General features: G+C 40.7%; 10 protein-coding genes across 10 annotated transcripts; all 10 read left to right on the top strand.

Moving 5' to 3' along the window:
• The first annotated feature begins 8,535 nt into the window (after positions 1-8,535).
• On the top strand, positions 8,536-9,492 carry LOC117350521 (olfactory receptor 1509-like). Its single transcript, XM_033924819.1, has one exon. It carries the CDS (start codon positions 8,536-8,538, stop codon positions 9,490-9,492), a length of 957 nt encoding a protein of 318 aa, XP_033780710.1.
• Positions 9,493-18,325: 8,833 nt separating this feature from the next.
• On the top strand, positions 18,326-28,259 carry LOC117350518. The gene is made up of 3 exons (XM_033924815.1): positions 18,326-19,243; positions 22,404-22,512; positions 27,295-28,259. Exons 1-3 carry the CDS (start codon positions 18,326-18,328, stop codon positions 28,257-28,259), a joined length of 1,992 nt encoding a protein of 663 aa, XP_033780706.1.
• A 10,651-nt stretch (positions 28,260-38,910) lies between these two features.
• LOC117350517 (olfactory receptor 1509-like) lies at positions 38,911-39,897 on the top strand. The gene has a single exon (XM_033924814.1). It carries the CDS (start codon positions 38,911-38,913, stop codon positions 39,895-39,897), a length of 987 nt encoding a protein of 328 aa, XP_033780705.1.
• A 10,629-nt stretch (positions 39,898-50,526) lies between these two features.
• Positions 50,527-51,474, top strand: LOC117350516 (olfactory receptor 1509-like). Its single transcript, XM_033924813.1, has one exon. The coding sequence runs from the start codon at positions 50,527-50,529 to the stop codon at positions 51,472-51,474; it is 948 nt and encodes a 315-aa protein (XP_033780704.1).
• Positions 51,475-64,893: 13,419 nt separating this feature from the next.
• Positions 64,894-67,177, top strand: LOC117350515 (olfactory receptor 4E2-like). The gene is made up of 3 exons (XM_033924812.1): positions 64,894-65,245; positions 65,531-65,704; positions 67,125-67,177. The coding sequence occupies exons 1-3, from the start codon at positions 64,894-64,896 to the stop codon at positions 67,175-67,177; spliced, it is 579 nt and encodes a 192-aa protein (XP_033780703.1).
• Positions 67,178-67,540: 363 nt separating this feature from the next.
• On the top strand, positions 67,541-75,866 carry LOC117350514 (olfactory receptor 4E2-like). The gene is made up of 2 exons (XM_033924811.1): positions 67,541-67,577; positions 74,911-75,866. The coding sequence occupies exons 1-2, from the start codon at positions 67,541-67,543 to the stop codon at positions 75,864-75,866; spliced, it is 993 nt and encodes a 330-aa protein (XP_033780702.1).
• A 17,677-nt stretch (positions 75,867-93,543) lies between these two features.
• LOC117350513 (olfactory receptor 4E2-like) lies at positions 93,544-94,491 on the top strand. The gene has a single exon (XM_033924810.1). The coding sequence runs from the start codon at positions 93,544-93,546 to the stop codon at positions 94,489-94,491; it is 948 nt and encodes a 315-aa protein (XP_033780701.1).
• Positions 94,492-102,791: 8,300 nt separating this feature from the next.
• LOC117350512 (olfactory receptor 4E2-like) lies at positions 102,792-103,739 on the top strand. Its single transcript, XM_033924808.1, has one exon. The coding sequence runs from the start codon at positions 102,792-102,794 to the stop codon at positions 103,737-103,739; it is 948 nt and encodes a 315-aa protein (XP_033780699.1).
• Positions 103,740-116,403: 12,664 nt separating this feature from the next.
• LOC117350511 (olfactory receptor 4E2-like) lies at positions 116,404-117,342 on the top strand. The gene has a single exon (XM_033924807.1). It carries the CDS (start codon positions 116,404-116,406, stop codon positions 117,340-117,342), a length of 939 nt encoding a protein of 312 aa, XP_033780698.1.
• A 15,535-nt stretch (positions 117,343-132,877) lies between these two features.
• Positions 132,878-133,825, top strand: LOC117350510 (olfactory receptor 4S2-like). The gene has a single exon (XM_033924806.1). It carries the CDS (start codon positions 132,986-132,988, stop codon positions 133,823-133,825), a length of 840 nt encoding a protein of 279 aa, XP_033780697.1. The 5' UTR covers positions 132,878-132,985.
• The last annotated feature ends 10,354 nt before the right edge of the window (positions 133,826-144,179 follow it).

Below are 144,179 nucleotides of genomic sequence, written 5' to 3'. Positions count from 1 at the left end.
ACCTTTTAGCGTGCACTAAACCCGCGCTACGCGGCTAGAACTAACGCCAGCTCAATGCTGGCATTAGCATCTAGTGCGGCCGGCAGTTACGCACGCGCTATTACACGCATTAAACCTCTAACGCGGCTTCGTAAAAGGAGCTCTTGATCTGAAAAAGTAAGTTGAGAATCAACAATAACACCAAGATTGAAAAGTTATGTCTAAAGCTGAGATTTTAGCATGGATTTGAAAAAGGACTAAAGAGCGAGCATTTCTAAAGTCCTTCTAAAGAATATTAATGTTCTCTGAACATCTGTCTCAATTTAAATGTATTTTTTCTATTGTCTTTCGAATTTCTGTTTCCTACAGTTGATAAAATGGAAAGAATAGCGGTCAAGAATGAAACTAGAGTCACCCAATTCATCCTCGTTGGACTTTCTAATGACCCAGACTTACAGATAATGTTCTTTGTGCTGTTTCTAGTGATGTATCTGCTTACCATAACTTTGAATCTTCTCATTTTGGTAACCATATCTGTGGACTCTCGCCTATACTCTCCCATGTACTTCTTCCTCTGCAACCTGTCTTTTTTAGATTTGGGCTTATCGACAGGCGCTGTCTCCAAATCCCTTGATAATTTTGTCACATGTAAGAAGACCATCTCATTCAATGACTGCATTTCTCAAGTGTTTTTATTGCATTTATTTGGGGGTACAGAATGCTTTCATCTAAGCCTTATGTGTTACGACCGTTATGTTGCCATCTGCTACCCTTTGCGTTATACCACAATAATGAACAGGCGAGCCTGTCTCCTGCTGGTAGTTTCTACATGGGTAGGTGGTTTCATTCATGCCTGTGGGCAGGTATTGCCAACAGTTCAGCTGCTGTTCTGTGGTCCTAATGAGATAGACCATTTCTTTTGTGAAACCCGTGCCCTATATTTATTGTCTTGTTCTAGTACCTTTGTCAGTGAAATTACAGATATGGTCAACAGTGGAGCCATATCCCTTATTTGCTTCTTGGTGGTGTCTATATCTTACGCATACATCATCTCCACTGTCTTAAAAATTGACTCAGCTGAGGGAAGGTGGAAAGCTTTCTCTACCTGTGCCTCACACCTCCTGGTTGTCACTTTGTTTTTCGGCCCCCTTGTCTTCATCTATATGAGACCACCAGTCAGGTTTGGTGGTGAGAAACTGGTTTCTGTGTTTTCGACCATCGTGACACCTTGGTTAAACCCCTTCATTTATACTCTGAGAAATGAGAAGATGAAAGAAGCCATGAAGAAGCTGGGAAAAAAGAAAGCATCGTTTCTGGGGATATGTACTGTATAAACTGATTTCCTGTCCATGTCAAGAAAAGTTCAGTCATGTAAACCATCTGCTATTACAGTATGTTCTTTAATCAACTTTCTAAAATTCAGATTGTTTTCCCGTTGTTAAATTTTTTTAGATAGAATTTCTCCTCAAATATGTTATAAATCTGAATAAATTATGTTATTTTTAGCAAAAAATGGGAGCAATGATGGAATTCTGTAACTTGGCACATCAAGTTCAGTGTCACAGTGGTGCCCACTATCATGATTTCTATAACTGTACTTAGCTTGTGTAAAGTGTCGGCATTGGTCTGCTCATTATTCAATTAAGTTGCATGAAGAAATTGGTTGAACTGCTAAAAACCCCCCCATAACATTGGGACTCAGAGATCAGCCATAACATTCACTACTACTTCACATCAAATAACTCCAGTACACCTAGAATTGTTGGCATAACATTGGCCGCAGCTTTATTTATATTAACCCATTAAATTCATAACCAATTTCAATAGCTGATAACAAATTTCAGCATATATCAAAATACAAACTTGTAAATTATTGGATACTCACTGGAGCCATTCGGCAACGAAACTAGCTCCAGTATACAATAAATTACTTTATAACATTTTTGTGACTTACGGTGCCATCAAGCCACCTTAAGTTACGGTGGTGTCACCCACGAGTCCATATTTCAATTACTCTCATATCAAGTCTTCACTTCACCCCTTATAAAATAAATGTTCATATCTAGGCCCAGCACCTAAAGCTGCGACGAACCACCCAAAAGCCTAATAGCAACAGCACCAGGAAGGGCAGGAGGGAAACTCCGCTCTCTGCTCCCAACCTTCCTCTTCCCCTACTCTCTCAAACTCCCTCCTTCCCACCCACCAAATTCTCAAAACAAACCCACTCTCCTTTCCAACCTTTCTAAGTCTGCCCTAATCTTTTCCTCCATCCAATCAGCTGACCTTATTTCTCCAATCTCTTCTCTCTTTTTATCCCTCTACCAATCCTAGCCCTTCCTACCTCAGCTTTTTTCCTTGCTGCCCACCCTCCGGCTGTCCTTCGCCCAATGCTATCTGCCGCCCAGCCAAACCTAGATGGCTCCCTATATTGAAACAAAATTCACAATGCAAAAGAAAAAAAATCATAAAAATCTTACAGTATAAAATTCCACAGTTTTACCTATCCAAAACACTTCCCTTAGATCAACTAATCTGTGTTACTGTGTTTTGAGGTCCCGGCAGACAGACATCAGTAGCAGGTGACAGAAAAAGTTCAGGGAATTGCAAAAGGAAAACACATTCAAGAGTGGAAACTCACACTGCTTCTGCACATGAACTTTATTTTGCAGCTGTAATAAGACATAATTGTCTTACCAAACTTTGGAGTCCTTTAACTAAGGCGCGATAAACCGATTTAATGAAAGGACCCCTTTAAATTTACATTTCTAAAAACCTTTTCATGCACTACAGATATTTAGCAGATTTACCCCCTTCTTTTACAAAGGTGCGTTAAGCTTTTTAGCGTGCGCTAAACACACACTAAACGCTAACGTGGTCATGTTATCCTATGGATGCATTAGCGGTCAGCGCCCGTGTTGATTTAGCGCTCGCTAAATTCGCGCTAAAACGCTTAGTGCGCCTTTGTAAAAGAGGGCCTTAGTAGATGATTTTAGAAAAAGACTGACCAGTTTACGTTGCTTAAGATCAATCTCGATAGTCTGTAAGAGGGTGTCCATCAGTAAAATCTCTCCTCTAGTAGGGTGATCTTTAATTTGTTCTCAGGCAGCTTGTGCAAAAAAGCATTAACTCCCCTTTTTATCGAGCTGTCTTGCCGAGCAGCATGAGCTAAATGTTGAGCAGAGCAGCTCGATAAAAAGGGGGATAATTTCTTCTACCACCCACTTGCTCTATGTCTTACCGCAAATAGCCATAAATATGAGAATTAATGTTTACCAGTTTTAATTATGCTCATGACACCAGCATTCTTTTACCTTTCAATAGTAAGGATTCTAATTGGGGGGATGATGAAATGTTTGCTTACTACAGTTAAGGAATGAATTATTGCTCATAAATTGAAGATAAATATAGAAGAAACCAAATTCCTTTGGTAGGGTCCTGAAGGCTTGGCGAGATCAGACCTTTTGTCCTCATGTCAGAATGGTTATAAGTTCGAAATGCAAACTAGAGTACGTTAACTATGGAATATCAGGTTAATTTATCCCCTCTTTTACTAAGGTGCGTTAACCGATTTAGCATGTGCATACTGATTTAGCGCACGCTAATCAAATTAGCATGTGCAAATGCTAACGCGTGCATGCTAGTCTAATTTGATTAGCGTGTGCTAAATCAGTTTATTTGTTTTTATTTATTTATTTATTTATCATTTTCATGAACATGAACATATCAAGTATACACTTGTACAGAAAGACGGAGCTAATTAAAGAAACATAAAATTTTTCAATTAACATTATCCACAATCAAGACAAAATAATCTTAAACTAAGAACATAAGAACATAAGAAGTTGCCTCTGCTGGGTCAGACCAAAAGGTCCATCGTGCCCAACAGTCCGGTTCCGCAGCGGCCCATCAGGTCCATGACCTGTAAGGTGATTCTTGTCTAAACCCTTCACTCCCCTTTCATAACCTATCTCAACCTCTGTCTGTATCCCTCAATCCTCGTATCTTTCAGGAATTTGTCCAATCCTTCTTTGAAACCCCGTATTGTACTCTGTCCTATCACATCCTCTGGAAGCGCATTCCAGATGTCCACCACCCTCTGAGTGAAAAAGAATTTCCTAGCATTGGTTCTAAACCTGTCCCCTTTCAATTTCTCCGAGTGTCCCCTTGTTCTTGTGGTTCCCAGTAGGCTGAAGAATCTGTCCCTTTCTACCTTCTCTATGCCCTTCATGATCTTGAAAGTCTCTAACCACGAGAGACCAGGTGGACTCCTTGATCAGAAAGGGATTTTTCACTCTCTGGAAACTCAGATCCATTAAAGCTTATTTCGATACAGCGGCATTCAGATCCCTAGTCCAATCCCTCGTACTGAGTCTACTTGACTACTGTAACATCGCCTATTTAGCAATTTCCCAAAAGAACATGCAGCGTTTACAATTGATGCAAAATGCAGCAGTCAAACTGATCTCTGGGCTGAGGAAGTTTGACCACGTGACACCCTACTACCGGCAGCTGCATTGGCTGCCAATGGAGGCGCGCGTAAAGTTTAAATTTGCCTGCTTCTGCTTCAAAGCACTACACGGACTTGCTCCTAAATATATAACTGACCTTTTCGTCATCTCAGCCAACAGACACAAGAGAAGCTCACATTCCAACTTCATTTCCCCTCCCCAGTGAGAGGTTGTAAACTGAAAAAACACCATGAACATCTTTTCTCGCACCAAGCAGCATCATGGGGTAAAGACCTAGAACAATTGCTTTCGCCCACTACTTATGAGGAATTTAGGAAACGTCTGAAAACACACCTGTTCCTAAAGTATCTAGACAACTGATCCTCTCTTCTCTCTCCCCTCTATAGTGATTAACTTGTTCTATTGATCACTCTCTACTCAAAAATGGATTTCCTGTCCTATTAACCCTCTTTCTACCTCCCCTCTTAAAGTCAATCAATTTGTACATTTGCTTAATCTTTGTAAACCGCATAGAACTTCACGGTATTGCGGTATATAAGCTGTTATTATTATTATTATTATCATGTCTCCTCTGAGTCTCCGCTTTTCCAGGAAGAATAGCCCCAGCCTTTCTAACCTGTCAGCGTATGAAAGGTTTTCCATACCTTTTACCAGTTTCATCGCTCTTCTCTGAACCCTCTCAAGTACCTCAAGTCCTCAAATCTTGGATCAAAGAAGTAGAGCAGCGAGCCTACTAAGGTAAAACATAGAAATCTAAAAAAAGGAAAACAGGGATACAATCAACTGAAGAAAGTGACCGAATTAATCAATGAGCACTCACGTTGTTATCCCAGCTTTCAGGTGTGCAGCTGACAGAAAGGTTATCAATTGTGTAGGATCAAAGAAAACATATTTTTGCTTTTGATATAACATCACACATTTACATGGGTGTCGTAAGAAGAAGGAAGCTCCCAGAGCAAGAACTCCCGGCTTCAAAATCAAAAATTCACGTCGACGACGCTAAATCAGTTTGAGCGCGCTAAATCGGTTACCGCACCTTAGTAAAAGAAGGGGTTAGTGAGTAAAAAAAATTGGGGGGCTTCTAAGGAATTTAAGATGAGTCAGAAAATATTTGATATTTCAGTATTTTCACTAGTGGTCCAGTCATTGATACTTTCGCAATTGGATTATTGTAATATACCCCCTCTTTTACTAAGGTGCACTAACCGATTTAAGAAGAAGGTTTCCACATTTTCTAATTTTCTATGTACTAGCATTTTATCCATTAATCACTTACCTATGATTAAATTCCATGTACAGCTACCTGATGTCATCTCTCATGCTTCCAAGGTCTAATCTGGACCAGGAGAATCTCCAGGCTGATCATTCTATGTTCCTCCTACAGATCAAAAGCTTTACTGAAATTGAAATAAACTAAATGCAACTCATTTCCTTCTAATTCTCTAGTCATTCCACCAATGAAACACATCAGATTTTCTTGACATGCCCACTACCTTAAAAAGACCCTCTTTTACTAAGCCAAGGTAGAGGTTTTTACCACAGCCTGGAGTGCTAAATGCTCCAACACTCATAGGAATTTAGCGCTTGAGGCCATGGTATTTCACTAGATTTTTCTTCATATATGATTTGGGCTTTTTTTTTTTAAACCAGTATTAGTCCAATAATCCCTAAGCTGATTTAACAAAATGTTGGCTATTTTTGGATTACTCTAGGTATAAATCTCAGATTATGAGCCCACTAGGGGTAATTGATTAGAAGTAGTAACAGGCTTTGGTACATAATCATAGAAACATGATGGCAGATAGGTAAAGGCCAAATGGCCCATCTAGTCTGCCCACCCGCAGTAACCATTATCTCTTCATCCCTTTAAGAGATCCCAAGTGCCTATCCCAGGCTTTCTTGAATTCAGACACAATCTCTGTATCCACCACCTCTTCCGGGAGACTGTTCCATGCATTTACCACCCTTTCTGTAAAAAAATATTTCCTTGCATTAGTCCTGAGACTATCACCTTATAACTTCATCCTATGCCCTCTAATTCCTATGACCAGCAATCACCTCAGCTAGTGTTCCTAGATTGGTGCATCAAAATGTTAGGTTGAATTACAAGGGGTAAGCAAGTTCTGTGGGATTTCCAGGGGGTCCTCCCTGCCTCTCATGATCATAGCCATGATATTGCTGCAGTGGCTATAATCACAGAAGCAGTGTACTCTGGTATACCCTTAGGGAAACCTCACAAAGAAAGAATGCAGATCTCTTTTTCCCCCCCATGATTAAAACAGTTTCTTATTCTTGAAAGAAACACTGTTATGCTTTGAATTTTCACATCAAGAAAATAAAAACAGTGGGAAAATGTCATGTATCCAATTTTCCTGCATGATTTATCCAGAGGGACTCCATAGTTTCCAAACTAATGTTTTCTTTTCTAAGATCCTCCAAAGATTACAATCCCATGAGCCCTAAATACAGTTAAGTTCATTACTTTGCTGCCTACTAGAGAAAGCCTTCGTCCTACAGCTGTTGACAGAACTAGAGAGGCAGAGTCTACCTAGTCTCTAGAATTTCTGAATTAATGTGTCTTAAAATTGTATTTTGCAGTAATATTATTTGGCATTTGCCAATGAACTAAGTAAAAATTAGCCATTCAGATGATGATCTTTCCAAATAATATGCTGTAAGTATTTATCTCTACATTTATCTTTATTTAAGCCTCCTTTTATTAAACTGCTGAAGTGCTTCTTACTGCGGGCCGGCAAGCTAAATCCTCCAACGCTCATTCAATTCCTATGAGCATTGAAACATTTACCTCACTGGCCCTTGGTAAGAAGTTCTTCCTCGGTTTAGTAAAACCCAGCATTAATTACTGTATTTTAAATGTTTTTATATATATATATATATATTTTTTTTTTAATATACTGCCTCCAAGTGGTATATATAGAGATATTTTCTACCCTAGAGAGCTCACAATTTGAGTTGGTAGATGAGTTAATGTAGGGTTAAGGGTCTTGTTTAAGATGGCAAGGAACTGCAGTGGAATTTGAATTGGGTTCTTGCTCTAACCAATATGCAACTTTTAAATGTCTTGTTTTTAAATCTTTTAACATAAGTATTAAAATAATCATTTTGAAAATATACTTACTTATAGACTAAAGCTCGGAAAGCTATAAAGAATATTTATTCAGGTGCAAGATGAAGAATATGTTATGGGTTTAGGTTGCAGGGTTGGAGACTTAAGATCAATGTCAGGAAATACATTTTCACAGAAATGATAGTAGTTGCCTGGAATGCTCTCCCATGGGAAGCTGTGGAGATAAAAACAGTGACAGATTTCAAAAATATGTGGGACAATCACAGAGGAACATTATGTAGAAAAAGAATGGAATCGAAATAAAGCAAAACATAAACGGCTTCATTGGTGTGAGATTTGATGGCAGCTTCAGAGATTGGGGAAAAATGAGCAATGCTGGACAGACTTCTGGCAAAACAGCTCAGGATCAAGGCTGGAGTAGGCTTGAATAGGATCTCCAGTGGTTGTGAAGTAGGAATGGTTCTTGGGCAGACTCCTATGTTTTGTGCCTTAAAATTGGCAAGGAGAGACAGAGATTAACTATATTAATATTTAATTATGAAAAAGTACCAAAGTCAATTAGGTTGGGCAGACTGGATGGACTGTGTTTATTGTTTATTGTTTATTGTTTATTTAATTATTTGATTAAACGCCTTATCGATTCTACAAAGCGTTGTACAGAGTAAAAAAAAATTTTTCCTTTAGACAAACAATATTACAATTAATACATACTTTTGTGCAGGTCTTTTGTCCACTGACTAGATCACCCCATCTCCAATCTGATGACCACAACGCCCAACTACAAAACCTTCAGGAAAGAATTGAAAACCATGCTATTCAAGAAATTTGCCAATTGATCTAACTAAACCTTCTCAACTCCCCAGATCCTAATGCTTTTTCCAACTATCAACCTTGTAATTCTTTTGTAAACTGCCTAGAACTGAAAGGTATTGGCGGGATAGAAGACACCAATGTAATATACTATGTCTTTTGTGTTTCTGTTTCCTTACAGTTCACATAATGGAAGAAAAGGAAGTCAGGAATGAAACCAGAGTCACACATTTCATCCTCCTCGGATTTTCTAGTAATCCAGACTTACATATAATGTTCTTCGTGCTCTTTCTAGTGATGTACCTGCTCACCATAACTTTGAATCTTCTCATTGTGGTAACCATATATATGGACTCCCACCTACACTCCCCTATGTACTTCTTTCTCAGCAATCTATCTTTCTTAGATTTCGGCTTTTCAACAGTTGCTGTCTCCAAATTCCTTGGCAACTTTGTTTCACATAGCAAAACCATCTCATTCAATGGCTGCCTTTCTCAAGTGTTTTTCTTGCATTTATTTGGGGGTGCCGAATGTTTTCACCTTAGCCTGATGGCTTATGATCGCTATGTTGCCATCTGCTATCCTTTGCGTTATACCACAATAATGAATAGACAATCCTGTCTCCTGCTAGTATTTTCCACGTGGGCAGGTGGTTTCATTCATGCCTTTGCACAGGCATTTCCAGTAATACAATTGCCCTTTTGTGGTCCCAATGAAATCAATCATTTCTGTTGTGAAACCCATACTTTATATGTATTGGCTTGCTCTAGTACCTTTATCAGTGAAATTGCAGATATGGTCAACACTGGTTCCTTATCCCTTACTTGCTTCTTGGTGGTGTCTATATCTTACGCATACATCATCTCCACTGTCTTAAAAATTCACTCAGCTGAGGGAAGGCGGAAAGCTTTCTCTACTTGTGCCTCCCACCTCATGGTTGTCACTTTGTTTTTCGGCCCCCTTGTCTTCATCTACATGAGACCACCAATGACATTCGCAGGTGAGAAACTGGTCTCTGCTTTTTCGACCATCGTGACCCCTTGGTTAAACCCCTTCATTTATACTCTCAGAAATGAGAAAGTGAAAGAAGCCATGAAGAGGCTGGGAGAAAAGAAAGTGTCCCTTCTGGGGATACGTGTAGACTGAATTCCTGTCCATTTAAAGAGAGACTTCATCATGTAAAATATCTGTTCTTTAATCTTTATAAAATTTAGATTATTTTTCCCTTGTTTAATTTTTTTTAGATAGAATTTCCCCTGAAATATATAATAAAGCTGAATAAATTATGTTGTTCCTAGCATAAAGAGGGAGCTTAGGTGGAATTCTGTAACTTGGCACTTCAAGTTCAGTGTCGCAATGGTGCTCATTGACATCATTTCTATAATCGTACTTAGCTTGTGTAAGGTGTTATAGAAGAGAACAGAAAATATACTTAAACCTACTTTATCATGCTAAAGGTTAAGCTTGATCAATTATGACATGTCTATATCAGTCTTAGGTTGGCGTATCTAAGTGCACCATGCTCCTCCCCCATGAGTAACCACCTATCAACAGCACACTATGGCTTTTACGCACATCAGTTCTAAATGGTGCCAAACATGGCCTTGTGGGTACAGCTGCTGTCTCAGCTCCCTGAGGTTGTATGTTCAATCCCGTCCATTTCCACAGTTAGAATGTGAGCCTGCAGGGACAGATAGCAAAAATACTTACGTGTATGTGATTACTATTTAATGTATTTTAAACCACTTTGGGTGAATCTCTTTATGAAAAGGCAATAAATAATAGTTTTGTTCAAAAATTCATGAATGGCAATTCTATAAAGTATGCTTAAAAATATGTTCTCCAGCTCTTACTGATTTGTAAAGTACCTATGTCTGGATTTAGTCATCCCTTCCGTAAAAAATTCCCAATTCCTGTTTATCAGAATTGATTAGATTGTAAGCTCTGTTGAGCAGGGATAATCTCTTACACACAAGAACATAAGAATAGCCTTACTGGGTCAGACCAATGGTCTATCAAGCCCAGAAGCCCACGGTGGCCAATCCAGGTCACTAGTACCTGCCCAAAACCCAAGGAGTAGCAACATTCCATTCAGAATCCTAAAGAACAGCAAGATTCTGGAATCCCAAAGAGTAACAAAAGATTCCGGAACCCCAAGGAGCAACAACATTCCATGCTACCGATCCAGAGCAAGCAGTGGCTTCCCCCATGTGTTTCTCAATAACAGACTATGGACTTTTCCTCCAGGAACTTCTCCAAACCTTTCTTAAAACCAGCTACGCTATCTGTTCATACAGCCACCTCCGGCAATGCATTCCAGAGCTTAACTATTCTTTGAGTCAAAAAATATTTCCTCCTATTGGTTTAAAAAAAGGATTTCCCTGTAACTTCATTGAGTGTCCCCTAGTCTTTGTAATTTTTGATGAAGTGAAAGATCAATTCCCATGTACCCATTTTATACCACTCAGAATTTTGCAGACTTCAGTCATATCTCACTCGGCCTTCTCTCTTCCAAGCTGAAGGACCCTAACCTTTTTAGTTTTTCTCATACAAGGGGAGTTCCATCCCCTTTATCATCTCGGTCGTTCTTCTTTGAACCTTTTCTAGTGCATTTTATGGTACAGTACCTATTTACCTGAACTCATTGACTATCTCTTACACTCCAGGGTGTACATTAAATCATTGCAAGATAACAGATAAGTTCTGCCAGTAGTTTGTAGAACTAGATGGGAATTTACCCGTCATAAAGCTTTCTTTTATTTGGCACCTAGGGCTCCTTTTACAAAGGTATGCTAAGCGTTTTAGCGTGCGCTAAACGCTAACGCATGCATGTTAGCAATTAGCATGCGTGTATATTTAGCACACGCTAAAACATAGCGCACCTTAGTTAAACAGGGGGCTAGCCTTTGGAATCAGCTTCTGAAATATATTCGGTCTGAAGTAAATCAAGACATTGTTAAAGACCTATTTTTTTCAACTAGATTTCGGAACTGACTCTTTTCCAATTGATCACATTCATTAATCGAGAGTTGATCAGGCATTCCTTAATTATCTTGGCACAACTGTTTGTATGGTGTTTTTATTTTTTCTTGTACGATTGTGTTCTCTTTTTAGCTCTGTCCAATTTTACATGGCATTCTTTTCCTTGCTTTTATTCAACTTTTATTACTATGTAAAACCGCTAAGAACTGTTGTAAGATTTGGCGGGATAGCAAATTTTAGGAAGCACAAACAAACCCCCTCGTTTACTAAAGGTACGCTAACCGATTGGCGAGCACTAATCGAATTAGCACGCGCTAAACGCTAACGCGTGCATGTTAGTCTATGGATGCGTTAGCGTTTAGCACGTGCTAATTCGATTAGTGCTCACCAATCGGTTAGCGCAACGTAGTTAAAGAGAGAGGTCAAAATCAGCAAGGAGCTCTCTGCCCCGGGAACCATGCTCCGGTCTGCTATAATTCTACTCAAAGAAATCCTTGGTATATTATTACCAATAGATGCTTAAAGAAATACAATAAAAGAAAATAAATATGTGTAACTTTGGTGATTATCATATTTACGGAAATTCATCTTTATTCTTTGATCTCCCAATTTTGTTTGATTTTGCAATTCTACTAAAGCCAGAGGAGGCGGAGCTCGACACTGGTGATTTCAGCTTCCACTTTAGTCAACCTAGAGAGATCTTCTGAATGGCGAAGTAGCTCCAGGATAGTTGCTTCCCTAAAAGATGAAGATATCTGATACTGAGAGAGATAATCTCGAGCCTTTCTCTTTAGGTTTCTTCTCCATAACCAGGGAGTTTAGTTGTCCTGCAAGAATAATCAAAAGTTTTATGAGGCTGCCTGGACGGAACTTATATGCTGTGACTTAGGCGATCTAAAAACAGGTCTAAGTGCCCAGAAGGTATCCAAAGTGACCACATAACCACTGCAGACACAAAGTACAGATCCCTACACAGTTCCCCAGTGATCACTGAACCCTCACACCACCATAAAAATTGGAATAAAAACATACACATGATGAAGTGCTCCAGAACATCAGCACTTGGCATAGGAAAGCCTAGTAGAGCTGCACAGAGGTGGCTTATGTAGTCTGGGGGTTGGGCTAGTGAACCATAGAGAGGAGGACCCAGGCCCATAAGCCACTCTAACCACTGCATTCATGGTGAAAAATGTGCACCCACCAACCCCCCCCCCAAAAAAAAAAACCCCCTACTCTGCTGCCATATAGGTGCTAACTGAAGCCATAAGGGCTATTGGGATTGTACACAGGTGGGTATGGTAGGTTTTGGGGGGCTCACCATGACCTGCAAGGGAGTTGTGGCGAGATGTTTATAACATAGTAACACAGTAGATGACAGCAGATAAAGACCCAGAATGGTCCATCCAGTCTGCCCAACCTGATTCAATTTAAATTTTTTTTCTTCCTTTTTATGATTTCACAGCAGTGCCCTGTAAGGTGCCCCACTACTCTGTGGTCAGTCCATCACTTTGCTGGCCCTCATATGTCCAATAGGTCTTGTTCTGGGTGTTTGGGACTTGGATGAGAATGCTGTATAAAGAAAGACATATTGGTGGTTTGGATGATCAAATGGCTGGACTTAGAAGGAGACGATTAAAAAATAAATTTTGGATGTGTTTTTTGAGAATGGACTTTGGACGCTGTCAACTTTGGGCGACTGGCACCCTAGGCATTTGCTTTGATTATGCCCCTCTATGTTATCTCAACAAATAAACAATTTTTGGTTTTGCTCTTTGGAGACCTTAATCTTCTTTCTGCTTCCGTGCTGCCACCAAAAATGTAGAATAACAGTTATTTTTTTTTTTTTTAATATATTAAAAGCAGTTTAAAAATGTTAATTTGAGAGATGGTAAGTTTAACCTCAGGAGATCAGGATAATCTTAGGTAGCTTATTACTGTACGATCAATGCATACAGATCAATCTACAAAACAGAACAGAAAACTGATGAATATGGAAGAAAATTAGCATAAACTGTTCCTTTTCACTAGCTAAGGATCCCTTTTACTAAGATGCATTAGGTGCTAAGGGGGATACTTATGCACCTTAAAATAATGTACAGTACAATGCTATCAATGTGCTCAGGTGTCTTGTGGTGATCTGGTGTGGCTTTGAGGAAACATTGCCTGAGAAAGAATGGAGATCTCTTTTGTTCATATGACCTAATTTCTTGCACTTGAAAAAGAGAGATACGGCAACAACAAAATCAGTGGGAAAACTACTTGAATTTATTTTTCTTGCAAGATTTATCCCCATGGAGTCCATAGATTCCAAACTATTGTCTCCTTTCATTGATGTACTGGGGAATAGTCTAAATGTCAACATTGTTTATTCATCTGCTTCTCTTAAGATCCTCCAAAGATTAGAATCCCACGAGCCCCAAATGCAATTTAAATACATCACCTTGCAGCTTACTGGAGAGACAAAGAAACCAGAGAAAAATGAAGGCAGACAAAGACCATCTAACCTGTCCAATCTACTATCCTCTGAAGATCCTATGGACTTATCCCAAGCATTCTACAATTGAGATACAGTCTTCCTCTCTACAATCTCCACTGGGAGCCCATTCCGCCCTTTTCATGCAGAAGTGTTTCCTTAAGTCACGGCTGAGTTTGTCCCCTGTCCCCTAAATCTTTTGCTCCTTCATTCCAGAGCTTCATATTAATTGAACGAGTCTCACCTGCTGTGCATTTATGTCACTGAGGTATTTAAATGTCTCTGTCATATCTCCCCGTTCCTCTGTCTCTTTCAAAGTACTGAGAACTTTAAGTCTATCCCTATTCATTTTACGATGAAGTCAACGATGAAAAGTTCTCAGCCCAACCAACAAAGCTGGGCAGTCTCCATTGAGGGCGATGCTCTTACCCCCTCTTTTACTAAGGTGCACTAACTGATTTAGCTAGCGCAAACATGCACGCATTAGCATTTAGCGCATGCTAAATCAGTTTGGGTGCGCTAAATCGATTAGCGCATGTTAGTAAAAGAGTGAGTTAGTCCAGTGACTTTCTACTTTTTTTGTTCTGTATTTTTCCAACGGTATGAAAAAAGTGGAAAATCACTTCACTACCTCTTACACTCCAGGGTGTACGTTAAATCATTGCAAGATAACAGATAACTACCTGTGTGTAGCCTTCCATGGAGGCTGCCCCAACTTTGTTGGTTGGGCTGAGAACGTTTCAGGGGCTCCTCATATTTTAGTAGCTGCTCTGCTTTACCAGCTTCGCTGTTGGGGGAATGAGCATAGGATCAAAAAATTATACTTTATGGTAATTTTCAGGAATATGTTTAGTATTTGGAGATGAGCAAGGCAAAAATTATCCATTCATGTGACAATCTCTCCAAATAATATGCTGTATCTATTCCTATTTATCTTTATTATTTAATCCCCCAAAAATATCTGTTCAGACGGAGTATTCAGAATATGTTTTGATCCCTAACTAGCAGTGGAGTTTTCTGCTGGTTTCAGTATACATTCTTCTTCTATTTGTTTTTCTTTCTCTCTCCTCATTTGATGTATCTCATTGTCTCTGTCCTTAACACATTAAAAGAGAGCAATCATTGCCGAACCAACCTTGAGTAGACCATAAAATTTAAATTGGAAGAGTAGGAAGGCCATTTTCAGACTGGACCTGCTTTGCCTCTGGCATCAATTCTCAATCATAGAAATAATCAATTCTATTTATTTTTAGATCTAGAATGATATATACATATTTGATTCTCTTCATAAGAAAGTAATTTCATTGGAAGTCTTTTGAGATTATAAAACATTTCACAAAGGCTTATTCCATGTAATTCAAGGCATCTTGAGAAAATTGATGACCTGTTCTTGAGTTTGGCAGAAGGAGGCCAGTCGTTAGCACACCGTGAGTAGACTTCATATGGGAAAAGAGCTGATCTGAGGGTTGTAGTGATCTTGATACATAGGATCGGGATGGATTTTTTTTTTATATTTATTTATTCATTTATCATTATTTCAACAAAATAAGCTTATTGAACAAACAAAAGTTTCCCCAAATTAAAATCCTACTAGTGAGATGAGTATAAGAGGAAATTCTTTTCTGATAAAGACTAAGAGACCTCAAGTGTTCACATCCAACTGACAATGGAACAGATCTCAACAGATGGACTTTATGTGAACTATCACTGCTCTCAAATGTCGTTTTTTTCTTTAGCATCTCTAAATATTATTTTATAACTATTTTTCAGTTAAATGGCTTATTTTAGTGTGCCAAGAAGTATAGCAACATATCAGATATTGCAGGCTCATGAACTTATAAGGCCTATAGTACTTAGTTTATATCCAGGAGCCAGGGCAACTGGTAGCTGAATAAAGGAACCTATTCAGTAAATGCTCAGCATCGCTCAACAGAGCTTCTCCGTTTCACTCTAATGAGAGCTTCCTCGGGAGATGATGAGATATTAGTGACAGTTGCTTGTGCTCATCTAGCCAACATTGGGCCAGAAATTCTGCCATAACGCAATAGCAGGAAGCACGGCTCCCTCACAACCCCAGGTGCAAAATCTGATATGTTGCTATACTTCTTGGCACACTAAAATAAGCCATTTAATTGAAAAATAGTTATAAAATATTATTAGAGAGGCTAAAGAAAAAACGACAGTTGAGAGCAGTGATAGTTCACATAAAGTCCATCTGTTGGGATCCGTTCCATTGTCTGTTGGATGTGAACACTTGAGGTCTCTTAGTCTTTATCAGTGAGGAAATTAAGAATAGTACAGAACATGGCTGTCCGCTTGATATTTGGATTGAAAAAAAGCGACCATGGTAGTCCCTACTACAGACTGCTGCACTGGTTACCAATGGAGGCATGAATAATGTTGAAGTTTTCTTGTGTTTGTTTCAAGCTGGTTTTTTGGACTTGCTCCTACCTATCATTTATCTCAATTTGTGTTATATAGTCCTACAAGGATAACCAGAAATTGTAATCTATTTGCATACCCAAGCATTACTGGCTGTAAATACAAATCCTTTTTGGATAGGACTTTCATGTTTCAAGCAAGTAAACAGCAATCTTGGTTAGGTAACTACATTAATGGAGCCAGGCTGACCTAAGGCACCTTTAGGAAAGAAATTAAAGATGCATTGTTTGATAGATTTATGTCCTAAACAGAAGCTACACTAAATCTAACAATTTTATTATGTCTACTCTTGAGTAATATGTTGTACTTTTATAATTTGCATATTATAATTCGCTGATTGTCTAGCTCTCTTCGGTGTGAACTGCCTAGAAGTCATCTGATTATGGCAGTATAGAAGAATAAAGTTATGTTATGTTATGTATGTTAAAAGAATTTCCTCTTAAAATCATCTCACTAGTAGGTTTTTTCTTATTACTATTTGGACAGCAACAAAGAGGTTCTTTAGATCTGCACCAATAATGATGCAAAAAACCCCAGATTCTATACGATGTCCAAAGAAAAAAAAATCTCTTATTAAAACAAACACCAGACGTGGTCCACGTTTTCTGCCTCAGGGGTCAGTGTTAGTTGGGAGGTTAGTATAAAAAAAAAGAATAAATTTATTATTATTATTTATAGTAAAATTTCACCTCCCAGCTGTGATCAAAATGATCAGCAATTCAACTCTTGCAGAAGCATCAACAAAGTTTTCAAGTTAAATCCACAGAATCTTCCTGTGGACAAAATGTGGACCTCAGCAAGTGTTTGTGTTAAAAAAATTATTATTTTTTTTTTCTTAGTACCTCATGTGTGATTTATTTGTTAATATTTATCCTATCTAAAACGCTGTTTGGACTATATAGTGCTTTAGAGACTCATAAGAGAAGCAGTCTCTGCTACCCAAAACTTACAGTCGAGTCAAGAGAAACATACAAGGGTGGTTTGAAAAGTTTGGTAAATTTCCATGAGATCGCGCCACAGTCCATTAAGTCATTGATGCTGTCGATGAATGTTTTGCAGAGTTTGACAAAACCTATTTTTCCTGCAATACAAAAAAACTGGAAACTCGTTGGACTACGTGTATAACCCTGGATGGAGACTATGGTGTTTAGCTTGCTTTTATACCAAACTTTTCAAACCACCCTCATATATAGCAAACAAGAGAATCTCAGATAATGTATTCTAGAGAAGTGCTCAAGCAGTGGTGTAATAATGGGTGTGGGTGGACTGCCCGGGTGGGGGTGGACTGCCCGGGGCGCCATCTTGGTGGGGGTGCTGGCACCTCTCTGACCCTCCATGCCACACTCAAGCCCGCCCTTCTCCCCACCTGTACATTTATTTTTTTTTAAGTTCAAATAGTTTCTTTGCCAGCGTGAGTGACTTATTTGACCTGCTGTCTCACCTCAGAAATCACTTCTGGGTTATGGGTCCAGGAAGTGACATCAGATGGAAAACCAAGGCCAGTGCAAGCAGCACACTGGAGAAACTGCTCAAGCTGGCAAAGATTTAAAGAAATACATAGGGGAAAAAAGGGCACCAGTGTGGCATGGAGAGGTGGGGAAAGAGCGGAGGGCATGGAAGAAGTGTATGTGTATGTATGCGTGGAGGGGGGGAGGAGGCAGAGAAGAGGGCACCAAAGCAAAAAAGATAACACAATCACCACCCTGGGCACCTTCTACCCTCGCTACACTACTGTGGTCAAGATAAAATGCAACCCCCAAAGGGTTTTGAAATGGACTAGAGACAAAGCATGACAAAACAATCCAGAAAATCCTTCTAAAGCAGGGGTCTCAAAGTCCCTCCTTGAGGGCCGCAATCCAGTCGGGTTTTCAGGATTTCCCCAATGAATATGCATGACATCTATGTGCATGCACTGCTTTCAATGCATATTCATTGGGGAAATCCTGAAAACCCGACTAGATTGCAGCCCTCAAGGAGGGACTTTGAGATCCCTGTTCTAAAGAATATTAATGTTTTCCAAGTATGTCTCATTTTATGCATTTTCTCTTGTGTTTGTTTCTTACAGTTGATGAAGTGGAAGGAATGGCATTCAGGAATGAGACCAGAGTCACACATTTCATCCTCCATGGACTTTCTAGCAACCCAGACTTACAGATAATATTCTTTGTGCTATTTCTAGTCATGTACATGTTCACAGTAGCTGGCAATCTTCTCATCATGATAACCATATACGTGGACTCTCACCTGCACTCTCCCATGTACATCTTCCTCAGCCACCTCTCGTTCTTAGATTTGAGCTTTTCCACAGTCACTGTCCCCAATTTCCTGGTAAACTTTATCTTACGGAGAAAAACCATCTCATTCAATGGCTGCCTTGCTCAAGTATTTTTCCTGCATTTCTTTGGGGGTACAGAATGCCTTCACCTGACCCTGATGTCTTATGACCGCTACGTTGCCATCTGCAATCCTTTGCGCTATACCACGATAATGAACAAGCGAGTCTGTCTCCTGCTGATATTTTGTACTTTGGTAGGTGGGTTAATGCACGGCTGTGGTCAGGTATTTCCAGTAATTTTGCTGCCCTTTTGTGGTCCAAATGAGATAAATCATTTCTTTTGTGACACCCACCCCTTATCTGTCTTGGCTTGCTCTAGAACCTTCATCAGTGAAACGGCAGATGTGATCAACAGTGGAACAATATCCTTTCTTTCTTTCACGGTGTTGTTTGTTTCGTACATACACATCATCTCCACCATCTTAAAGATTCGTTCATCTGAGGGGAAGCTGAAAGCCTTCTCTACCTGTGCCTCCCATCTGGTGGTGGTCACTCTGTTTTTTGGCCCCCTTCTTTTTATATACATGAGACCGCCGGTGACATTTGCAGCGGATAAACTGATATCTGTTTTTTTCGCCCTCGTGACGCCTTTGTTAAACCCTTTCATTTATACTCTCAGAAACGAGGAGGTGAAAAAAGCCATGAAGAGGTTGGGAGGCAGGAAAGTACGCTTTCTGGGGATGCATGCCAATTGATTTCCTGTCCTTTTAAATAAAGACAGCTTCATGTAAACCATCTGCTCTAACTGATTGATACATGCTCCTTAATCTAGTCTCTATAATTTTTATTATTTTACCCTTGATTCATTTTTTTAATGGAATTTTCTTTGAGTTATGCTGTTCTTAGCAAAAACTGGGACTTTGATCTCTTGCTCTGTTTACTCTGGAATCTAGGAACACTAATTTCTGTACATACTACATGCTTATTAAACTTGTATAGCTTGTGCTTTTTCAAATTATTTGTTTGAGATTTCGTAGCAGTATTTTAGAAAAGAAATCCGACTCGGAATATGATGTCTGAGTCTGAACATCAGAGATGGATGTCCATCTTAGTTATATTTTAGAAGAGGATACAGTCTGTTCTAAAACATATGTTACATTACATTAGGTATTTCTATTCCGCCATTACCTTGCGGTTCAAGGCGGATTACAAATGGATTGTCAGGACATTAGAAGTATTTAGGGAGCAGTTTGTACATTTCTTTGACTTGCTAAGGAATACATCTGAATTGTCATGGTATTAGAAGTATATATGGAGTAGTTGTTGGTGATGCTTGGGACATTTCTGATTGAGTTAGTTCGGTTTTATGTGTTTTTTTAATAGAAGGGTTTTTATTTCTTTTTTGAAGATTTTGTAGTCTGTGTTCGAGGACAATAGGTTGTAGAGTTGGAGGTCGAGTGTTGCAGCTCGAATGGCTAGGAGGTTTTCGTACAGTTTTTTTGGTTGGAGGGTGTGGAAATGGTGCGTGGGTTCTCCTATGTCTGGTTGAGGTGGATTGAATTAGTCGATATGTGAGGTGGATGTCCATGTGCTCAAAGCATCCAGCATGAGCAACCAAATTATGAACGGGGAGAACAAGGGTCATGAATGGAATGTCCATCTTATAAAACAAAGAAAGAACAAATGGTGGAGACTGTGATGTCCAATCACTTTTATTATATCACAAGACTTTACACGATCGTGTTTCGGTCCCAACTGGGCTGTATTTCAGAGGATTGCATATATGCGTTCCATTTTTGTCATAGGACTGGTGAAGAAAAAAAATGTAGAAACAATTTCAGACTCTTGAGGCAGGCCCAGTTGGGGCCGAAACACGATCGTGTTTAGTCTTGTGATACAATAAAGGTGATTGGACGCCAGAGTCTCCTTCGCTGTTTGTTCTTTCTTTTCATTTTTGGGGAAGTTGTTGTCTCCTGTTTCTCTGACATTTTATAAAATAGCCACTCAGTTATCCTTCTGGAGTAGTGGAATAGCCTAATAGGAAGAGCATTGGATTGAGAATCGGAGGATCCAGGCTCAAGATCCACTTCAACTGTTTCTAATTTTTTATTGTGAGCCCTCTAGGAACAGAATATACACCAATGGCTTTCAGGCTCTTATATATTCAGGTACAGGATTTGCAAGGCTTTACAATTAGAAAGACTTAAAGAGCTGGTGGGATTAGCCAACCGATGTGGCTCAGTGGTCTAGGCTGCTTGCATTGGATTCCCCAGCTGCAGGCTTCAAATCCACAAGAAATAAAAATATAGGGTCAAAAATTTCTGCATACACCCTAAGTTACCAAAGCAGATTTTAGGGGGAGAGTGTGGCGCTGTGGTTCAAGCTACAACCTCAGCACCCTTTTTTTTTTTTTTGTAATATATTTTTATTAGAAGAAAGGGTACAACAAGGCAACTGGCCATAGAAAAAACAATACAATAATACAAAGAAGTAAAAACAATACAATAATACACGAAAGAAGGCAGCCATAACCGCACAGCACCAAAGCCATAGGGGGAACATAAAGTAAGCCATCCACTGCAAACAGTGGGAATCGACACCCCTCACAAAGAAAACGCTGAAAAGTGATAACAAATAGAAGAAAAATATGGAATGCATACCCAGGCACCCCGCCAACCCTTTACATTTTGTAAGAAGAAAAGTCACACTCACACATTCCCTACAGCCCACAACCTCAGCACCCTAAGGTTCAAATCTGCACTGCTCCTTGAGACCCTGGGCAAGTCACTTAGTCGTTCCAGTTGCCCAGATACAATAGAGCAGGGATCTCAAGGTCCCTCCTTGAGGGCCGCAATCCAGCCGGGTTTTCAGGATTTCCCCCATTAAATATGCATTGAAAGCAGTGCATGCACATAGATCTCATGCATATTCACTGGGGAAATCCTGAAAACCTGACTGGATTGCGGCCCTCAAGGACGGACTTTGAGACCCCTGCAATAGAGAGATTGTGAGCCCACCAGGACAGACAGGGAAAAATGCTTAAGTATCTAAATAAATTCATTTTGTAAACCATTTTGAGCTCCCCTGGGAGAATGGTATAGAAATTGAATAAATAAATACATTTTAACTTGGGTCTCTTAATACTCAATTCACTGCATTATTCATTAGGCTGCTTCACATATCTGTATGGAGTCTTGTTAAGAATATCGTATCAAATGTCATCAAATCTTGTATCCCTTGCTGGTTTCACATTAAGGGGAGAGGGAAGGGGACAGCAACCAGTAGGGTGATTAAGGTGGTGTCCAGTGGACAGATGCTCAATTGCAGCACCTTTCTGTAGTCTGGACATGAAGGTCTACATAACAATGTCCATCTTTTTAGCAGTTTTTAGTGCTTTGTTTTCTAGAATTTGGGGGTTAGTGTTGATGTTCAGGCATTTTATCCAGTGATGTGCTTTTGAATACTTACGATAGCTCCATATGAGCAATTTGATCAGTCAGGATGCTTTCCTAGCTGCATAGAATCACATCAAGTATCGACTCTTTTTTTTTCTATCTGAAGGATTAGACATCAAGCTTAATATTCTTTACAGAATGTTTATTATCTTGTTTGCTTTTGTTAATATTGGAAAAATTAGATAAATAATGAAAATAAGCTTTTGCTATTGTATATTAACTGTCATTATCAAGAATGGTCTTACTCTGTGATGTTTTGTAATATAAATATTGTTTGCTGATGCCTCTTTAGTAACCAATGTGCAGAAGTGTCCTTAAAGAATCTGATCGGATGTGAGAAACAGGAGCACGGGATGTTTGTCCCCATCTTTATCCGATCTCTCTGACTTTTTACTTTTGCAAAAATAAACTCTCAATGCTCCAAATTTAGGAGGAATATAACTCAACGTGTGGAACCTTTGCAGCTGAAAACAAATCTTTGCAAGGCTTGGATTCTGTGGCAATGTTTGGGAGTTGGACCACAGCAAGCAGGAAAAAGGGTAGGAATGGATGGGTTATTGAAAATCCTTCTGTTGAATTTTCAGAGTCACAACTAGTATAACAAATTATTTTGACATCTTAATGATAAAGAGCAGACTTTGGGTTGCAATTTTATATGCTATGAATAAAAATTCCTCTAAAGTGTGTTGGAGTCGTCAGCCAGTGGTACATCAATATCTCAGTTTCAATTGCAAAGGACAAGCAGGTTCTGTTAAACCACTATGAGGGGCTGCTGAAAAGTTATCAGGCCAAACAACAAAGTTGGGGCAGTCTCCGTTGTGGGTCCACCTTGGGGATTAGCACCCATGAGAAGGATCTGGGTATCATTGTAGACTATACGATGAAACCTTCCACCCAATGTGCGGTGGGGACCAAAAAAGCAAACAAGATGCTAGGAATTATTATAATAGGGATGGTTAAGAAGACTAGGAATATTATAATGCCCCTGTATCGCTCCATGGTGCAACCTCATCTGGAGTATTGCATTCAGTTCTGGTCTCCTTATCTCTAGTGGCATTAGAAAAGATTCAAAGAAGAACGACCAAGATGGTAAAGGGGATGGAACTCCTCTCATATGAGGAAAGACTAAAATGGTTAGGGCTCTTCAGCTTGGAAAAGAGACGGCTGAGGGGAGATATGATTGAAGTCTACAAAATCCTGAGTGGAGTAGAATGGGTACAAGTGGATTGATTTTTCACTCCGTCACAAATTACAAAGACTAGGGGACACTCGATGAAGTTACAGGGAAATACTTTTAAAACCAAATGGAGGAAATTTTTTTTTTCACTCAGAGAATAGTTAAGCTCTTGAACGCATTGTCAGAGGTTGTGGTAAGAGCAAGATAGTGTAGCTGGTTTTAAGAAAGGTTTGGACAAGTTCCTGGAGGGAAAGTTACTGCTTGCCCTGTATTGGTCACAGAATATATACAGGGGTGACCAATTCAGACCGTTAGTATTATAGAGTGACTAAAGTGGTCAGTGAAACAAAATAAAGTCACTGCTGGATCATCAATGTAATTTGTACATTCAAGAAACTTCTTTTATACTTAGAACTCTGCTCAGAGACATGAAGGTTGATTACTCCGCCTCACCACCCAATCATTGCAGTGTTCAAAAAAGGCTCCAAGAAACTTTCAGTAAATAAAGTGCTAGCCTTGACAGCTATGCTAACACTGTAAATGCTTCCATAAGATTTATATTGGTAAGAGATGACTTAACTTAGTGACTGGTTCTGACGTGCCACGTTTCGTTGTTGCGTCAGGGAACCGACAAAACAGCTAGATTTAAAGCTGGAGGTGAAGTCACATAGGATTGAAAAACCTGGTTCACTCAACATATGTTTCTTGGTTGGTTCGAGATATTTAAGAAGAAACATATGTTGAGTGAACCAGGTTTTTCAATCCTATGTGACTTCACCTCCAGCTTTAAATCTAGCTCTTTTGTCGGTTCCCTGACGCAGCAACGAAACGTGGCACGTCGGAACGAGTCACTAAGTTAAGTCATCTCTTACCAATATAAATCTTATGGAAGCATTTACAGTGTTAGCATAGCTGTCAAGGCTAGCACTTTATTTATTGAAAGTTTCTTGGAGCCTTTTTTGAACACTGCAATGATTGGGTGGTGAGGCGGAGTAATCAGCCTTCATGTCTCTGAGCAGAGTTCTAAGTATAAAAGAAGTTTCTCGAATGTACAAATTACATTGATGATCCAGCAGTGACTTTATTTTGCCCTGTATTGGTAGCATGGAATGTTGCTATTCCTTGGGTTTTGGCCAGGTACTAGTGACCTGGATTGGTCATGTAAGAATGGGCTACTGGACTTGATGGACCATTGGTCTGACCAAGTAAGGCTATTCTTATGTTCTTATCTATTCTTCCTGTAAGATTTGTGGATCTCTCTTTGTGATCTAATTATGTAAACCAAATCGAGCTCCTAATTTTTGGAGATGATTTGGTATATAAGAATAAGAATTAGATTAGATTAGATTTATCCCCATGGACTCCATAGGTTCCAAGCTATTGTTTCTTTTCATTGATGTACTGGTGAATAGTCTAAACAGCAACATTGTTTATTCATCTGCTTTTCTTAAAATTCTCCAAAGATTATAATCCCACGAGCCCCATATGCAATTTAAGCACATCACCTTGCTTCTTACTTGAAAGACAAAGAAACAGAGAAAATGAAGTCAGACACAGACCATATAACCTATTCAAGCTGCCCGCCAATACCATCTACTATCCTCTCAAGATCCGATGGACTTATCCCAAACTTTCTTGAATTGAGCTACAGACTTTCTCTCCACCACGTCTATCAGGATTTCCTTAAGTCACTCTTGAGTTTGTCCCCTGTCACCTAAATCTTTTGCTCCTTCATTCAGGAGCTTCATTTCAATTGAAATTTATGCCACTGAGGTATTTTAATGTCTTTAATCATATTTCCCCTTTCCTGCGTCTCTTTCAAAGTATTGAGATATTTAAGTTTGACCAATTTGTTTTATGCCAAAGACTAATGACTATATCCATAGCAACCCTTCTTTTTGACTCAATCCAGTAACTGTTGGGAGAATTAGCGAGGCAGACATTACATAACCTGCAGAATTTCTTAATTACACTTTGTGGTGCAAGTCAGAAAACGAATCATTCAAGTGATGATCTCTCCAAATAAAATGAAGTAAGTTTCTATCTGTATTTAGATTTATTTATTAAAAAAATTTATATACCCTTTAGAACTAAACAGTTTACATGATTTACAGAGTGCCCTCTCGTTCTTCCTACCTTGGAGAGGGTGAACAATCTATTTTTATCTACTACGTCTGTTCCCGTCAGTATCTTGAACATGATCGAAATGTAGGAAGAACAAGGAGGCACTCTCTAAAGCTGAAAGGGGATAGATTCCGTACAAACCTAAGGAAGTTCTTCTTTACCCAGAGAGTGGTAGAAAACTGGAACACTCTTCCGGAGGCTGTTATAGGGGAAAACACCCTCCAGGGATTCAAGACCAAGTTGGACAAGTTCCTGCTAAACTGGAACGTATGCAGGTGAGGCTGGACTCATTTAGAGCACTGGTCTTTGACCTGGGGGCCGCTGTGTGAGTGGACTGCTGGGCACAATGGACCACTGGTCACCCAGCAGTGGCAATTCTTATGTACATACATAAAATTATATCAAAACATAATGTAATAAACAAACAAATAATCCGCAGAGAAAGTATCTACAAAGTAACACCAAAGGCTTATATTCAAAGATGAATAATCATTCATCCACAATAGCAGTAAAAAATTATTAATTGGAAGAAGGTGTCTACAAATAATTGCATCTTGAGTAGTTTTCTAAAAGATCCCTTTTCATGGTACTTTCATATTTGGCCCACAAGAGAGTTTGGTAAATAATTAGACATGTTGTTTTATGGTTGCGTACAAGAACTGGTGACAAATCATTACTGCTTTATATTGAATTCTGAAAACTACTGGCAACGAATGCAATTGGAGATGAGGTGAAATGTGATCATATTTCGACAATCCCATTATCAATCTTGCTGCTGTGTTTTGAACAACCTGCAATGCCCTGCATTATTTTTATTAATGTCGTTTTCAGTCTCTCCACCAAAAGAATATCTATCCAAGGGCATATGTTATCATCTCTAATTAGTAGCTGGCCTGTATGCCAGTTTCAGTATGTATTCATCTCCTATCTTGTTCACCTTGATTCTCCTTGTTCCACCTCACCTTCTGTGTCTCATTGTGTCTTCCCAAATCTTTCCTTCACATGTGAAAAATAATTATTGCAATTGTCAGCTTCCATCGCTTCGTAATTACATAGATCATACATTCTATTATTTACTTTTAGAGCATGACTGATATTAAACATATTTCATTCCCTTCAGAAGAAAAGAAGTCATGTGAGATTATAAAAAGCCCCCCTGGGTTTATTCCATGTAACTGAGCAATTTGAGAAAATTGTATGAACTGTGCTCGAGTTTGGGAGAAGGTGGCCAGTGGGTAGCACAAAGTGAGTAGATTTCATACAGGAAACATATTGATCCATGGGTTGGTGCTGGATTTATTATAATAAACCCTTCATTTGTCTACAGATGGGCAGAATTTTATTCAAAATCCTCAGAGGAGACACCATGAAGAACTTGTTCTGAGGCAATGAGATGTATAACCATTTAAAGAACCCTTTTATCAATCTATAAAAATATGTTTTCAAGGGGAATTTAAAGCCATAGAAAGTAGCTTATAAGAAGCTGTAATCTAACACTTGGATGAAGAGTTAATGAGGTATAACTATGGGATGTCTGTTAGATTATGAGCAAATAAGCAATATAATTCATTTAGAGGGCAAAGTTACTTTGTGAGGAGAGGGTTTCTTGAGCATTTAAAGTTGTATATAAGCCCAAAATAGAAGAGAATTGAAGAGAATTTGAAAGATCAAAGTTATCTGGCAACTTATGTTCTTCTTCTTATTTCATCTCTAAAACACGGCCAGGTGAATGCAGAACTGTACAGATCCATATAAGAGACACTCCATAGAAGTTATGATCTAGTCAAGAGAAGCATATACAGTATATAGAGCTTAGAACCAAGATATTCTCAGATAATTTATTATAGAAAGTCAGGATGTAAATGTAACCTGAAATATGTGATCTTTATCCTGGATTCAAAAAGGACTAGACACAGAGCATGGCACATGATCTCAAGAAGTCCTTCTAAAGAATATGAATGTCCTTTGAGTGTCTGTCTCTTGAGTTCTTTCTATTGTCTTGTGTTTCTGTTTCGAACAGTTGATGAAGTGCAAGGAATGGCAGTCAAGAATGAAACCGGAGTCTCTCAATTCATCCTTCTGGGACTTTCTAACAATCCAGATTTACAGATAATATACTTCACGCTAATTCTAGCCATGTACCTGCTCACTGTAGCTGGGAATCTTCTCATTATGATAACCATATATGTGGATTCAAACCTGCACTCTCCCATGTACTTCTTCCTCAGTCACCTCTCTTTCTTAGATTTGAGCCTTTCCAATGTCACTGTCCCCAATTTCCTGCTAAACTTTCTGTTGCAGAGCAAAATCATCTCATACAAAGGCTGCATTGCTCAAGTGTTTTTCCTGCATTTCTTCGGGGGTACAGAAATCCTTCATCTGACCCTGATGGCTTATGACCGCTACGTTGCCATCTGCAATCCTTTGCGTTATACCACGATAATGAACAAGCAAGTCTGTTTCCTGTTGATAGCTTGCACTTTGGTAGGTGGTTTAATGCATGGCTTTGGTCAGGTATTTCCAGTAATTCAGATGCCCTTTTGTGGTCCTAATGAGATAGATCACTTCTTTTGTGACACCCACCCCTTATCTGTGTTGGCTTGCTCTAGAACTTTCATCAGTGAAACTGCCGACATGATTAACAGTGGAACCATCTCCCTTTTTTCTTTCTCAGTATTGTTTGTTTCTTACGTACACATCATCTCCACCATCTTAAAAATTCGTTCAACTGAGGGGAAGCTGAAAGCTTTCTCTACCTGTGCCTCCCATCTGGTGGTGGTCACTTTGTTTTTTGGCCCCCTTCTCTTTACGTACATGAGACCACCATTGACATTTGCAGTAGATAAACTGGTATCTGTTTTTTTCGCCATCGTGACTCCTCTGTTAAACCCTTTTATTTATACTCTCAGAAACGAGAAGGTAAAAAAATCCATGAAGAAGCTGATAGGTAAGAAAGTGTTTTCTCTGCATATAAATATCAACTGATTTCCTGCACATTTAAATAAAGGCTGAATTGCATAAACCAGCTTCTCTCATTGATTGTTGTATGTTTCTTTATCTACACTGTAGTAGTTAATTTTCACTGAATATCTATTGATGTGAATCAGGCAGATGTCTCTCCTGGCTGCTTAAACTGCATTAAATATCACCCCTATAATTATTATATTTTGTATATGAGATATCTTTATTGGATACTGAAGGGTCAAATTTAGCCATCAACGATCAGAGTTATATTGATCGTCGTCAGCATTAAATCCCGGAAATTCAATACTGGACCATATCCAGCATTGAATTTTTGGTTTTGTGGAGCTAGATCATAGATAGCTGGTTAAGTAGGATATTCAGTATAAAGATAGGATTGATTTTATGCATTCCTTTTCATGTGGTAAACCTAACATAGAAGCAAGATGGCCGATAAAGGCCAAATGGCCCATCCAGTCTGTTCATCTACAGCATCCACTATCTCCTTTGCTCGCTCCCTATGGGCTAAAGATCTTTACAACTGCATTGTGAAGTTATAGAGCATTATTGTTATACGCTAACATGACTCTTAACACTTGCATTGTGAGGTCATAGATCTTTATAGTTATAGAAACATAGAAATATGATGGCAGATAAAGGCCAAATATTTCATCCAGTCTGTCCATTCTCATCATCCACTATCTTCTCCTCATCCTATAGGATAAAGCTCATTACACCTGCATTGTGAGGTCATCGAGCTTTATGGTTATAGAAACATAATCCTATATAAAAAAAAAATGTCCTTTTATTTATATCTTTCTTTAAAAATACATCATTTATTACATATAATTACTAAAAACAATCATACTACTACAAGTGTAAAGTGCAAAGTGCAAAGTGCAACTATGTGCCAAATCAAACTGTGCCACAGCAATAACCACTGGGGTAAACTCTAATATTGCCTCATTGGATTGTAAACACTTGTCCTAAATTAACCATGATTTTAATAGTTCATATAGTTCAATAATTCATCTGCTTAAATGTCAAATGAATAATTCAATCATAGATCCAATCCAAAAGAGATGCCTATTAGCACTTATCTCGATCTTTTTGCTCTGTGAAATCTTCTTCGGTACTGCCGTGACCAGATAGGGTAACTCAATAAGTGATTCAAAGTGTCGAATATTCTACTATCTCATCTTCTGCTATCAAGGAGGATATTGTTAGCAGATAATGAGGTTCGCCACCCCCCCAATAGCTGTTTTTGTGCTGGGCACTTACCCTCAAATTCTATATATGGCGAATACAAAATTGATACTGATAAGAGCAGAGCTTAGTACAGTTGTATAAAAGGCACCTGCTATATATAGAATCTCACTTAATACTGATACACAGCATAATATTTAGGCCAAGGAAAACCATATCTAAATACCTGCGCTTAAGTTGTGCATATTCTCTAACAGTAGGCCTAACTTTTAGGAATGCCCATAACCCGCCCATGCGCCTCCACTGGCCTCCCCCCTTCTGATGGGCTTCACTTTGTAAAATGCACCTACAAAGTTGTGCGTGTAACTTCTAATGAGTTCCAATTAGCATCAATTAGTGAGTGCTAATTGCCAATTATTTGTGCCGATTGGCTTGTTAAAAAATTAAGTTGTGCGTGTAATGTATTTGTAAGTGTAACATAGGAAACCATGCATTGAATTTGGGCCGTACCGCTTAAGTGCTGCTGAAAATGACCCGTTAACCCCAAACAGCTGTTTCTGGGTGGTTTGAAAAGTTCGGTAAAAATGCAAGTTAAACAATGGAGTCTCCACTGAGGTCTATACGCTTACCCCCTCTTTTACTAAGGCGCGCTAACCGATTAGCGCATACTAATCGAATTAGCGCGCGCTAAACCATAACACATCCATAGCCTAACATGCGCTAACTTGATTAGTACACGCTAATTGGTTAGCGCACCTTGGTAAAAGAGGGCCATAGTCCAGCGAGTGTCGAGTCTTTTCGTAAGCTATTTTTCCTACAAAACAAAACAAAAAACTGGACTCTCCTTGGACAGTTTAGTAACTAATGTGTAGATGTGTGCTAAAATGATTTGACTGGATGTGAGAAGACTTGAAGTTCATTCTACTGACCATCAAATGTTTGTCCCCGTTCTTATTGGATCCCTTTCACTCTCTTTGTCTCCTACACAGTCCCTTAATCCTGCAGTCGCCTTCTATAGTTGCCTTCTTGTGTGTCTTGCTTACATTAAAAAAAAATCAAACAAAACAGAATTTTTGTATGGACTTTGTTCAAACTGTAAATTAACACCCCCTCTCGCCTCCCCCCAAAAGAAAGAATCCTTCTTAGTTTTATTAGACTTTGCTCGGTGTTCCTGAAATTTTAGGTTCATTATTTTTTATTATGGAACTAGCCTACGATTGAAACATGATTATTAAAAGTATGTTTTCTCAACAAATAAACAATTTTGGTTTTTCTCTCGGGAGACCTGAATCTTGTTTTTGTGCTTACATTAAAAAATCTTGAAATGGAGTACCACCATCTTGTGGTAACTTCTTAATCTGTCTGCACTAACCATGTGTGAAAAACTGGTTCTATGTTTTTTTGAGGGGTCATGTAAGGGTGGACAGTGGGTCTTTCTGTGCTAAACAGTTATGGGGAAATTCTATAAACAATTAAACTTAGGTCCTACTGGCACCTAAGTTAATTGAGAAACGCCTTTTGAAATGGCGATTTACATTGAATTTAAAGCGCCTACCAGCTTCTAAATAAAAGGTGCTGGAATCACGCCTCCGTAGGCAGCTACCAGCACCTAACACCACTCCGGGCGTGGCTTACACTAGAAGTGGATTAGACACTATAAAGTACCTATGTTGGTGTGATTCATGGCAAAGATAGGCACCGTAAATGTAGGCCTGGGGAACCCTGACTTAAATTTCCAGCGCCTACCTTTCACAGAGGCACAATTCTCTATACGGCGCCATCACACGATTGACATGCGATCAGCGGCTGCTTTGTAGACAGCTGCCGATATCAGTGTCATATAGAGAATCTGGGCCATAGTGCAAAAAAGGGGAAAAACTGGTTAGTTATTACTGTCAAAAAGATTTCACAGGGAACAATCTTGTACTAGTGTCGGGAAATTGAAATTAGAACAAAAAAGACTAGTATGAAAATGCTACCATCCCTTATCATGCCAATTAGCATCAATGCTAGTGTAAAAGTTAGTGTAAAAGTCAAAAACAAAAAACATATAAGGTATCTATAATATGCTCAGAGACCTGGAGGCCATATGAGGGAACCCCACCCCAAAAGCCTCTCCACCCAATCATTGCTACAAAAATATATGTTGGCATGATAAAAAAAGGAATCACGAGTAGATCGGAGAAAGTTAGAATGCCACTTTATAGGGCAATGGTCAGACCACACTTGGAATACTGTGTCCAACAGGATCTAAAACTGCTGGAGAGGGTGCAGACATGAGCATCGAAGCTAATAGAAGGTATGGAGAACTTGGAATACGAGGAACGACTTAAGAGACTGGGATTGGTCTCCCTTGAGAAAAGGAGGCTGCGAGGGGATATGATCGAGACTTTCAAAATACTGAAAGGAATCGACAAAATAGAGCAGGAAAAAATATTATTTACAATGTCCAATGTGACATGGACAAGAGGACATGGACTGAAGTTAAGGGAGGACAAGTCCAGGACAAATATCAGGAAGTTCTGCTTCACACAACGAGTGGTGGACATCTGGAATGCTCTCCCAGAGGAGGTTATTGCGGAATCCACCGTTCTAGGATTTAAAAGCAAACTAGATGCACATCTCCTTACGAGAGGCATAGAGGGATATGGGTGACTAAAATTACGCCAGGTGTATACCTGGCTCGCCGGACTTGATGGACCGAAGGTCTGATCCGGAGATGGCAGTTCTTATGCTCTTATGTTCTTATGATTTTCACTAGACGTCAATAAATACTCTTCAGTATTGTGGAAAAAGTTTTTCAAAAAGACTTATCTCAAAAATATTCAAGGGTCCCCATGTAGACTATGTTTCGTTTCCTGATTCAGGGACACCGATTCAAGCTTGGAATACTTTTAAATGTGACAGGTCTCTCTTAATCATAGATTTTTACTTGTACGCCATGTTTTCTGGCAGTGATGGAAACACCATAAATTGAAAAGTACCATCACAAAGTGATTAAAAATAATAACTAAATTAATTAGTTAGTAGGCACCTACCACTTCAAGGCAGGTGTCTACTCCATGGTGCCTACAAGAGAGTAGGTGTGATTAGTGGTGGGTTCTGGGTAGAGTTTGGGCATGGTTTGACTTAGGTGCTGGTAAGCACCTAACTTAGATGCACTCTTTTAGGCCAAGAAAATCCTGGCATATATGGAGTGCTCCAAAGGTTTCAATACCTAAGACTGCTTAGGCACTGTTAGGTCTGATTCTATAAATGGCATCTAGCAGATGATTGACAATTGCACTCTTTGGCACCTAGAAAATAGGCCCTTGTTTATAGAATCAGGGCCTAAGTGCTTAAGTAATAATTTTTTTTCAAAATGGCCTCATGCTTATGGCAACATTTGCACATTGCCATTAATATATAAAATATAAAAAAGGCATTCTTACTGATGCTCGTGGGAAAGACTTACATAAGGGTATGCTAAGGCCAGTTTTTAATCACAGCTTAGTAAAAGGGTCCCTGAGTTGTACCTAAGGCAATCGAGGCTTAAGGCAGCGAAGGCTTAAGGTAGCGAAACTGGACAGACAACTCACCAATCTGCTGATTTCGACCACAGACTACAAAACCTTCAAAAAAGAAACAAAAACCAAAACCAATATAACACAACCAGACATGTCCCAAACTCCTCCTGCAATACTATCTACTTCTTAGCAAATTAGAAAATGTTCAAACTGTTCCTTAAGTTCTTCTTATTATCTTAACAATATGCACTTCTTAATATCATAACAATTCTTATATAATCCGCCTTGAATCGCAAGGTAAAGGCAGAATAGAAATCACTATTGTAATGTAATTTATTAAGTTGTCTTAGCTGTTATACAGCAATTAATATTTTATGAACTAAGTCCTATTAAATCGCTATTTACTTTTGTGGATGATATATTTAATTTGCTTGAAGTCAGCCCTAATTTGATTAATTTTACAGCCAACATAAATTATAGCACATACAAATTACAGTCGTGGTCATCTCTGGTTCAAATGAAATTAAACAAAACAAAACCAAAATTACTTTGGTTTGGTCCAGAAATTGCAAACCTTCCAAGTTCAATTACCCTTAATTCTGGTAATGTTTTGCCAATTGAGTTTTCATCTAGAGTGTTGGGAATCTTGTTAGACTCCTCCCTCTCTTTCTATTGTCAGGTAAACCATCTGATTAAGAACATAAGAAGTTATTTCCTCATTTTGCAATTTAGGTCCAATCCATCATTTTGGCACAACTGGACTATTGTAACTCCATTTACGCGTGTTTGAGCAAAGGAAATAAAAAAAAGATGCTAGTTAATTCAAAATACTACTGCAAGATTGATCTTCAGTAAAACAAAGTATGGCCATGTGTCATCTCTGTCAAGGAGTTTACATTGGCTTCCTTTTCGATTGAGAGTTAAGTTTAAATGTGCCTGCATAGTTTTGAAATCTTATATGGTTTATTTGATTTGTTGGTCCCTCTAGCTTTAAATTCTTCAAGATATTCAAGTTGCAGAACTATCCATGTATTTAAACTTTCTTTTCCCACTGTAAAAGGTACCAGATCTATCAGTGAAATTGTTCATTCCGTCCCCTATTTACTAACAGCAATTTTGAACGACTTACCTTCTCAAATAAGATCTTGTCTATCCCTTCAAGTTTTTCCAAAAATTCTGAAAACTACTCTGTACTAAGGAAGACCCAGGGTTGCTTATATAGGAGCTCTTTATGCATTCTCTTATGTACCAGTATGAGATTAGTTTGATTTGGACTCCTGATGAAGGCTTGTGTTGAGTTCTTTGTGAGAACTTTTTATCAATAAAAAGCTTTTACAGAACTGATCACTTCGCTGTTCTCCGTTATGCTTTCCTACTCCCATTTGTTTGGATAGAAGCCTAAAATGGCAGACTCCTGCGCACCATAAAAAGAAACTTTGCAGGGCTTAGATTCTGTGCCAGTGTTTCAGAGTTGGACCACAACAAGGAGAAAAAAAAGTTGGAATGGATGGGTGACCAAATACCCTTCTGTTGAATTTTCAGAGTCATAACTAGTATTACATTACATTAGTGATTTCTATTCCGCCAATACCTTGCGGTTCAAGGCGGATTACAAACAAAGTTATCTGGCCATTTCCAGAGGGATTGAAGAGTAGAGCGAGTTGCTTCCGAGAGTTGATATGAGTCTTGCGGTGTTAGTTTGTCTTCAAGGATGTCTTGACTAGGATGGTTTTTATTTCTTTTCTGAACGATTTGTAGTCTGGAGTCGTTGTCAGTAAATCGGAGAGTTGGTAGTCTAGTTTTGCTGATTGTGTGGCTAGAAGGCCATTGTACGGTTTTTTTTTTCTTTTTTGATGCCTTTGATTGGGGGATGTGTGTACGGTTTGTGAGTTCTCCTGTGTCTGGATTAGGCGGTTGTTTAGGTAGGCTGGGCTATCTCCGTTTATGGTTTTAAATAGTAGGCAGTAGAATTTGAATTGTATTCTTGCTTTTATTGGGAGACAGTGTGAATATAACAAATTATTATGACCTCTTAGTGATAAATAATAGAATTTGGTTTGCAATGCTACATGCTATGAGCAAAAATTCCCCTAAGGTGTGTGGGAGTTCTCAGCCAGTGGTACGTCAATATCTCAGTTTCAATTGCAAGGGACAAGCAAGTTCTTTTAAAACCATTATATTGTTGCAGAAGTCACAATGGAGGAAACACAGGCAGAGCATTCTTGTGCGCCTTTAAGGACACATTGACTAAGAAAGAATGTACTTGTGCATTTTCTTTTTTAGAATGACTTACAGAATTTCTTCCTTTTCAAAATAACAGATGTGCTTTGAATTTTGATGGCAAAAAAAAAAAAAAAATCAGTGAGAAAATGACATGAATCTATTTTTCCTGCAAGATTTATCCCCATGGATTTCATAGGTTCCAAACTATAGCTTCTTGTCATTGACTTACTGGGGAATAGTCTAAATATCAACATTGTTTATTCATCTGCTTCTCTTAAGATCCTCCAAAGATTATAATCCCTCGAGCTCCAAATGCAGTTTAAATACATCACCTTGCTGCTTACTGGAGAGACAAAGAAACAGAGAAAATGAAGGCAGACACGGACCATATGACCTATCCAGTCTGCCCACCCAAACCATCTACTATCCTCTCCTTTCTCTTAGAGATCCTATGGACTTATCCCAAGCTTTCTTGAACTGAGCTACAGACTTTCTCTCCACCACGTCTATCAGGAGGCCATTCCAAGCATTGTCCATATTTTTCCATGAGGAAGGATTTCCTTAAGTCACTCCTGAGTTTGTCCCCTGTCACCTAAATCTTTTGCTCCTTCATTCCAGAGCTTCATTTCAATTGAAAGAGACTCACCTCCTGTGCATTTGTAATAATGAGGTATTTAAATATCTTTATCATATTTCCCCTTTCCTGCATCTCTTATGTACTGAGATCTTTATTCATTTTATGACGAAGACTATTGACTATTTCTATAGCCACCCTTCTTGTTGACTCCATCTTGTAACTGTTGGGAGAATTAGCGAGGCAGATACCTGCAGAATTTCTTAATGCACAAGATCTAAATATTACACTTTGTGGTGCAAGTCAGAAAACGATCCATTCAAGTGATGAGCTCTCCAAATAGAATGATGTAAGTTTCTATCTCATTTCTATTTAGTTTTATTAATGTAATTTTCAGTCTCTTACCACCATAAGAATATCTATCCAAGGGCATATGTTATCATCTCTAATTAGCAGCAATGTTTTCTTCCAGTTTTGGTATGCATTCATCTCCCATCTTGTTCACCTTGATTCTCCTTGTTCCACCTCACCTTCTGTGTCTCATTGTGTCTTCCCAAATCTTTCCTTAACTATGAAATAAACTTATTGCAGTTTTCAGATTGAAATTGTACTTCTACTCCATCAGTTCTTAATTACATACTACTATTAATTATTTCTATAGCGCTACCAGACACATGCAGCGCTGCACAGAGTCACAAAGAGTAAGAAAACAGTCCCTGCTCAAAAGAGCTTACAATCTAAACAGGATGTCATGGATACAGTTAAGGGGAACGGTTAATCAGCTGGTTGGGTTGGAGTGCAGAGGAGTAGGGTTAAGGATTGAAGGCTATATCAAAAAGGTGGGTTTTCAGTCTGTTTTTAAACAAGGGAAGGGGCATCATGGACAAACTCAGGTAATTTATTCCAGGCATAGGGGGCAGCTAGATGAAAGGAATGAAGTCTAGAATTGGCAGTGGAGGATAAGGGTAAAGCTAAGAGTAGCTTATCTGAGGAATGGAGTTCTCTGGAGGTGTATAAGGAGAGAGAAGTGAGGAGAGATATTGAGAGGTAGCAGAATGAACACACTTGTAGGTCAGCAATAAGATCTTGAACTGTATGCGATAGCACATAGGGAGCCAGTGAAGTGACTTAAGGAGAGGGGTGACATGAGCATAGCAAGGTTGGTAGAAGATGAGTCGTGCAGCAGAGTTTTGCACAGATTGCATAGATAGATTACATGGGTCAAGCTACCGGGAGGATCTGGAACAGACATGAAATTAGGTCTGTACTATCGACCACCTGGGCAATCGGAAGAGATCGACCAAGACCTGGAAGCTGAACTGAGGCAGGTAAGCAAAAGCGGAAGAGTGATGGTGATGGGGGATTTCAACTACCCTGGGATAGACTGGAGTATCGGGCACTCAAACTGCACAAGGGAGGCCAAATTCCTGGAAGCCACAAGGGACTGTTTCTTGGAACAACTGGTCATGGAACCAACACGGGGAGATGCCACTCTTGACCTAATCTTCAACGGACTAGGGGTCGGTGTTGGGACCGCTCCTTTTCAATACATTTATAAATGATCTGGAGGCGGGAACAAAATGCGAGGTCATTAAATTTGCAGACGACACCAAACTATACAGCAGGGTTGAAACAACGGAAGACTGCGAAAATCTCCAAAAGGATCTGACGACACTGGAAGAGTGGGCCAATAAGTGGCAAATGAGTTTTAACATAGGGAAGTGTAAGGTCATGCATGTAGGAAAAAAGAACCCGATGTTCAGCTACAAAATGGGGGGATCACTGCTGGGGGTAAGTAACCTTGAAAGAGACCTGGGGGTAATGGTTGATACAACACTGAAGGCATCGGCACAATGCGCCACAGCCTCAAGGAAAGCAAACAAAATGCTTGGAATCATTAAGAAGGGCATCACGGCCAGGACAAAGGAAGTCATCCTGCCACTTTATCGCGCAATGGCTTCAAAGAAGGTTTGGATAGGTTCTTAGAGAACAAGGGAATTGAGGGGTACAGATAAGAATTAAGGATAGGGATAGGAGTAGAGATAGATTATAAAAATAGTCAAGGACCACTGCTCAGGCAATGGGCCTGATGGGCCGCTGCGGGAGCGGACCGCTGGGCGAGATGGATCTCTGGTCTGACTCAGCGGAGGCAACTTCTTATGTTCTTCTTATGTTCTTATGTTCTTAGATCATAAATTCTGTTATTTACTTTAAGTGCCAGACTGATATTAAACATATTTCATTCCCTTCAGAAGAGAGGAAATCTTGTGAGATTATAGAAAGCCTCCCTGAGGTTTATTCCATGTAATTGAAGAGCAACTAGAGAAAATTGTATGAACTGTGCTCGAGTTTGGAAGGAGGCCAGTGGGTAGCACAAGGTGAGTAGATTTCATACAAGAAACATATTGATCCATGGGTTGGTGCTGGATTTATTATAATAAACCCTTCATTTGTCTACAGATGGGCAGAATTTTATTCAAAATCCTCAGAGGAGACACCATGAAGAACTTGTTCTGAGGCAATGAGATGTATAACCATTTAAAGAACCCTTTTATCAATCTATAAAAATATGTTTTCAAGGGGAATTTAAAGCCATAGAAAGTATAGCTTATAAGAAGCCGTAATCTAACACTTTGATGCTGCTCTTTGAAGAGTTAATGAGGTATAATTATGGGATGTCTGTTAGATTAAGAACAATGAGCAGCGGAATTCATTTAGGAGGCAAAGTGACTTTGTGAGGAGAGGGTTTCTTGAGCATATGAAGTTGCATATAAGCCTAATATAGAAGATAATTGGAGACAATGTTGTCTGGCAATTTATGTTCTTCTTCTTATTTCATTTTTAAAACACTGCCAGGTGAATGTAGAACGGTACAGACCCATATAAGAGACACTCCATAGAGGTTACAATCTAGTCAAGAGAAGCATATGCAGTATATAGAGCTTAGAACCAAGATATTCTTGGATAATGTATTAGAGAGTCAGGATGCAAACGTAACCTGAAAATTGTGATCTTTATCCTAGATTTGAAAAGGACTAGAGAGAGCATGGCGCATGATCTCAAGAAGTCCTTCTAAAGAATATAAATGTCCTTTGAGTGTCTGTCTCATGAGTTCTTTCTAATGTCTTGTGTATTTCTGTTTCCAACAGTTGATGAAGTGCAAGGAATGGCAGTCAAGAATGAAACCAGAATCACTCATTTCATCTTTCTAGGAATTTCCAGCAATCCAAACTTACAGATAATATACTTCATGCTGTTTCTAGTCATGTACCTCCTCACTGTAACTGGGAATCTTCTCATTATATTAACTATATACGTGGACTCTCACCTGCACTCTCCCATGTACTTCTTCCTCAGCCACCTCTCTTTCTTAGATTTGAGCATTTCAACAGTCACTGTCCCCAAATTCCTGGTAAACTTTGTCTTACAGAGCAAAACCATCTCATTAAATGGCTGCCTTGCTCAAGTATTTTTCCTGCATTTCTTTGGGGGTACAGAAATCCTTCATCTTACGCTGATGGCTTACGATCGCTACGTAGCCATCTGCAATCCTTTGCGTTATACCACGATAATGAACAAGCGAGTCTGTCTCCTGCTGATATTTTCTACTTTGGTAGGTGGTTTAATGCATGGCAGTGGTCAGGTATTTCCAGTATTTCAGCTACCATTCTGCGGTCCTAATGAGATAGATCACTTCTTTTGTGACACCCACCCCTTATCTGTGTTGGCTTGCTCTAGAACCTTCATCAGTGAAACGACAGACATGATCAACAGCGGAATCATATCCCTTTTTTCTTCCACGGTGTTGCTTGTTTCTTACACACACATCATCTCCACCATCTTAAAGATTCGTTCAACTGAGGGGAAGCTGAAAGCCTTCTCTACCTGTGCCTCCCATCTGGTGGTGGTCACTCTGTTTTTTGGCCCCCTTCTTTTTATATACATGAGACCGTCCGTGACATTTGCAGCTGACAAACTGATATCTGTTTTTTTCGCCATCGTGACGCCTTTGTTAAACCCGTTCATTTATACTCTCAGAAACGAGGAGGTAAAAAAATCCATGAAGAAACTGGTAGGTAGGAAAGTGTTTTCTCTGCATATAAATATCAACCGATTTCCTGCACAATTAAATAAAGACTGCATTGATCTTTAATCCACAGTGTAGCCCCACATAAGTGATGTGAATCAGGAAGGCGTCTCTCCTGACTGCTTAAATTGCATTAAATATTGACCCAATTACTATTATTTTGTATATGAGAGATCTTTATTGGACACTGAAAGGTCAAATTTAGCTGGCAATGATCAGTGTTATACTGATTGCCATTAACATTAAACCTAGAAATTCAGTATTGGATTATGTCCAGACTTCAGCATTGATCTTTTGGGTTTGTGGAGCCAGCTGATAAATAGCTAAGTAGGATATTCAGCATAATGGAAGGACCTGATTTTATATGTTCTTTTTTTTGTGGTAAACCTCACTTAGAAATATAAAAACGTGACTACTACTAATATTTATCACTTATAAAGCGCTGAAAGGCAGAATTGAAAAAAAGAAAAAATAGAAAAAAAGAAAAAATAAGGAGGAGGAGGTACCGCGGGGCAAATGAAGAACTAATTCCCTTCAAACTAAGCTGTTTGTCGGGCTGTCTGATACCCCTAAGGACCTCATATAGTGTATATTAAGACTGTATGTTGTACACTTAGCTGACTGTGAATACTCGAGTGCTGAGTTAGTAAAAGGGGGCCATAGTACAAAATATAGACAGCATATATAAATTCAGACATATTTTGATCACTAAATTTAAAATAAAATAATTTTTCCTACCTTGTCTGGTGATTTCATGAGTCTCTGGTTGCACTTTCATCTTCTGACTGTGCATCCAATCTTTCTTCCCTTCTTTCAGCCTGTATGCTTCCTCTCCTCCAGACCTCATTCCCTTCCCTAACTTTTTCTTCCTCTCTCCATGCCCTTTCTTTCTTTTTTCTCTCTTGATGCCCCCTTTCTTTTTTTTCTGTTTCCCTTCTGTCTCCCTGCCTGCCCCCTTTCTTTCTTTCTTTCTCTGTACCCTCCACAAAGCCACTGCTGCCACCATCGGGGGAAACAGGCCCCAAAGCCACCGCCACGGCTGCCCCAAGCTCTCTCTGCTTCCCCTGACGTCAATTCTGCCGTCGGAGAGGAAGTTCCGCCCAGCCAGGTAGCGATTGGCTGGCCCGAACTTCCTCTCCGACTGCAGCCTTAGGAGGGGTGCACAGCCGGGGCGGAACGCCTCCCCCTTGGTACACCACTGAAGACGTGGTAGCGGCTCCTCTCACAAATCCCCAACTGCGTCAGAAGTCCGATGCAGTCAGGGATCTTGAGAGGAGCCGCCACTGCATCTTTCAACTTTAAAATACACTAAGGCCGCCGCCGCTTCCTCTCACTTCCGCCCGCCCTTGAGTGAGCGACAGGAGACAATGTATGAGCGACGCCACTGAAAATAGTGAGCGATCGCTCATGCGCTCAGCTTAGAGGGAACACTGCGCAGGGCTGTGAAGTTCTATGTGGTTTGCAATGATTAAAAATGCTACAAATTGAGTAGAACTAACAAAGTTAGAAATTGGTGACTAACAGTTCTAGAGATCAGTTGTTCTAGAGATCAGCTACCTAAGTACTTCAGGAACAGATATGTTCTGAGGTATCTCCAAAATTCCCCATAGTTATCAGCATGCATAAGCAATTGTTCTAGAAGATCTTTGTCCCATAATGTTGCTTGATAAGAGAAAATATGTTGATGATGTCTTTTAAATTTACATCCTCTGATCGGTGGAGAGACAAACTTCAAGTGTGAGCTTCTCTTATGTCTATTGGTTGAGAAAGAGAAAAGGTCAGTTATAGATTTAGTAGCTAAACCAGGTAGTACCTACTTGCTTTCAGTGTGTACTCCCCACAAATATAGCAAAATAAATCGGGATGATTCAAGCAGCTCCATCTTGAAGTAGCCATAACCTCTATGGTGTTCGATCTGCAAAAATGAAATGAGGATGAGTGGAATATACACACACCTCCTATATGATCATAACTATATATAGTTAAGTTACTAAGGCAACGCTAGCTGTTTTAGCGCACGTTAAACACTGACGCGTCCATTATAGGGGTCCTTTTACAAAGGCACACTACATGGTTCAGCACTCTCTAAATATTAGCGTGCGCTAACGTTAATGCATCCATAGACTTATAATGGGCACATTAGCGTTTAGCGCATGTGTATATTTAGTGCATACTAAAATGCCTTTGTAAAAGAAGCCCATAGTCTATGCACATGTTAGCGTTTAGCACGCGCTAATATATAGCATATGCTAAAATGGCTAGCGTGCCTTAGTAAAAGGATCCAAGCCCTCCATCTCTCTCTCTCCCCAGACAATAGCTGAATACTTTCACGACAAGGTTCACAAGATTGCCCTTGAATAAACTGCAAAGTCAAATCCTTCTCCCCTAGCCACCTTCCATTCTCCTGACCTTCACGCTCATACCACCCCTTCTTCCTTTGCTCAAACAACTCAGGAAGCTCCCCTTGCCTGGTCCCATCCTCTCAACCTTCCATCAACTACTGCTGACTTTTCCTCCTTCTCTGAAATCACAGAGGAAGAGACTGCACAACTTCTGTCCTTAGCCAAGCCTACTACAAGCCTTCAGACCTTATTTGTACCCTATACTTGACCCCATCTCACATACATATATCCCTTCCATCTGCCATATCCTCAACCTATCTATTTCCCCTGCAACTGTACCCAATATCTTCAAACATGCAGTGGTTAATCTGCTTCTCAAAAAACCCTCACTGAACCCCACCTTCCAGTCCAACTATTGCTCTGTCTTCCTTCTTCAGTTTCTATCCAAGCTACTCAAGCATGCTATTCTCCATCACTGCCTTGACTTCCTTTCTTCTCAACAGATTCTTGATCCTCCACAATCATGCTTTCACCCCAACACTTCACCGAGACTGCCCTCAACAAAGTCTGCAGTTACCTGCTCATGGCCAGATCTAAAGACCTTTACGCAATCTTCATCCTTCTTGACCTATCTGCTGCTTTTGATACTATTAATCACTGCTTACTCCAAGTTTCCAAGTTTATTAGTTTTTTAATATCCCGATCATAAAATGAATATCTGACCGGGTTTACAATTATAAATAAAGAAAATTAAAAGAAAAAACAAAACATAATTTAATATGTAAAAAAGTAAATAGAGTGAACGAGTATGACATTTACAGACAAACTAGAAAGTGAGGAAAGATGGGGAGGTGGGAAAAAGTTACATAATTAAAGAAGAAGAAAGGATATAGAGGGTTAAAGGGGATGACACATAAGGGGTAGGGGTGTAATAAATAAGATGGTGGACTGTTTCAAAGAAAAAAAAAAAAAAAAAAAAGTTTTGAGATTAATTTTAAATTTTTGTAGTTGTAATTCATCACGAAGATATTGAGGAAGAGAGTTCCATAAGGTAGGTGCTGTTATTGCGAAATTAGTTTTTCTAGTGTAATAGGATTCTTTTAAGGATGGTACTCCTTGATATGCTGTCCTTACTTGGCTTCCGTGAATCTGTCCTTTCCTGGTTTGCCTCCAGCCTCTCCCGTCTCCCGTCACATCTTTAGTGTATGTATTGTTGGGTCTTCGTCTGCTGCTATGCTGCTAGTGGTTGGCGTACTCCAAGGTTCTGTCTTAGGACCTCTTATTTTTTCCCTGTGCCCTGATCTCCTCCCCTGGCTTCCAGTATCACCTATATGATGACGTCCAGATCTACCTCTCTTCCCCTGAAATTTCACCTAAAGTCCAAGAAAAAGTCTCAGCCTGTCTGGCAGAGATTGATGCCTGGATGTCTCACCACCACCTGAAATTAAACATATGCTCCTCTTTCCTCCTAAACCCTCTGTTCTCCCTCTCTGTAAATTATACTATTATCATTCCAGTCTCCTCTGCTCACAACCTTGGAGTTGTCTTCCACTCTGACCTCTCATTTTCTACGCACATCCAACAGACTGCAAAAGCCTATCACTTCTATCTGTACAACATCGCAAAAATTCACCCATTCCTCTCTGAGCACACGACCCGGATCTTTGTCCACACTCTCGTAACTTCACGTTTAGACTTCTGCAATTTACTTCTAACAAGTCTCGCGCTGAACCGCCTCCCGCCCTACAATAAGTGCAAAACTCAGTCGCACAACTTATCTACTACCAAACCCATTACACTCACTTTACCCCTCTCCTCAAATCACTCCACTGGCTCCCTATCCACCTCCGCAAACAGTTCAAACTCTTATCACTAACCTGCAAGTGTGTTTCATTGCCACAAATCCTCAGTATCTCTCCATATATGTCTCCCCCAAGAACTCCATTCCTCAGATAAGTTGCTTTTATGTGTACCCAATTCCAGTGCCAATTCCAGACTTTGTTCCTTTCATATAGCTGGCCCCATATGCCTTGAATAAACTACCTGAGTTTGTTCTAGTCCATTGCCCTTTCCCTTGTTTAAAAGCAGACTGAAAACCCACCTTTTTGATATAGCCTTCAACCCATAACCCTACTTCCCTCTGCCCACTGCTCAACACCATACCCAACAGATTAACAATTCCCCCTAACTGTATCCCCTGTTTGTCTTTCTTGTCTGTTTAGACTGTAAGCTCTTTGAGCAGAGACTGTCTCCTTTGTTACTCTGTACAGCGCTGTGTCCATCTGGGTAACACTCTAGAAATAATAAGTAGTAGTAGTAATAGCATGCGATGAAGCTACTAAGTAGTAGATTTTTAAAACAAACCAGAAAAAAATATTTATTCACACAATGTGCAATTAACCTCTGGAATTGGTTGCCAGAGAATGTGGTGAAATCAGTTAGCTTAGTGGAGTTTCAAAAAGGTTTGGATAATTTCCTAAAAGAGAAGTCCATAGGCCAATATTGAGATGGCTTGGGGAAATCCACTGCTTATTCCTAGGATAAGCAGAATAAAATCTGTTTTACTACTTGGGATCCAGCTAGGTACTTTGGACTTGGGTTGGCCACTGTTGGAAATAGGCTACTGGGCTTGATGGACCTTCGGTCTGTCCCAGTATGGCAACTCTTATGCTCTTATGTGAGCCAAGTATAGGGCAATCAAGCCATTGTGACATCACTGCTGAGGTTGGCTCTCAGGCATTGGTGGAATGAGGCATTATGACATCATAATCTCAGCTCTGGAATGTTGCTACTCTTTGGGTTTCTGCCAGGTACTTGGGACCTGGGTTGGCCACTGTTGGAAACAGGATACTGGGCTTGATGGACCTTCGGTCTGTCCCAGTATGTCAATTCTTACGTTCTTATGTGAGCCAAGTATAGAACAATGAAGCCATTGTGACATCACTGATGAGGTTGGCTCTTAGGCATTGGTGGAATGAGGCATTATGACATCATAATCTCAGCTCTGGAATGTTGCTACTCTTTGGGTTTCTATCTGGTACTTGGGACCTGGATTGGCCACTGTTGGAAACAGAATACTGGGTTTGATGGACCTTCGGTCTATCCAAGTATGGCAACTCTTATATTCTTAAGTGAGCTAAGTCTAGGACAATGAAGCCATTGTGACATCACTGATGAGGCTGGCTCTCAGGCATTGGTGGAATGAGGCATTATGACATCACAATCACAGCTCTGGAATGTTGCTACTCTTTGGGTTTCTGCCAGGTACTTGGGACCTGGGTTGGCCTACTGGGCTTGATGGACCATCAGTCTGTCGCAGTCTGTCAATTCCTATGTTCTTATGTTCGTTGGGAGCCTCAAACAACTTGGTTACACCTTATGATTGAAGCCATGATATTGCTACACCACCTTGGACAGCAAAAATGTGGATGACACACTCTTGTGAACTTTAGAAGAAATGTTTGCTGGGACTCAGGTACAGTGCAAACATTTGGAAGATGGGTCACAGAGAGGAATAAAAAGGGTAGGAATGGAAAAGCCCTTCTGTTGAACTTTCAGAGGGTCACAACTGGTGTAATTAATTATTATGACCTGTTAATGATACAGAATTGGTTTGAGATGCTGACATACTACTACTTATCACTAATTTAGCACTGAAAGGATACGCAGCGCTGTACATTTTGCCATTTGTAGACAGTACAGATATCAGCCGAGCAGAGCTCATGCAGGGGCGGGGGGGTGGGGGGTGGGGGGTGGAGGAGGATCATAAACAATCCCTTTAAGGTATGTGGAAGTCCTCAGCTAGTGACCCTACCATGGTGGTTGCTGGATCAATATGCCAGTTTCAGTTGCAAGGGATATAAGCATGTTTTAAGGAACTTCCAGGGAGACAGACTGTCTCTCGTAACTGATACCATGATATTGCTGCACCAGCTACAAAAGTAGAAACACAGGCAGAATAATCTGGTATGGATTTGAGGGAATATTACCCCCCCCCCAAAAAAAAGAATGCACATCTCTTTTTTTCATATGATTTAAAGAATTTATTTCTCTTGAACCCCCTCCCCCCCCCCCCCCCCGATAAACTATGAATTTTGGCAACAAGAACAAAATCAATGAGACAAGAGGCTTGCATCTATTCTTCCTGCAAGATTTATCCACATGGACACTACAGGGTCCAAAGTATTGTTTTCTCACTGATGTACTAATGGAAACATTGCTTAATCTCCTGCATCTCATAATCCCAAGAGCCCCACATACAGTTTATATTCATCACTTTGCAGCTTATTGGAGAGACATAGAAGCATAGGATGATAAAGGTAGATAAAGACCATACGACCTACACAAACTGACCATCCAAGGCATATACTATCCTTTTCTCTCTTCAGAGATCCTACACACTTATTCTAAGCTTTCTTGAATTACAATCTTCCATCTGGAGACTGTTCCACAAATTCATCACCTTTGTAGTGGAAAAGTATTTCCTTAGATGACTTCTGAATCTGCATCCTCATTCCAGAGCTTCCTTTGAACTGAAAGAGACTAACCTCCTGTGCGTTTAGGCCACTGAGCTATTGAAACATTTGTATCATTTCTTCCGTCTCCTGCCTTTCTTGCAAAATATACATATTGAGATCTTTAAGGCTGCCCGATACATTTTATGAGGACTAGTGACCTTTGTTTTAAGGCCATCCTCTGGACTGACTCTGTCTCTAGCTGTTGAGAGAGAGCTAAAAAGACAGAGACCTATTATTTAAAATTTCTGAATGAACACCATCTAAGAATTACACTTTGAGGTAATTTTTGGTAATATGTTTGGTATGTGAATATGAGCCTGGTAAAAATAATCTATTCAAGTGATGATCTCTCCAAATAATATGTGGTAAGTATCTATCGATATTTTTCAGTCTTTTAACATAACAGTTTAAAAATGTAGTTTGCAAATATAATTCATGTACAGGGTAATGGTGGGAAACAGAAAAGGATGTGCAAGTTAAATAATGTTATGATTTATATTTTCAAATTTACAATTTAAGAAATGACAAATACCGACATGAAAATTGAGAGAAAAGGGTATATATCTTGTAATAAATTATCCAAACCATAATATTGCAAGGAGCCACTGAAACTTTTCAGTCCAACTAACAAAGCTGGGGGAATCCACTGTTTTTCTTCCGAAGACAAATATGGAACAAATAAAATGGAAAATCGCTTGACCAAGTGAATAGCCCTCAGTGGAGACTGCCCCAACTTTGCTGGGTGGGCTGAGAACGTTTCAGCAGCCCCTCATATATTAAATATCACGTCATTGCAAATGCAGGCAAAAAGGAGGAGAGAGCTTGAAATCTCAAGTGAATTCTCTAGACAATGTCAGGTAAAATTTCAGGGAAAAGAATATCTTTTTTTCTTGAGCCAACACAATTGGAGAAATTCAATCAAAGAGTAGGTCATCCGCTTAATGGGATGGAAAAGTAGACCTGAATGATCATTCTTAGTTTGTAGAGTGGAGACATGTAAGTTTCAAGTTTATTTAAAATATTTGATATGATCGCAATATCCAAATCCAATGCGATTTACAAAGAATTTAAAAAAATAAAAACTCAAACAAACAGGACATTAGAAATAATTATAACATAAAGATGCAGTTGACGGGGGGAGGGGGGGGTAATAACAAATTGAAGTAAATACAATTCCAAAATAAATGAAAAAGGATGGGTAAAGAGACAAAAGGTTAGGGAGCGTTACCCACTTAATTTCTACTTAATAGTGTTCCTTGTCCAGATATATTCCAGAATGAGGTCTATGATTTTAATTGGGTCAGTTAAAGGTATACAGCCAACTTTTTAGTAGGCTTTTGAATTTGTTAAGTAATTTTTCTTCTCTTATGTTGTAAGGAAGCAAGTTTCAAATTGGTTTTGGGTTTATTTTGGGGAATAGTAGAAGAATGGGCTAAAGATATGATGTGTGTGTGTGTGGGGGGGGGGAGGTCCTTTTTCTAGTTAATGATTTTCCTTATATTCTTGTTTTAGTTTACATGACATTTCTAACCAGCAATAGTCTTATTTGCCTGTTTCAATATATATTCATTTCCTGTCCTGTTCACTTTGTTTCTCATTTTCTCACCTCACCTGTTGTATCTCATTGTCTCGTCCAACTTTTTCCTTAACGAAGCAAAAGAAAGCAATCATTGCCCCCCAAACCTTGAATAGAGCATCAAGTTTAAATAGGAAGAGTTAGAAGGCAATTGTCAAATTGGAATTGTATTACCAGTGTCATCACTTCCTGATTACATAAATCGTTATTAATTCTATGATTTACTTCTAGACACATTTCACTCACTTCAGAAGAAAGGAATTCTTCACTGGAAGTTTTGTGAGATTATAAAAAGTTCCACTGATGACTAGAGAATCATCGGTGGAATGTCTTGAGAAAACAGTTGGACAGTGCGTGAGTCTGTGGAAAGGAGACCAGTGGGTATCACACAGTGAGTAGACTTCATGCTGATATGAGCCTGGTTTGTGCTGACCTGGATACATGGGATTGGATCGTTTTTATTTTTTTTTTAAGAGTTCTTTACTACAAATGGGCAGACTTTGGTTCACAATCCATAGGGTTCCCATACAGAATTTGCTATGAAGCACTGACCCACCTCCTTTACAAGTCATTTTAGCATTTTTAGCACCGACCGCAGTGGTAAGAACTCCAACGCTCATAGAATTCCTTTGAGCATTGGAGTTTTTACCACGGCGGCCGGTGCTAAAAACGCTAGAGAAGCTTTGTAAAGGGGGGGGGGGTGAAATATAGAATAGATTAAACAAATTTTTTATCGACCTATCAAAGTGTTGTCAAGGGCATTTTAAAATCCAAGAAGGTAACTTAAGAGAGGCTATAATCCAACAGTCGGATGCTGCTCTCTGAAAGCTTAATGATGTGTAAATATGGGGTCCTTTTACTAAGGCGCGCTAAATCGATTAGCGCACGCTAAATTGGTTAGCACGCGCTAAATTGGTTATCGCATGCTAAATTGGTTAGCACGCCATAGTAAAAGTGCCCCATAATGGGCACCTTAGCATTTAGGGCACTAAATCAGTTAGCACGCCTTAGTAAAATAACCCCCTATGTGATATTTGCAAGAATGAGAGCATATGGGCAGCTGATTCCTTTTGGGGGAAATATTACTTTGTGGGGGTAGCTAAAGAATAAATATTGAACATGTAAAGTGGTGCAAAATGCTAAAACAGAAGAGAATATGGGAGACCAAAGTTGTCTGGAAGCTTGGGGTGCTAATACTCTATTTCTTTTATTGAGCAGCATTGGACAGACACATCTAAAGGGATCTTGGCTTATTGCGCTAACCAATAGGCTACTCTTACCATACCATATACTGTAATTTTTTATACCCTGCAAAATTTTGACAAGGATTCCTTGCGGCTCACAGTAAGATTCCTAGCTCTTTATGAGAAGTTATAATAAGATTCTTAGGTTGTAAAAGAATCACCATGAAGAACTGATTCTGAGGCAATGAGATATATAATGATTTAAAGAACTCTTTTTATCAATCTATAAAAATATGTTTTCAAGGGGAATTTAAAGTCATAGAAAGTACCTTATTAGAAGCCTTAATCTAACACTTGGATGCTGCTCTTTGAAGAGTTAATGAGGTATAACTATGGGATGTCTGTTGGAATTCATTTAGGGCGCAAAGTGTCTTTATGAGGAGAGGGTTTCTTGAGCATATAAGCCTAGTTTAGAAGATAATTGAAGACAATGTGAAAGATCAAAGTTTTCTGCCAACTTATGTTCTTCTTATTTCATTTCTAAACACGGCCAGGTGAATGCAGAACGGTACAGACCCATATAAGAGACACTCCATAGAGGTTACGATCTAGTCAAGAGAAGCATATACAGCAGGGGTGTCCAACCTTATGGCTTCCCTGGGCCGCATTGGCCGAAAAAAATATTTCTGGGGCTGTGCAAACACTGCAGCAAGACAGAGGAGGGAGCCAGCAAGACGGTAAACACTCGGGGGCAGCAGAGGAAAGCACTGCATCACCCTCGACCGGGGCCACACAAAATATTTCACGGGGCCGCATATGGCCCTTGGGCCGGAGGTTGGACACCCCTGATATACATTATATAGAGCTTAGAACCAAGATATTCTCAGATAACGTATTAGAGAGTCAGGATGTAAACGTAACCTGAAAAATGTGACCTTTATCCTAGATTCGAAAAGGACTAGAGACAGCACATGGTGCATGATCTCAAGAAGTCCTTCTAAAGAATATTAATGTATCTGTCTCATGGGTTTGTTCGATTATTTCTTGTGTTTCTTACAGTTGATGACATGGAAGGAATGGAAGTCAAGAATGAAACCAGAGTCACTCAATTCATCCTTCTAGGACTTTCTGACAATCCAGACTTACAGATCATATTCTTTCTGCTGTTTTTAGTAATGTATCTGCTCACTGTAGCTGGGAATCTTCTCATTATGATAACCATATATGTGGACTGTCAGTTGCACTCTCCCATGTACTTCTTCCTTAGCCACCTCTCTTTCTTAGATTTAAGCTTTTCCACAGTGACTGTCCCCAATTTCCTGGTAAACTTTCTCTTACAGAGCAAAATCATCTCGTTCAGTGGCTGCATTGCTCAAGTGTTTTTCCTGCATTTCTTTGGGGGTACAGAATGCCTTCATCTGACCCTGATGGCTTATGACCGCTATGTTGCCATCTGCAATCCTCTGCGTTATACCACGATAATGAACAAGCGAGTCTGTGTCCTGCTGATACTTTGTACTTTGGTAGGTGGTTTAATGCATGGCTGTGGGCAGGTATTTCCAGTATTTCAGTTGCCCTTCTGTGGTCCTAATGAGATAGATCACTTCTTTTGTGATACCCACCCCTTATCTTTGTTGGCTTGCTCTAGAACCTTCATCAGTGACACTGCAGACATGATCAACACTGGAGCCATATCCATTTTTTCTTCTTCGGTGTTATTTGTTTCTTACGCATACATCATCTCCACCATCTTAAAAATTCGTTCAGCTGAGGGGAAGAAGAAAGCTTTTTCTACCTGTGCCTCCCATCTAGCGGTAGTCACTTTGTTTTTTGGCCCTGTTCTCTTTACTTACATGAGGCCGCCAGTGATATTTGCAGCGGATAAACTGATATCTGTTTTTTTCGCCATCGTGACTCCTTTGTTAAACCCCTTCATTTATACTCTCAGAAATGAGGAGGTGAAAAAATCCATGAAGAAGTTAGGAGGTAGGAAAGTGTCTTTTCTGCATGTAAATACCAACTGATTTCCTGCATTGCGTAAACCGTCTTCTCTTGTTGACTCTTTTATGCTCTTTAATCTACACTGTAATGTTAAGTATCATTGTATATCTGTGGCTAGCCCCACATATGTGATATGAATCAACCAGACGTCTGTCCTGGCTGCTTAAATTACATAAAATATCAGCCCAATTGTTATTGTTTTGTATATGAGAGATCTTTATTGGACACTGAAGGGTCAAATTTAGTCGGCAATGATCAGCGTTATACTCATCGATATCAGCATTAAACCCCGGAAATTCAATACTGGACCATGTCTAGACTTTGGCATTGAATTTGTGGGTTTGTCGAGCCAGCTCATAAATAAAGGCAATTTAACTACCCAAGAGCTGTTTCTGGCCATTTACAAGGGTGGTTTTTAGTTTGGTAAGAAAGCAAGTTAAACAACGTAGTCTCCACTCACATAGCTCTTCTTTTCTCTCTAATGTACACATACCATGTCGCATCTTCAAATAATGTCATATATGAATGTAGACAGTACTGCTTTAGTTCAAAGGGGTGTGTTTCAAAAAATGGAGGAAAAGCCTCAGATAGAAGCCCTCCCACCACCACAATGGTAGATAAAGGTGGTTGGGTGACAGCATAGACAGCCCTGCTTAAAGTTTTTTACACTTGGGAGTGAAATGGAGGTTTTTTGCCAGTGAGGTTATCACCCAACCACCTTTATCCACCATTGTGGTGGTGGGAGGGCTTCCATCTGAGGCTTTTCCTCCATTTTTTGAAACACACCCCTTTGAACTAAAGCAGTACTGTCTACATTCATATATGATATTTTTGTGTCTTTTTCTTGTGAAAGTGTGTTTTGTAATATTATTGATTTTTCACATATCCGAGTTCTTTCTGCATCTTCAAATAATAACATAGTAACATAGTAAATAACAGCAGATATAGACCCGAATGTTCTATCCTGTCTACCCAACCATAGGGGAGAGTGTGGTGCAGTGGTTAAAGCTAAAGGCTCAGCACCCTGAGGTTGTGGGTTCAAACCCACGCTGCTCCTTGTGACCTTGGGCAAGTCACTTAATCCCCCCCCCCATTGCCCCAGGTACATCAGACAGATTGTGAGCCCACCAGGACAGACAAGGGAAAAATGAACATAAGCAATGACTCTACTGTGTCAGACCTGAGGTCCATTGTGCCCAGCAGTCTGCTCACGCAGTGGCTCAACAGGTCCAGGACCTGTGCAGTAATCCTCTATTAATACCCTTCTATCCCCTTTTCCAGCAGGAAATTGCCCAATCCTTTCTTAAACCCCAGTACCGTACTCTGCCCTATTACGTCCTCTGGAAGTGCATTCCAGGTGTCTACCACATGTTGGGTAACGAAGAACTTCCTAGCATTCATTTTGAATCTGTCCCCTTTCAACTTTTCCGAATGCCCTCTTGTTCTTTTATTTTTTGAAAGTTTGAAGAATCTGTCCCTCTCTACTCTTTCTATGCCCTTCATGACCTTCTAAGTCTCTATCATATCTCCTCTAAGTCTCCTCTTCTCCAGGGAAAAGAGACCCAGTTTCTACAATCTCTCAGCGTATGAAAGGTTTTCCATCCCCTTTATCAGATGTGTCGCTCTCCTCTGAACCCTCTCGAGTAACGCCATGTCCTTCTTAAAGTACGGCGACCAATATTGGACGGAGTATTCCAGATGCGGGCGCACCATCGCCCGATATAGCAGCAGGATAACTTCTTTCGTCCTGGTTGTAATACCATTCTTGATTATACCTAGCATTCTATTCGCTCTCTTAGCGGCCGCTGCGCACTGTGCCATCAGCTTCATTGTCATGTCCACCATTACCCCCAAATGCTTGAGTACCTGAATAAATTCATGTAAACTACTCTGAGCTCCCCTGGGAGAATGATATAGAAAATTGAATAAATAAATTACTAATTTAAATTGTCCTTTTTCTTAGATATTTCTGGGTCAGAAAGCCAGAGCTCTGCCCGCTACTATGCTTAGGTTCTATCTACAGGAGTCTCCGTTGAAGTTCACTCCAGCCCTTCCCAGCCTACCCTCAACTAAATGGCCATATACAGGACACATGGAGGAACAAAATAAAAAAAAAACCATCAAAGTCCCCTTTTAGCCTAAGGCCCTAGGTGCCCAAAATAGACAGCAGGGAATATTCACTTTCAAAAAAAAAATCCAAAATGTGTTTGTTTGTTTTTTAAATGGCCTACTTGTACGTTCAGGAGTTTCATCGCCTAGACTATATCTACCTTTAAGCCTTATTCTCGCCATCCCCCCCCTCCCCAAAATCGTCCAAGCCCCAAAGACCCAAAACAAAACTTATTAGGCGTGGGAGGGACCAATCCTTCACCTAAAAACATGATTCTCTAACCGGCGTCTATTCTAAGCGCTGGTTAGAGAATCATGGAACTGTTCCCCCCACACCCGCAACGATCATGGCAGGAGGGATGTCCAGTCCCTCCTGCCCAGCATTCACCATGACCCCAACCCCCACAATGATCATGGCAGGAGAGATGCCCAATCCCTCCTGCTGTGATCCCCCAAACTCTTCCACAATGTTCCCCGACAGGAGGGATGCCCAATCCCTCCTGTCGACACCCTGTGAACCCCCCTAATGATTGGCGACAGGAGGGATGCCCATTTCCTCATGTCAATACCTCCCCATCCTCGAAAGTTCACCCCCCTGAAAGTTCACCCCGTCTTAAGTTTTCTTATATGCAATTATCTTTTATATGTCATATATTTAGACCTTAGCTTGACTAACAAACACGTTGATTTTGCATTTTTATAAAAATACATCAACATGCTCAAATGTGCATGTTGTTACATTGATGTTTTTTTCTGATGTTTTTATATATTACATATTTTATATTGTATTTTATACATATAGTATTTTTATTTATTTCTTTATAAATGTTTAGTTCAGTGTCCCCTGAGGAAGTCGTCGTTTGGTCGCCGAAACTAGGATCCTTGTTTGGACTGTAGTTTTTGAATAAAGACTGTTCTCCTCGGCTGTTTGGACTCCTCCCTTGCCTCTATTGTTGTACTGTTATTTTTGAGGCATTCCCTTCAACTTAGACCACTGTTTTTCCACTTCTCTTATGTCCTCCCATCCTAACAGCTCTTTCTTCAGGTACTCTCCCATTTTACTAAAGTTTGTAAATTTGAAATCTAGGACTTTGAGTTTTGTGTGGCTGCATTCCACTTTTCCTGTTATCAAACCAAACCATTTGTTAATCGCTACTTTCCAGGTGGGCATCCACTCAAACATTAGATATACTCTTCCCATTTGTGAGGACCAGATCCAGTATCACTTTTTCCCTCATGGGTTCTGTCACCATTTGTCTGAGCAGGGCCTCTTGAAAGGAATCCACAATCTCCCTACTTCTTTCAAATTCCGCAGATGGGACTTTCCAGTCCTCATCCAGCAGATTGAAGTCACCCAACAATAGTACCTCCTCTTTCTTTCCAAACTTTTGGGTATTCGCAATCAGATCTTTACCAATTTGCTGTGATTGAGTCAGAGGTCTGTAGACCATACCCACATAGATAGAAGTTTCATCTTCTCTTTTCAAAGAGATCCATATCGCTTCTTTCTCTCCCAGGTCCCCTGCATTTCAGTCGCTTGGATATCGATCTTTACATAGAGAGCTACTCCTCCACTTCTTTGAACAACTCTGTCCTTCCTAAGAAGATTATATCCTGGTATGTTTGCATCCCATCCATGGGAGTCACTGAACCATGTCTCTGTGATAGCAACAACATCCAGGTCTGCCTCTAACATCAGGACTTGCAGATCATGAACTTTGTTGCTTAGACTGGGGCATTTGTAGTCATCGCTTTCCAGCTATCTTTCAGTGGTAAACTCCTTTTTCGTAAAGGTTTATGTTTCGTTTCACTTCCTGTTACTTTGCTAAGAAGTGAGTTGCTAATATTGTTTACTTTGCTATCTTTACTACCATCACATCTTGTCTTTTGCTAGGGGTGGACTCCATAATTGTAATTCATATGTATGCCACCCCTACCTTCTAGTTTAAATGCCCAGAAACATAGGGCCAAATTCTATAAATGGTGTCCCAAAAGTAGATGTCCTACCACCCTCTAGCCAGCCAATCGGGATGCATGCGTTCTAAAAAAAAACACCCAAGGCAGGCTGCCTACACTGTAGGCGTCCATTGTGGGTGCAGGAAGGCACCTAGAGATGCTTAAGCTCATCCAAGGCTAGGCAAGGGCGTAGTTTTGCCCAGAAGTGGACATAGGCGAGCTTAAACAGCCCTAGTCATCTCCCTAGGGCCGCAATAGGTGCCTAAAATGTAGGCTTTTGAAATTCTGGCATACATTTCAAAAAGATGTGGCCACTAAACTGAATGCGGCCCCACCGTAAGTCGGCCGGCAGGAGGGATGTCCATTCTCTCCCGTCGCCACTCCTGAAACCCCCACACACTGTCTGCGGCAGAAGGGATGCCTAATTCCTCCTGCTGCAAACCCTGTAACAATCCTCAGCAGGAGGGATAACCACTCCCTCCTGTTGGAACTCCCCCCAAGCATCCCACCTAAGAAATACCCCAGCAGGAGGGATGCCTACTCCCTCCTGCCAGGCTTCCCCCACCTGGTAACCACCCCTCTACCTGGTGACCCCACCTAGTATCCTCCTAAATGGAAGCCCACCCTCCCATCCCCCCAAACTCCCACTATAACTTTGAAAGTAAAGGTCCAGCCAGAGGGAGGCATATACCTTCTGGCTGGCAGGCTTGCCACTATAAAACGGTGGACCTTCCCCTTCCCAGTACATTCTGGGATGAATGGAGAGGAGCCTAAGCCTCTGGTTGGCCAGATATCTTCAAAATACAACCTGTCCACAGAAGGAAACCCACAATCCAGCCCCTCTCCCCCAAACCCATTAAAGCTCAGCGCAAAACAATGCATACCCACCCAGAGCCATGTCCTCCACCCCTCTCCTCCCAGAAAGAAAATGTCTTTCTCCCTCTTTCTCTCCTTTCAGAATCTCTCCTCACCATCTTGTGTTGAAAAGCCTTAGCTTCCTCTACATCTCACTTTTATCATACCTTACTTTTTTCTAGCTTGCCAAATGGGCCTGCCTATATAGTTCCTACATTTCTACTAGATTTTCCAGTTACATAGAAACATAGAAACATAGAAAGATGACGGCAGAAAAGGGCTATAGCCCATCAAGTCTGCCCACTCTACTGACCTACCCAATTTAGTCTGTGTGCTAATGACCCAACTCCTTAACTCGACCTTCGTAGTGATCCTACGTAGGTGTCCCATTTATTCTTAAAGTCAGGCACGCTGGCGGCCTCGACCACCTGCACTGGAAGCTTGTTCCAGCGATCTATCACTCTTTCCGTGAAGAAGTACTTCCTGGTGTCGCCATTAAATTTCCCTCCTCTGAGTTTGAGCGGATGTCCTCTTGTGGCCGAGGGTCCTTTGGGAAAGAAAATGTCATCTTCCACCTCGACACGTCCTGTGATGCATTTAATTGCAGAATTTGCCACCTGCCAGAGAAACCCTGCTCAATTGATTCAACCATTACAAGCAATTGACCACCCATGAAGCTTCCTTAAATTTCTTCATTTTGTATTTATTTCACCCCTTCTAAGGGGTAAAAAAACATCCATCTGCCTGCCCGAAATGATGTTCTTGGAGTGTCATGTCTACCAATATCAAAATTTGAGATAATAAAGAGAGTTTACTAAAACTCATCAAGTCTATTGACTGTTACCTACTAATGCTCATTCATATTGGTATGAATGATACAGCTAGGTTTCTCACCATAAGAACATAAGAGCTGCCCTACTGACACAAACTGTCTATCAAACCCAGTATCCTATTTCCAACAGTTGCCAATCCAGGTCACAAGTATCTGGCAGAAACCCAAAGAGCAGCAACATTCCAGATCTGAGATTGTGATGTCATAATGCCTCATTCCATCAATGCTTAAGAGACAACCTCATCAGTGATGTCACAATGGCTTGTTTATCTTATACTTGGCTCAGATAAAAACATAAGTGTTGCCCTACTGGGACAGACCGATGGTCCAACAAGCCCAGTATCCTGTCACCAACAGTTGCCAACCCAGGTCACAAGTATCTGGAAGAAACCCAAAGAGCAGCAACATTCTAGATCTGAGATTGTGATGTCATAATGCCTCATTCCATCAATGCTTAAGAGCCAACCTCATCAGTGATGTCATAATGGCTTGATTATCTTATACTTGGCTCACATAAAAACATGTGTTACCCTATTGGGACAGACCAATGGTCTATCAAGCCCTGTATCTTGTTTCCAACAGGGGCCAACCCAGGTCACAAGTACTTAGCTAGATCCCAAGAAATAAAACAGATTTTATGCTGCTTATCCAAGGAATATGAACCTGAGCAGCCTGTATAGGTTGTAAGCTCTTTCGAGCAGGAACTGTGTTTTGCATGTTTAATGTACAGTGTTGTATGTATCTGGTAGTGCTATAGAAATAATAAATAGTAGTAGTAGTATTTCCCCAAGATAATGGCTTATATATTTTTTGTTTTTGGAAATTATCCAAACCTTTTTTAAACCCTGCTTTCACCATATTATCTGTCAATTAATTCCAGAGTTTAATTGAACTAACACACGGGACCCTGTTCTCGCTGTTGTTAGTGGGGCCACCAGTTCCATGCTTTGTACGAGAGTGCTTAATAAATGGAGGAGGTCTGCGATTTTATTTTCCTCCTCATCTATGAATTTTTAAGTATTAAAAGGGGGTCATATTGGAAAAAAGATTGGGACGCTTTGCTCTCTGATGTACAAGAATCACCTGTGTTCCTGCTGTTGAGCTGGTGTACCAAAACGATATCAATGGTGAAGGGCAGGAAGGCACCTTGGGAGCCTCAAACAACTTCGGATGGGCATAAAATTTGGATGAAAGACTCTTGTAAACCTTAGAAGGAATGTTTGCTGGGGTTCAGATATGTGAGCTTCAAAAAATAGGAAAAAGGTTAGGACTGGAAAAGCCCCTCTTCTGAACTTTCAGAGTCACAAACTTGACACGAAACAAATTACCTTGGTCATTCTTAGACTCATATGTTCGTTCTGCTCTATAGACACTTCTGCCTCTCTCTCTCTCTCTCTCTTTATCTTTCTCTATTTCTCTTTCTCTCTCTCTTCTTTTATCTTTCTCTTTCTTTCTCTTATCCCTCCTGCTTCTCTGTCTTTTTCTGTTCCTTTCCTAAGCAGTTCCAGATACTCTGGATCCTTTTCATTAATCTAGTTCTATTCAAACGATTGTAGATACGAATATTTGATACATGATTTTTATTATGATTCTATGTGTTTGAACTGCTTTCTATTTATAATTCTTATAATATTCAATAAAATTATTGAACTGAGAGTCACAATCTGTAAATTAAATTATTATGATCTGTTAATGATAAAGAATAGAGATTGGTTTGAATGCTTTGAAGAAGAGTCCCTCTATGGTGTGTGGGAATCTTCAGCTGGTGTTCGTACCATGGAGGCTGCAACATCAATACGTCAGTTTCAGTTGCAAGGGAAAAAAGTGCTCCGGGACTTCCAGGGGGACAGACTGCCCCTCGTGACTAATACCTTGGTATTGCTGCACCAGCTACAAAGGTAGAAACACAGGCAGAGTACTCTGGTATGGATTTGAGGGACTATTAAGGAAGTTTGTGCATAGGCCGCTCTTTGGCGATTGGGTTTGCCGCACAGGCTAATGCTTTTTGTTTGCGGTTCCGACTGATACCTTATCAAATTGGGACCCCTGATGAAGGCGTATTTACCAAAACATGGACCGTGTCAGGTCCCTTGGTTTGTTTTAAGGCGGTAATGTTATCCGCACTCATTGGTTTGATACAATAAATTTAGCCTGCATCATTGTACGTCTGTCTGCAGTTTCTTCTTGTTTTGCTTAAATAATTTCTTTCTCATGAAAAAATTAAAAAAAAAGCCTGATACACTATGAATTTTGGCAACAAGAACAAAATCAGTGAGAAAAGGGGCTCACATTTATTCTTCCTGCAAGATTTATCCACATAGACACTGCAGGATCCAAAATATTTTTTCTCGTAATCTACGGGTGAATTGTGTTTATGGCAATATTGTTTAACCACCTGCGTTTGATAATCCCAAGAGCCACACATGCAGTTTCTGTTCATTACTTTGTCACTTATTGGAGAGACAAAGAAACAGAAAATAATGACGGCAGATCGAGACCATACAATGCAAACGGACCATCTATGGCATCTACTATCCCTTTCTCTCCTTTAGTGATCCTATTGTACTTGTCTGAACTTTCTTGAATTTGCAATCTTCCCCTGAGCGGCTGCTCCACGAATTCATCATCCTTGTTGTGAAGAAGTATTTCCTTAGGTTACTCCTGAATCTGCCTCCTCGTTCCAGAGCTTTCTTCCAGTTGAAAGAGACTGTGCATTTATGCTACTGAGGTATTTAAACATCTCTAGCACATCTCCCATCTCCTGCTTTTCTTGGAAAAGATACATAAGTCTGTCATACATATTTTGAGAAAGACCAGTGTCTAGTTTCATAGCCAACCTCTGGACTGACTCCATCCTTAGCTTTTTGGAGAGCTAACAAGGCAGAGATGACCTATACTCCAGAATTTCTGAATGTACTGCATATAAAAAATATACTTTGAGGTAATTTTCAGGAATACAATTTGGCGTTTGGAAACGAGCCTGATAAAAATAATCTAGTTAAGTGATAATCTCTCCAAATAATATGTAGTAAGTATCTATCCTTATTGTCATTTTCAGTCATATAACAGTTAAAATGTCATTTTTCAATTTAATTCACTTGCAGGGCAAAGGTGGTAAACAGGAAAAGAATGTCTATTCATGTAACTAACAGCAGTCCTTTCTGCCTCTTTCAATATGCTGCAAAAAAACCAGAATAAAACTGCAGGAAAATGTACAGGGTGCAGGAATTTATTAAAACAACAAAAATCTCCAGCAGTGCCTCACACAGGAGATTCCCACGCCTGTTTATTTTTGATCTTGTTTATTTCATCCAATCAGGGACCCCTGAAGAAGGAGTGTTTCTTCGAAACACGGACCATGAATATTAGGGCCAGTTCTCTGGATACCATTTAATGTAGCTTAAATATTTGTTTTAAGATTTTTGTCGTTTTAATAAATTCCTGCACCCTGTACATTTTCCTGCAGTTTTGTTCTGGGTTTTTTTTTGTTGTGTATCGGTTCTTTTTTGGTTTTCTTTCAATATACTGTACATTCATCTCCTGGTTTTTTTTTTCACTTTGGCCCAAATTCGCTAAATGATGCCATTGTCAGAGGCTGCCTTAAAAGTGACCACCAATCATATGCTATTTAGAGAATCGTACCTCTCCCAAAGATAGGCACCGGAAATTTAAGCCAGGATTTTCAAGGCACCATAGTGGTGTTCACATTGTAGGCACTCTGAAGTTTTATTTAAGTTGCATTTCAAATGGTATTTCCCTCTCAACTTAAGCACCTAAGTTAAGGTGCCGTTTATAGAATTTTCCCCCTTTGTTTCTCTTTGTCCCACCTCACTTATCTCTTATTGTTTCTTTCCAACTGTTTGACTAATCTATCAGAAGAAAGCAATCATTTCCACACAAAGCTTGAAAAGACCACCAGGTTTACTTAGGAAGAGATGGAAGGCAATTGCTAGATTGGAATTATACGAGAAGTGCTGAAAAGTTCTCAGCCCAACCAAGAAGAGAATGATATGGATGTGGTTCAATCAATGATCTGAAACATTGTCAAAACATAGAATTTTGTTTCTGCAAATTGGCACTTAATGAAATAAGATCACACTCTTTTCAGCTACAGTGGCAAAATGACACTCAGAATTTAGGAAGTTGATTGGTTGGGCACAGAACTTTCCAGCACTTCCTTGTATGTAATAAAAGTGAGCCAAGTAAAGGACAATCAAGCCATTGTGGCATCACTGCTGAGGTTGACTCTTATTGGTGGAATGAGGCATTATGACATCACAATCTCAGCTCTGGTTACCAGAGAGTGAAATACTTCACAATGCAAGGGGGCGCTGAAAAGTTCTCAGCCCGACCAAGACGAGAATGATGTGGACATGGTTCAATCAGTGATCTGAAACAGAGAATTTCATTGGCACTTAATGGAAAAAGATCACACTTTTTTCAGCTTCAGTGGCAAAATAATGCTCAAAATTTAGGAAGTTGGATGGTTTTCAGCACACCCTCGTATTGCTAGTGCCATCTCTTCTTGATTACATAAACTATTAATTTCTCTTAATTATGTTTACACACAGACTGAGATGAAAGAAATTTCACTCCCTTCAGAAAAAAAGTAATTCTTCACTGGACGTTATGTGAGATTATAAAAAAGTTTCACTGCTTCTTCTGATCACTTAATTAAATAACTTCTAATGAGAAATGTTAAAATATGTTTTGAGTATGAGGAGAAGAAGGCCAGTGGATAGTTCACGGTGAGTAGATTTTGAGTGAGAAAAGTTTTGATCTGATAGTTCGGACTGATCTCAATAGTATTAAGATATATTTTTTACACAATGACGTCTTAATTTGGCTACAAATGGGCAGACATTTATAATCTTCAGATTACTAACTTGTTTTGAGACAAGGAGTTATATAAAGGATTAAACAAACTTGTTTTTCTTATCAACCTATGAGACTATGTAAAGGGTTCCTGAGAGGTAACTGTGGGATGACAAGATTCCATTTGGAGGCAAGATTATTTTGGGGGGTTAATGGATAAGTAATGAACATGTAAATAATAATAATAATAGCTTTATTTATATCCCGTCATACCTTTTCAGTTCAAGACGGTGTACAACAAGAGATGCTTTAAGGACAGCGAGGTAAGGTTAAATTAGAATTGGGGAAGGATAGAAAGACAGTTATGTGATGAGGTTGCATAGGGTAGGAGGAAGAGATGTGTAAGATGAGGTAGGTGTCGCGCAGATTTGGAGGATCAGGTAAATTTGTCGAATAGGTGAGTTTTTAGTGATTTTCTGAAAGAGCGGTATGTTATAAAGTTCAGGATTAGGTCACTTAAGGTGTTGACCCCTGCTTGAAAGATAAAGAAGGGGATCACAAACAGATCAGAGAAGGTTATCATGCCGCTGTACCGTCCTCACCTGGAGTACTGTGTCCAGCACTGGTTGCCATACATGAAGGACACGGTACTACTTGAAAGGGTCCAGAGAAGAGGGACTAAAATGGTTAAGTGGCTGGAGGAGTTGCCGTACAGTGAGAGATTGGAGAGACTGAGAGGGGACATGATCGAAATATTCAAAATACTGAAGGGAATAGACTTAGCAGATAAAGACAGATTGTTCACCTTCTCCAAGGTAGGGAGAACGAGAGGACGCTCTCTAATGTTGAAAGGGGATAGATTCCGTACAAATGTAAGGAAGTTTTTCTTCACCCAGAGAGTGGTAGAAAAGTGGAACGCTCTTCAAGAGTCTGTTATAAGGGAAAACATCATCCAGGGATTCAAGACAAAGTTGGACAAATTCTTGCTAAACTGGAACGTACGCAGGTGAGGCTGGACTCATTTAGAGCACTGGTCTTTGACCTGGGGGCTGCCACGTGAGCGGACTGCTGGGCACAATGGACCACTGGTCTGACCCAGTAGGTTTATTTTGAGGAATCTTTTGAATTTGCATCCTTTGGAGGAAGGGAATGCGAACAGCAGTGTTCTGCGTGAGAAGCAGAGTTTGTCCTGCAGGGTGAATTGTTTCAGGAGGTAGGTGGGTGCGTTGCCGAAAAGAGTCTTGAAGCCGAATTCAAAAATTATTCTTGCCTCTATAGCTAGCCAGTATATGGTCAGATTTTTTCAAGCCAAAGATTAGTCAGACAGCTGTGTTCTGGATAACTCTCAATTTCTTGATTTGTGAGACCCTAGGTAGATTATATTGCAATAGTCCAGTGTGCTTAGGACCAGAGATTGGACCAACAGTCTGAATGAAGTGAAATCAAAGAATGGTTTTAGCGTGAAGAGTTTCCACAGTAAGTGGAAGCATTTTTTTGATTAGGATGTTGGTATGGGCTTCAAGTGTCAGTTGCTGATCTAGGGTTATGCCTAGGGTTTTGATGGTTGGGTTGATTGGGAAGCTTATTCCATTTAGGTTGATAGTAAATACAGTTACGGCCTCTTTTACAAAGCCGTGCTAGCAACAGCCCTGAAGCCCTTTAAATCTCTATGGGCTTCGGAGCAGTTAGCACAGCGCAGCCGCTAGCGTGGCTTTGTAAAAAACGCCGTTAGTTTGTTTTTTGGGGAGGCCATAAATATTTTGGTCTTTTCTGGAACACAGTCCTAAAACAGAAGAGAACAGAACAAAGAACATGAGAGACCAATGTTGTCTGGCAGCTTGAGTTGCTATTACTCTATATATTTTGTTGAGGGGATGGGATTTGATATTCTACCTTCCTTTGGTTAAGATCAAAGCCATTTACATATTAAACGTATGTGTTTAATATATCGTTGCTGACAATTTTATCATTCTCAATAACAGGGAACATGATCCAGCCTGCATTGAAGCCTTACACTTGGCTACTACGCCATCATGGAGACTTTAGGGATGGGTTTCACTTGAATGGACTTAGGAAATATTAATGATTGTGATACCAAAAAAAGAATTTGGGCTTTTCTCACGCCATTGATTAAGCTATTGCTAAACAATGTTCACTATTGTTCAGTAATGCACACTGTTTATCAGTCAGTACACTACTGAAGAATAAAGCACACTATTCAACAACAGTGCACACTACTTAGTAGTAGTGTACGCTGATTAAGTAATAGGACACTTGATGAGCAATAGTATGCACTAACTACTACAATTAATTATTTCTATAGGAAATAGGGGAAAACGCAGGTACATTTTTGTACATGGGGCAATAGAATCTCACGTGACTTATTTAGAGTCACAAGGGAACACAGTGTAAATTGAACCCAGTTCCCTAAGATTTCAGCATATTGCACTAACCGATTCCATTTCTAGGTTGCCATTACGCTGCTTCTCCACATAAGCGAGACAGTCCCTGCTCTACTCTGCTTATAGTCGAGAGAAACACCCGTACAACAAGCAAGAGATTCTTGGAGAAAGTATTATAAAGAAGTCAAGATGTAAAAAAGTAACTTCAAAAAGGTGAGTCTTTTTGTCTGGATTTGAAAAGGACTTGAGACAGAGTGTGACACAGCAACTCGGGAAGTCCTTATAATGAATATTAATGTTCTCTAAGGACCTGTCTCATTTATGTATTCCTTCTATCGCATTTCTCTTTACCTACAGTTGATAAAGTGGAAAGAATGGCAGACAGGAATGAAACCAGAGTCACAGAATTCATCCTCCTTGGACTTTCTACCAATTCAGACCTACAAATCATAATTTTTGTGCTGTTTCTAGTGATGTATCTGCTCACTATATCTGGGAATCTTCTGATTGTGTTAACCATATATGTAGACTCTCACCTGCACTCTCCGATGTACTTCTTCCTCAGTAACTTGTCTTTCTTAGATTTAAGCCTTCCCTCGGTCATTGTCCCCAAATTTCTTGTAAACCTTCTCTTGCAGAGGAAAACCATCTCACTCAGTGATTGCATTTCTCAAGTGTTTTTCTTTCATTTTATTGAGGGCACAGAATGCCTCCACCTGACCCTGATGGCTTATGACCGATATGTTGCCATCTGCAATCCTTTGCGTTATACCATAATAATGAACAGACGAGTCTGTCAGCTGCTGGTGGTCTCTACGTGGGCAGGTGGTCTCATGCATGGCTTCGGTCAGGTATTTCCGGTAGTCCAGCTGCCCTTTTGTGGCCCTAACGAGATAGATCATTTCTTTTGTGACACCCACCCCTTATCTGCATTGGCTTGCTCTAGCACTTTCTTCAGCGAAACTGCCGATATGGTCAACAGTGGAATCTTAACCCTCATTTGTTCCTCGGTGTTATTTACATCTTACGGATACATCATCTCCAGTATCTTAAAAGTTCGTTCCGCTGAAGGAAAGATGAAAGCCTTCTCTACCTGTGCCTCTCATCTAGCTGTGGTCACTTTGTTTTTCGGGCCTCTTGTCTTCATGTACATGAGACCTCCAGTGACGTTTGCAGCTGACAAACTGCTCTCTGTTTTTTACACTATTGTGACCCCTTTATTAAACCCCTTCATTTACACTCTCAGAAACGAGGAGGTGAAAAAAGCCATGAGGAAGCTGGGAGGTAGGAAAAAGTCTTTTCTGGAGATGCAAATGAACTAAATTCCTGCTCATTTAACAAGGACACTTGTGCAAACCATCTTCACTCACTGAATGATGTACTCTCTTTGATCTACTATTTGTAATACTAATTATTTTTCCTTGATTCATTTTTTTTCAATGGAATTTACATTGAAAGGTTTAGTATAGCTGAATAACTCATGCCGTTGTTTGCAAAACATGGGAGCTACAGAGTATCTCTTGTTTTCTTCACAAATCCATCATCGGAGAAACTCCAGTGGACTAGTGACCAGCATTCCAGTCTCACACACCTTCCTTCACTGAAGGACCATGCAGCGATTTAAGATACCATTCCCATCCTCTCAAGGAGTATGTTGGAAGAGGATGTTAAACTCTACCTTTGAGTTGCTGGGACCACATATCTGGAATAATCTTCCTGCCTATCATGCACTGCCTGTTCAGGAAAAAATTCAAGACATATCTCTTCCCTCGGTAGACTCAACTCTTCCCAGCCTTCTTTATCCCACAGACTACCATCCTTAAACTCGCTTATCAACAGCACTATACTACAAATGTAACTCATCTTGCTGTAAGCTGCAATGATTCCTTGTTGAAAATTGCGGGATATAAGAAGGTGTATTGTATTGTATAAATGCTCAGTAAACCTACATTGAATTTTCTTTTTAGATTTAATGGCATTTTATTTCTAAGATATTTTGGGGTCAATATTCAAACTGTAGAAGGCAACAAGGCTACCTCAGAGAGTGGTTTCTTATTGGAATAGGGAGATAGAGATTGAACTATGCTGAAAAGAGCTGAGGAGTTACGGGTTGTAGTGATGTATTTAGAATAATATTCTTTTTTGGCCTGTTGGATAGCAGTTTTGTAATGAGTGGCTTTTTCCTTAAATAGGAGAAGAAAATTATTTGAACGAGTTTTGCGCCATTTATGTTCGATGGAGCAGAGTTGTCGGTGAAGGAGGATAAGTTTGTAGTTGTACCAGGGTTTTTTTTTTAGATACCCACCGATGCCTAACTTTCAGCTTCTCGACTAGAATCTGGGCCTCAATGCCAGGGCTGTATCTGGGTTCAGTGTAGCCACATCTAAGACTAGCGACCAAAGTCAGACCTGCTTTTTAGGCGGGTCTAACTGGCTGCTAGACTTAGCTGGCAGCCCGATGAATATTGGCGGTGACTAGCTATATCGTACAACATACCTGGTCACTGGCCAATCAGTGGGAGAGAGCTGGTTATCTCTCACTGAATATTGGTGGTCTGCAACTTAAGGCTATTTAACCAGCCTAGAACTGATTTTCCCCTTCCTCCTAATTTCCTTTTTCCTATATTAAGTAGAGCTACACGTATTGTATTTCTTCTTTTTTGCGTATGAGACATTTTTATTGTATACTGAACTTATTATTTTAGGAGAATATTTATTCACTTGTTCTCATTCCTTTGTTAATATTGGAAAAACCTGATAAATAAATAATTTAAAAAACCCCCGAAACAAATTTCCCCTATTGTACATCATGGCAACTATTTACAGAGGCTAACTCAGGGGTGTCAAAGTCCCTCCTCGAGGGCCGCAATCCAGTCGGGTTTTCAGGATTTCTCCAATGAATATGCATGAGATCTATTTGCATGCACTGCTTTCATTGTATGCTAATAGATCTCATGCATATTTATTGAGGAAATCCTGAAAACCCGACTGGATTGCGGCCCTCGAGGAGGGACTTTGACACCCGTGGGCTAACTGCATTAGAACCACTAGGGATACAGGTCGCCTTAGGAGGATGGGGTTGGGGGTTCACTCTAGGGGAAAAGCCTTTGTTTCTTAAAGGATGGAGGAGTATGAAGAAGATGGGATATTCTTTAAAGGTAAAGAATGATTATGCCATGCAAAGTCAGGTTGGGTTTCAAGAAAATGTTGAAAACGCAATTATTTGTAAATGCATTCTTATGATGAGATATTGCGTGATGTAATTACCTGCTAATGCTTTATCAGATAGATATTCTGGATCTTACAGCAAAGTTTTTAAAAATTTTTTGAACATGTATGTGCTGTCTAATATTTGTGACTGTTATGTAAACTGTATAGGATTTATACGGTATATAAATTTTTAAATAAATAAATATGTGGGTGCCGACAATTTTCAGCTTTTAAATGATCCTAAATTTGCCCATTTAGCCATGCAGGTGCTCACCCCCAAATCACTGGCACCAGCATGGCTCCTCCAAAACTGTCGCCCCTGATCTTCGCATTTTACGGGTGGTGAGAGGCAATATTCAGAGGCACTGCCTGGCTTAATGCCACTGAATATTATGGGATAGGCAGCCACAGGTGATTTAAGCTGGCAGGAGCCTTTCATGTCCACTGAAATCACTTTGAGCATTGGTCAGATTGTTCCTGGGAAGGGTCTCAAGGTGTGTCAGAGGGAGAAAGGGAATTTGAACCCTAGCTTCCCTCTTTCTCAGCCCATTGCTCTAACCACCTGGATCACTAAAAGACCCTCCCAACGTCTCACCAACTGGTAAGAAATTCCTTCTTGCACTGCATAAACAGAAAGATAGAGATTATGAGGGAGGAATCACAATAAAGACATTTTACTTTTGCAAAGTAGAACTTGCTTTGCTTCAAATATTAGGAGGCATTTTATTTATTTATTTTAAACATTTCTATACCGTTTAAAAGTAAACGGTTTACATAATTTACATACATAATTTAAAACAAAAACATAATAAAATAAACATACAATCAGTCCTCAGAAATCATGACTACAAAATAATACAATAGCTTTGCATAATAAAGATCATGAATAGTTTATCAACTCCAGCAGAGAGGAAAATTATTGGCTAGAGAAAGGCATCCACAGATAACTGCGTCTTAAGTAATTTTCTAAACATGCCCCTTTCATGACAAAATTCTAGGGACAGGCAGCGAGTCATCATGAGGACCAGGCCTAATAGCAGAATCCAAAGTAAGATATATAATTTTGTGCTTAGTTTAGCTGAGAATTCACAAGGCAAAAGTAGCAATCTTTAATATGGTCTCGTGGTTCCCTCCATAATCATTGGGAGTGCAAATGACATCGCTGCCTTTCGTCGATTGAGCCAGTCACGAAGTCCGTTGAAACAACTGATACAGATGATATGTGGAGCCCAAGACTTATCCTGGTCACCCAGTGGACAGCCACAGTATAATTTGTATACCTTCTTCAGATCTACGGTAATTGGGCGACGCTGTGCTGTCATCGTGAATGAACCACAGACGTAATAGAAACTATCTGGATGATTAGTACAATGGCTTGGCATGATAAAGACTGATATTAATCACCGTCTGTAGCATTAAAAAAAAACCCCAAAGACAACTGTCATTAACCCTCCTTATACAGTTATCCTATAAATGCATGATATATCATAGAAACATAGAAACATAGAAATAGACGGCAGATAAGGGCCCACGGCCCATCTAGTCTGCCCACCTTAATGTCCCTCCCCTACCTTTGCCCTGTGAAGAGATCCCATGTGCCGATCCCATTTTGCCTTAAAATCAGGCACGCTGCTGGCCTCAATCACCTGTAGTGGAAGACTATTCCAGCGATCAACCACTCTTTCAGTGAAAAAGAATTTCTTGGTGTCACCTCGTAGTTTCCCGCCCCTGATTTTCAACGGATGCCCTCTTGTTGTCGTGGGACCATTGAAAAAGAAGATATCTTCCTCTGCCTCGATGCGGTCCGTAAGATACTTGAACGTCTCGATCATGTCTCCCCTCTCTCTGCGCTCCTCGAGCGAGTATAGCTGTAATTTGTCAAGCCGTTTTTCGTATGTCTATAATTATATATAATGAGCCTCATTACAAAAAGTGACTTGCTAGTGAAAAACTAAACAGAGATTTGAAATCAGCATGAAAAATACTACAAAACCCACCCAATATTAACTCTGATGAAAATTATGTGTTGACCTGTGTAATTAGCAGATCACTGTCCAAGGTACTGAAAAACAAAGCCAGAGAACAGGTCAGCACTCAGATCATGATATTCTTTTCCCTTAATAAGTTGAAAATGCAATGACTTGAGATATAAAGATATATTCTTTTTAATACTAAGCAGACTTATTGACATCCCAAAGTCAGTATTGCTCATGAATAGCCATATTGATTTAACAATTTGGTAGGACAGTAGTCAATATCAGAGGAATGTTAAAAAAAATTGCATGTTTTCTTCTACATAATATAACATAAAAATCCACTTGTATACTGCTATACTTTCAGTTCAAAGTGGTTTACAGAGTAAAGAAAGTTGTAAAAGCATGACAAATTATAAACTCATTTATAAAATTAATCAAATAAGTATGTCTTCAGCATCTTTCTAAAGACCTGATAAGAACCAGAATCCTGTATTAGTTTACCAAAACTCTAATGCTAGAATTCTTTGAAAAAAAACCCCAACTTGTAGACACAACCTTTTGCTGAAGGAAATGTAAATATAGTAAGCTTACACAGTGATAATTTTCTATCAATAAATTTGAAATGACAAAGTAATTTGACACAAGGCTATACAGCATTTTAAAACAGAAACATCCCATTTTTAAAGAGTATCTATCTATCTATCTATTTATCTTTCTACCTGCCTTGGTTTCAGTATGGTGATTCTCTATCCATGCTGCTTACTTTCTGGCAACCAAAGAACCCTGTTGGCTGTCTTGGACCTGTATATTTCGTGTATGGAAGCATGTAGGCTCTGACCAGCCATGATTTCCTTTAGACTCCATGATGCTCTTACCTTTATAGGGGTGCAGGAATATCACAGGTTCAATTTTGAGGGGCTATACCACTGGGAATACCACAGATATAAAAGAAACAGAGGTATTCAGAAGAGCCAATGGAAAAACAAAACAGGTTGTGATCAAAGATTTTATTCTGGTAAGGACCCAACATGGCTGGGTTTCGGTAAGGTTACCTTTATTCAAGGTGACAGAATCTCAAAGATGCACTGTACATAATCACCTATAGATTTTTAGCTACTTTGGTGGATATTCTGCTATTACTGCTATAATTGTGTTCTTGTGGATTAGTTGGGAAGTTAGCTAGACTGAACTCCCAAATTCAAGCACTTTTGGAAAGCTGCCTTTATCATCTGTGATTACCATCTCTCTCAACACTTCAAGAAGGCAAGTCTTGTCACAGTTGTTCATGCTCTTTAATGATGACTGGATTATTTCTAATGCACTCCACACTAGTTTAACTTTGATGGGTTTGGGCTTCCCCAACAGATGCTACCAGTAAAATGCATATACATACAAAAATCAGGATTTTTCAATATTGTTCAATAGTTTCACTAATCAAAAATTGATTAGATATATACCATACCATACAAAACTATTCAATTGCTAAATATATAAATGATTAAATATTTTATTATTAATCAAAACCTATTCAATATAAATACTCAAATACACAAAACATACAAACTAATAACACACAGAAGCCTCAAATTCATTCAATCATAAAACAGTCCACCATTCAATAGAAAAATACTTGAAATTCCCACGTGGTTGTCATTCAAGTCATTAAACTTGCAGTTCATTCCTATTGTAGTTCGACTTGATAGTTGCTAAAACATAACTCCCACAATCTGTTCAAATTGTGAACGAAGATGTAATTCCCCACAACTTGTTCAAATTGTGTCCAAGAGGATTGTATCCAAAATAATTGCTCAACGCGAGACCGTGTTTCGCCTCATCGGCATCCTCAGGAGCATAGAGGTTAGAGACTCCGTCTGTATACTCACCATATTACAATCTCATAGACATCTAAATGAGATAGGTGTTCCTGGTTTGGGGACTTATCTGATTTAGCTGCCTATGAGACTGTAATATGATGAGTATACCGACGGAGTCTCTATCCTCTATGCTCCTGAGGACGCCGATGAGGCGAAACAAGATCTTGTGTTGAGCAATTATTTTGGATCCAATCCTCTTGGACACAATTTGAACATGTTGTAGGGAATTACATCTTCGTTCACAATTTGAACTGCAAATTTAGGACTCCTTTTCAAAAGCCGCGCTAGCGGCTTTAACGCACTTACTAGAATAGCGCACGCTAGCTGGAAATCTACCGCTTGCTCCAAAGGAGGCGGTAGCGGCTAGTGTGTGCGGGAATTTAGCACGTGCTATTCCACGCATTAAGGCCCTAGCGCGGCTTTCTAAAAGAAGCCCTTAATGATTTGAATGATAATGACATGGGAATTTCAAGTACTTTTCTATTGAATGGTGGACTATTTTATGATTGAATGAATTTGAGGCTTCTGTGTGTTATTAGTTTGTATGTTTTGTGTATCTGAGTATTTATATTGAATAGGTTTTGATTAATAATAAAATATTTAGTAAAATACATATGAGATGGCACCTTTCTATGCACATTTTTTAAACTTCATATGCAATTTTCTTAAAGCTGATTTAATTATTTTCTCTCTCCTGTTATCCTGTCATATCTGTCTATATATACACTCTTCAAAAAAGGTGGTGAATAAAGTCCTGATAAATAAATAAATAAAGGGAACAGGTGAGATTGCAGGAATAGGATACAGCTGTGTAGGAGGACGAAGAAAAATGGATTGTAAAGCAACAGTTGGTAAATTGTAGGCCAAGACCTCAAATGGAGTCATTGTAGCGCGCGCTAAGCCCGCTAGCGCACCTTAGTAAAAGTATCTACGAATCCAAAATGTGGCCCTGAAAATGGTTTGAGTTTGAGCCCACTGCTCTAGGGTATATGGGAGCACTCAGTTAACATTACAATCATGGAGGTCGATTTTCAATTGCAAGTTCTGTGGGACTTCCAGAGGTGAGCCTGCCCCTTGTGATTGACCAAGTATGTACTCTGGCATTCCTTTGAGGGACTATTAAGTAAAATAGATTGCAGATCTCTTTTCTTCATATGATTACATTTCTTGCTCCTGAAAATTTCAACAAGAAAAAAAAGTCGGTCATAAAATGATTGTATCTAGTTTTTCATGCAAGATTGATCACAGGGACTCCAGAGGCTCCAGCCTAGTTTTGTGTTTTTTTTTGTCACAGATATGCTAGGGAATAGTGTAAATGATGAAGTTGTTTATCCGTTTGCTTCTGTTCAGATCCTCCAAAGATTATAGTCCCCTGTGTCCCAACTATGGTTTAAGTTCATCACTTTGCTGCCTACTGGAGAAGAGCCTTCAGCATGTCGCTGTTGGCAGAGCTAGAGAGACAGAACATCTAGTCTCAAGAATTCTTAGATTTACTGTACGTAGAAATTAAATTTTGTGGTAATTTTCAGGAATATGATTTATATTCCTGAAAGCAGAAATCATCAGTTCAGATGATGACCTCTCCAAATACTGTGGTGTAAGTATGTACCTTTATTTCCATTTATTTTTATTGCTTATACACCTAAATATTTATTTTGGTTTTTGATATATAGTGAGTGAGTATTTTCTGTCCCTGAAGATAATGTAATCTGAGTTGTTATAGGAGGAAATGAAGACCACAATTGCAAGAAGCAGCATTGGGATTTGAACTTGGGTCCCCAGGTTCTCAAACAGCTGTTCTAACCGTTAGGCTCCTCTTCCACTATAAACACCATTTGATAATATACTTCATTTACAGGATAAAGCTGGGAAACACCAAAAGAATATCTGTTCAAGAAGGGGATAAAGAATATGCTATGATTTTAACTAGTATCAGGCTTTTCTGCCGGCTTTAGAATATATTCATCTGCTGTCTTGTTCACCTTGTTTCTCCTTCTCACATCTCTTGTGCTCATTGTCTTTTCAACTCTTTCTCTGCTCTGTTTCCGGTTTTTCTGCACATGTTAGAAGGCATGACTTCAGTTTCGACTCATGCCTCTTCATGTCAGTTTCTCTTTGGTCACAATTAGCAAGCACTTTCAAATATGTATCTATTTCATGACCTGTTATTCCTTCTTCTATTTGTATGTTTTGTTTTTTTTGAAAAATTCAATAAAAAAGAACAATCATTTCCAAACCAACCTTGACTAGAAAATCAAGTATGTATAGGAAGGGTGGGAAGGCCATTGTCAGACTGGAATTGTATTGCTAGGAAGGTCATTTTTTGATCACATAAATCATTAATTCAATTATTTACTCTTCCTCTCTTTTTTTAGCTGGTGAGGTAAGTGCTCCAATGCTCATAGGAATTCTATGAGCTTCGGAGTATATACTGCACCGACCCATGCTAAAAACCTCTAGTGTAGCTTGATATAAGGGGCCATTTTAGGTTCAGACTAAGATAAAACAAATTTCATTCCATTTAGAAGAAAAAAAACTTATTCAGTGGAAATATTGTGAGATAAAAAGTTTCACTGATGATTATCTCCACTTAATTAAATAATAGCTTGAGAGAACTGATGAACTTGAATTTAGGGAAATGAGGTCAATGGGTATCACACAGCAGTGGCATAGAGAGGGTAGGAGGCACCATGGGCAGGGGTGCTCCCCTGCTTTTTTCACACCCCCAACCCTTTCCCACACCCATGCCATAATCAACTCCCCCTTTCTCCTGGTACCTCTTTAAATCTTCACTGGCAGGAGCAGCTTCTCCGGCCTGCTGCTCGTGTTAGTGTTGGCATTTCCTCTGACATCACTTCCTGGCCATCGTAGTCTCTCGAGACTACGACGGGAGCTCAAGGCAGCCATTTCCTATGAGCGATCTGCACGGGGCAGGAGTGTGGGAAGATTGCTCCTGCCCCGAAAACCCGCTAGACCACCAGGTAAGGCTTAAGAGGCGGGGGTGGGGGGGGGGTGCTTACAGGGCTTAAAATAGCCCGAAAAATTAAAATGTGTTTTTTGTTTTAAAATCGCAAATAACCGAATCCGTGGATGCTGAAACCACGGATTTGGAGTGGGAAGTGTAAGATTCTAGGAGATTGTATCATAGAGAAGTTGTTCAGGTATAAAAGTCATTCAAAAAACTTGCATTTCAAAAAGACTGAGCATTACACATCAACTCAGGAAGTCTTTTTTCTTTCTTTCTTATATACCGTTTATCATACAGGTATCTAAACAGTTTACAATAAAATGAAATATATATTAAAAAATATTTTAAAATTACAAACTTATCTAAACTAAGAAAAAGGGAATATTTTACGCATTGGCGAACATGATACATATTCTCTGAGCATGTTTCTCATTTTATCTCTTGTGTTTCTGCTTCCCAACAGCCAATAAAGTGAAAGGAATGACAGTCAGGAACGATACCAGAGTCACACAATTCATCCTTCTCGGACTTTCTAGCAATCCAGACTTGCGAATGGTATTCTTTGTTATGTTTCTGGTGATGTACCTGCTCACCATAGCTGGGAATCTGCTTATTATGATCACCATATATATAGACTATCAGCTGCACACTCCCATGTACTTCTTCCTCAGCAACCTGTCTTTTATAGATCTGAGCTACTCCACAGTCACGGTCCCCAGAGCCCTTGTTAATTTTCTCTTGCCTAACATAGCTATCTCTTTCAGAGACTGTATAACTCAATTGTTTTTCCTGCACTTCATTGGGGGTGCCGAATGCTTTCACCTGAGCCTGATGGCTTACGACCGCTATGTTGCCATCTGCAACCCTTTGCGTTACACCACAATAATGAACAGAAGAGTATGTCTACTGCTGTTGATGTCTACTTGGGTAGGTGGTTTCATTCATGCCTTTGGTGAGGCCTTTCCAATAGCTCAGCTGTCCTTTTGTGGTCCTAATGAGATCAATCATTTCTTTTGCGATGGTAACTCTTTATCTGTGTTGTCCTGCTCTAGTACCATTAACAGTGAAATTGCTGATAGGGTTGATACTGGAATCTTAGTCATTGGTTGTTTTTTGGTGTTGCTCATATCTTATGGATACATCATCGTTGCTATCTTAAAAATTCGTTCAGCTGAGGGAAAGCAGAAAGCTTTCTCTACCTGCGCCTCCCACCTCCTGGTTGTCTCTTTGTTTTTTGGCCCCATTTTCTTTCTCTACATGAGACCCCCAGTGACATTTATAGTTGACAAACCACTCGCTATTTTTTATACCATCATAACTCCATTTTTAAATCCCTTCATTTACACTCTCAGAAACGAGAAGGCAAGAAAAGCTATGAAGAAACTGGGAGGTTGGAAATTATCTTCTCTGAACAAATAAATTGATTTCCTATACTTTTAAAGAAAGACACCATTGTGTAAACTACATGTTATCACTGATCGATGTTTGCTCCTTAATCTACTCTTTTAAATTATGAATATTTTTCCATTGATTCATTTTTAAAAATAGAATTTTTTGGCTGAAAATCTAGTAGAGGTGAATGAATTATTCTGTTCTTAAAGAAAAGTGGGAGATATGTCACATCCACCCTGGCCCAGAGCGCTAAATTTGATGATGACTTTAGAGGGGAGGATGTCTATTATTCATGTTAGAATTGGAGCATCAATGATGTCAGTGGCGGGTGTCAAACTTTGGAATGCTCTACCAGGCATACTGCGATTATGTGTTGGAAAGATCAACTTTAAGATACACTTTAATGCTTTTTTCATGAAAATGTTGCTACTTCTGTTCTTCCTGTAAGATACAGTGTCAACGAATAGCTGGGTTTTAATTTTTGACAGTTTTATTGATGAATGTTTAATTGATACGATGTCGGTCCATTGTTTGTTTAAATCTATGCGACTAAAGGGCGATTAGTATATTATGTGCCTAACCAATATGTTAACCGCATAGTTTTATGCGGTATATAAATTTTAAAATAAATAATAAATACATTTAAAAAATGTGACGATGCTGCTCTGACGCTCATAGGAATTGTATGCGTGTTGGAGCAGTGTCAGAACATTTAGCGCTCCGGACCGCGGTAGAAGCCTCTATCACAGTTACCCCCTCTTTTATTAAGGTGCGCTATGCTTTTTAGCATGCGGTAAATATTAGCGTGTGCTAATCACGCGCTAAAACGCTTAGCGCCCCTTTGTAAAAGAGGGCCTTAGTAAAGGAGGGTGGGGGTGGTAAACTTGATTGTGTTAAAATTTTTTTGAAATGTAGTAATTGTTTTGTTCTAAGACCCTTGGGGGGGGGGAGGGTGATTTTCAGCCCATGGAAGTAAATGGCTTGTGAGCTACTTTCAGTCATGGACTGACCTAAGCCCAGATATACATTGCTGGGGCTTGGAATGATCCTGGTATTGAATATCCTGACATGGCTACTGCCCAGTAGCTAATCGGGGCACCAGCAGATGCTCAGACTGGTGCCTGGTTAATTTAGTGCTTAACCCCCCTCTCCTCTTTTACAAAACTGCAATGCTCTGCGCTGCTCCCAAAACTCATAGGCCCTCTTTTACAAAGGCACGCTAAGCGTTTTAGCGCATGTTTAGTGCATGCTAAATCCATACATGCGCTAACCGCTAATGCGTCCATAGGATGACACGCACGCGTTAGCATTTAGCGCGCAATAATATTTTTCGTGCGCTAACCTTTGTAAAAGAGGGGGGATAGAGCGTCGGGAGTGGCACAGAGCATTCAGCGCACTAGTCTGCACTAAAAACCGCTATCACGGTTTTGTAAAAGAGGGGGGAGGGGGGAATTGGGACAACTGTTTTACGTTCATACTTTATGCACCTACTCAGCAGAACGACTATTACTATTAAATGGCTACGATACCACCTTAACCTATTTGATTCCCACTACAGCTCCTTCTGACTCTGGGCAAGTCACTTAACCCTCCATTTACCCTGTGGCCCCCTTTTACTAAACCGCGCTAGCGTTTTTTAGCGCCGGGAGCTGCGCCGAATGCTGCGCGCTGCTCCTGATGCTCATAGTGTTCCTCTGCGCGTCTGGCGCAGCGCACAGCATTCAATGCGGCTCCCGGTGCTAAAAACCGCTAGCGCAGTTTAGTAAAAGGGGGCCTGTATATAATATGTCAACTGCTTTGATTGTAACCATAGAAACATAATATATCACCACCTTTCTTTTTTTCTCTAAATATTTTATTCAATTTTACATAATATCCACAAGCAAGTAAACAATATTAAAACAATGGATACAAAACATTCGTAATGAGATGCTGTAAGAAGATTATTTTAACAAGCAGCAAAAATATATTAATCACAATATTTAAGTAAAGATTCCCAAATTTTGTTAAATCTGCTCAAGTTACCACGGGGTACTTTTATTAAGGCGCGTTAAATCAGTTAGCATGCCTTAAGAAAAGGACCCCACACTAAACTGCAGGTATTTTCTCAAATTTAACATATAAGCACACCACATTCCACCAATTTTTGGCAATCTAACTTAGAAGAATCTTTCCAATGGAAAAAGAACAGATTTAAGAGTTTTCACAACCACATTTTTCAGAAGTTGGGCAACATTCATATCAATAATACCAAAAATAATCAATCTATAAGATGAAGGGTGTGAGCTAGAAAGCAACTCAGAAATGGTTGACCAGACTTTATCCCAGTAGTCAGCCATATAAGGGCATGTAAAGAACACATGCTCCATAGTGCCAACCTCCAATTTGTAGGACCAACAAACATTCCTTTGTTTATCATGTTCCAGCCCAATCCCCCTTTCCGTTCCCATTTACTCATCTTCACACACAGTTTTACCCTAACATATATACGTAGTTAGACCTGGATTCTCTAAATGGTTTTCAAGGGTTACCTTTCAGGTGAATCCTTTGAGGTGGCACCTAATGCCACTTTTGACGTTATCCATGCCTACAGTGGCATTAGGCGCTGTAGATCACCTACAAAGGCATGATTCCAGCACCAAGTTTTTGAGCACCATTAGGCGCATTGAAAATCTGTTTAAATGGCATTTTTCACTTGGATCTGACACCTAAGAAATGACATAGAGAACCAGTGTAAATACTGCTATTACCCAGCCATACACTTCTAAATATAAGCCCAGACAGCTAGAAAATTCCTTTTTAAATTCACAAACGTTTAAAACAAAGCTTTGTTTTAAACGTTTGTGAATTTAAAAAGGAATTTTCCTTCGTAACCAGGTGGAGGTTTCTGGATTAGGAAGTGGAATGCTGAAAATAAAGGCATCTGAGCATCTGGCATGATCACCTAGACTTTAACACCTCAACTTGTGAGCAAAGCCTAAGACATTCAGAGTGGCGTAACCTGCACTGCTCAACTCCTTTCTTAGTGAAGCCTTGACTTTTTGCACGTCCTGGTGGCCCTGACGCAGCGGATGCTTTTGATTAATTATTTCCGCGAAACGCTGGCCGCGTCGGCAAATCTACACTAGTGACTGCACTCTTCTAAAAAGACAAATCAGCAAAGTCAGCAAAGTCAGCCATAAAAGCTAAGTAGTTTGGTTGCTTATTTTTTAGTTTCTGGCTTGCACTTCTTTTCTGCAACCCGGTTGTGGGTTAGCTGTTTTAATTGCTTTTTGAAAAATTGCTTTAAAAAAATCTGTATGTGGGTCAATGATTGGAGTTGGAGCGATTGTACTACGCTGATTTTCCTCAGTTTGTGATTGTCACTGCTGCGCGTAGGCTCCGTTTCTGAGACCCGAGCCCTTCTAGCTGTCTGGGCTTATATTTAGAAGTGTATGGCTGGGTAATAGCAGTATTTACACTGGTTCTCTATGATATATATATATATATACTGCTGGGGTATTTTGTTGTAGGTTATACCTAAGAAATGACGCCATTTATAGAATATGGGCCTTAGTGGATGGCCAGTTACCAATTATATTCAGTGGCACTGGGGGGGGGGGGAAATTCATTAAATGGCGCTCAGGATTAGCCACTGTTATGATCCATGCTAAACTAGTAGTCTGTAGAGGATGCTCTGTCCAGAGTGTCCTTTCTAGAATACTGACATAGCATGTATCTCGTGCTTAACTTTGGGCATGAGCATTCACACTTGCCAAAAGTTGATGTAAATGCTGGTGCCCAATGAATGTCATTTGGGCACGCTAATTTGAGTATTCTATAATATCAATCCTAAATTCTCAGAGCACCCCTGACCTCCCCAAGCCACTCCCACCACCATACATTTTTTGGAGGTGCACGTCAAAGAATTTAGGTGGAACAAAAGAAGACAAAAGAGGCGATCTGTGATGCTCAATCTATTTATTCACTGTTAAGATCCAACACGTACGTGTTTCGGCTTTAAGGCCTGCATCAGGGGTAGAGGTCTGCACGGGAACGGGGATCGCGGGGATCCCGCGGGTCCCGCGGGGATCCCGCGGGTTCCCCCCCTGGCCCACGGGACTCCCACGGGGACGCCCCCTGGCCCACGGGACTCCCACGGGGATGCCCCCCTGACCCACGGGACTCCCACGGGGACGCCCCCTTGCCCACGGGACTCCCACGGGGATGAAAACAACCTACCTAAATTCTGGCGATGCAAGTCTGGCGTCGCGTCGGGAAATAGCCATGTTGAGCAGTGAGCTCAGCACGTACACAGATGAAAGCCTTGCTTGCTGATTGGTCCGGCGGCCCCGCCCCACCGTGCCGCCGGACCAATCAGCAAGCAAGGCTTTCATCTGTGTACGTGCTGAGCTCACTGCTCAACATGGCTATTTCCCGACGCGGGCATTAGGCTGTTTTTTGTCATTTCGGGTGGGGGATGGCAGCGGCAGCAGCAGCCTGAAAAAGAAATCATCCTGGCCGGGTTCGGTGTCATGCTCCGGAGCTTCTACAGCCTTCCTATCTCCCTCTCCCTTCTACCTGCGGCTCTCTTCGGCAACTTAGCAGCAACGATCGACACAAGCTTCTGGCGTCGGGGCCTACCCTCTGCGAGTCCCGCTTGTTTCAACTTCCTTTTTCCACAAAGGTGGGACTCGTAGAGGGAAGGCCTCGATGTCGGCAGCTTGTCTTGATCACCGCTGCTGACGAGTTGCTTAAGAGAGCCGCGGAGCAGGGGGGTGTTGCCAGGTGCAGGTAGAAGGGAGAGGGCCAGATGCAGGACTCGTGGGTGAGGGAGGAGAAGAGAGAGGGGAGAGAAACAAAAGGAAATATTTCATACTGGGCTGGGCCGGAGTGGAGAGAGGGTGGAAAGATTCTGGCTACAGGGTGCATTAACAAAGGAAAAAGGGGGAAAGCTGAAAATGGAGATAGTGACACAAAGAAGAGAAAGGGTAAGCAGGACCTTCTGAATAAGGATAGAGATACAGAGGGGACATGAAGAGGAGGTGAAATAGAGACATAGAAGTAATGCTGAAAAAGTGTGTGTGGGGGGGGGAGATAAAGACATTGAAAGGGCAAATGGTGAATATGGGGTAAAGACAAGGACAGAGACAAATGAAGATTCTGAAAAAGTGGTGAGATAGGGATATAGGTGAGATGGACACAAAGAAGGGTGATGCTGGAAAATAGGTGGAATGGTAATTCTGACAGACACAGAAGGGAAATGCTGGATCAAGGAGAGATGGGGCTCAGGCTGGATGGAATGAGGAGAAATGCCTTGTTGGCCCGGAACTTCCTCTCCTATGTCAGAATTGACGTCAGGGAGCGGAATGCTGGTCAGCGCGACGCTTCTGCAGGGAAAGCTTGGGACAGCGGTGGCTTGGGGACTATTCCCCGATGGCGGTGGCAGCAAACCGAGTGGCTTGGGGGAGGGCACGGAGAAAGAAAGAAAGGGGGCAGACAGAGAGACAGAAAGAAGGGGGAACAGGGAGACAGAAAGAAAAAGTTGGGGGAGAGAATGAGGTCTGGAGGAGAGGAAACATACAGGAGGCTGAAAGAAAGGAAGAAAGATTGGATGCACAGTCAGAAGAAGAAAGTGCAACCAGAGACTCATGAAATCACCAAACAGCAAAGGTAGGAAAAATGATTTTATTTTCAATTTAGTGATCAAAATGTGTCTGTTTTGAGAATTTATATCTGCAGTCTATATTTTGCACTATGGCTCCCTTTTACTAAACCGCAATATTGTTTTTTAGCGCAGGGAGCCTATGAGCATTGAGAGCAGCGCGAGGCATTCAGCGTAACTCCCTGTGCTAAAACCTACTATTGTGGTTTAGTAAAAAGGGAGGGGGTGTATTTGTCTATTTTTGTATTTTGTTACCGAGGTGACATTGCATAGAGTCATCTGCCTTGGGAAATGTATATGGCAGATATCTTTGTTTTGTGTTCAAAAGAAAAGGAAATGCATTTCTGGTTTTATTTCTACAGTGTTGAAGTACTTGTTGGCCCTTGCTGTGACTGGTGGGGATCCCCAAGCACCGCCAGCAGAGGACCTCCTCTAGAGATGGTCAGAACTCCCCTCCACCAAGCGCAGCAGTCGCTGGCAGCATCCATGAGCCACTGAGGTGCCAGCATCTGTGACTCAGGGACGCTACTGCTGCCTGCCAAGCTTGGCAAAAGGGACCCCAGGCCAACTGCAAAGGAAGTCCTCAGCTGACAGTTTGTGGGTTCTCATCAGCTGAGTATTTATATTTTATATTTACATTAGAGGTTCTGGTAGAAACCCATTTACAAAGTATGTATTCTTCCCAATTAATATTTCCAAATTAATAGTCTCTTTGCTTATTTGTAAATGGGTCTCTACCAGAGCCTTTAATTCAGTAGCATAATTAAATAAAATAACTATTTCTGAAGTTTATAGGGAAGAATGGTGACGGAGGGGATTCCTCGCGGGGACGGGTGGGGACGGAGGGGATTCCTCGCGGGGACGGGTGGGGACGGAGGGGATTCCTCGCGGGGACGGGTGGGGACGGAGGGATTCCTCACGGGGACGGGTGGGGACGGAGGGATTCCTCACGGGGACGGGTGGGGATGGGTGGGATTTTGGCGGGGACGGGTGGGGACGGGTGGGATTTCTGTCCCCGCGCAACTCTCTAATCAGGGGTCTTGTTTCCAATGGAATACAATTTCTCACAAATGTCTCTTATCTAAAAAGATGGTAATTAAGACACTGTTAGAAGCCTGATCACTATACTGGCAACAATCTCACACATCCACTCACAGTGAAAGTGCGTGAAATTGTACTCCTTGGAAACAAGACCGCTGAGGCAGTCCTTACGGCTGAAATGCTGGGTCTTAGCAGTGAATAAACAGATTGAGCATCGCAGGTTGCCTTTTTTGTCTTCTTATGTTCTACCTTGAGGAAGTAGAATCTCCTGTATTCTTGTGAACAATTAAGGTGCACATATTATTGAATAAGACTTAGGGTAGATCCATGTGTAACTCTTAATGATTGCCACTTAACACGAGTGATTGTTAATGCCTTATTAGTTCATTAGCTGGCATGCGGATCTGTGATCTGTACCAGATTTGTTAACCCAGCTTTGGGTGACCTATATAGAATTTGGCAGTAATTGTTTCAGAACCACTGAATATTGGCAGTTGGCTATGTCAGTAGAGTTTAACTGGGTAGGAAAACCTTTCCTGCCCGGTTACTGTAAATCCTGTTGAATATCAACCCCTTTGTACATATTGTTTAAATAATCTTTTGCTTTTATATGTTAACTTATCGTGACAAGGACACACTCAATGTATGTTTTCTAGTATAAACATTGTATGGTCATCCTAGTATGGAAAACCAATAAGCAGATGCATCTTTAATGGCTTTTTTGGATGTGCCTTCTTGTTATGTCTTGCTCATGTTGGAAATTTTGTATCAAACAGTATTATCAGCAGATTAAGGGGTCCTTTTTACTAAGGCACCCTAACTGATTTAGTGTACACTAAATGCTAAGGTACCTATTATATTCTAATCTTTAGCACGTGATAAATCAGTTAGCACGCTTTAGTAAAAAGACCCCTAAGTGTTATATGAACCTTGTTGGGCATTAAGCTAAGGAATCCATTTGTTGGACACATAATAAAGATTTTCAACTTGCTGGGGAGTTTTGACTTTTTATTCACTATCATAAAGTGATCTTTTCTGGAACCTCATTTCTGGAGCCTCATTTGCCTCCTATTTTTGGTTGTTTCTACTGTCTCCTTTGGTTGTTTCTACTGTCTCCTTGCATCTACACGGTTGTCATACATTGGAAGATGATCCGGCATTTAAACTGAAGATTAGATTAGATTAACACCAACAGCAGGGTTTAGCATTTTCATTTTTTTCTTGATCACATCCACATAATCAACATTTACCCTGATTTATGTTGGGATCTATTAACCATACTATTATCAATATTGCAATGTTCTTTATAAGATGCATCAGTGGTGCAGAATGGGTAAAAGTGAATCAATTTTTCAGTTTTTCATAAACTACAAAGACTAAAGTACACTTAATGAAGCTACATGGAAATATTTTTTTCACTGACCAAATGGTCATATAGTCAAGTTTTAGAACTGGTTGCCAGAGGATGTTGTGACAGTGGTTAGGCTGGGTTTAAAAAATCTATAGTCTGCTATTGGTACTAATGACCTGGATTGGACACCATGAGAATGGGTTACTGGACCATTGATCTAACCCAGTAAGGCTATTCTTATGTTCTAGACACAAGAGCTTTCCTGCTTGGATCGTTGCTACTCTTTGGGTTTCTGCCAGGTACTGGGGTCAGATTAATGAGCTAAATGGACCATTGGTCTAACCTAGTAAGACTTCTCTTGTGTTCAAATATTCTTACAAGTGTTCTCCACCCTCATTCCCACTGGCAGGGATGTGATCATTTTCAGTAGCAAGGGGCAGGCAAGTTCCCTGGGAGTCCTGCAGAACCAGTTGCCCCTCATAATTGAAATGACCATATTAATGGACCCCCAGCTCATCATCAGGAAGGTGAGTGGAGGATTTCTCTAATATCATGGTTTCAGCCATGCTAATAAAGCAGGTCCCTTGGGCATTCTGCAGATAGTTCTGCCCCTCATAATTGCAATTGACATATTAATAGACCGTCTCAATTATCAGGAAGGTGGGTAAAAGTCTTCTCTGATATCATTTGGTTGGCCCAGGTGCCTAAGGCCCCTTCAATGTTCCCCCCTTGTGTGCATAGTTCCTATGAACGTTGGGAGCAGCGCGGGGCATTCAGCGCTGCTCCCTGCGCTAATAACCGCTTTTGCGGTTTAGTAAAAGAGGGTGAGTATGAGCAAGTGGGACAAACATATGTTATTTTCTCTTCTCAGGGAGTTTATATATGATGCAAGGGTGACTGATCTGGCATCCACAGCATTCACTATCTCTTCCTCTCCCTAAGAGATCTCACGTGCCTGTGCCATGCTTTTTTGAATCCAGAGACAGGCTTTGTCTCCACCACGAGCCTATTCCATGCATCTACCACCTATCACCACCTGAAATTTCCTTTTTGTAGGTGTTGCTTATCTTGGAAACATAGAATTCAATACTTTATGCCCAGAATCCAGGCAGTTGTGGGATGGGGTCAGGAAGTAGCCATCAGTTATTTGGGTACCAGTGATATTCAGTGCTGATGATCACATAGCTAAATTGACAAAGAGAACCAAACAAAAAGTTGTCCTGGTTTAGCCCACTTAGCTATGTGGCTGCTGGCATTGAATATTGGGATGCCACTGCTACCACTCTCACCCCCACTCTGGTTCCATAATAATGCCTGATTCTGATTCCTCCAATCACATCTCCCAGTCACCAAACTCAAAATCAGCCCCTGCTAAATAGACCCCCCACCTCCCAAAGCACGTCTCAAGATTAGCCTCCTCCAAGATGGATCCCTCCTGATCCCCTCGAGATCAGGCATCTCCAAGTTTCACCACCCTTCTTGATCTGGGTTTCAAAATATTGGCCATGGCATCTCCCCAGGATATGGAACTGAAGAAGGAGCTGTGAGTCCCCCCTTCACTGTCGCACTTGCACTCTCTTGTCTTCCTATAGCCCCTGACCACCACCATCAAGCAAGGGAACCTGTTCAAGGGTAAACAGTAGCAGGGCTGGATGCAGGGACTGCCTAGCTTACTGCATATGGGGCTCGGCAGTAATGGAAACTGCAGCCTGATGAAGGATCTGGGCCAAGAGTTTTTGAACCTGAGTGAGAAAACAGTTTGGCTCTGATCTGAAACTAAGCACATCTGTAAAGAAAGCAAGAAAGTCAAACCCAGAATCTCAGGAAGCCAAAACAAAGCAGAAGAGGAATGATTACTCAAAATGTGTGATGGGAGATGGTAAAGCTGCTAGTCTCTCTCCTGGTCACCTTTGTGAGCGCTGTAATGCAACTTTCTGAAGCTTCCGTCATCTGTGCAGACATGTTCTTATTCACAAGGGTGAGCGACCATTTCAGTGCAGCCAATGTAGCATGAGCGAAGTACCTTCTGCAGTGACATGAGAAGATACATAGTGGGTGTTTCTGGAGAAACAGCTTTCTGTTACCTTGGCCCTCACCTCTGGAATTCATGAATCCTGGATGAGAGAATGGAAAAGGCCGCAAAGGTCACCCTGCACCAAAATCCTGCTGCCCTAGAGAGTGGCGTAGTTAACGATGAACTCATCCAGTTTTGAATATGAGACACCTACAGGAAGAAACTTCAGGCACAATATGTCTATGTTTTGTCTATGTTTGATTTATTACGTATGTTCTCTTGTGAACCGCCAAGAACTTTGGACTGAGCAGTATAGAAATAAATAAAATAAATACATATCTAGAGATAGAGGGAGGGTTTGGGATGGCTCTTTCTTGGGGGGGGGGAGATGCCTGATCATAAGAGGGATTTGGAAGGTGTTGCTCTATTTTGGTGGGGGCTGATCTTGAGTGTAGTGGGCCTGGGGGTGGGGTGTTGCTCTTGTTGGGGGATTGAGTATAACCAAGCCATATTTCGTCTGCTTCACAGTTAGCCACTGTTGATGAGTCTTGAAGTCCAAATATCTTTTTAAAATCAGGATAGGTTTTGTAAAGATTGAGCACTGTACACTGCGGCCTAAAATCTACATATGGCATCCTTAAGTTGTGCGCGCAAATTTACGCAGACAATATAATTGTTTAACAGGCCAAATGGTGCTGGTAATTGGCTAATAATCGACACTATGAGCAGACTGCAAGCCTCTCTTCTCTTTCTAGATTACTCGGTGCGATTCAAGCCTGAGAAGCTTTAGCCTCATCTGAACACTGTCCACTTTCTACGACTGCTCAGACAAAGAAGTGTCTCCCAGCAACTCAAGAGATAAAGGGAAAAAAGTGTTCAACTGATCCATCCAGTTAGCCTAGACCAGGGGTGTCCAATGTCGGTCCTCGAGGGCCGCAGTCCAGTCGGGTTTTCAGGATTTCCCCAATGAATATACATGAGGTCTATTTGCATGTACTGCTTTCATTGTATGCTAATAGATCTCATGCATATTCACTGGGGAAATCCTGAAAACCCAACTGGACTGCGGCCCTCGAGGACTGACATTGGACACCCCTGGCCTAGACTATACACGCAAGTTCAGTTTCTACCAAGGCTTCCAAACTCACTGTATCCTCCTCAAAATATCAGGGAGCCCAAAAGTTCTCACATCCCCATCCCATCATGCAGTTCATGTTACCCTATTAAATTTTTGTACTTTTTAGGGGGCAAAGAGTGCTTCAACCTGACTTGATAGCCTGTGGTCACATGTCTTCATTTGTAATTCTTTGTGTTACACCACATTACCACCTTCACACCTACCATGGAACAAAAAGTGACCTCCCCCCCAATCCAATCCACCTTATTTCTTAACCCTTGGTACAGCAACTAATGTCCCCCCTCCCCCACCAAGGATACCTCTATCCCTGTATGTACCTTTGGGACTACTTTTCCAATCCTTGCAGGTGGTCTTAGGTCTACTTTTCGAATCGTTTATGGTTTAGTGGAGAATGGGAAGGAGTGACACTTCTATGCTGTCTATTAAGATTTCATAATTTGGGTTGACATTGTAGGTAGCATACTATGGGCTCCTTTTACAAAAGCGCGCTGTTTAACGCTCATAACAGCATGCGCTAAACCGCCAGACGCACTAGCCGCTACCGTCTCCTCTTGAGCAGGCGGTAGTTTTTGGCCAGCACGGGGCTTAGCGTGTGATGAAAAGTTGCGCGGCTTTGTAAAAGGAGCCCTATGCCATGAGGTGTAAAATAAAATTTAGAAAACCATGATTCTGAGGAAGAAGTACATGGGCGGGTATAGACAAGGGTCAAGCAAGTTTTGTAGGATTTCCAGGGGGGGGGCTAGTCTGTCCCCCTGGATTGAAAACATATTTTTGCACCAGTTTCAATGGTGGAAGCATAGACAAGGTACTCTTGCGTGCATTTGAGTGAACATTAATTTAATTTCTTGCTCTTAAAAACATAAACATATATGCTTTAAATGTTGGCAACAAGAAAAATCTCATGGAGAAAATGACTTCTATCCATTTTACCTGTAATCTTTATCCACATGGACTCCATAGGCTGCAATCTGTTGCTTTTGCACAGATGGGACAAATAGTGGAAATGATGAAGTAGTTTCACCACCTGCTTCTTTTGAGATCCTCCGAAGATCATAATCCCAAGAGCCCAAAATACAGTTTAAGTCACTTTGCTGTCTACTAGAGAAAGCCTTCAGCCTGTAGCTGTTGGCAGAGCTGGTGAGGCAGAGATGGCCTAAAGTCCAGTATTTCTGATCTTAATGTATCTAAAAATTATACTTTTGGGGAATATGCTTTGTATTTGGAAATGAACAAAGCAAAAATCTTCCATTCAAACAATTTGCTGTAAGTATCTATCTCTTTTTTGGATTTATGTGCATTGTTTACCCATTTTAATTGTTTTCTTTTATATATGCGGCATATAAGTGGTATAAAGGGGATGATGAAAAGTTCTCTGCCCAACCAATCAACTTCCTAAATTCTGAGTGTTATTTTGCTACTGTAGCTGAAAAGAGTGTTATCTTATTTTGTTAAGTGTAGATTTTCAGAAACAAAAGTCTCTGTTTTGACATTGTTTCAGATCATTGATTAAGACATATCCATGCCATTCTCTTCTTGGTTGGGCTGAGAACTTTTCAGCACCCCTTCATAGTGTGAAGACTTTCAGTGTTTGGTAACCAGTACTGAGATTGTGATGTCATAATGCCTCATTCCACCAATAAGAGCCAACCTCATCAGTGATGTCACAATGACTTGATTGTCCTATACTTGGCTCACTTTTATTATATACGATAGGGTGCTGAAAAGGTCTCAGCCCAAACAACCAATTTGCTAAATTCTGAGCTTTATTTTGCTACTGTAGCTGAAAAAAGTGTTATCTTATTTTAAGTGCCAATTTTCAGAAACAAAATTCTCTGCTTTTGACATTGTTTTAGATCATTGATTGAACTATATCTATGCCATTCTCTTCTTGGTTGGGTTGAGAACTTTTTGTACACATATTCTTTTTTTGTAGAGCTTATGATCTGTCTTGGTTTATTCGCCAGCAGAGTCTAAAAAAAGCAAACATTTGAACTTGGGTCCAGTATTTTCAGCCAGCTGATTTAACCATTGGACTTCTCTTCCATTCCTTCTGTTCTCCAAAATTTTAACATAAGTATTATTTTGCAAATATATTTCACTTAGAGTTTAAAGATGGGAAAGACCAAAATAATATCTATAAAGAATTTATACGTAATGATCTCTAACTAGCAGCAGGCTTTTATTAATAATAATAATAATAATAACAGTTTATATACCGCAATACCGTTAAGTTCTATGTGGTTTACAATGGATTAAGCGAGGTACAAATTGATTGAATTTAAGAGGGGGGGGAAAAGGAGAGTTAATAGGACCGGAAATGCGTTGTTGAGGAGAAAAATATTAATAGGACAGAGGAATCACTATGGAGGAGAAAGAAGATGAGTGGGTAAGTTGTCTAGATACTTTAGGACAGAGGAATCACTATGGAGGAGAAAGAAGATGAGTGGGTCAGTTGTCTAGATATTTTAGGAACAGGTGAGTTTTTAGATGTTTTCTGAATTCCTCATAAGTAGTGGGCGAAAGCAGTTGATCTAGGTCTTTACCCCACAATGCTGCTTGATGTGAAAGAAGGTGTTCATGGTGTTTTTTCAGTTTACAACCTCTAACTGGGGGGGAAACGAAGTAGGAATGAGAGCTTCTCTTGTGTCTGTTGGCAGAGAAGGAGAAAAGGTCAATTATGTATTTAGGGGCAAGTCCGTTTAGCGCTTTAAAGCAGAAGCAGGCGAATTTAAACTTTATGCGTGCTTCCATCGGTAGCCAGTGTAACTGCCGGTAGTAGGGTGATACATGATCGAATTTCTTTAGTCCGAAGATTAATCTACTAGTTTCAGCAAACATTCATCTTCTGCTTTGTCCACCTTGTTATTTGTTATCTCAGCTCTCTTGCTGTTTCTCATTGTCTCTTTCCAACTCTTTTCTTAATATATCAAAAAAGATAATTTCCAAAGAAACCTTGAGGAGATCATCACTTTTAAATAATAATAACTTTATTCTTATATACCGCCAGCAATCTTGCGACTTCTAGGCGGTTTACAAAACGAGAGACAGTAAATACAATAAAGAGAAACTGTACATACAATGAATTAAAGAGTATAGCAGTGTGCATCTGATAACATTGATAATGTTTACGACAGTATGTGTGCTGCAGGCCAGGAAGTGCCAAGCTGCTTACACAGAAGTAGAAATATTCCGTAAATTGAATAGAGTGTTCATGTTTAGTGATTAGGGGTTGAGGTTAACAGTTTATAAGTACAGGTATGTGATGATGTTACGAGGGGGGTTGATGTTCCGGTTCATTACCTAGGTATTTCAAGAATAGGTAAGTTTTTAGGTGTTTCCTGAATTCTTCATAGTTGTTTGTGTGCGTAATTAGTTTTTCTAGGTCTTTACCCCATATGGCTGCTTGATACGATAGCCGTTGTTGATGGTGTCTCTTATATTTGCACCCTCTAGCTGGTGGGGAGACAAATTTCAGGTGTGTTTTTCTTTCATGTCTGTTGGTTGGGAATGAGAAGAGGTCTGTAATGTATTTTGGGGCTAGACCGTTTAATACTTTGAAGCAGAGACATCCTTGCTTGAACTTCGTGCGTGCCTCCATCGGCAGCCAGTGTAGGAGTCGGTAGGAAGGGGTTATGTGATCGGACTTCTTCAGTCCGAAAATCATCCTGACTGCTGCATTTTGTATTAGTTGTAGTCTTTGCATTTGCTTCTGGGGGATTGTCAGATGGGTGATGTTACAATAGTCCAGGTGGTTTAATATTAGGGATTGTACTAGAATTCTGAAAGCTGAAGTGTGGAAGTACGCCTTAATGGACCTAAGTTTCCAGAGAGTGAAATAGGAAGAGTGGGAAGGAAATGTCAGATTGGAATCGTTTTGTCACTTCTTAATTACATAAATCATTAATTGTATCGTTTGCTTTTAGACCCAGACTGAGATGAATCACATTTTCTTCTCTTCAGAAGAAAGGGATTCTGCAGTGGAAGTATTGTGAGATGTCCTTGTAATTAAATAACATCTTGAGAAAATCGATGAATTGTGTTTGAGTATCAGGGAAGGCAGCCGGCTAGTATCACATGGTGAGTAGACTTCGCGTGGGAAAGGAGCTGATCTTGATACATGGGATTAGGATAGATTTTTTTAATGATCTCTTCACCTGGCTGAGATGGTCAGACCTTTATTCACAGTCTTAAGGATTATCATGTACAACTTGCTCTGAGGCAATTGATTATAAAATACATCAAAGAAATCCACTTTATGAACCTATGAAACTATGTTTTCAAGCGCAATAAAAACCACAGAAAGTTCCTTAAGAGAGACAATAATCCATCATTTGGATGCTGCTTTTTTTAAGGTTAATGATGTATAATTGTGGGATGTTTGTAAGCATAAGAGAATATGAGAAGAAGAATCATGTGAGGTGGAAGAGTTCATTTGGGAGGGAGCAGGGCTGAGAGTATCTTGAGTTTGTCTTGTTGAAACGTGTTTAGCATTTCTTAAATATGTATGGATGTAATTTTGTAAACCGCACAGTTTTTATGCGGTATATACATTTTTAAATAAATAAATAAACGAGAATAGAAGACAGAACTTGACCAAAGATGTCTGGCAGCCCAAATTCTCATTACTATTTATCATTTTGAAAATATTACCTGTTGGATTTTGCTCTGTACAGACACATGCAAGTGACACAATCTCCACTCTACTTAGTTTGTAATCTGGTTAAAACAAACATTTCTAACAAATAAGAGATTCTAGTAGAATATATTATAGAAAGGTAATGTGCAACATCAAAAGTCAAGTTTTTAGCTTAGAGACATTTTTCTTTTTTTTTTTTTTTTTTTAGTTCAATAGTTTTTATTGAATATTATAAGAAATTTACAGAAAGCAGTTCAAACACACAAAATCTGAATAAGACACAATGGTATAGAAAAAGTCCATATCTATAATCATTTACTTACAACCAGATTAATAAAAAGAATCTAGGGTATATGTAACTGCTAATAGAAGATATATGAAAGGCAGAAAAGCAGGGAGAGTGAAATAAGAGAGAGGGAAAGAAAGAGGGAGAAAAAGAAAAAGAGAGAGATAGATAGATAGAGAGGCAGAAGTGTCTACTGATTAGAATGAACATATGAGTCTAAGAATGACCAAGGTGATTTATTTTGCACCATGTTTGTGGAGAGTCGAGAAATCATGTTTTTCTCATATGCATAAGATTCAAATTTGTGATACATGCTCAGAGAATTCCACCAAAAGGTGAAGTCAAGTAGCGAGGATGATTTCCAATTTTTCAGAATATGCATAAGAGCTGTTACAAACATGGCGTCAATGAGTTTAGGTGGGCAGTTTGTTTGTGTGAAACAAGGGTGTTGAGAACGAAGAATTACAATGTCCATGGAAATCTCTTCTGAACACTTAGTAATAGATTTTATAGTGTCCCAAATACGAAATAGAGACATTTTTCAAAACAACACTATGGTTAATAAAGAATCTTTTGTGAGAGTATATAGTTCAATTAATGTCTTGAATGTGTATATTTCTAAACACCTTCAACAACACCTCACTTCAAAAGATGTTCATATACAAATCTAAGGTGGTTAAAACAATCTATTTGAAATATTTTCATATAAGCTGGAAGATCTGGTGAGGAAGTAGTACATAAAGCCTAGTACAATGAAATCTTTTGAGTATTAGGTGGTACTTCTGAGGATCTGTATATGAACATAAGAACATAAGATTTGCCGCTGCTGGGACAGACCGGTGGTCCATCGTGCCCAGCAGTCCGCTCACGCGGCGGCCCTCTGGTCAAAGACTAGCGCCCTAACTCAGACTAGCCCTATCTGCATACGTTCTGGTTCAGCAGGAACTTGCCTAACTTTGTCTTGAATTCCTGGAGGATGTTCTCCCCTATGACAGACTCCGGAAGAGCGTTCCAGTTTTCTACCACTCTCTGGGTGAAGAAGAACTTCCTTATGTTCGTACGGAATCTATCCCCTTTCAACTTTAGAGAGTGCCTTCTCGTTCTCCCTACCTTGGAGAGGGTGAACAACCTGTCTTTATCTACCAAGTCTATTTCCTTCAGTACCTTGAATGTTTCAATCATGTCCCCTCTCACTCTCCTCTGTTCATGGGAGAAGAGGCCAGTTTCTCTAATCTTTCGCTGTACAGCAACTCCTCCAGCACCTTAACAATCTTAGTCGCTCTTCTCTGGACCCTTTCGAGTAGTACCGTGTCCTTCTTCATGTACGGCAACCAGTGTTGGATGCAGTACTCTAGGTGAGGGCGCACCATAGCCCGGTACAACAGCTTGATAACCTTCATCTTTTGAAGTGAGGTGTTATTGAAGGTGTCTAGAAATATACACATTCAAGATATTAGTAGAGACAACATGACACAGAGATTCAAGGAGTCTTTATATAGAATATTTAATGTGTCCTGAGCATCTGACTCATATTATATATTCTTCCCATTGTCTCTCGTATTTCTATTTCCCTACAGTTGATAAAGTGGAAGGAATGGAATTCAAGAATGAAACCAGAGTCACACACTTTACTCTGAAAGGAATGTATAGCAATCCAGACTTACAGATAATATTCTTTGTGCTGTTTTTAGTGATGTACCTGATCACTATAGCCGGGAATCTTCTCATCGTGGTGACCATCTATGTGGACTCTCAGCTTCACACTCCCATGTACTTCTTCCTCTGCAACCTGTCCGTCTTAGATGTGGGCGTTACAACAGTTGTAGTTCCTAAATTTCTTGCTAACTTTGTCTCGCAGAGCAAAACCATCTCTTTCAGTGAGTGCATTGCTCAAGTGTTTTTCTTTCATTTCTTAGAGGGTGCGGAATGCCTTCACCTAGTCCTCATGGCTTATGACCGCTATGTTGCCATCTGCAATCCTTTACGTTATAACACTATAATGAACAGACGTGCCTGTCTCCTGCTGGTTCTTTTTACATGGGTAGGTGGTTTTATTCATGGATTTGGCCAGTCAATTCCAGTGACCCAGCTGCCCTTTTGTGGCCCCAATGAGATAAATCATTTCTTTTGTGATGCTCGTCCCTTATCTATGTTGGCTTGTTCTAGTTCACTTATCAGTGAAATCACAGATATGATCAACAGCGGAATCTTAACCCTTGGTTCATTCTTGGTGGTTTTTATATCTTATGCACACATCATCTCCACTGTCTTAAAAATCCGCTCAGCTGAGGGAAGGCAGAAAGCTTTCTCGACCTGTGCCTCCCACCTCCTGGTTGTCACTTTATTTTTTGGCCCCCTTGTCTTCATTTACATGAGACCACCAGTGCAATTTGCAGGTGACAAACTGGTGTCCAGTTTTTATACTGTTGTGACCCCTTGGTTAAACCCCTTCATTTATACTCTCAGAAATGAGAAGGTGAAAAATTCCATGAAAAAGTTGGGAGGCAGGAAAGTGTCTTTATTCAATATGGAAAGGAGCTAATTTCCTGTCCATTTAATAAAAAAGATACAACTGTTCTGAAAATCACTTGCTCTTTCTGTTCCTTAATTTACTCCCTAAAATTGGAATTATTTTGCCCTTGACTATTTTTTAAAGTAGAATTTCCATTGAAAGATATTGTAAATCTGAATGAATTATGATGTTATTAGGGAAAGGTGGGAGCTACGGTGACCATTGTATAAATCGGTGCCTCAAAATAGGTGCCATAATGGAAGATCCAAACAATACAAAATGCCACAGCTAGGTTTTTGCTAGGTAAATTGAGTTAGACCAGTGCCACCCCATTATTAAAAGAGTTACACTGGCTCCCGATTGAGAGCAGGGTGAAATTCAAAATCTTATTGCTAATGCACAAAACTGTTTACGTCTCAGTAGAGAATGACACGGTGACAAAATTCATCACCGTTCCCGTCCCTGCGGATAACCGCGGGAAATAATCCCATGTCATTTTCTAATGTCTATTTCACCTCAGTCCTTCTACACCGGCATTCTTCAAAGCAAAGCTTGTGGGTCAGTGGTTGTGGCCATTCATACTCTGATTCTTCCCTCTCTCCTTAAAGAATGACATGAAGATTGTTTACCGCGGTTATCCTCGGGGACGGGAACGGTAATGAATTTTGTCACCGTGTCATTCTCTACGTCTCAGAACTGCAAAAACCTAGCGTCCAGACTACAAAATCCTAAACCCTTACATGCTCTGCGCTGAGAACTTTTCAGCAGCCTCTCAAACTATTTGGATTTCTGCCAGGTACTTGTGACCTGGATTGGCCACTGTTGGAAACAGGAAATTAGGCTAGATGGCTCATTGATCTGACCCAGTACAGTAGCTCTTATGCTCTGATGTGAGCCAAGTATAGGACCATCGAGCCATTGTGACATCACTGATGAGTTTGACTCTTAGGCACTGGTGGAATGAGGCATTATGATGTCACGATACCAGCTCTGGAATGTTGCTACAAAGGGGTGCTGAAAAGTTCTCAGCCCAACCAACCAACTTCCTAAATTCTGAGCGTTATTTGGGCACCGCAGCTGAAAAGAGTGTTATCTTATTTCAATAAGTGCCGATTTGCAGAAAGAAAATTCTAGGTTTTGACGTTGCTTTAGATCATTGATTGAACCATATCCACGTCATTCTCTTCATGGTTGGGCTGAGAATTTTTCTTTTTTAATCCGTCGATAGATCTCGCAACTTCCTCCATCTTGTGAGGCCGCGGCGTGTCGGCGTGAAAACCATGCAGCTTTTTGTGCGTGCACAGAGCCTGCACACCCTTGAGGGCCTTGCTGCTGAAGACCAAGGGCTGTTGCTAGGCGGAACATCCTTAGAAGATAAGGCAACTCTTGAGCAATGTGGCATCAGCGCACTAGCCACCCTGGAAGTTGCTGGTCGTATGCTGGGAGGTAAAGTTCATGGGTCTTTAGCCCGTGCTGGGAAAGTCAGAGGTCAAACTCCCAAAGTTGCCAAGCAGGAGAAGAAGAAAAAGAAGACGGGGCGTGCCAAGCGGCGCATGCAAAACAACCATCGCTTTGTCAATGTGGTTCCAACCTATGGCAAAAAGAAGGGGCCCAATGCTAATCTCGCGCCAGACACCAGCGCGCCGACAATTCAGCGCAAGAAAGAAGCGCACTGTGGGAAAACTTCATTTTAAAGAGCTCCGACAGGGAGTGTGGGGGGAATCCCCCACTTTACTGCATCGTGTTCATGCTGACGTTGGGGGGGGGTGCAAACCCCCACATTATAGAGAAAATGGAACTTTTCCTGTAAAAAATTGGAAAAAGTTCAGTTTTCTCTATAATGCAGGGTTCCAACCCCCTCAACCCCCCCCCAACAGCAGCGCAAACACTATGCAGTAAAGTGGGGGGTTCCCCACTCACACCCCACTTCGGAGCTCTTTAAAATTGTTTTTCCACAGCGCGCTTATTTCTTGCGCCGAATTGTCAGCGCTGGATTGTTGGCGCACTGGTGTCTCGGGCGCGACAGACTATGAACCATGCTAACTCTTAAAATATCTTTCTATTTGCTATTTCCAATAAAGTAGATCTGGATATTAAAAAAAAAAAAAAATGGTAAGAGCTACTATAGATTGTATTAAACTACCATCCAATTAAGTGCAATTTATGTCAGTTACAAGGTGTTAATGGTTAATTACTGGCACTGATTAAACCTTTTAATTGAGTTTGATGCCTAGATCAACTAGGCATGCCCATTTATGTGCCTAATTTTAGGCATGATTTATAGAATCAGGGCCTTAACACAGATCATCTCGGCATCTAATTTTGTTTCACTTTCATTCGAAAGATTTTCCTCGCACGTAACATATTCTAGAAGTTGGTCTGAGGTATTAGGTACCACACAACTCATGTCAATATATTTAGGACCCCTGATGAAGGCTGAGAATTTGCTGAATTACGGACCATGTAGGGTCTGAGTCTCACTTTTGTACCTAAATAAATCCTGAGGTTGCTTCATTTTGTTTTACAAACCGCGCTAGCGGCTGCAGCGCGGTAACAGCCCCGAAGCCCATAGAGATTTAAAGGACTTCGGGGCTTTGTAAAACAGGCCCTAAGTGAATTAATAAACAATATAAATACATAGTAGTAACATACATAGTAAATGACGGCAGATAAAGTTCAAGTTTCAAGTTTCAAGTTTATTAGCTTTTAATATACTGACCATCAACAAATATCTGGCCGGTTAACAATAAAATTTTAAAAAGGTAAGAAAGAAGAAAGATAAAATAATAGGCATTTAAAAATAAATAGAGTGAACATTGATAACATTAACTAGACAAACTTGAAAGTGAGGGTAAAAGGGAAAGGAGGGGAAAAGTTACATATTTGAGAAGAAAAGGAGAAAGTGGGAATGGGATAAAACGTATAGGGTAGGGTCGCTTTGTTAAAGCGGTTGGTTGCTTAAAAAAGAAAAGGAAATAATAAAAATTTTTTAAGAAAAGGAAAACAGAAGGTAAGTCTAAACACAGCCGAATGCGTCACAAAATAAAAAAGTCTTTAGGCTTATCTTAAATTTGTCTAGATGTTGTTCATCGCGGAGTTGCTGTGGTAGAGAATTCCATAACGTTGGGGCAGCTACTGCGAAGTTTATTTTCCGGGTGTAATAAAAGTCTTTTATGGAGGGAATAAACAGAAGCTTTTGATCAGTTGACCTTAGAACAGTCCATCCAGTCTGCCCATACGTTATACCCATTATAAAATACATGATTAGATGAACGCGTCTCTTCTTTGATATTTCTGGACCGTAGACTATAAAGTCTGGAATTGTCCTGGGCATCCAGAAACTCGTGTTCCACTTTGTGTTTTCGTCTCTCGATCTCGTTGGTGGAATACAGGTTCCCCCTTCTGCTTTGCCCGTGTTTGATCTAATTTTGGGCACCATTTAGAAAATCTACCCATGTCTCTAATAGAACATGTCATACAGCGAACGGCCTCTTTTACAAAGCCACGCGGCAACAGCCCCGAAGCCCTTTAAATCTCTAAGGGCTTCGGGGCCTTTAGCACTGTGGATTACTAAAGAGCTTAGAATATATTTAGACATCACAGTTTGTTTGTTTTTAGATATGTGAGCAGCAATCTTGAATAAATATTCTTTAGATCTTATGCTACTGCTTCAGGATACCGTAGCGGAACCCACACTTACTATAAATAAGGAAGCCCCTTAAGTTTCTGCCTACTAGAGCTGTCCAATTTACCACTTTGAATCAATTCACTGATTCACTTCACAGAATTGATTCATTTTCCCCAAAAAATCAGACTTACCAATTCATTAACCAACTCTCTCACCCCCCACCCTCCATTGAGACCTGACATACCTCCAGGCCTCCTAAACCAGCAGCAGCAGCGGTGCTCGGCAAGCAGAGGCAGTGCTCTGAACAGACTGCTTGAGGCCTGCCCTGCTGGAGCCTTCCCTCTGGTACATCACTGTGCCTTATCTTCAGCCTAAGGAAAACCGACCATGTCACACCTTACTACAAGCAACTACGCTGGTTCCCAATTGAGGCCCACTTATTCAAACTGGGCTGCTTCATATTTAAGGCCTTTTATGGCCTCCTATCAAATTACATGATGGAAGTATTTGAGCTTACCTCCCTGACCCGCCTTTTGCGTTCCAACTCAATTTTTGCCTACCCTTCCTTGCAAGGAAGACCTAAAAAAACTTATGTGGCAAAACTACTATCCTATCAAGCATCTCACCTCAGTTGGGAACTACTCCCCATTATAGGGTCTTCTTTGTACTACATGCATTTCAGGTGAAGATTGAAAGCATACTTGTTCAATAAATTCCAAGTAGAGCCTGTGCTCTCTCTGTGTGTCTCACACACTCCTGAAGATGACGATAAAGCTCCATGCACAGTTTCATACAACTCTTATTACCTAGCGCACCCTCCCTCTCTCACCACCTAATTTTGGGTCTCCATATCCATATCTATACCAGTTATTAAAAGCTGTTCATTCACTTGAGTTCTTTTTTTGTCATGGGGGAAGCCACTGCTTGCCTTGGATTGGTAGCATAGAATGTTGCTACTCTTTGGGGTTCCAGAATCTTTTGTTACTCTTTGGGATTCTGGAATCTTGCTGTTCTTTAGGATTCTGAATGGAATGTTGCTACTCCTTGGGTTTCCAGAATCTTTTGTTATTCTTTGGGATTCCGGAATCTTGCTGTTCTTTAGGATTCTGAATGAAATGTTGCTACTCCTTGGGGTTCCAGAATCTTTTGTTACTCTTTGGGATTCCGGAATCTTGCGGTTCTTTAGGATTCTGAATGGAATGTTGCTACGCCTTGGGTTTTGGCCAGGTACTAGTGACTTGGATTGGCCACCGTGAGAACGGGCTACTGGGCTTGATGGACCATTGGTCTGATCCAGTAAGGCTATTCTTATGTACATATTACCATGATTGTTTTTGACACTGACCTTGTCATGCTCCTAAGTTATTTGTTCTTGTACCCTCACCTGTCATGTACAGTCTTATACTTAATTAATGTTAACCACATTGAATTTCACGGTGTATTGCAGTATACAAATAAAATTCTATGTCATATTATGTTATTACTATTCCTTTGTGTCCAACCATGAAACATCAAGTGACTCCCCCAATCCAATCCCTTTTATCTCTCAACCCTTGGAACAGCAACTAATGTCCCCTCCCCCCAAAGGATATCTCTATCCCTGTAGGTGCCTTTGTGCCTACGTTTCCAATCCCTTGTGGTCTACTGGAGAATGAGCAGTAGTGATAACTCTATTCTCTCTATTAAGATGTCATAATATGTATTGTGTTGACATTGTAGGTAGCACACTATGCCTTGATGTCTACTATTATTTAAGTCACTTCAATCACAAACGATTTCAAATAGGAGTAACAAACAACTATCTAGATCATGAGCTCCTATAGGTTCATGGATGGACACAAGCTAAGCCAATTATGTATTTATAATAATATTATTATAAATACATAGTAGGTTTATCTGGTGTCCATCCATGAACGTAGGAGGGGAAAATCCCCTATTCGCAAATGCTTCAGTTACATCTCCAGTGATATCTCCTTTATTTTAAATGACACCACTGCGGGCTAAACACAAAAATGATACATGAAAATGTCCCAGTTCTAATAAATCTCAGAGTTCATCCATGGATGTCAAAATTTATAGTGCCCATTAAAAATATAAAACCGGTTATATCATTGTTCACTGGTGTTCAACATAAGAACATAAGAATAGCCTTACTGGTTCAGACTAATGGTCCATCAACCCAGTAGCCCGTTCTCACGGTGGCCAATCCAGGTCACTAGTACCTGGTCAAAACCCAAGGAGTAGCAACATTCCAGAATCTCAAAGATGAGCAAGATTCCAGAACCCCAATCAGAGCAACGTGCCAGAGCTGAGATTGTGCTGTCATAATGCCTCAGAGCTAAGTACTTTTGCTTTTTTTGTACTGATTTTACAGCATTTGATAAGTTAAATAGCCTTACATGAGGTCCCGCTGAATATATGATGAGTCATACCCCATTAGACATCTGTAATTTTGGGGTGTTGGGTGTTTGAAGTTCACGGTTTAACTCATGCAACGATATCAATCTATCTGGTTTTGCTAATTACTTGCTTCAGTGTGTGCAACTATTCTAGAATAGTGGAGCAAGCTCCTGTTCCAATTGTAATTACTTCTAATTAGTGCCAATTAACATTAACATGGACAACTATTGGTTTTGTATACATGGGGTAAATAGTGGAAATCACAAAGTTGTTTAACCACCTGTTTCATCTGAGATCCTCCAAAGATTCTAATCCCAAGAGCTCCAAATACAGTTTAAGTACATAATTTTGCTGCCTACTGGAGAAAGACTTCAGCCTGCAATGTATCTAAAAATTACACCTTGTAATTTTCAGGAACATGTTATGTATTTGGAAATGAGCAGAACAAAAATCTTCCGTTCAAACAATTTGCTGTAAATATCTATCTCTTTTTTGATTTATCTGCTTAAATAAGTTAGCTTAGCAGTGTTTAAAAAAGGTTTGGATAATTTCCTCAAAGAGAAGTCCATGGCCTATTATTGAGATATCTTGGGTTAATTCTACTGCTTATTCCTAGGATAAGCAGCAAAAAACTTTTTTTTAGCATTTGGAATCTAGCTAGGTACTTGGGACCTGGGTTGGCCACTGTTGAAAACAGAATCCTGAGCTTGATGGACCTTCGGTATGTCCCAGTATGGCAGCTTTTATGTTCTTACTGTTTACCCATTTTAATTGTTTTCTTTTATATATGCTGCATATAAGTGTTATACACACATATTTAGTAGGTATATTCTTTTTCTGTAGTGCTATTTTATAAATGTATTTCAAGTTAGAGTTTAAAGATGGGAAACACCAAAATAATATCTATAAAGAATACGTACGTAATGATCTCTAACTAGCAGCAGGCTTTTCTGCTAGTTTCAGCAAACATTCATCTCTGCTTTGTTCACCTTATTATTCGTTATCTCATCTCTCTTGTTGTTTCTCATTGTCTCTTTCCAACTCTTTTCTTAATATATCAAAAAAGATAATTTCCAGAGAAACCTTGAGTAGATCATCACTTTTAAATAGGAAGAGTGGGAAGGAAATTGTCAGATTGGAACCGTTTTGTCAGTACTGTCACTTCTTAATTACATAAATCATTAATTGTATCGTTTGCTTTTAGACCCAGATTGAGATGAATCACATTTTCTTCTCTTCAGATGAAAGGAATTTTGCAGTGGAAGTATTGTGATATTATAAAAGGTTTCACTGATGGATATATCCATGTAATTAAATAACATCTTGGGAGAATTGATGAACTATTCTTGAATATCAAGAAAGGCAGCCAGTTAGTGTCACACGGTGAGTAGACTTAGGGCTTCTTTTACGAAGGTGCGCTAGGGGCTTAACTCGCGGAATAGCACGCGCTACAGTGCCGTGCACTCTAGCCGCTACCGCCTCCTTTTGAGCAGGCGGTAGATTTTTGGCTAGCGTGCGCTAATCCGGTACATGCGATAAAACCGCTAACGCACCTTCAATAAAAGGAGCTCTTTGTGTGGAAAAGGAGCTGATCGGAGGCTTTGTGCTGATCTTGATACACGCGATTGGGATGGATTTTTAAAAATGATGTCTTTCCCTGGCTGCGATGGTCAGACCTTTATTCACAGTCTTAAGGATTATCATGTACGACTTGCTCTGGGGCAATTCAAACCATAGAAAGTTCCTTAAGAGAGGCAACAATCCATCACTTCGATGCTGTTCTTTTTAAGGTGAATGATGTATAACTGTGGGATGTTTATAAGAATAACAGCATATGAGAAGCAGAATCATTTGGGGTGCAGGAGTTAATTTGGAGGGAGGGGGGGCTGAGAGTATTTTGAGCACTCAAAACTGTATTTAACCCTACAAGAGAATAGAAGAGAGAACTTGAGAGACCAAAGATGTCTGGAAGCCTAAGTCCTCACTGCTGTTTATCATTTTGAAAATATTACCGGTTGGATGAACCTCTAAACAGACACATACAAGTGACACAATCTCTGTTCTACATGGTTAAGACACAACAGATTCTAGTACATTATTATTACAGTATTATATAAAGGTAATCAATGTGTTAACATCAAAAGGTCAAGTTTTTAGCTCCGATTTGCAAATGACTACAGACAGAACATGACACAGTGACTCAGAGAGTCCTTATAGAGAATATTTATTGTTTTCTGAGCATCTGACCCATTTTTTCTATTATCTCTTCTTTCTCTTGTCTACAGTTGAATAAGTAGAAGGAATGGAATTCAGGAATGAAACCAGAGTCACCCAGTTCACCCTGAAAGGACTTTTTAGCAATCCAGACTTACAGATAACATTCTTTGTGTTGTTTTTAGTGATGTACCTGATCACTATAGCCGGGAATCTTCTCATCGTGGTGACCATCTATGTGGACTCTCAGCTTCACACTCCCATGTACTTCTTCCTCTGCAACCTGTCCATCTTAGATGTAGGCGTTCCAACAGTTGTAGTTCCTAAATTCCTTGCTAACTTTGTCTCGCAGAGCAAAACCATCTCTTTCAGTGAGTGCATTGCTCAAGTGTTTTTCTATCATTTCTTTGAGGGTGCGGAATGCCTTCTCCTGGTCCTGATGGCTTATGACCGCTATGTTGCCATCTGCAATCCTTTACGTTATAACATTATAATGAACAGACGTGCCTGTCTCCTGCTGGTTCTTTTTACATGGGTAGGTGGTCTCATGCATGGCTTCGGTCAGTCATTTCCAGCAACTCAGCTGCCCTTTTGTGGCCCTAATGAGATAAATCATTTCTTTTGTGATGCCCGCCCCTTAACTGCGTTGGCTTGCTCTAGTACATTTATCAATGAAATCACAGATGTGATCAACAGCGGAATCTTATCTCTTGGTTCCTTCATGGTGTTGTCCATATCTTACGCATACATCATCTCCACTGTCTTAAAAATCCGCTCAGCTGAAGGAAGGCAGAAAGCTTTCTCGACCTGTGCCTCCCACCTCCTGGTTGTCACTTTGCTTTTTGGCCCCCTTGTCTTCATCTACATGAGACCACCAGTGCAATTTGCAGCTGATAAACTGGTGTCCAGTTTTTATACTGTTGTGACCCCTTGGTTAAATCCCTTCATTTATACTCTCAGAAATGAGAAGGTGAAAAAATCCATGAAAAAGTTGGGCGGTAGGAAAGTGTCTTTTCTCAATTTGCAAGGGAACTAATTTCCTATTAAAAAAAGATCACTTTTGTGTAAATCATCTGCTCTCTGTTAATCCACTCGCTAAAATTCTAATTATTTTTCCGTTGACCTACTTTTTAAAAGGTATTGTAAATCTGAATGAATTATTATCTGAATTTAATCAGGTTGGGAAGACTGGATGGACCATTCGGGTCTTTATCTGCCTTCATCTACTATGTTACTATGTTTATGCCAATGGTAGGGATCAGTGGATGCTATGATGTTTGTGATATTTTCAATATATAAGACATTTGTATATCCATTTATAGAATAGCAGTTTCAATACCATTACTCGTTAAAATATTAGAAGGCCTAGTCAATGTCCAATTAAATTCCTATTTAGAAAAATTTAATATTTTGCATTCTATACAATCTGGTATCTGTAAGAGTCACAGCATAGAAACCATTGCCGCAGATCCACGTTAGACATTTAGCAGAGTATTGTTACTTCAATTTGACCTATCCAATGCTTACAACTTAGGGGTCCTTTTATCAAAGCGCTCTAATGGGGTTAGCAAGTCGGACATTTCCTCACACGCTAACCCTACGGCCGGCTAAAAAACTAATGCCTGCTCAATGCAGGCGTTAGCGGCTAGAGCGACAGGCAGTTTAACGTGTGGTATTACACGCGTTAAACCCCTACCACAGCTTGATAAAAGGACCCCTTAGTAGATTATGTACTATTATTAAAATATTGAATAAAATTTGTATATCAGGGAACATATTATGCTGGCTTTACATTTTTTTGAAGAGATTTTATAATGTAAAAATGTCTTCCATGATATCTGCTGAATGGGAACTCCCTTATGGAGTTCCTCAAGGTTCTCCACCTTCTCCCTTCCTTTTAAATATTTTCCTTCATCCATTAGGTTACAAAAAAAAGCTCAATTTATTTCTTTGATCTATGCAGATGACATTACTGTACTTATCCCCTTTTCTTCCTTAGAACATATCAAATCTAGATAAACCATTGTGTGAATCTGGTAGAGAGCTGGATGTCGGTTTATCAACCGAAATTAAATAACAATAAAACAGTTAATCATCCCAAAATGTGACCTGAAGTTAAAGTATTATCAGTAAACAATGTTGACTACACTTTGGCTTCAATAATCAGAATCCTAGGCGGACATTTTGATAACAATCTTTTTCTTGCCCTAAGTCAACATGTTAATCAAGAAATCATTTGGTCTTTTTTGGAAGCTAAGGGGGTCTTTTACTAAGGCATGATAGCCAATTTAGTGTGCTCTAATATTTAGCGTGCACTAAATCGGCTTGTGCACCTTAGTAAAAGACCCCCTAAGAAAATATTTTGAACATCACCAATTTCATTTGCTGGTGCAATCATTATTCCTGTCCCAAAACAATATTAAAAAAACCTACAAAACTCTGCAAAGTACAGCTGTAAGACTCATTTTCAGATTGAAGAAGAGTAATAGGATCACACCTTATCTACTGGAAGTTCACTGGTTGTCAGTTGAAGCTAGGATCTATTATAAATTTTATTGCCTATTGTTTAAAACTCGCTATGGAAACACTCCAGATTATATACCAAAACTTTTTTTTAAAATTCTCCACTGAGACTGCTTTTAATTTAAGGCAAAACCATCCTTTTTGTTTTCCTGAAATTAAAAATGAAAAATATACCAGAATTTATAATTTAACCTGGGCTTATCAATCGGCTAAACTATGGAAAACTCTTCCTATTCAGATGATTCAGCAAATTAATTTTAACCTCCCGCCTTTTACAAAACTGCACTAGTGTTTTTTAGTGCTGGCCGCCATGGTAACAGCTCTGACGCTCATAGGAATGCTATGAGCATTGGAGCTGTTACTGCCGTGATGAGTGATAAAAACTGCTAGCGCAGTTATGTAAAAGGGGGAGGGGGGAAGGTAAGAGTTTTTATATAGATCTGACGATCTATCTTTTTGAGGAATTTGCACTTAAGTTATAATTAATTAACCCATTTGTTTTATGTAAACCGCTGTGAACTTCCTTAAGGTATTGGCAGTATATAAATAATGAATGTATTGTATTGTGGAATTTTCAACATATAAGACATATGTGGAAGTCGAAAGTGATCCCTTTACAAAAAAACGTAACTGCTGAAGATACCAAAGGATGGGTTTTTGTGCCTATGACTGAAGAATGGGAGCTTTTGAGAGTCAAGTACCTCTATGCCTTTTCCATCCTCGATGGTTTGACATGTATGGTGACTTTTAAGTTATACATGTAGTAAGGTCTCCCTTTTTTTTCGAGGCGAATTAAGTTTTGATTGTTGTGGTGTAACATAACTCACTCATATTTTCTAGTTTGATTTTTTGCTTCGAAATAGATGCCGCAATGGTGCCCTCCAAGGACACTAAGAACATAAGAACATAAGAAGTTGCCTCCGCTGAGTCAGACCAGAGGTCCATCCTGCCCATCGGTCCACTCCCGCGGCGGCCCATCAGGCCTAATTGCCTGAACAGTGTCCCTGACTAATTTTGTAACTGCCTCTAATCCTCTAATCCTATCCCTATTTCCTACCTTTACTCCTATCTGTACCTACCTCAACTCCTATCTGTACCCCTCAATTCCTTTGTCCTCCAGGTACCTGTCCAGACCTTCTTTGAAGCCCTGTAGTGTGCTTCTGCTTATCACATCCTCCGGTAGCGCGTTCCATGTATCCACCACCCTCTGGGTGAAAAAGAACTTCCTGGCGTTTGTTCTAAACCTTTCCCCTTTCAATTTCTCTGAGTGCCCCCTTGTACTTGTGGTTCCCCATAATTTGAAAAATCTGTCCCTGTCTACTCTTTCTATGCCCTTCATGATCTTGAAGGTTTCTATCATGTCTCCTCTAAGTCTCCGCTTTTCCAGGGAGAAAAGCCCCAGCTTCTTCAGTCTGTCAGTATATGAGAGGTCTTCCATACCCTTTATTAGCTTAGTTGCTCTTCTCTGGACTCTCTCAAGTACCGCCATGTCCTTCTTGAGGTACGGCGACCAGTACTGGACACAGTACTCCAGGTGCGGGCGCACCATTGCATGATACAGTGGCAGGATGACTTCCTTCGTCCTGGTCGTGATACCCTTCTTAATGTAATGTAATGTAATGTAATTTATTTCTTATATACCGCTACATCCGTTAGGTTCTAAGCGGTTTGAAGAAAATATACATTAAGATTATAAATGAGAAGTAAGAAGGTACTTAAAAAATTCCCTTACTGTCCCGAAGGCTCACAATCTAACTAAAGTACCTGGAAATTAATAAAGAAGAGAAAATAAAGATGGTTGAAAAAAGAAAAATTCTATGTGAACTTATAGGATGGAAATTAAACTGACAGTGAAGAACTGTATGAAAAATACATATGGAATGCAGTTAGAGAGGGTAGGTTACAATCTATTTATGGTATTTGTTTAATTGGAAGGTGTTAAGGTGGGTAATTTGGGGGAAGGTTATCTGAAGGTAGGTGAATCTTCTGGAGGTAAAAGAGGAGGGGTTAAGATATTTGGATGAATTTTTTGAAAAGCAGGGTTTTGATTTCTTTTCTGAATGTTTTGAAGTTGTCTGATATTGTCATAAGATTGGAGATGGAATGGTTGATTTTTGCTGCTTGTGTTGCCAGAAGGTTGTCAAACATTTTCTTGTGTTGTGTGCCTTTGAGTGGGGGGAAGGCGAAAGGGTTCAAGGTTCTTCTGTGTCTTAAGGTGGAGATTTGGTTTAAGCGGTTGTTTAGATAGGAGGGGGAAGAGCCGTGTAATGCTTTGAATATCAGGCAGTGGAATTTGAATTGGATTCGTGCTTGTATGGGTAGCCAGTGAGAGTCTAAGAAGGCAGTTGTTATGTGATCATATTTTTTGAGTGAGTAGATCAATCTGAGAGTGGTGTTTTGTATGGTCTGGAGTTGTTTTATCATAGTGGCTGGACAAGGAAGATATAGGGAGTTGCAATAATCCAGCAGACCTATGACTAGGGATTGGACGATTAGTCTAAATTGTGCTTGGTCAAAGAATTTTCTGATTTTACGGAGATTTCTCATGGTTAGAAAAGCTTTCTGGGTTGTTTTGTTGATCTGGGGCTGCATTGTGCAACATCTGTTTGCCTTCCTTGAGGCTGTGGCACACTGCGCCGATGCCTTCAATGATGTGTCTACCATCACTCCCAGGTCTCTTTCAAGGTTACTCACCCCTAGCGGTGATCCCCCCATTTTGTAAGTGAACATCGGGTTCTTTTTCCCTACATGCATGACCTTGCATTTCCCTATGTTGAAGCTCATTTGCCACTTTTTGGCCCACTTTTCCAGCGCTGTCAGATCTTTTTGGAGATTTTTGCAGTCCTCCTTGTTTTCAACCCTGCTGTATAGTTTGGTGTCATCCGCAAATTTAATAACCTCACATTTTGTTCCTGCCTCCAGGTCGTTAATAAATATATTGAACAGGAGCGGTCCCAGCACCGACCCCTGCGGAACTCCGCTCGTGACCCATTGCCAGTCTGAGTAATGGCCCTTTATTCCAACCCTCTGTTTCCTGTCCGCCAGCCAGTTTTTGATCCATTGGTGGACCTCCCCTTGCACCCCCTTCCCAGTGAATGTCCCTAACCACACCCTCTCCAAAAGACATCACATGTTGTGATACTCTCCAGCAACCCTTCTCGGAGTAGCCCCCACACTGGAAGGTAAAGTTTACACAATCAAAGCAGGTTCTTATTTGTACCTGGGACAATAAAATGTTACAGTAAGTGAACGCTTGGAACTCCTCTCGTATGAGGAAAGACTAAAACGGTTAGGGCTCTTCAGCTTGGAAAAGAGACGGCTAAGGGGAGATATGATTGAAGTCTACAAAATCTTGAGTGGAGTAGAATGGGTACAAGTGGATCAATTTTTCACTCCATCAAAAATTACAAAGTCTAGGGGTTACTCGAAGTTACAGGGAAATACTTTTAAAACCAATAGGAAGATAGTGATAGCTGGTTTTAAGATAGGTTTGGAGAACTTCCTGGAGGAAAAATCCATAGTCTATTATTGAGAAAGACATGGAGGAAGCCACTGGATCGGTAGCAGGAGTGTTGCTACTATTTGGGATTCCGGAATCTTTCTATTATTTCAGATTCTGCATGGAATCTTGATATTCTTTGGGGTTCTAGAATCTTTTGTTACTCTTTAGGATTCTGGAATGTTGGTACTCTTTGGGTTTTGGTCAGATACTAGTGACCTGGTCTGATCCAGTATGACTATTCTTATGTTCAATTCTATTTGGTCCATGTTTGTTTGTGCCCTCTGCTGTCTATAACAATGTTTTACCATGTACTTTGTCGACATTGTAATGTAGCATACTATGCCATACTTTGATTGTAATGATTGTTGTAATTGATTATTGCTGTGCACTGCCTTGAGTGAATTCCTCCCAAAAAGTGGTAAATAAATCCTAATTAAATAAATGAATAAATAAATAATAATGCGGCTAAGTTATTATAGATTACTAGCATAAGCCTGCTTTAGTGCTCTAAATTTAAGGCGCTGTTTCTTAGGGTATGTCTATGCCAGGCGTAAGTCGACGTCTAAGTGCGCCATTGCAACCCACATAACCTAAAGTAATCTATAAGTTGCATCCATTGCTTGGAGACATGTTCATGACTTGCATATCCTCTGCCCGTGTGTGGATTTCCCGTTCAATTATACAATGCCCATGTAGAATGGCGCCCACTTAAATGCCAATTAACTATGCAGTTACTCAATCTAGACAGGCATCGTTTTTCTCCTTATCAACCTGGAATTCAAGAACCCTAATTTATATAACTCTATGCACATCAAGGCCCCTTTTTACTAAGCCATGGTAGAGATTTCTATAACGGCCTGGGTTGTTAAATGCTCTATCACTGCTCTGATGCTCAGGAATTCTATGAGTATCAGAGTTTTTAGTGCTCTGGGCAGTGGTAGAAACCTCAGTCACAGCTTAGTAAAAGGAGTGGGCGGGCTATACTTGTGTTGATTGTGGATTTGTAATGGATTTATAATTGGATTTTGAGAATTAGTAGTCGTTTTGTTCTAAGACGCTTCAAGGTCAAGTCTACAAAGCCTGCTTAAATTTAGGTGCCAATGGTATGCACAAATTTATAGAATAATGGTAATATGTGTCTGATTTTCACAAGTACTTCCAAGTTATGTGCGTAAGTGCTTGGGTTCGATATTCAAAATGATTGATCCAGACAGGAAAGGCTCCTAACTGGTTAAATAGCCTTTGTGGGGCTATCCACTGATATTCAATGCAACTTAACCAGGTAGGGCTTGATTCTATAAACAGCACCTAAATCGGTAGGTACCTATGGAAACAGCATAGTAACATAGTAAATGACGGCAGATAAAGACCTGAATGGTCCATCTAGTCTGCCCAGTAGTTAGACCCATTACAAATACATGATTAAATTAATTTGTCTCGTCATTGAAATTTCTGGGTCATAGACTGTAAAATCCACCCGGTATTGTCCAAGGTTCCAACTGCTGAAGTTGCCGTCCAAGCTCACTCCAGCCTATCCAACCATCCCGTTGTTTGCAGGACATCTACCGTAAAGTCTGGCCAGTAACATCCTCATGTTCCAAGTTAGTAGAGTTCCCATTGATGCCCTCCCCAGCCTAATCCGATACCAAATCATAACATATGGGACCCAAACCGTGCAATTCTGTCCAGTACCAGCCTTAGCTCTTTAATTTACATTCTTCATTTTCTAATTAGAGATCCACTGTGTTTATCCCGCGCTTTTTTGAATACCATCACCGTTTCCCTCTTTACCACAGCCAATTACCCCATTATTTATCACCAATTAAAACAGTTAAGTTAGGCATTGGCAGGATGCCTACTGCTGCCTAACTTTCAGTGGCCCGATAAGAATCAGCCCCTAAAGTCATAGTTCGCTATTTTGTGGCTGATCTAGGGCAGAGTCGGCATTTACAAAGTGAAGTGCCAATATTCATCATCTACCGCCTAAGCTAATTTGACAAATTGGACCACATAAAACTTACCTTCTCTTTTACTAAAGCGCGCTAATCGAATTAGTTCACGCTAAACGTTAATGCTTCCATAGACTAACGTGCACGCGTTAGCATTTAGCACGCGCTAAATCGATTAACGCACCATAGCAAAAGAGGGCCTTAGTCTTAGCTTAGGCAGTAAAGTGCTGAATATCACACTTATCTAGATAAGGGAGCACTAGCCGCACAAGTTCAGGTATTCAGTGCCAGAGCCCAGACGTGGTCCTGCTCTGAATATCCTGGCATAACACCAGGGGCAACCACAAAGGTCCTGATTCTATAAACGGCACTTAACCTGCAAGCTCTGAGAAGTACAAGTGTCAATCATGAGTTAGGCGCTATTTTAAGAATCGTGCCTAGTGGCGCCAAAAGTGGTCTTAAGTAGGCGTTGAAACCATCGGCACACTCTATTTATGCCAGGCCTACATGACTGTGCCTGTTAGGCACCGAAATCAAAACATTCCCATAATCCGCCCCCTAAATGCAAAACATGTTCATGATCCACCTCTCAATCACCTACTTTCTGATAAACTCTGTCCCTTTAATATCAGCAAGCAAAGCCAACATAAATAATAATAGGAACCATGTCGTACAAGTTTCAAGTTCAAGTTTCAAGTTTATTGAAAGATTTTTTAAACCGCTTAATCAGGTTTTTAAGCGGTGTACAATATAAAATTTACATAAAAACATATTAAAACTGGGGATACTGGATAAAATCCAAGTGTCATAATAAAGCACTGATAAGACATATAGACTACTTCAAACAATAGGAAAATGGGGGAGAACTACAATCGTAAAAGAAAAGTGCAACAAAAAAGGGAAAATACAATAGATTAGGGTAAAAAGTAATACTTTTGATTTAATTTTTGTCCTTAAGAGGACAGTTTTTGTCCAAAAGCAGTTACATTGATCCCCCCAAATCCAAGCAACCTTCAGGAGCTACATCTATCATCTGTGAAAACTATGATGTCTTCCAGAAGGCATGTCTTGTGGAATAGTTGGTTCATGCACCTATTGCATCAAGACTGGATTACTGTAATGCATTCTACAATGGTCTGATGGCAAAGAGTTTGCGTCTGTTTCCATTGATTCTGAATGCTGCAGCAAGACTGATGGTTGCAAGCAATGTCATCCTATCACATAATTTCTGCAGAAACTTCACTGGCTACCAGAAGAAAACATGCCTAAATTTAAAACTCTACATCTGATTTTCAAGGCCCATAAAGAAATAAGCCAGGGTAGTTGAAGAACAATATCTCCCTCTATACACCTCCAAGGTTTCTAAGGTCAGATCTTCAAATGGAGTCACAGAAGCAGGGCTGCTTCCCTCCTTATGGATCTCCACTGTGATTTGCTTTCTGTAGTGGAAATCGACTTGAGGCTTCTGAGTCAGTAAACATTCACAGGCTGTATCCCTGTGAGATTCCTTTTAGACTGGAAATCAATGGAGTGCACTCTGCTATGAGAATACACACTGGCAGAAAAGGCCCTATGGTGACTGGTGCCATGACCGATGCAACACTGGCTGCACGGAGGTTCACTACTTTGGTTTCACCAACATCTATGAGATCTGTTGACGTTTTGAATATTAAAAGGGGGTTATGTTGGGTAAAAGGTTGAGACTCGCTGTAGTAAAGCATCTAGGTATCTTTCACATGTGCTTCTGCAGTTGGAGCTGGAGCACCAATATTGCAGTCTCAGTGATGAAGGGCAGGGATGTCCCCTAGACTCAAAGAACTGTACATGCGCAGAAAGGGAGGTAGAACATGGCAGCAGCCAAGGAAGCTGAGAAAGGGCTCAATTATGGAGGGAGACAATATCTGGGGTCTAAAATTGTTGAAAATAACCCTCCATTTCTCCAGGTATCACTTAAGGTTACTATTTAGTGTATTGTAAACTGCTTTGCTTACCAAGGAGCAAAGGCAATATATCAAATAAAAATAACCATAACTTGTAGACTTCCCTGCATCTTAGACTGAATGTTTGTTGGGCTAGGATGCAGTCCAGTAGAAAGATAGACACGTGGCCATAGATAAAGGCCAAATGGACCGTCCAGTCGCTCCATCCACAGCATCCATTATCTCCTCCTCTCTCTCTAGGCTAAGGCTCTTTACACCTGCATTGTGAGGTCATAGAGATTTATGGTTATAGAAACATAGAAACATGAGGGCAGATAAAGGCCAAATGGTCCATCCAGTCTGCCCATCTGCAGTATCCACTGTCTCCTCCTCTCCCTTGCTGGCTAAGGTTCTAAACATCTGCATCTCCTCTTCCTATTGGCTAAGGCTCTTTCCACTTGATTTGTGAGGTCATAGAGCTTTATTCTTATGGAAACCTAGAAATATGATGGCAGATAAAGGCCTAAAGGCCCATCCAGTCTGCCCATCCGCAGCATCCAGTCTCTCCTCCTCTCCCTTTAGGCTTAAGCTCTTTACACCTGCAGTGTGAGGTTATAGAGCATTATGGTTATAGAAACATAATGGCAGATAAAGGCCAAATGGCCAATCCAGTCTGCCCATCCACAACATCCACAAGAGATGTTTCCCCTCTCTAAGAGATCCCATGCTTTCTTGAATTCAGACACTGTCTTTGTCTCCATGACCTAGAGCTAGTCCATAAAAGGTAGGAATGGGTTTGTGCTGAAATACCCTTCTGTTGAATTTTAAGAGTTACAAATAATGAATGGAGTGGAAAAGTGGCCTAGTGGTTAGAGCTACTGCCTCAGCGCCCTAAGGTTGTGGCTTCTTGTGACCCTGGGCAAGTCCCTTACCCTCCATTGCCCTATGTATCATAGTTAGATTGTGAACCTACTGGGACAGATAGGGAAAATACTTGGAGTACCTGGTTTAAACTGGCTGGACACTATCTTGGGTGAATCTCTCTTCATAAAGGCAGTTAATAAATCCACAAAATTAAAATGATAATGTTTTAATGATTTGTAATGCTGTTAAAGGTTGTGGTGTTAAGGTCTGTAATGCTGACATGCTACGAACAGCAATGTGGTATGTGGAATCCTCAGCTAGTGTTCATGGGGGCTGGTTGATCAATGTCATTTTCAATTGCAAAGGGCAAGCTAGTTCTGTGCGACCCTGCCCTTCACGACTGAATCTATGGTATGGATATACCAGCTGCAATGGTGGAAGCTTGGACAGAGTATTCAAGTGTGTCTTTGAGGGAACATTGACTAACAATGCATTTTGTATCTCTTTCTTCATATGATTTAAAAATGTCTTGCTCTTGGAAAAGAACGTACAGATATGCTTTGAATTTTGACATCAAGAAAAAAAATCACAGAGAGATTGAATTGCATCCATTTTTTCATGCAAGACTTCTCCACCTGGACTCCAGAGGTACTTGGGAATAGTGGTGATGTTTTTGTTTGAGATCCTCCAAAGATTATAATCCCAAGAGCTTCAGGCACAGTTTAAGATCATCACTTTGCTGTCTACTGGAGAAAGCCTTCAACATGCAAATGCTGACAGAGTTAGAGAGACAAAGACAATCTATTCTTCAAAATGTTTGAATTTAATATACATATGAATCCAACTTTGTGACAATTTTCATGAATATGGATAATATTTAGAAAGGAGCGAGGCAAAATCTATTCTTTCAGGCGATGAGCTCTCCAAATAATATGTTGTAAGTATCCATTTCTATTTACATCTATTTTCATTCCCACCTCAGATGCTTATTTTGTCATTTACATTCTGCACATAAGTGGTGACCATAGAAATTCAGTAAGAAATTTCTGCTCCGTAGAACTCACGGCCTGCATTGGCATAGGAGACAATGAAGCTGCTGTAGGATTTGACGTTTTATCCACTGATTCTTAGTCAACTGCTCAAACCATTAGGTTTCACTTCAAGTGCTCCCGTATTTAACCCCCCCCACCCCCTTTTATCAAGCTGCACTAGAGGTTTTTAGTGCGGGATGGTGAGGTAAGTGCTCCGACACTCATAGGAATTCTATGAGTGTCAGAGGATTTACCGCACCTGCTCGCGGTAAAAACCTCTAGCATAGCACGATAAAAGGGACCTGTACTCTTTTAACATAAGTGTCAAAATGTGTATATGTTAATATCTTCACTAATAGGGTAAAGCTGAGAAACACCAAAAGAATATCTGTTCGGGTGTGGGATAAAGGATATTTTATGATCCCTAACTAGCAGCAGGTTTTTCTGCCACTTTCAGTGTACGTTCATCTCTTATCTTGTGTACCTTGTTTCTCCTTGTCCTATCTCACTTGCTCTCTCTTGCTTCCAACTCTTTCCTTAAAACAAGATCAATCACTACCAAACCAACCTTGAGTGGATCATTAATCGGAAGAGTGGGAGGGCAATTGCCAGGTCGGAATTGTATTGACAGCGCCATCACATCGTACCTGCATAAATCATTAATTCTCTTTTTAACGTACTTTCAGACAGATTTTGTTCCCTTCAGAAGAAAGTAATGCGCCACTGGAAGTATTTTGAGATTATCAAACGATTCACTGATATTTCCTTCTGATTAAATAACATCTTGAGAGAATTGATGAACCGTTCTTGAGTATGAGGAAGGGAGACCCATGGAAAGCAACATGGTGAGTGGAATAAATGGGAAAAGAGCTGATCTTAGAGTTTGGGTTGATCTCGATAGGATTAGGAGGTATTTTTTTTTTAATTAGCTCTCCATTTGACTACAGATGGGGAGACTTTTATTCACTATCTTCAAGATCACAGTGTAGAACTTGTTCTGAGACAATGAGTTAAATAACAAGTTAAAGAAACCCTTTTTTAACAATCTATGAAACCAAAGTACCTTAAGAGAGACCATAATTCAATGCTTGAACGCTTCTATCTGTAGAGTTACTGCAGTATGACTGTGGGATGTCTGTATAATAGGAGCATATGAACAGCAGAATCTATTCAGGTTGAAGGGATACTCTAGGGAGGGAAGGGAGGGGAATGACTGTGTATGTAAGAGCCAAATTTTCCATGTAGCTTAAGTCCTATTTATCATTTATGTTTGTAATCAAACATTTTTCCTTATCTGTCCCAGTGGGCTCACACTCTTCCCCCTCTTTTAATAAGGTGTGCTACCCGATTAGCGCGTGCTAAACGCTAATGCATCCATAGAATAAGGCTCTCTTTTACAAAGGTGTGCTAAGTGTTTAGCGCGTTTTTAGCATGCAATAATATTTATTGTGCGCTAAAAAGCATAGCGCACCTTAGTAAAAGAGGACCTCAGTCTAATTTACCTGGTGCAATGGGGGGAATTGGGTGACTTGCTCAAGTTTATAAGGGGCAGGTAGGGTTTGAACCCACAACCTCAGGGTGCGGAGCCCATAGCTCTAATCGCTGCTACACACACTGCCCCTTCTTTAACCCTACGAGCTGCTTGAAGCATTGTGCAGACACATATAATGATGCCAATGCCTGCTCCACAGACCTTACCACGTGGTCAGAAGAAACATTTAACATGCAAGAGATTTTAAGAGAATGTATAAGTGACCAAAATGTAAAAGTAATCTCAAAAGGAGAGTTTTTAGCCTGTTTTGAAAAGGTCTATCAGGCAGCAATTAGGAAATCCTTGTAAAGAAATGCATTTTTTTTTCTTAGTATCTTCTATTGTGTCTTCTGTTTCTTTACAGTTGACAAACTGAAAGGAATGGCAGTCAGGAATGAAACCAGGGTCACACAATTCATCCTTCTCGGACTTTCTAGTGATCCAAATTTACAGTTAACATTCTTTCTGCTGTTTCTACTGATGTACCTGCTCACCGTGGCTGGGAATCTTCTCATCGTGCTAACCATAGTCGTGGACTCTCACCTGCACTCTCCCATGTACTTCTTGCTCAGCAACTTGTCTCTCTTAGATCTGGGCTTTTCAACAGTCGCCATCCCCAAATCCCTTGTTAACTTCCTCTCACACACCAGATCCATCTCATTCAATGACTGCATTGCTCAGATGTTTTTCTTGCATTTGTTTGGGGGGGTGGAATGCTTTCACCTGGTCCTGATGGCTTACGACCGCTATGTCGCCATCTGCAATCCTTTGCGCTATACCACAATAATGAGCAGACGCGTCTGTCTCCTGATGGTGGTTTCTACATGGGTAATTGGTTTCCTTCATGCTTGCGGGCAGGTATTCCCCACAATTCAGCTGCCCTTCTGTGGTCCTAATGAGATCAATCATTTCTACTGCGATGCCCACCCCATATCTGCGTTGGCTTGCTCTAATACGTTTATCAGTGAAAATTCAGATATGATTAACAGTGGAATATTAATCCTTGGCTGTTTCTTGGTGGTATCTATGTCGTACACGTACATCATCTGTGCTGTTTTAAAAATTCGCTCAGCTGAGGGAAGGCAGAAAGCTTTCTCGACCTGTGCCTCCCACATTCTGGTTGTCACTTTGTATTTTGGCCCCCTTGTCTTCATGTACATGAGGCCCCCGGTGACATTTTCAGGCGACAAATTGATCTCTGGTTTTTACACCATTGTAACCCCTGTGTTAAACCCTTTCATTTATACTCTCAGAAACGAGCAGGTGAAAAAAGCTATGAGGAGGCTGGGAGGCAAGAAAGTGTTTTCTGCGGTCGCATAAAAATTGATTTCCATTGATTTGGGAGAGAAACGACTGCAAAAAACAGCAGCTATCATTGACTGAGGTTTGGTTCTTAATCTACTTTTTAAAATTCTGATTATGTTCCCTTGTTTAATGTTTTTTAAACAGAATTTTCACTGAATGCTACAGTGAAAAGTGGGAGCTATGGCACTAGAGAATGACACAAGGACAAATTTTTCCACATCCCCGCAGGAACTCATTTTCCCATCCCGACAAGTTCTTTTCCTGTCCTCATCTGCACAAGCCTCAAACACTTTAAAATCATAAGTGTTTGAGGCATGCATGGTTAAGGAAGGTTACAGGAATGGGACAGGGACAGCGACAAATCTTGTGGGTTTGGGACGTGGACATTGAGTTCCTGCAGGGATAGGGAAAAATTTATCCCTGTGCCATTCTCTACACTATACCACTCTAGAACTCAAAATGTAGTAAAAGTGAGCCAAGTCTAGGACAGTGACTTCACTGATGAGGTTGGCTCTTATTGGTGGAATGAGGCATTATGACATCACAATACCAGCTCTGGTTATCAGAGGCTGAAACTTTTCACACTATTTATTTCTTAAATTTTCTATACTGTTCTCCCAGGTAGAGAATGACACGAGGACACATTTTTCCCCGTCCCCGCAGGAACTCAATTTCCCGTCGCATCTCGCCAAGTTCTTGTCCTGTCCCTGTCACATTCCTGCAAGCTCCATCCTCATCTGCACAAGCCTCAAATGCTTTAAAATCATAAGTGTTTGAGGCTTGTGTGGTTAAGGCATAGCTTACAGGAATGGGGGTAGGGACAGGGACAAAACCTGCAGGGATGGGGAAGCATTTGTCCCCATGTCATTCTCTACTTGGCATCTTGCATTAAGTGCATCAATTATGCCCTCTGGGTATTAAGGTCCATATTCTATATATGGCACCATATAAAAATGATTAAATCATTAAAAAATAAATATACACAACTGTAGGCGGAAGTGGCGTTAGGCGTCACAAAGTGCCTCTGTAGCCACAATTCACATGAAAGGTAGGCACCGAAAATCTAGGCCTTGAAAACCCTGGCCTACATTTCCAGAGCCTATCCTTCATGAAGCCGTGATTCTAGAAACAGCTCCGGTGCTTGATTGACATGTGATCAGCTGCCGGTTTTTTTAGATGACTGACGCTGACGGCGCCATTTATATCAATAAAAATTTGAAAGGAAAAATTAAATCCAGATTGGATTATTGCAATTCTATCTACCTCAGCCTAACCAAGAAAAGCCTCCACAGACTTCAGCGGATTCAGAACGCCGCAGCTAAGCTTGTTTTTGCGAAAAGCAAATTTGGTCACGTCTCACCACTCCTGTCTAAGCTCCATTGGCTCCCAGTAATCCCCAGGATCCACTTTAAATGTGCGTGTCTGGCCTACAAGATCCTACATGGCATCCTTCCTGCCGTTATCCCTCTATCCTGGAACTCCCCAACCCCTACTTCCTCCAGATCCTCCCAAATTTTTAAACTATCCTTCCCTTCCATAAAAGGTATTTCCCATGTAGGCAAACTTGGGTCATCCCTCCCCTTTAGAATCACTGAGATCTGGAATAACCTCACCTCCCCTCTCCGAACCTGAAGCTCCCTCCAACTCTTCCGCAAACACCTAAAAACCTGGCTATTCTCAAAACTGTAACACTTCCCCCCTCTTAGGCCTCTCACCTTCCCCCTTTACACCTAACTCTTTAATCTCTCCACTGTAGTTCCTCTCTCATCTTTCTTCCTGTAAACCGTGCTGAGCTCCGCATTCGTGGAGATGGTGCGGTATATAAACCCAAGGTTTAGTTTAGTTTAGTTTAAATAAATAAGTAAATATAAAATAACCAAAGTGTACACTGAAGACATTAACTAGACAGACTTGAAGGTGAGGGAAAATGGGAAGGATGGGGGAAAGTTACATGTTAAAAGAAGAAAGGAGAAAGAGGGAAGAGGGTAAAACAAATAGGGTGGGATCGCTTTATAAAAGCGGTTGGTTGAATATAAAAAGAAGAAAAAGATGAAGAATGGAAGTAAGGAGAGAATGAAAAAAAAAAAAGAAGAAGAAAACAAACAAACTATATGTATGTAAAGGAAAATCTAAACACAGGAAAAGGCATCGCTAAATAAGAAGGTCTTCAAGCTTATCTTAAATTTGTCAAGTTGATTTTCGGATCGGAGTAACTGTGGCAGAGCATTCCACAAGGTTGGAGCTACTACTGCGAAGTTTATTTTCCTAGTGTAGAAGAAATCTTTTATAGAAGGAATTGAATCCGGCCCTAATTCTATAATTGCACTTAGGAGTCATTATGGAATATTAATGTAAACCTGCTTTAGCGTAGCAAAAGTTAAGCATTATCACTTATGGTGTGTGCATGGCAGCCATAAGTTGGTGTGCCTAAGTGTGTCATGCCACCTGCATAATCTATAGTATTCTATGAGCTGTATGGATTGCTGGGGCACAGGCCCCTGAGCAATGCATGCTCCACTCATGTATATGTTCCCTTTCAATTAGAGAATGTCATCTAGTGGAAATATTGGGTTTAGTCATGCCTAAAGTCTAAAGCACAGGCTACTGGGCTTGATGGACCATTGGTCTGACCCAGTAAAGCTATTCTTATGTTCTTATTGGGGCTATTTTCATTTTGTGTTTTCTATGTAGAAGCTAAATATGAGGGGCCACCAAAAAGTTCTCAGTTCAAAGTTGGGGCAGTCTCCATCAAGGGTTATATACTTAGTCCACTGATTTTCCACTTTTTTCATTCCATTGGGAAAATACATTACATTAGAGATTTCCATTCCGCCATTACCTTGCAATTCAAGGCGGATTACAAAAGAGTTATAAATGGTGGGTTACAATATTGGATCATTGGTAAATTCAAGAGAAGTTGAGAAGGCAGATTACAAAAAGAGATATAAATGGTGGGATACAGTAGATCATTGGTGAATTCAAGAGAAATTGAGAAGAACTGGTAGTATCTGAGGGGCGGGGTGAAGGTAGGAGGATGGAAGGTAATTGATATGTTAAGAGTGATTCAGTGATTTCTTGAAGATTATCGTTTTTATTTCTTTTCTGAAGATCTTGTATTCGGGGGTGGTTATCAGTAGGTTGGAGATTTGGTTATCCAGTTTTGCTGCTTGTGTTGCCACAGAATGAAAAAGTGGAAAATTGCTGGACTAATGGAGACTGCCCCAACTTTGTTGATTGAACTGAGAACTTTTCAACGGCCCCTTGTATGAGAATGGTCCATCTGAGCTGGAAGCCTTTCTCATGAATAACCCCCCCACTTTTAGAAAGCCTGATAGCTAAGGCCAATGTGGTAAATGCTGACGCCCATAAGGATTAAATGAGTGTTGGAGCATTTGAAGTGCAGCACGGCTTTGTAAAAGAGGCCATAAAGAATGAGTTTTCCTTGAAATTTAATTTCCCTCAGCACTTTTAAATTTCCAAATAGGGAATTGGGTGAAGATTATGCTAGAACACCCTATTGTAAAACGGATAATTGGTCTTACTCTGCTTTAGGCCAGTCTCCTGTAACGTGATTAATGAAAGTAGTACATTTTCTTCTCTTTATTCATGACAATTTTCTTTTTCTATGTTGAATATGAATTTTTTTGTCACATTTTAGTGAAATGCAATCAAAAAAATAAATGTTTTATTGGTTGTTTGTATTATTTATGTATTTCGATTATGTGTTATACATTGTAATCCATATAGATTTTACATATGTGAGCTAGAAATATACCTCACCACCCCTTTTACAAAACCGAAGCGTGGTTTTTAGTGCAGGCCATGGCGGTAACAGGCCTGGGGGCGGAACAGGGTGTGGCCGGCCAGAATGGGGGTGAGCCTTGAAAACTGGTAACCCTAGTACAGTGGTGCCTCACACAACGAACTTAATTCGTTCCAGGAGCAAGTTTGTTATGCGAAAAGTTCGTTATGTGAAACGCGTTTTCCCATAACAATACATGTTAAAAAAAATTATTCGTTCTGCAGCATAAAATATGCTAAGATGACATAAAAAAAGATAAATTTGTCAAAATGGTGAAAATGGTGGTCTTGCTGAGGCCAAACTCTTTGACGAGGTCACACTGTTTTACCCCACATTCACTCCTTCTAATTATTTCCCGTTTCATTTCAACAGAAATCACCTTCCTGCTTTTTTTAGAAGCCATGATATATAAAAAATATTGAGTTTATCTTAAAAGGACGACTGTATACAGTGAGAGAGGGCAGAGTCTCAGCGGCAAAAACTGGGACTTAACTTTTCTTTTTTTTCTAGCATCGGGGAAGCGGCGAGAGTAGCTCCGCCCCCCCAACGCATCAGCAGTAGGCGCCGGGCCCCTCCATAAAAGGAGGCGAGCCGACGGTCCGCCACTGCACAGGGAGCCAGGCGAAGGGCTGTGAGAGAGGGCAGTTAAGCGCAGTGACTAACGACTGCCTGCAGTGCCTGCGCGGAAGGATGCAATACATCGGCAGCTCGGGCGACTTCGTTGTGTGAAACGAAGTTCGTTGTATGAATCAAGACATGAAGTTCGTTGTGTGCAGCGTTCGCTGTGCGAGGCACCACTGTATTAGGAATCATAAAATACCTCCATAGCCATAATGCATACATATTTTTTTTAAGCGCTTAACTTAAGGTGCCTTTTATAGAATATGGGCCTTAGGCCCCCTTTTATTAAGCCATAGTAGAGCATTTTAGCGCTGACTGATGAGGTAAATGTTCCGATGCTCATTCAATTCCTATGAGTGTCAGAGCATTTACCTCACCGGCCAGCGTTAAAACATTCTACCACAGCTTGATAAAGGGGGCCTTACTCCCTCCATTGCCCCAGGTACCACAGTTAGGCCCCTCTTTACACATAGAAACATTGAAAATGACGGCAGAAAAGGGCTATAGCCCACCAAGTCTGCCCATTCCAAATACCCGCCCCCCTGATTTCACTCCCTTAGAGATCCCATGTGAATATCCCATTTTCTCTTAAAATCTGACACGCTGCTTGTCTCAATCACTGCAGTGGGAGTTTGTTCCAATGATCCACCACTCTTTCGGTGAAGAAGTATTTTCTGGAGTCGCTATGAAACTTCCCTCCCCTGATTTTCAGCGGATGCCCTCTGGTGGTCGAGGGTCCCATGAGGTAGAAGATATCTTCTTCCGACTCGATACGGCCCGTGATGTACTTAAACGTTTCAATCATGTCTCCCCTCTCTCTTCGTTCCTCAAGTGAGTACAGTCGCAGTTTATTCAGTCTTTCTTCATACGTGAGATCCTTGAGCCCCAAGACCATCCTAGTGGCCATTCGCTGAACCGACTCGATTCTCAGCACATCCTTCCGGTAGTGTGGTTTCCAGAATTGAACACAATACTCCAAATGAGGCCTTACCATGGATCTGTACAGCGGCATCATGACTTCAGGTCTCCTGCTGACAAAACCTCTACGGATACAGTGATACTAGTGAGTGCTGCACGACAAAAGCCTTTCAAAACCCTATGGGCTTTGGGGAATTTACCACGCAAGCCCACGTTAAAACACTTTGTAAAAAGGTGGCCTTAGTTTGTGAGCCTGCCAGGACAGATAGGGGGAATACTTAAGAGTAACCTGATTACTATTCAATGTATTGAAAAGAACTTTGGGTGAATAACTTCATGCAAAGGTGGTTAATAACTCTCATAAAATAAACAAATGAAACCACAATAAATCTGAGACAATTTTGCATATCCTTTTTCGAGGCTAGTGTTATATTTTTTTTCTCATGCATATTTTTCATGCACTTTTGTGAGTCAGTAGTGTGGTAATGCAGTAGATGATGGTACAAATGACCAAATGGCCCATCCAGTTTTCCTAGTTCTTCTTTTCTACAGCACAGTGCATTGGATCCACGATGGTTGCCATCATGGACCATCCTCCTGTAAAGCTGAGTATGCTTGATTTCCTCTTTTAGTTTACACTGAAACCCCTCACTTCTTACTACAAGGTCTTGTAATAATCCAAGCAAGTTGTCTGATTCTGGATGAAAACAACCATCCATGAACCTACTGAAATTTTACTCCAGTTACCTGATTTTGCTTATAATCAACTCTTACAGAAATGTTTAGAAGCTTAAAAATATACCTAATATATAGTAAAAGCTATTTTAGTTAAAAATGGATAGGTTCTTTCTAGAATGTTACTAGTGATGGAAGGACAGAGTCATGACACTTGGGCCATAACTTTTTCAGGAGTGAATCATAATTGCTTTCTTCGTAAGTGGATGAGTCATATGGATATCTCCTTTAATATCAGGTATTCTCAACTCAGTCCTGAAAACCTGATTAGCTGAGTATGTCCCATGGACAGAGCCGAGAACTCCAGTTTTATATGAATTCTGTACAAGGGGCCGCTGAAAGGTTCTCTGTCCAACCAAGAAGAGAATGATGTGGAGCCATGAAACTTAACAAGTTGTTCCACACTGACATATTGATGAACCAGCTTCCATGGTAAAAACACTTGCCGAGGACTCCCTCATACTTCAAAACTTTCTTCTTTATCATAATTTATTTGAATTGTGACACCTCTTTTCTTGACACCTCTTGTTTCATTTCATATCGTTGGAAGGAAAAATGTGGAATAACTTGCAAATGTCATGGCTCCACATCATTCTCTTTTTGGTTGGGCTGAGAACTTTTCAGAGGCCCCTCGTATTGTGATGTCATAATGACTCATTCCACCATTGCCTAAGAGCCAACCTCATCAGTGATGTCAAAATGGCTCAGTTTCTCTATAGTTGTGCCCATTTACTCATTTGCCTCATTGAAACAAAAAGTGTCAAGAAGAGTGTGGAATAACTTGTACGTTTCACGGCACCACATCATTCTTTTCTTGGTTGGGCTTAGAACTTTTCAGTGGCCCCTTGTAAGGGTTTTTCACATTTTGGATCAGAGGGGAAAATGTAATATTATGTTTCAAGATGAATATACAATTATAATATCTTAATTCAATCAAATGGCTCTCAACCCAGTCCTTGGGACACACTTGCTAATCAGGTTTTCAGGATAGTACAATGAAAACAGTGAAGATAGATCTGCATATAATGGAAGCAGTGCATGCATATTTATCTCATGCATATTCATTGTGGATATTCTGAAAACCTGACTTTGGCCTAGCTGCACTAAAGACAGCGATCTTCGTTAAAACTGTTTTAACAGCTTTAGCGACAATTTCATTTGCCGACCTGTTTTTTTTTTTGCATGATCACTCATTCCCTGATCCGACCAAGCAAATAAGCTAATTAATATTAACATGCCATATAAAACAGTAGAGTGATTGATGCTCTAACATGGCTTCCCGATGCACAATATCTGCCCCATTAGAAAAAAAAGCACCCCCCCTCCCGCCGATGATGACCCTTCCCGACGAACTGGCACCGCAAACCATCCCCATTCCCTCATGCCAGTGAAAATGGCAGGAGAAATACCCACTTCCTCCTGCCATGCTGAATCTCCCTCATGAAAAAAAAATTGTCATGAGGGATGTCCATTCCCTCTTGCCATCGTGACTACTCCCCATGGTAATGAAATGTCAGGAAGGATGCCCACTCCCTCCTGCCACCGAAGGCCCACTCCTGTGCCAGGCACCCCCCAAATATCCTCTACCTTTCTCCTTCCCCCCCCCAAAAAAAGTAAGGATGGATGCCCACTCTCTCCTGCCACCAGAGGTCCCCTGAACCCCCCCACCCCAACCCCCCTGTACCCCCGTATCTTTTCATTGAAGTTGGTGCAGGACTGGAAGCTCAGTCCATCCTGCTTGTAGGCTTGCCAGTCCAGAATGGTGGGCCTTTCCCATCCCAGTGCATCATGTGATGCATGGAGAAGGACCTAAGGCTCTTATTGGCTCAGACGTCTAAGAGCCCTACCCTTGGGAGGGGCCTTAGGTGTCTGAGTCAATCAGGGCCTTAGGCTCCTCCCTCTGTGTCCCAGGATATATAAGGGGTGGAGCTTAAGGCCCTGATTGGCAGTATTGTTCACACCATTAGTAACGTCCCTTTCCTCAGACTGAGCTCCATTTTTCAACACCCTTAGTCGTTTTCCACACTAACCAGTTTCTAACCTAGTCATGTATATAGAACTCAGTCGTCTAAACAGAATAGTGTCATATGAACATAAGAATTGCTGCTGCTGGGTCAGACCAGTGGTCCATCATGCCCAGCAGTCCGCTCACGCGGCAGCCCTCTGGTCAAAGACCAGTACCCTAACCGAGACTAGCCCTACCAGCGCCTGTTCTTGTTCAGCAGGAACTTGTCTAACTTTGTCTTGAATCCCTGGAGGGTGTTTTCCCCTATAACAGCCTCCGGAAGAGCGTTCCAGCTTTCTACCACTCTCTGGGTGAAGAAGAACTTATGTGTCATAGGCTTTGCTAAAATCATAAGTACACATCTAAGGCTTTTACTTGATCGTGCTGTTTGGTCACCTAGTCAAAGTAATTAATCATATTTGTCTGACAAGACCTGCTTCTACTGAAACCATGCTGTCTCAGGTCCTGCAATACACTGGATTCCAGAAACCTCACCAGCCTAACTAGTCTGCACTTTTCAACCTCCTCCTTATTTCCTGGACCACTAACAAGTTCTTTAAACATAGGATGACAGAAAGGTAATGTATTTGTGATGGAAAACTGAGTTACATGCCTTCTAAGGCACTTGCTCCAAATTTCTGTACTGAGACTTCAAATGGAGTCACAAAACAGGGCTGCTTCTCCTCTCTGGGACCTCCATTGTGCTTGTACCCTGCAGTGGCAGTCAGATTGGGGCTTGTGAGACAGTGAACATTCACAGGCCTGCCTTCCTCAAAATGAACATAAGCACATAACAATAGCCTTCCTTGGTCAGACCAATGGCCCATCTACGGAAGCCAATCCAAGTCACAAGTACCTGGCAGAAACCCAAAGAGTAGCAGCAGTCTATGCCTTCGATTCAGGGCAAGCAGTGGCTTCTCCCATGTCTGTCTCAAATGCACTCTGATCCAAAACTCAAAACTTACAATTCCCTCCATAAGGGAAATATTTTATGACACGACATGCAAAGCCATTTTTTTGGTCACTGCCCCCACTCTATGGATCGCCCTCCCATCAGACATAAGATCCGAAGCCTCTCTGGATAAATTTAAAACCAAATTATAAACCTTTCTCTTTAAAGATGCTTACAAGACTTGAAATAAGACCTAATACCCCACAAATTTAAACTTCCCTGGCAGAGAACAACAAACGCTTCTCTGAAGCGACCTCCCCTTCCTAGTGTATTGTCCACCACCTCTTCCCTGCCCCCTTTTAAAAAATTTTTAATCTCAATGTACTTATATTCTCCCTCCCCCATTTCCCTTTTGTTTTGGTAAATTTCTTAGTTTAATCCATCCCATAATTATTTTAAATTTTTAAATTTATCTGTTTCTAATGACAATTAATATTGTTAACCGTCCAGATATCCCTTGATAGACATCAGAGGAAGAGCCAACGCTGGCGTGACAGCAGGTTGTAGGTTGCTACTCACGCCAGAAACATTACAGAATTATGGGGGAAGGGAAACGGCGCGCGCATGGCAGGAGGGGGTGGGTAAGGAACATGTGGAGGTGGGGGGGGGTAGAAGAGAGTGGGGGAAGGGGTGCCACCTCCCCGGGCACCTCTCACCCTCGCTACGCCACTGAGTCAAGTGATGGTGGAGTAAGACCTTGGAGAAGAGATTAAGATCAAATTGGATAGATTTAAAGGGTTTCGGGGCTTTTGCCGTGCAGCAGTTTCTAGCGTGGCATTGTAAATGAAGGGATTAATGTAGTTTAGGATCAGTTTTCGAAGTTAACCCTTTAAGAACAAAAGAATAGCCTTACTGGGTCAGACCAATGGTCCATCAAGCCCAGTAGCCAATTCTCACGATGGCCAATCCAGGTCACTAGTACCTGGCCAAAACCCAAGGCGTAGCAATATTCCATGCTACTGATCCAGGGCAAGCAGTGGCTTCCCCCATGTCTTTCTCAATAACAGACTATGGACTTTTCCTCCAGGAACTTGTCCAAACCTTTCTTAAAACCAGCTACGCAATCCGCTCTTACCACAACCTCTGGCAATGCGTTCCAGAGCTTAACTATTCTCTGAGTGAAAAAATATTTCCTCCTATTGGTTTTAAGAGTATTTCCCTGTAACTTCATCGAGTGTACCCTAATCTTTGTAATTTTTGACGGAGTGAAAAATCGATCCACGTGGACCCCTTCTATTCCACTCAGCTAATCATAAACTAAACTAAGTCAAATAAAAAAGGTATTCTTTTCCTTTATGTTTTTGTTTTATTTCTGCAAATTACCTAGAAGAATGGACTAATATGGCTACCACACCAATTCACTTAGAATGCTGACATGCTTTGAAAAACAATCCCTGTGAGGTGAGGGCGTCCTCGGCCACTGTTTCTGCCATGGAAGCTGGTGCATCAAATGCAAGGGACAATCAAGTTCTGTGGGACTTCAGGGGTCCTTCTTGCTCCTTGTCATTGAAACTATTGCTACATGAGCTGCAATAGTAGATTCAGAGGCAGAGTCTTCTGGGTTGCCCTTGAGGTTATATCGACTAAGAAAGAAAGCCATTTTTTTTTCTTGATATAACTTACCCCCCTTTTACAAAACTACGACAGCGGTTTTTAGCGCAGGCCACTGCTCCCGACGCTCATAGTGTCCTATGAGTGTCAAGAGTAGCGTGGAGCATTCAGTTCGCTGGCCTGCGCTGAAAACCGCTATCACGGTCTTGTAAAAATGGGAGGGGGCGTTTATAATTACTTGCTTTTGAAATTTATGCATAAGTTCCCAACTATCGGGGTTTTTTTTTTATTTTGTTCATAGATGTCTTGGTAAATAATAGAAATGAAATCGTTGTTTAGCCACCTGCTTTGAGATCCCTCAAAGATTATAATCCCAAGAGCCTCAAATACAGTTTAAGTACATCATTTGGCTGCCTTCAGGAGAAAGCCTCCAGCCTGTAGCTGCTGGCCGAGCCAGCGAGACAGACGATCTGTTCAGCAGGATCTGAAATCTGCATCTGTAAAGTAATTTTCAGGAATATGTTTGGCACTTGGAAATAAGCAAGGTAAAAATGATTTGTTCTGGTGACGATCGCTACAATAATATCCTGTAAGTATCAATCTCTATTTACATGTGTTTTTATTGTTCATTCAACTTGTAATTTTAAATCTTGTAACTTAAGTGTTAAAATGCTGTTTTGTAAATATATTTTAATACCCTCAAAAAAATATGTGAAACACACAAAAACCTTTAGCAGGCTAATATACAAGTCCAGAAGATTCCCGTTAGAGTGAGAATAAGCATGGCGTGTAGTTAGACCTAAGAGTCTTTCTCTCGCTCTCTCCCTGTTTTCGCTAGGATTGATGCCGACATAAATAGTGATAACGTCAGCTTTTCCTGATGAAGCTCTTGTAAAATCAATTAGAGCGAAACGGAGATCTTCCGTAGCTATTATGTCACTACGCTACTAGCTATTATGTCACTACGCTATTAAGATAAGTACTTTAAGATTCATATAAGGAAACTAAAAGTACCAATAAGTATACTATAAGAAGAAAATGTGTATATATATATATATTTAAAAAAAATTTTTTTGTGAGAAATATTTAAAAAAATACACAGAGTGCTTTGATAAATAACTATATATTTGGGAGAATTCATAAGGATCAGTGATAGCTCACCCTATGGTTACCAGCTCTTAAGATACATTGAGCTTTTAGCTGTGAGCGCTTGAGATTCCTTTATTTCTCTCTTACAGTCCCAGTTGGGAATCTTCTGGACTTGTATCTTAGCCTGCTAAAGGTTTTTGTAAATATATTTTACATACAGGGTAAGGCTGGAAAACAACTAAAGAATATCTTTATCCCTAACTAGCAGCAGACTTTTATTGACTGTTTCAGTATATATTTATATTCTGCTTTGGTCACCTCGTTTCTCCTAAAGAACATAAGAATAACTTTACAGGGTCAGACCAATGGTCAATCTAGCCCAGTATCCCATATTCACAAGTACCTGGGAAAATCCCAATTAGCAGCAGCATTCCATGCCACCGATCCAGAGCAAGCAGTGGCTTCCTCCATGTCTGTCTCAATAGCAGACTATGAACTTTTCCTCAGTTGCTGACTCTTCTAATTCTTTCTTAAATATGAAGAGCTGGAAAGCAATTCCTATTTAAACTTGATGTTAGACTCAAGATTGAAAAGAGTAGCACTCAATTGTCATAAGAACATAAGAATTGCCGCTGCTGGGTCAGACCAGTGGTCCATCGTGCCCAGTAGTCCTCTCACGTGGTGGCCCCCAGGTCAAAGACCAGAGCTCTAAATGAGTCCAGCCTCACCTGCGTATGTTCCAGTTTAGCAGGAACTTGTCCAACTTTGTCTTGAATCCCTGGAAGGTGTTTTCCCCTATAACAGACTCCGGAAGAGCGTTCCAGAGTTCTACCACGTTTGTACTGAATCTGTCCCCTTTTAATTTTAGAGAGTGCCCTCTCGTTCTCTCTACCTTGGAGAGGGTGAACAACCTGTCTTTATCTACTAAGTCTATTCCCTTCATTATCTTGAATGTTTTGATCATGTCCCCTCTCAGTCTCCTCTTTTCAAGGGAGAAGAGACCCAGCTTCCCTAATCTCTCACTGTACAGCAACTCCTCCAGCCCTTTAACTATTTTAGTTGCTCTTCTCTGGACCTTTTTGAGTAGTACCGTGTCCTTCTTCATGTATGGAATTGGACTGCTAGTTGAATCACTTCTTGGTTATATAAACCATTAATTCTATTATTTGCTTTTTAGACATGAGCTGAGATAAAGCACATTTTGTTCCCTTCGCAATTCTTCACTGAACGCATTATGAGATTATTGAAAGTTTTGCTGCGGGTTATGACCATCTTGAGAAAAGTGAGGAACTCTGCTTGAGTATGGGGGAAGGAGTCCATTGGGTAGCAGATGGTGAGTAGAGACTTCATGTGGCAAAAGTGCTGATCTGAGGGTTTGGGCTGACCTCAATGCATAGGACTGGGGTAGATTCAGTGTCATAGCGAGGGAGGTTGGCGCTCGGGCTGGTGGCACTCAGCATCTCTGCACTGTGCGCCCCCACGCCCTCGCGTGCCTCTTGAAATGTTCGCCAGTGCAAGCATCTTCCACTTGCTGCTTGTGCTGGCCTCGGCTCCCTTCTGAAGTCCCATGACCAGGAAATGACATCAGTAGGGAGCCGAGGCTGCCGCGAAGAGCAAGTGCAAGATGCAGCTTGCACTGATGAACACTTTAAGAGATATGTGGGGGAGCGGAGGAGAGGTGCAGGTGCCAGAACTCCCCACAAAGACAGTGCCCGGGGTGGTATTCTCCCTGCCCCTCTTACTATGGCACTGGGTGGTGTTTTTTTTTTTTTAATGTCCTCTTCATTTGGCTACAGTTGGGCAGATCTTTACTGGAATCTTTACAATCAACTTATAGAATTCACTCTGTTGCAATGAGCTACAGCCTCAGCACCCTCAGGTTGTGGGTTCAAACTCATGCTGCTCCTTGCGACCCTGGGCAAGTCACTTAATCCTCCACTGCCCCAGGTACATTAGATAGATTGAGGGTCCACTGGGACAGATAAGAAAAATGCTTGAAGTACCGGTATGTAAACCGCATTGAGTGTGGTTGTATAGCTACAAAAAGGTGATATACAAGTCCCAATCCCCTTCCTTGATGTCATAATGCCTCATTCCACCAATAAGAGCCAACCTCCTCAGTGATGTCACAATGGCTTCATTGTTCTGTACTTGGCTCACTTCTGATATTGCATTGGGAGGAGAGAATGGCACAGTGGTTAGAGCTACCCTGAGGTTGTGGGTTCAAACCCTGCCCTGCTCCTTGTGATCCTGGGCAAGTCACCTAATCCTCCACTGCCCCAGGTACATTAGAACCCACCAGGACAGATAGGAAAAATGCTTCAAGTACCAATATGTAAACTGCATTGAGTGTGGTTGTAAAGGCAGTATACAAGTCCCAGTCCCTTTCCCTTTTACAAAGCTGTGGGGTAATCATTCCAATGCCCATAGCAATTTCATGGGCGTCAGAGCATTTGCTATGTGGTAGCCGCTACCACGGCTTCGTGAAAGGAGGGGGTATGTTTTCTAGGGCACTTTAAAACCAAAGAAATTATCTTAAGAAAGACCATAATGCAACAGTTGGATGCTGCTCTCTGAAGGGTTACTGAGGTATAACTGCAGGATGTCTGTAAGAATAAGAGCATCTGGTTAGCAGAATCCATTTGTGGGGAGCTAACGAGTGCGTCCTGAGCATACAAAGCTGTATTTCATGCTAAAAGAGAATAGATTAGAACATGAAACATAGAAACACAGAAACACAGAAACATGATGGCAGAGAAAGGCCAAATGGCCCGTCCAGTCTGCCCATCCACAGTATCCATTATCGGTTCCTCTCTCCAAGAGATCCCTCGTGCCTTTCCCAGGCTTTCTTGAAATCAGACACAGGCTAAAGATGTCTAGCGATTTAATTCCTCGCTACTATTTATCATTTCTAAAACACTGCCAGCACTGTACAGACAGATATCTCTCTAGCTATCAGCTCGGAAAAGAGACAGCTGAGGGGAGATATGATCGAAGTCTAAAAACTCCTGAGTGGTGTGAATTGATTTTCTGCTCCATCAAAAATGACAAAGACCAGGATAATGTCCCACAAATTTTTCAGCCGGCGGCACGCTAAACCCAATGCCCCGGCTGAAAAGGCACCCGGCAGTACGTTGACGTCGATGCAATGACATCACGCGCATCACTTGCACGGATGTCCATCTGGCTGTGACCCTGAACCTGTTGCTTTGGTGGGGGGATCCTGGAGGAGGGGAGGTACGGGGAGAGGAGGAGGAAAGTCGTCAGTGCCGGCTGACTGCCTACAGGAATGCCTCTCGCCGTGAGAGGCACTTCCTATAAGCAGTCAGCCTGCACTGGTGCCTCTCCCCCTTACCGGGGCCTCTTCGGGTCACACCTCGAATCTGCTGTGGCACACTAGGGGGATAAGAGTATCTGAGCAGCAAAATCTATTTGTGGAGCAAGGTTACGTTTGGGGAGCCAATGAGTTTGTCTTGAGCATGCAAAGCTGTATTTCAGTTGAAAAGAGAATAGATTAGAAGACAGAACGTGACAGGCTAAGATGTCTAACAGTTTAATTCCTCGCGACTATTTATCATTTTTATAACACTGCCAGGTATATGCAGCACTGAATAGACGTAAGAGAGACAGTCCCTGCTCAATAGAATTTTTCATCTGCTGAAGAGAAACATATAAGATACAAGAGATTCTAGAAGAATCTATTATAGAAAGGTAGTCAAGTTGTAAAGGTAATCTCTTAAAAAGTTTCTTTTTAGCCTAGTTCTGACAAGTATTAGACCAACAACTCAAGAAGTCCTGCTAAAGAATATTAACGATCACGGTCTCATTTTAACATTTTCTGTATGTCTTCTGTTTCTGTTTCCCTATAGGTGAAGAACTCCAATCAACGGGAGTCAGGAATGAAACCAGAGTCACCCAATTCATCCTCCTCGGACTTTCTAGAAATCCAAACTTGCAGATCGCATTTTTTGTGCTGTTTCTAGTGATGTATTTGCTCGCTGTAACTGGGAATCTTCTCATTATGATGACCATATATGTGGACTCTCAACTGCACACGCCCATGTATTTCTTCCTCAGCAACCTCTCTTTCTTAGATTTGACCTTTTCTACAGTCACCGTCCCCAGATCCCTCATTCACTTTCTTTGGCCAAGGAAAACCATCTCTTTCAATGAGTGTATTACTCAGTTGTTTTTCTTTCATTTCATTGGGGGGACAGAATGCCTTCACCTGACCCTGATGGCTTATGACCGCTATGTTGCCATTTGCAATCCTTTGCGTTATACCACAATAATGAACAGACAAGCTTGTTTCCTGTTGGTGGTTTCCACGTGGGTAGGTGGCTTCATTCATGCCTGTGCACAGACATTTCCAGTAGCTCAGCTGCCCTTCTGTGGTCCTAATGAGATAAACCATTTCTATTGTGACTCCCACCCCTTATCTTTGTTAGCGTGCTCTAGTACCATTATCAGTGAAACTGCAGATATGGTCAACAGTGGGACCTTAACCCTTGGTTGTTTCTTGGTTGTGTTTATATCTTATGCATACATCATCTCCACTATCTTAAAAATTCGCTCGACTGAGGGAAAGCAGAAAGCCTTCTCTACCTGTGCCGCCCACCTCATGGTGGTCACTGTGTTTTTTGGCCCCTGTGTCTTTATCTACATGAGACCCCCAGTGACATTTTCAGGTGACCAGCTGATATCTGTTTTTTACACCATCGTGACCCCTTGGTTAAATCCCTTCATTTATACTCTCAGAAACGAGAAGGTGAAAAGTGCCATGAAGAAGTTGAACGGTAGGAAAGTGTCTTTTCTGGGGATGTAAAACCATTTGTTCTCATGTATGTTCTTTCATCTACTCAATAAAATTCAGATTATTTTTCCCTTGATTAATTTTCTAAATAGAATCTCTTTTGAAATAAATTTTGATAAACCCCAAAGTCATAGTTATTTTCTTCCAAATTTTTGTGTCTTATCAGAATAGTCATAATTGTTATTGTTGATGTAACTCAACTGGAGTCCTTTCTATGGTATCATATAAGAACATAAGAATTGCCACTGCTGGGTCAGACCGGTGGTCCATCACACCCAGCAGTCCGCTCATGCGGCGGCCCCCAGATCAAAGACCTGTGCCCTAACCGAGATCAGCCCTACCTGCGTTTGTTCTGGTTCAGCAAGAACTTGCCCAACCTTGTTTTGAATCCCTGGAGGGTCTTTTCCCTTATAACAGAGTCCAGAAGAGCATTCCAGTTCTCTACCACTCTCTGGGTGAAGAACTTCCTTACATTTCAGAATCTATCCCCTTTTAACTTTAGAGGGTGCCCTCTCGTGCTCCCTACCTTGGATAGGGTGAACAACCTTTCTTTATCTACTAAGTCTATTCCCTTCATTATCTTGAATGTTTCGATCATGTCTCCTCTCAGTCTCCTCTTTTCAAGGAAGAAGAGGCCCAGCTTCCCTAATCTCTCACTGTACGGCAACTCCTCTAACCCCTTAACCAATTTAATTGTTCTTCTCTGGACCCTTTCAAGTAGCACCGTGTCCTTCTTCATGTACGGCGACCAGTGCTGGACGCAGTATTCCAGGTGAGGGCGTACCATATAGAAGTTGAACAGGATAGTGATACCTATTATTATATATTCTTAGGAATGGGATTGTAATTAGGGGTTCAATAGTAATGTCTGAATTTGATGTCTGTGTCTAAACTAGATTTATTTCGTGTTTTGGATTATTTAATGTAGTCACCTCTTGTTGTCAACTTTACACTTGTTTATTTTTGCTAGCATTCTTCCGGAATAAATTCCTGGAATAAATTCTTGCACCTAAATTAGGCATAGATCTCTCTTATTTTGTACAAAAACAACAACACCCACAAAGTTGTAATTTCTTTAATAAGATATTAGCTATTTTTTTCTGCGGCTCTCCAAATATCTACAAATCCAAAATGTAGCCCCGCAAAGGGTTTGAGTTTGAGACTGCTGGTCTAAACTGAGCAGAAGTCATCCCACTGTGTTGCTACCAGTAGGTGGTAGTAGTTCAATATTGTGTTGCCAGTTGCTAAGGATAGGTTGGTTCTCTCGAGTTCTGCAGAGCTTGCTTGTCCCTCACTATTGGGCTGCTTCCTGATCAAATCAAATATTCCAAAGACAGGAATTCCATGTTTGTAGCTATCTAGAACAAAACACTGCCTCTGTGGATTTCAGCTACTATATTTTACTGCGTTCTGAGGTCTCAACTGAAAGCAAGAGGATAGACTGAGACATCAGGGTTTTACTTCCATTGCTTTCAATAGAAGTAAAACCCGGATGTCTCAATCCATCCTCCTTTTTCTGGAGCCATATGGTAACCCCAATCGAGCAGAGTCTGTCTGCTGATGGCAGATTTAGCAGAAGAGGAGGGTCTTCACTGCTCTTCGGAAGGCCATCAGTGAGTCCAGTGACCTTATCTGTGTGGGCAACTGGTTCCACAGCCAAGGGAGAAAATGGCTGTAGGAGCGTTTGCGCGCAGTTTCCATCTGGAGAGATCTTCCTGGGGGGGATGCTGAGTCGTCTCTCTGTTTCAGAGCAGAGGGAGCTGTTGGGGGTGTAGGGCACAGTTTGGATTCTATGTAGGTGAGGGTTGATTGGAAATGTTTAGTGTTGACTGCTGCTATATTGCTTCTGTCCCTGATGTTTGTTTGTAGCTGGAATTAAAATTTGACTCCCCAGGAACTCAGAGGAATGTTGCATGTCTAAGGTATTTAAGCAGATTCTGAATTCTAACTTTTTTTTTGCTCATTTTCAGTCTCCCACCAATGCTTCCTCTAAAGTGTATGAGAGTCTGCCACCCTGCTTTCCAATAATAACATAACATAACAAATTCACTTATATACCGCAGTAACCTCTCAGTACAATGCGGGTAGCAACAATCAAGAGACTGCACAAGCACAGTATATTATAATCACATTCAGAAGAATTTGTCAAATAAGTAGGTCTTTAGCATTTTTCTAAAGAAAAGATAGGAGTTGGAGTTTATCATCAGGACAGAAAAGGGTTTATCCCATGATCCAGCTTGAAAAGATAAAATTCTGTGGAAAAATCTTTGGAATATGCAACCTTTTATAGTAGGAGGGGCCTTAGGCATTTGGGCCAGTCATGGTGTTAGACCTCCTTCCTAGTGCATCCTGGGACACAATGGGTGTGGTCTAAGACTCCAATTGAACAGATACATAAGGCCCCTCCTTAGGAATCTGAGCCGATTAAGGCCTTAGGCCCTTCACTGGTGCATCACAGAATGTACTGGGAAAGGGAAGGCCTGCCATTTTGGAGTGGTGGGCCTGCTGGCTGGAGGGTGTAAGCATCCCTCTGGCCAGACTTTCTTCTGGAAAGTAAGGGGTATGGGGGGGCCTTAGGGGTGCTGTGGATGTCTACAGGTTGGGGAGGGGAGGGGAGGGGGATGGAGTTCCAGAGGTTCAGGAGCAGGAAGAAGTGAGCATCCCTCCAGCCAGGGGACTTTGAGGGGGGAGAATAGGAAGTTCCGGCAGGAGGGAGGAGAGGGGAGGGGAGTGTTTCCTTCTGCAGCTGCTTAACTGATCACGGCCCAGGAAAAAAAAAAATTTAGATTTAGCTGAGGGGAGACTAGCCTTTCTCTGTAGCTTTAAGAATTCAAAGCTGCAATGAATCCAGGACAGCACAGCACCCTCTTTAGGAGGGCTCTAAAGTACCCAGAAGTTCAGTTAGTAGTTAAGGGACAGAGAAGGTGTTGCTGTGAGAGATGGCACCTGCAGTGTACTTTTATGTGATAAAAGAGAGGAAGAATAGTTTGGGGATAGAAACAGAGTAAAGAGCAGTGGTGCAAGCTGAGATAAAAGGTAGACTGGAAGTTAGGTTGGTGAGGGTTTGGAGTAAAAGTCTAGTGTTTAAGAGATAGATAGATTTTTTTCTTATATGTGTTCTTTCCTCAAAGGGTATTTGGTTAAGCTGAACAGGAAAATTATTGTAGCAGCTTGAAGGGTGTGCGGCTGAGAACGGTAGGGCTGGGCCTAAGAACATAAGGGAGGCCTCAGGAGTGTTGAAGGCTGGACATTGTGACCAGGCCCGGCCAAGCAAGTGGCCTAAACCACTGCACATAAACCTCGGCCGAGCGGTTTGCGAGATTTTTTGGTAGCTTGGTATAATAAAGAGTTCCAACAACAATGGTACAGTTTCTTGGTATAATTTATTGTTCATAAATCATAAGCAAACTTTCAAACAGGCTTTCCAGGTTTGTATCATTCAAGATTCAGAAAACAAAACAACTTTCAGTTCCAAGCCCTCAATCTCAGAAAAGAAAAGAAAAAAATCTTGTGCAACTGCCAACTTTTCTTCAGCCAGGCACAAACTCACTTGGGGTTAAACTTAGTAGCCTAAAGAAGGGATCCTCTCCTGCATTTCTCTTAACAAAATGGATTCAACAAAATTTCAGCTTTACATTGAGCTAGTGCACAATTCAATTTCACCCATCCCCCTTTATCCTGAAGAGATTAACATATGTCCATTTCTTCCATGCTGGGCAAATCTGTTCCCTTTAGCTCCTTATCACCAGCCATCTCACTATCTTGCTCACCCTTCTCATTAGCCTCTACCTCACCAACCTCTGCCTGGGCTTGTTGCCATGAGGTGGACTGTGGCTTTCTGGTTCTCTGGGCTTGCAGCCTGCTGAATGGCTCTAGCTTGCTGGGTCTGGAGCAGATATACACTCTGAGGCTGACCCTGGAACCCTTTCTGTGGGAAAGCTAAACTCTTTTCTTTCAGTGTGAAGAGCTTATTAGTCCTCTCTGCAGGTATGTTAGGGTAGCCTGCCCTCAGAGAACTTCTCACCTGGCCTAAATCAGTTTGAGCTTGTTTGGGTATGGCCAGTATTCCATTCCTGCTCTTTCCTTTCTCTGGCCCTATGGCTGCTGGGAGATGTAGTCTTTCCACCTGTTTTCCCACAACTGTCTTAGGTAAAGCTAAACCTGATTTGCCTGCTTTAGGAGGTTTCATTGTTGGAAGGCTTGGCTTGTAAGTATTCCTAGGGGCTACTTTGGGACTCTCCTTGGCAGGCTTAGGAATATTTTCAAAGGTTTTAACCTCATTTCCCTCTTCTGGCAAGGCTTCCTCGCTAGGAACAGGGGCAGCCCTGTGATAACATAGAGGGGCAAATTCTATAAATGGTATCCCGATTGTAGGTGGTGGTAGGCATCCTATCGTTGTCTAACCAGCCAATCAGGATCCATGTTGTTGTTTTTTTTTAATATCCCGAGGCAGGCTGTCTACATTGTAGGCATCTTCGCAAGCCTAGGGAGGCACTTAGGGATGCTTAAGCTCACCCAAGGCTAGGCATGGGCATGGTTTTCCCCAGAAGTGGCCTTAGGCGAGCTTAGGCAGCCCTAGGCATCTCCTTAGGGCCGCAATAGGCACCTGAAATAGATGCAACTGCTGAACTGATCACGGGAGGGCCTTAAGCATCTAGGCCAATCAGGGCCTTAGGCCCCTACCCGATGCATCCCATGATGTACCAGGAAGGGGCAGGCTCACCATTAGATGCAGGCGGGCCTGCTGGTCAGAAGGAGGAAGCATCCCTCCAGACGGCCAACTTAAAAAAAAGGTACTGTGGAGTCCAGGTGGGCTTGGGTAGGGATCTGGGGGGCATGCCCTTGATGGGGGAAATGGGCACACCTCCTACCAATGATCTTTGGAAGATGGATTTTGGCAGGAGGTTTGTGGATCCCTCCTGCCGGTAGGCTTCTTGGGGGTACCGGTTCCTTGCCACAACCACCAAACTGATCATATCAGGGAGATTCCCCTACTGTGATCAGCTCAACAGCAACCTGATTCTCTAACCAGCTCCTTTGACTTGGATGCTGGTTAGAGAATTGTGGTGTTAGCCGGGCTTAAGCATCTGTCCATGAGGACAGGCATGATTCTATATAGGACGCCCATGTGTGATTCTCAAAAGCCGCTTAGGCAGCTTCTGAGTCTATACAGAATCCAGCCCAGAAAGCCTGGGGAATTCTGAATAAACTATTTTAGACAGGCTGAGTATGGTGAGAGCCTGAGTCATATATAAATATTAAAGTTGGTCCAGCACAGGTTTCCCTCCACAGCCAAACCTCTGAGAGACTGGGAGGCCTACATTTCAGAAGACCTGAATAGAAGTAAGTGGGCCAATGAGAGAGAGAAGAGCCGGAAGATAAGTTTTTAAATTATTTTTGTGTGCACACGCATGTTTTGGGACACTTAATTTTCCAACTGATTGAGTATCAAGTCACTGGCAAAACTGGACTTTTTAAAAGATCCTGAAAAACATCAGTCTGAGTTTACTTACCTTCGGGTGGGATGGAATCGCCTTCGGGGGGGGGGGGCTGGTGTCACTGGAGCTGAAAAAGAAATAAACAAGATTTACACAGTATTAGAGCAAACTTATGGAACATAAGAAGACACTTATCTGATTTGTTTGTGGATTAATGAGTACTTGGGATCTAGAGGGAAAAGATAGAAAAAGCACTTTAACATTTCTGGTTATATTTTTCAACATTGAACTATTTTAAATAGGATGTTTTAAATACATTTTGATTAGAAATTTTCAATTGTATTTATTCTAGTTGGTGAACTGGATCCAGTTAGGGTCTTTTTAAAGAAAAATATAAGTAACCTATTAAAATAAAATCTTGATTCTGTGTCATTTATCGATAATACTTTTAATGTAAGAAATTGTCATCCTATTCTTACTTGTACAACAACTGTAGCTTGCTGTGTTCCCCATTCCCTTTCCATGTTTATTTGTGCCCAGTGCCACATCTCTCAGAGTGAAGTGAGGCATCGGCCTGGTCAGCGACTACAACAATAGCGGGTAAGTTAAGGTGGGGCTTCTGCTGTGAGGGGTGTGGTTACATTAAGATCGCCCAATGCCACTTCTGTGCGAAACCAGGCCCACACCCACTATCATATCTTCAGTAATGAGGACCCAGCAAGCCCTGCAGGACTCCAGGGAAACAGCCTATCCCTAGCAACTGAAAACATAATATTGAAGTATCCCAACATGTCTCCCTCAACCATGTCAAATGCCTATAGTGTAGGCGGCCTGCCTCTGTGTGGTTTTTTTTTTTTTAATGTGCATCCTGATGGCTACTAGAAAGCGGTAGGATGCCTACCACTGCCTACAAGACTAAATATATTATAATGCCTCTGTATTGCTCCATGGTTCGACCTCACCTGGAGTATTGCGTTCAATTCTGGTCTCTTTATCTCAAGAAAGATATAGCGGCACTAGAAAAGGTTAAAAGAAGAGCGATCAAGATGATAAAGAGGACGGAACTCCTCTCATATAAGGAAAGACTTAAAAGGTTAGGGCTCTTCAGCTTAGAAAAGAGATGGCTGAAGTCTACGAAATCTTGAGTGGAGTAGAACGGGTACAAGTGGATCGATTTTTCACTCCATCAAAAATTACAAAGTCTAGGGGGACATGCGATGAAACTGCAGGGAAATACTTTTAAAACCAATATGAGAAAATATTTTTTCACTCAGAGAATAGTTAAGCTCTGGAATATGTTGCCAGAGGATATGGTAAGAGCGGATAGCGTAGCTGGTTTTAAGAAATGCTTGGACAAATTTCTGGAGGAAAAGTCCATAGTATGTTATTAAGACATGGGGGATGTCTCTGCTTGCCCTGGATCGGTGGCATGGAATGTTGCTGCTGCTTGGGTTTTGGCCAAGTATTAGGGACCTGGATTGGCCACTGTGAGAATGAGCTACTGGGCTTGATGGACTTTGGCCAGTAAGGCTATTCTTATGTTCTTACAATTGGGATGCCCGTTTATAGAATCTGCACCTTATTGTATAACATGTTGGGATGCACTGTTCTAAGGTGTGCAGTAATTTATCGACTCTGCTCCTACTGTTGTAACTGGTGCAGGGATATTGTGGTTTCAATGGTGAGGGGCAGGAAGGTCCTGTGGGAGATTGAAGGAGCTTGTTTGCCCTTCTTAATTGAAACTCTGATGTTGTTGTACTGCCTGAGATATCAGCAGTGCGGACTACAGATTCCCGTGTGGCTGAAAAGGAAAGTTTGCTGGGGCTGAGATGTGGTTTCACTGTTTGGAAGTTGGGCCACAAAGATAGGAAAGGGTGGCGCAGTGGTTGGAATTACAGCCTCAGCACCCTGAGGTTGTGGGTTTAAATCCCTCATTGTTCCTTGTGACCCTGTTGACTATTCAAACATACACAAGGAAAATAACAAATTGTTATGACCTTTGTGCTAGTCTATAACTTTGCATGCTCAAAGACAATGAAAGATGTCTAAACTTAGGCACCTGGATTGGCATGCCTAACTTAATTTTCTAAATCAGCTTAATCAGTGCTGATAATTGAAAGTGCCATAAAAACAATGAAAAATGATAAAAAAATAATTAGTTGTAGGCGTCTAACTTGGTAGGTGCCTACCACTTCAAGGTAGATGTCTACACTCTGGTACGTACCATCAAGTAGATGTGGTTAGGGGCAGATTCTGGGAAGATATAGGGTGGAGTTTGATTGACTTAGAACAAATGATCATCAAGTTTGATTGAATAACCGGATCTCAAATACCCAAGACACTACTTGTCATGACATTTGCTGCGCCGGTGCTGGTGATTTTTGCTTCTTCAAGTCTCTTTAGACCAGTCATTTATGGAGGCATTGCCCCTGAGGAAACCTGAGTGTGAAACAGTTGGGCAGCCGTCGGGCACAAAAGATAAGTGCCTTCCTCTCTCTAGCACCTTAAGCACTAAAAGCACTTTATATTTATTGTATGCTATGAAATTAAGTTTACAAAATTAATTTAGAGCACATGTCACTTTACCATGATCAATGATGAACTCCACTACCCCAGTAAGGACACGAAGCTTATTTAAGTAGTGTCTTGGGTATTTGAGGTCTGGTTAGTCAATAAAACTTGATGTTAATTTGTTCTCTTGCTTATGCAATTGGTAATTGTTGGAACAAATTTTTTTGTTTTCTTCAATCCCAGAGGCATCAAATTTAGACATGCTTATTTAGGCCAAGGACTGAACACCTACTGGTTCCAAAAACACTTAGATGCCACTAGGCACAATTCTAGAAATGGCGTCTAGCAGATGATTGACAATTGTGCCTTAAAGTGCCTACGATCTAGGTGTTATTAATAGAATCAGGGCCAAAGTGTCTCGTCTACAAGCCAAAAGGAGAAAGGGCCATGGGAGGGACCTGCGCAGGACAGGGGCATTCCAAAAATGGCAATGCAATGTTATAGAATATCAGGCTTATGCGTGCAACTTGCATACCAGGACTTACAGCAGGATTGAGCTGGCCTAAGTTGTGAGCGGAAATCTGATCTAAGTGCCACTCTTAAGGGTGCTAAGCACAAAGCACTCTTTACGGACTAACATTTAGTGCGGATGTTTCCTGCTGCATAATTTTCAGAGCTATGTACAGAATCTGGCCCATAGCGGACACCCAAGTTGGAATGGTAAAATCACGAGCAGAGCACTGAGGGAATGTTGAGAATAAAGAATTCATATCTCTTTTTGTCATATGTTTTAAACAATTCCTCATTCTTGAAAAACAAAAAACAGATATGCTTTGAATTTTGACATCAGAAAAAGAAATCAGCAAAAAAAAAATGACTTGCAGTCATTTATTATGCAAGATTTATCCACATAGAATCCAGCTTTTCCAAATTATTGGGGGGGGGGTTTCCCCCACAGGTGTAATAGCAAATAGTGTAGTGAAAAAGTCGTTCAACCACCTACTTTTGAGATCCACCAAGGACTGTAATCTCAAGAGCTCCAACTGCAGGTTAAGTTCATCACTTTTCTGCGAACCAGAGTGAACTTTCAGCCTTTAGCTGCCAGAAAAGCTAGTGAGGCAGAGACGACCTCTTGTCCAAAATTTCGGAATTTACTTTGTACAAATTTTTACACTTTGTGGTAATTTTCAGGAACATGGTTGGTGTTTGGAAATGAGCAAAGCAAAAATAATCCATTCATGTGAAAACCTCATCAAATAAAATCTTGTAAGTATCTATCAATGTTTATATTTATGTTTATTGCTTCATCTTGTAATTTTTAGTCAAAATTACAATGTCATATTCTACTGTAAATAAACTTCACTTACAGAGTAAAAATGGGAAGCATCAAAAGAATATTTATTTGGGAGCAGGATAAAGAACATGTTATGATCCCTATCTCGCACTGGACGTTTCTTCCAGTTTCAGTACTCATGTATCACCTGTGCTTTTCACCTTGTTTCTTCTTTTCCCTCCTCCCTTGTTGTGCTTCATTATCTCTTCCCAACTCTTTCTTTCATCTATTGAAAGAGAGCAATCATTACAAAGAAACCTTGAGTAGACTATCAAGTTTACTCCCCTTTTTACAAAGCTTCCAAATTTTATTTAAAATTTGATATACCGCTTAAAAAATTGTCTAAGCGGGGTACAAGATCATAACTATTAAAATCAAAGGGGAAGACATTAGGACAATAAGACTTAGATGACATATAGACATAAAAGGATAGGGGGAGAAGTACAATTTGTAATAGGAGAGAGACAAAAAAGGTCATCACAGAAGGAGGGGGAGATGCTCTTCCTTCTTTTTGAGGTCTAGCGTCTACTTATCATAAGCGTCCTTAAAAAGGAAGGTCTTTAAGTTGGTTTAAAATCTATCCATGTTAGCGGCTACTGCTGCGGTAATCACTCTGATGTCTATAGGGAATTAATGGACGTTGGAGTGCTTGCCGCCTGGCTTTATAAAAGAAGCCCTTAAATAGGAAGAAGTGTAAAGCAATTCTCAGGTTGGAACAGTATTATATTTATATTTCTTTATTAGTTTTATAATTTTTGATAATCACAATCAAAATACAAGAAAAATATAATGAAAAATAAAAATATCACTAATCCAAATAATTCAAGGTAAATTTTGATTACACAATATAGTTAGTCCATTATTAAGTAGAGACAGAGCTGAAGTTGCTGAAATTTAACATACAAATTATATAACCAGGAAAATCAAAAGGAGGCTCGATTGCCATTGAGCATTTCTTTTCTAAACGGATTCAAAGAATCAGAATAAGTAATTACTTAATTTCCAGGGTTGGAACAGTATTATTAATGCCGTCAATTCTTGATCACTTAAACCATTGATTATATTATGGTTTTTGCGATCCAGA

Source organism: Geotrypetes seraphini, chromosome 16, assembly GCF_902459505.1.
Source record: "Geotrypetes seraphini chromosome 16, aGeoSer1.1, whole genome shotgun sequence".
Lineage (NCBI taxonomy): Eukaryota > Metazoa > Chordata > Amphibia > Gymnophiona > Dermophiidae > Geotrypetes > Geotrypetes seraphini.
The sequence above is the reverse complement of the archived record's forward strand: the minus strand, read 5'-3'. Positions and strand labels throughout refer to the sequence as shown.

Bases quoted from the DNA above. Each gene is read 5' to 3' on its own strand.
- LOC117350512 (XM_033924808.1), top strand. From the start codon at position 102,792: ATGGAATTCAGGAATGAAACCAGAGTCACCCAGTTCACCCTGAAAGGA.
- LOC117350518 (XM_033924815.1), top strand. From the start codon at position 18,326: ATGGCATTCAGGAATGAGACCAGAGTCACACATTTCATCCTCCATGGA. The intron at 19,244-22,403 runs GTACGCTTTCTG...CTCCAAATTTAG, and splicing joins AGAGGTTGGGAGGCAGGAAA to GAGGAATATAACTCAACGTG. The intron at 22,513-27,294 runs GTAGGAATGGAT...TGTTTCGAACAG, and splicing joins CACAGCAAGCAGGAAAAAGG to TTGATGAAGTGCAAGGAATG.
- LOC117350516 (XM_033924813.1), top strand. From the start codon at position 50,527: ATGGAAGTCAAGAATGAAACCAGAGTCACTCAATTCATCCTTCTAGGA.
- LOC117350514 (XM_033924811.1), top strand. From the start codon at position 67,541: ATGGAGGAGTATGAAGAAGATGGGATATTCTTTAAAG. The intron at 67,578-74,910 runs GTAAAGAATGAT...GCTTCCCAACAG, and splicing joins AGATGGGATATTCTTTAAAG to CCAATAAAGTGAAAGGAATG.
- LOC117350517 (XM_033924814.1), top strand. From the start codon at position 38,911: ATGGCAGTCAAGAATGAAACCAGAATCACTCATTTCATCTTTCTAGGA.
- LOC117350511 (XM_033924807.1), top strand. From the start codon at position 116,404: ATGGCAGTCAGGAATGAAACCAGGGTCACACAATTCATCCTTCTCGGA.
- LOC117350510 (XM_033924806.1), top strand. From the start codon at position 132,986: ATGTATTTGCTCGCTGTAACTGGGAATCTTCTCATTATGATGACCATA.
- LOC117350515 (XM_033924812.1), top strand. From the start codon at position 64,894: ATGTATCTGCTCACTATATCTGGGAATCTTCTGATTGTGTTAACCATA. The intron at 65,246-65,530 runs GTGGTCTCATGC...CCTCTCATCTAG, and splicing joins GGTGGTCTCTACGTGGGCAG to CTGTGGTCACTTTGTTTTTC. The intron at 65,705-67,124 runs GTAGGAAAAAGT...TTATTATTTTAG, and splicing joins AGCCATGAGGAAGCTGGGAG to GAGAATATTTATTCACTTGT.
- LOC117350521 (XM_033924819.1), top strand. From the start codon at position 8,536: ATGGAAGAAAAGGAAGTCAGGAATGAAACCAGAGTCACACATTTCATC.
- LOC117350513 (XM_033924810.1), top strand. From the start codon at position 93,544: ATGGAATTCAAGAATGAAACCAGAGTCACACACTTTACTCTGAAAGGA.